This window comes from Loxodonta africana, chromosome 24 (assembly GCF_030014295.1).
Source record: "Loxodonta africana isolate mLoxAfr1 chromosome 24, mLoxAfr1.hap2, whole genome shotgun sequence".
Lineage (NCBI taxonomy): Eukaryota > Metazoa > Chordata > Mammalia > Proboscidea > Elephantidae > Loxodonta > Loxodonta africana.
In genome coordinates, this window is record NC_087365.1 from 2892034 (window position 1) to 3036212 (window position 144179).

Genomic DNA, 144179 nt, shown 5'->3' on the forward strand with positions numbered 1-144179 from the left:
AGCTGACGCCCTGAAATTGGACTTGTAACCTGCTAGGCTGTGAGAGAATAGGTTTCTCTTTGTTAAAGCCATCCACTGCAGTATTTCTGTTATGGCAGCGGTAGATGACTAAGACAGTGGCCAAGCAACAGAGTTTGCTGGAGCTGCAAGCCGAGGAATGCCTCGGGCTACCAGAAACTCAAAAAAACCCAAAACCAAATCCAGTTCCATCGAGTCGATTCCTATAGGAGAGAGAAAAAAGAACCTTCCCCTAAAACCCTTCAGAGAGAACACGGCCCTGTTGACAAGTTGAATTCAGAGTCCTAGCCTCCAGAACTGTGAGACAGTAAGTTTGTATTGTTTAAAGTTTGTATTGTTTGTGGTACTTATGGTAACAGCGGCCCTAGAAAGCTAACACAGGGGTATTTACAACAGCGTGTGTGCAAAGGAGCTGCAGGGCACAGTGCAGCAGCCTGAAGCTAGTGGCAGCCAAGGCGCACTCCTAAGCCTAATGGATGAGGAAAGAGATCTAGAAGGTAGAGAAAGGGTCAGCTAGCCATTGTGGAGGGACAAGACAACACATGATATCTTTACAGGGAAATAGCCAAGAGAATAAACACTGTGATGGCACTCACCTTCTTCCCTCCACCTCTCGCCTGGGTACCTCGTTGGCTAAGTGCAGTTGGAAGCCAGAGGGCACAGGAGCCCCACTGAGGTAGTCCATACTGGCCGGTGTGCTGGGCAGAGGGCAGGACAGAAAAAGGGTAGAGTGGGACTAGAGAGGCAAACAGAGATCTAGCCAGGGAGCTTTCCCTCTGTTTTAATTCCCTGAAAAAGCTATTAGTTTTCACTTTTTTGTCCATTTATTTTATGGATTGAGAAAGGGAGGTTCTATGATCTGGCTTCATTTTAGCTTCCTTATCCATACACCCTCTCACTGTATTTTTAAAGTCAGTCACTACAATGCAGAGTGGGTCTGTGAAAACTCAGTTCTTTCCAGCTGAATCTGAACATATTCCAGCACCATACCTTAAATATATTTTAGTAACGGTCAAATCTGACACAACTCAAATATGCCACAATGGGAAAGGGTAAAGTAAAATTCTGAATTATTTTTACTCTGAATGATTAGCCATTAAGTATGAAGATTTCTAGCAACGTGCTGTTGTTGTTAGGTGCCGCCGAGTCGGTTCCGACTCTTAGCGACCCTATGCACAACAGAACAAAACATGGCCCGCTCCTGCACCATCCTCACAATCGTTGCTATGCTTGAGCCCGTGGAGGCAGCCACTGTGTCAATCCATCTTGCTGAGGGTCTTCCTCTTTTTCCCTGACCTTCTATTTTACCAAGCATGATGTCCTTCTCCAGGGACTGATCCCTCCTGACAACATGTCCAAAATATGTGAGATGAAGTCTCGCCATCCTTGCTTCTAAGGAGCATTCTGGTTGTACTTCTTCCAAGACAGATTTGTTCATTCTTTTGGCCGTTCAAGGTATATTCAATACTCTTTGCCAACATCATAATTCAAAGGTGCCAATTCTTCTTTGATCTTCCTTATTCTTTGTCCAGCTTTCGATGCATATGAGGCAATTTAAAACACCATGGCTTGGGTCAGGGGCACCTTAGTCCTCAAGGTGACATCTTTGCTTTTCAACACTTCAGAGAGGTTTCTTGCAGCCTATTTGCCCAGTGCAATGGGTCTTTTGATTTGACCGCTGCTTTTTTCCACAGGTGTTGATTGTGGATCCAGGTAAAATGAAATCCTTTGACAACTTCAATCTTTTCTCCGTTTACCATGGTGTTGCTTATTGGTCCAGTTGTGAGGAGTTTTGTTTTCTTTATGTTGAGGTGTAATCCATGCTGAAGGCCGTGGTCTTTGATCTTCATCAGTAAGTGCTTCAAGTCCTCTTCACTTTCAGCAAGCAAGGTTGTGTCATCTGCGTAACGCAGGCTGTTAATGAGTCTCCCTTCATCCTGATGCCCTGTTCTTCTTCATATAGTCCAGCTACTCGGATTATTTGCTCAGCATACAGGTTGAATGGGTCTAGTAAAAGGATACAACCCTGCCACACATCTTTCCTGACTTTAAACCATGCAGTATCCTCTTGTTCCATTCAAACGACTGCCTCTTGATCCATGTATAGATTCCTCATGAACACAATTAAGTGTTCCAGAATTTCCATTCTTCAAAATGTTACTCATAATTTGTTACGAGCCACACAGCCAGATGCCTTAGCATAGTCAATAAAACACAGGTAAACATCTTTCTGGTATTCTCTGCTTTCAGCCGGGATCCATCTGACATCAGCAAAGATATCCCTGGTTCCATGTCCTCTTGTGAATCCGACTTGAATTTCTGGCAGTTCCCTGTCGATATACTGCTGTAACCACTTTAGAATGATCTTCCACAAAATTTTGCTTGCATGCGATATTATTGATATTGGTTGATGATTTCCCCATTCTGTTGAATCACTTTTCTTGGGAAGAGGCAGAAATATGGCTCTCTTCCAGTCAGTTGGTCAGGTAGTTGTCTTCCAAATTTCTTGGCCATAGATGAGTGAGCACTTCCAGCACTGCAACTGTTTGTTAAAACATCTCAATTGGTATTCCGTCAGTTCCTGGAGCCTTGTTTTTTGTTTTTTTAGCCAATGCCTTCAGTGCAGCTTGGACTTCTTCCTTCGGTACCATCAGTTCCTGATCATAATGCTACCTCCTGAAATGGTTGAATGTCGACCAATTCTTTTTGGTATAGTGACTCTGTGTATTCCTTCTATCTTCTTTTGATGCTTCCTGTGTTATTTAATATTTTCCCCGTAGACTCCTTCAGTATTGCATCTTAAGGCTTGAATTTTTTCCTCAGTTTTTTCAGCTTGAGAAATGCTAAGTATGTTCTTCCCTTTTGGTCTTCTATGTCCAGCTCTTTGCGGACATCATCATAATACTTTACTTTGTCTTCTACAGCTGCCCTTTGAAATATTCTGTTCAGGTCTTTTACTTCATCATATCTTCGTTTTGCTTTAGCTACTCGACATTCAAGAGCAAGTTTCAGAGTCTCTTCTGATATCCATTTAGGTCTTTTCTTTCTCTTCTTTTTAATGACCTCTTGCTTTCTTCATGTATGTCTTTGATGTCATTCCAGAGCTTGTTTGTTCTTTGGTCATTAGTGTTCAACACGTCAAATCTATTCTTGAGATGGTCTCTAAATTCAGGTGGGATATACTCAAGGTCACACTTTGGCTCTCATGGACTTGTTCTAATTTTCTTCAGTTTCAAGTAGCAACATAGGAAATGCTTATGTTTCACAAACAAACAAAAAATACAAATAACTATACCCATTTTTGTCAAGTTGATTTGGCCTCATGGTGACCTCTAGGACAGAGTAGGAGTGCCCCATAGGGTTTCCAAGGCTGTAAATCTTTACAGAAGCAGACTGCCACATCCATCTCCCATGGAGTGGCTTGTGGGTTCCAACCACCAACCTTCTGGTTAGCAGCTAGCATTTAGCCACTGCATCACTAGGGCTTCTACAAATAACTATATACCCTATTAATATCTACAGATTCATAGGTTTGATAGATGAAGAGTTGATAGGAATACATGTACATAAAGAATGAAAGTGGTCTTGTTGGGTAGATAGAATAACTCATGAAAAGTTTCCTTTCCTAAAATTTCCTTTAATGCTTTTGTTGTTGTTGAGTGCCATTGAGTTGGTTCTGACTCATAGCAACCCCGTGTACAACAGAAAGAGACATTGCCCAGTCTTGCACCATTCTCATAATCCTTGCTATGTTTGAGCCCATTGTTGCAGCCATTGTGTCAATCCATCTCTTTGAGGTTCTTCCTCTTTTTTGATGACCCTCTACATTACCGAGCATGATGTCCTTCTCCAGGGATCAGTTCCATCTGACAACATGTCCAAAGTATGTGAGACGAAGTCTCACCTTCCTTGCTTCTAAGGAGCATTCTGGCTGTACTTCTTCTAAGACAGATTTGTTCGTTCTTCTAGCAGTCCATGGTATATTCAATATTCTTCACCAATACCATGATTCGAATGCATCAATTCTTCTGGAGGACGAATTGTGAAATAAGTCAATCACAAAAGGACAAACATTGTATGAGGATGCTATTATAAAATGACAACAAAAGGTTTACACACAGGGAAAAAAAGAAAAGAAAAAACATTCTTTGATGGTTACCTGGGATGGACGGGGGAGGGAAAGAAAATTACCAAATAGATAAAAGTCAGGTGTTAATAATGGTGAAGGGAAAGGCAATACGCAATGTGGGAGAAATCAGCACAACATAACTAAGGCAAGAGAGGACACTCAGAGGAACGAAAGAAGATATGGTTCAGAATCGACTCAATGGCAACAGGTTTATATATTTATTTATTTTTAATGGTAACTGCTATAGCATAGACAATCATACAAAAATAGTATCAACAAACAATGACTTAAAAATGGATACATAGGTAGGTAGATATGCCAAGATGTGTGGGAGAGTGTAAGGGAGCACACCCAAAGGCAGGTACAGGCTTGGTGGTAGATATTTCTACATACATGACTGTAGGTCCTCCTCGTATATTAATATAGACAATAGAGCACACAAGAAGCACAGTCAGGAAAACCTTTTACATGTAACCAAATACCTCGTGGGATGAAGTTCCCAGGCTTGAAAGCCAAGGACCATAGACTGGGGGTCATCTGTGTCAACTGGCACAACGTAGTTCATAAAGCCAATGTACTTCGGTGAGTAGTGCCTGGGGTCTTAAAACTTTGCGAACAGCCATCTAAAATACACCTATTGGTCTCTTGCCACCTGGAGCAAAGGAGTGAAGAAAACAAAAGACTCAAGGGAGCAATTAGTTCAATGGACTAATGGACCACATGAATCACAGCCTACATAATTCCAAGCCCAGAAAAACTAGACGGTGACTGGCTACCACTACCAACTGCTCTTACTGGGATCACAGCAGCAGGCCCTGGACAAAGCGGGAGAAAAAATGTAAAACGAAAAAATCAAATTCACAAAAAGGATCAGACTTACTGGTCTGACAGAGACTGGTGGAACCTCCAAGACTATGGCCCCAAGACACCCTTCTGACCTGGAACTGAAGCCATTCCCAGAGACCGCCTTCCAGCGAAACAGACAAGCCCGTAAAATAAACAATAACACCTGAGAAGAAAGCACTCCTTACAACGATCAATTATATGAGATCGAAAAGGCAATATTTGCCCAAAAGCAAAGATGAGAAGGCAGGAAGGGGTAGAAAATCAGGATGAATGCAAACTGGTAATCCAGGGCAAAAATGGGGAAGGAAAGCAAGGCCACAAAACACTTTATGTACAAACTAATCAAATGGGAATACAACTTGCTCTATAAACACTTACCTAATGCACAATGAAAAAAGAAAATATCATGGCTTTCATCAGGCACACCTTAGTCCTCAAGGTGACAGTTTTGCTTCTTAAAAGTTCAGAGGTAGGTCTTTTGCAGCAGGTATGCCCAATGCAAAACGTCCTTTGATTTCTTGACTGCTGTTTCCATGGGCATTGATCATGGATTCAAGTAAAATAAAATCCTTGACAACTTCAGTATTTTCCCCATTTACCATGATGTTCCTTTTTGGTCCACTTGTGAGGGCTTTGGTTTATGTTATGGTGTAATCCATACTGAAGGCTGTAGTCTTTGATCTTCATCACTAAGTGCTTCCAGTCGTCTTCACTTTCAGCAAGCAAGGTTGTATTATCTGCATATCGCAGGTTGTTAATGAGTCTTCCTCCAACCCTAATGCCTCATTCTTCTTCATATAGTCCAGCTTCTCAGATAATTTATTCAGCATATAGATTGAATAAGTATGGTGAAAGGATATACACATCTTTCCTGATTTTAAAGCAAGAAATACCCCCTTGTTCTATTAGAATATTACATTAAATAATAATGTGAAAGGAAATGAAAGGACAATCTGGGAAACAATCCGTATTCTTTCCCTTTAAGCAATTGTACGGGCAGCTTAGAACCATAACTTTAAGGATAACTGTAGTAAGTATAGGTAAGTTGGGTCTTAGATTATATCATATAAATTGTCTCTGTTTTTTATGCCCATTTGCTATATTTAAAAATATCAATTTCAAAATTTTTTGGTAAACATTCGTATCAACTACTGAATAATATTAACTAATGATATTAATGTATATTTTCTCATAAATATCCATTTTAGCTTTATTTATTACTTTCTTTGTTTCCTCTAAAAGATATTTGTGTATATTTAATTTTACCTCTCCTTTTTTTTTTTAATTTGTGGGTCTAAATTTTATGCAATACTTCAAGGAAATATTAAATAATATTAACGAAGTTGCATTTGCAAATATTTGTAGCAATTTTGCCATGGTGTAAAATGTCCCTTCCCCACTTACATACGGAACAAACTAATTGTTGTCTTGAAAAGTTAGAAAAAAAGTCTTAACAAAAAACATGTACCAAAGTTCCTCTGAAATTTGCCATTCAAACACTCTTGGGTTTTGCAAATCTACGAGGAAAATGCAAAGAGCTGCTATAAATAGAATAGCTGAATTCTGTCTTTGAAGGTGCCCAACGCACGGAAGCCCGACCTCATCGAGATGAACGGAGGACATTTATTTTCATCAAGACAGAGTGTTAATGACTTTGGATGAAGATCCTTTTGAAATTACTTTCTTCTCTACCCTCTGAGACAGAGCACAGTGGACAGGATGTGGCCTTTTCTGAGTGCCTCTGTCCCCCTCTTACTGTTCCCCACAGAGAGCAAAGGCTGAGATCACTGCAGGAGGCCAGCGGAAGGGGGAGCGGGTGTGGGACAGCAGGACCAGGACCGGTGAGGTGAGGCGCTGGTCCTCAGCCTGGTGGTTCTTCACAGCTTTGTCAACGCAATCAGAGCACACTAGAGGAGAGGGACTGGCTCATTCTCACCTTACTGTGGTGGTTTGAAAATGTCTGCAAATCCTTTGAGGCCCTTCCATCCAGCGATGGAGTCTAATTCCAGGCCCCTTGAAAATGTGTGTGTCTTAGTGATTCAAATCAACAAGAAGTAATGTCTTGCAACTTTCGAGGCTAGGTCATCAGATTAAACAGTTTCTGCCTGGCTCACTTTCTGTCACAGGACATGCATCTCTGGAGTTCTGAGCCACCATGTATGAGATGAGATTGAGAGAAACAGAGAGGCCAAGGATCCCGTCCTCTAGCTATTGGAGTCTTCCCAGCCCAGGTACCAGGCATGCGATTAAAGAAGGCTTTGACTTTACTCCAGTCCCATGTGCCATCTAAGTAAGAGAATCTGTGTGACAACCACCCTGCTGAACCCAGTCCTACCCTAGAATCATAAGTGGCAGTAATAATAAGTTATTGCTGTTACTTTAGACACATTAGAAACAGGGATGGAACACTAAATATAGAGTCATCCACACATGAGAATGCTGACTTATGAATTTACACTGAGCACCATGATTGTTTATGGGGACCAAAATATGACCGGAAACAGAACTTAACACAAGAATTCTAGTGAAAGCAGTTTATTGGGAGATGATACTAGTAACACCATCAGGGGTGTGGGAACAAGTAAGAGAAGTGTAATGGAAGGGACAAATAAGGGAATCCGATAAAGGGTGTGGAACAAGCAGTTTCCACCGTGAGCAACTGGAGCCCAATCCTACTGGGGCCCTCTGGGAGACAGTGGAGAGCCCGGCACAGTTAGTCCACCAGTGTTATTGCTGTTGTTAGGTGTCGTCAAGTCAGTTCTTACTCACGGCAACCAACCCTATGTATAAAAGAATGAAACACTACCTAGTCCTGTGCCATCCTCACAATCTTTGCTATGTTTGAGTCCATTGCTGCAGCCGTTGTGTCGATCCATCTCATTGAGGGTCTTTGACTTTTTTGATGACCCTTTACCTTACCAAGCATGATGTCCCTCTCCAGGAACTGGTTTCTCCTGACAACCTGTCCAAAGTATGTGAGAAAGTCTCCCCATTCTCACTTCAAAGGAGCACTCTGGCTGTACTTCTTCCAAGACAGACTTATTCATTCATTCTTCTGGCAGTCCATGGTATACTCAATATTCTTTGCCAACACCATGATTCAAAGGCATCAATTCTCCTTCTGTCTTCCTTATTCATAGTCCAGCTTTCACATGCATATGAGATGACTGAAAATACCACAACTTAGGTCAGGTACACCTTAATCCTCAAAGTGACATCTTTGCTTTTCAACACTTTAAAGAGGTCTTTTGCAGATTTGCCCAATGCAATACGTCCTTTGATTTCTTGACCGCTGCTTCCATGGGTATTGATTATGGATCCACGTAAAATGAAATCCTTAACAACTTCAATCTTTTCTCCATTTATCATGATGTTACTCATTGGTCCAGTTGTGACAATTTTTGTTTACTTCACACTGACGTGCAATCCATACTGAAGGCTGTGGTCTTTGATCTTCATCAGTAAGTGCTTCAAGTCCTCTTCACTGTCAGAAAGCAAGTTTGTGTCATCTGCATATTGCAGGTTGTTAATGCATCTTCCACCAATCCAGACACTGCATTCTTCTTCATACAGTCTAGCTTATTTGCTCAGCATATAGACTGAATAAGTATGGTGAAAGGATACAACCTTGACACATACCTTTAATGATTTTAAACCATGCATATAGGTTCTGCATGAGCACGATTAAGTGTTCTGGAATTCCCATTCTTCGAAATGCTATCCATAATTTGTTATGATCCAAACAGTGAAATGCCTTTGCATAGTCAATAAAACACAGGTAAACATCCTTCTGGTATTCCCTGCCTTCAGCTAAGATACATCTGACATTAGCAATGATATCCCTCATTCCATGCCCTCGTCTGAATCCAGCTAGAATTTCTGGCAGAAGAAATTTGGCTGTTTATCTCCTGTGATGGTTAATGTTATGTGTCAACTTGGCTAGGCTATGATTCTCAGTGGTTTGGCAGACACTATGTAATTCCCTTCCATTTTGTGATCTGATATGAGCAGCCAATCAGTTGAAAGGCATTTCCTTGGGGGTGTGGCCTGCCTCCAGTATATAAATGATCTGGCAAAGCTCACTTTTTCTTGACCCTGCACTTTTCTCCTCACCTGACCTCCAGTTCCTAGACTGTAAGCCTGCAGAAGTCTTTGGGCTGCCTCCTAACCTGCAGGTTTTGGATTTGCCAACCCCTGCAACCTCAGTGAGCCAGCAGGAGTCTTCAGCCTGTCACCTGACCCACGGATTTGGGACTCACCAGCCCCCACCATTTCGTGAGTCATTCCCTGAAGGAAATTTCTCTCTCTCTCTCTCTATACATGTATCTGTCTTAGTTATCTAGTGCTGCTATAACAGAAACACCACAGGTGGATGGCTTCAACAAAGGGAAATTTATTTTCTCACAGTCTAGTAGGCTAGAAGTCCAAATTCAGGGTGTCCGCTCCAGGGGAAGGCTTTCCATCTCTGTTGGCTCTGGACGAATGTCTTTGTCAATCTTCCCCCGGACCAGGAGCTTCTCCACGCAGGAACCCTAGGTACCAAGGACACGATCTGCTCCAGGCGCTGCCTTCTTGGTGGTATGAGGTTCCCCGCTCTCTGCTTGCTTCCTTTCCTTTCATCTCTTGCAAGATAAAAGGTGGTACAGGCCACATTACAAGGAAACTCCCTTTACATTGGATCAGGGATGTGACCTGAGCCAGTGTGTTTGTTACATCCCATCCTAATCTCAACACAATCCAATCTTGCCTTATTAACCACAGGCAGAGATTAGGATTTACAACACTTAGGAAAGTTATATCAATCACAAAATGGAGGATAACCACACAATACTGGGAATCATGGTCTAACCAAGTTGACACACATTTTGGGGGGACATAATCCAATCCATGACAATATCTATATATGCTTCACTGGTTTTGATCCTCTAGAGAATCCAGACTAAGACATCTGCCAACTTCCCAACAGCCATTGATTGAGGGCTGCTCCTAGGGGGCAAGGAGGTACTGATTTCGCTGTTAATGAAGTTAACTAAACACCCCACTCCTACATACAAGAAGAGCAGGCTAGAAGGCCAAAGAAAACCCTCAGGGAGAACTGCACAGTGCTGTCAACTAGGACCAGTAAGCACGGAAATATTAAGTGCTAATCACACTGACTATGGAAGCAGAGAGAGGGGTACCAGATGGCACTAAACCAACAACCAACCCTGACTCAGCGACCCAACAGGACAGAGTAGAACTGCCCCATGGGGTTTCCAAGGAGCTGCTGGCAGATTCGAACTGCCAACCTGTTGTTTAGCAGCCAAGTTCTTAACCGCTGTGCCACCAGGGCTCCAGATGGCACTAAGTGAACTCACTAAGTGGTAGCTGCAGCTGCACTGAGCTCCATGGTGGACACCTCCCAGTGAACTGGGCACTTGCCAGACCAGTCAGGACACCAGCCCCGGCAATCCTGGAGATGCCCTGCATTCATGCCCCAGGCTCTCTCCCTCATCGCTAGACTCCACACAACACTGTCCCCACAATGTGCCTCATTCTATGGACACGTGCAGATGATCAGCAGTGGGGGGAATGTTCTATATCTGTGCACTCCAGTACAACACTTGAAAAGTTACCAGGCAACTGAGGAATGGAATTTTATGTTTCATTTAAATATTAATATTATTTAATTTAAATGAAAACAACCGAATGTGTAAGCAGCCACCATACTGTGCAGCACAGGTCTAGGCCAAGGACCTTGGATCTACTCCGGGATAGCTCCTACCCCGAGGCACTTCTGCCCCCTCTTTGGCCCACACCATGGGTGGCTCTCATTTTCTCTCCTTCTCTGAGGATTCCACATCTGTCCCTCTAGCCTGTCCTTATTCTGTGAGATTCATCTCTCCCCCCCAACCTTGCTTTCACCTAGCCTTATAGGAGGAGAAAAGACTTGCTGTACACAGCAAATAATTCTTTGGAGTTTCTCCTCCACCTGGGTGTGGACTAGAGGGAGGATGACAGTGTCCTTAGGTTTCCTGTGAGAAAGAAAAAAAAAAAACCCAAACCCATTGCCATTGAGTAGATTCCAACTCATAGCAACCCTATAGAACAGAGTAGAACTGCCCCATATGGTTTCCAAGGAGCAGCTGGTAGATTCAAACTGCCCATCTTTTGGTTAGCAGCCAAGCTCTTAACCACTGCGCCACCAGCGTTTCCTGAGAAAGAAAAGAGTAAGGGAAATGCCCAGGAACAACCCAAAATTTCAAAACATACTGCTGCCACTCTTAATTTACAGTTTTTCTCTCTTCACTCCTACATTTACTGCCACCTCCAGTTTCCTGACTCCTTCCCCCATATGGCTCCAAAAGTATGCACTGTGAAATAAGCTTGTCCAAGTTAGAACAATGCATGTAAGGACAGTAAATAAGCTCTGTACGGATATGCAAGACTTCCTCCTCTTTGTAGTGTCCTGAAATGAATGAACTCTGTGATATATGCTTTAGATATCTTTCTTTGTAGGAGTTTGGCCTCTCTTGCCTTTCCCTCTAAAGACAGGCTTCATTTTCTTAAATTTTGCATGCTAATGTCCACAACCTTATTTATTAGTTTGAAATTTTCACAAATTCTCACTTGGCAGCGATACTCATACTTGCTCCACCATCTCGACTTTGGCATTGCCAAGTGTAATCCGTCTAGACATTGCATTAAAAAATAACTATCGCTGGAAGAGGCCTGCAAGTCTGGCACACGATTCCATCTATCTATGGATACTTCCAGGAGATTAAAGTCCTCCTGGCACGCAGGAATTTTGTCCCAGAAGACCTACCCTCACTCCCCTCAAGCCAGCATTATGTAAAGGATAAGAGAGCATGGAATTCGGTCAATACAGAGAGTGGATTGTGCATATTAAATGCCAGCTCATTTATAACCCAGGAAGGGGGACGACAGAGGGCTGCAGTTTGGGAACGTAAAAATAACTCCGCACTTGTTCTGGGGACGATCATACGTTCCGAACCTCCAGCCCTGGGAGATAAAAGCGGCTCCTTCTGCCCGCCTTGGACTCTGGCGCGCGCGCGGTGGGATCACAGGGCGATGCAATCGCTTGCAGCGGCTGCCCCGGGGAACTTGCGTCTGTGTTGAGACTTCCAGTCTGTTATCCCCGTGCCTTCAACCATCTCGTCGCCACTCGTCAGGCGTAGTCAGCAGGAATTCCCGAGCCACCACGGTGCTGCGTTTCTCAGGCAGCCGTCTCCCATCTTCCACACACTCAAAGCCTAAAGATCCCTTTGGCTTAGGATCCCTCCAGAGCGTCGCGGCCCCGCGCCGAAGCCGGGGCCACGCCCCCCGTCCTGCGGCCGCACGGGAAGTGTAGTGCACGCCCCGCGCCCCTGCGCGGCGGAGGCGGGCCCGCGGACTACAACTCCCGACAGGACGTGCGCGCGGCGCCTGCGCCCGGGGGCTGCCGGGGAGGGAGGTGTAGGCAGGAGCTGTGGACGCATCGCTGGCCGGCTGAGGTGGCAGAGGCTGTGGCGGCGACATGGACAACGCAGGGAAGGAGCGTGAAGCCGTGCAGCTGATGGCGGAGGCCGAGAAGCGAGTCAAAGCCTCCCACTCCTTCCTGCGAGGGCTGTTTGGGTGAGCTCCGGTCCGCGCTCGCCCTGAGGGCGTCTCCGTCCCGACGCCCTCGCCCTGCGGCTTTCCCGGGGCCCCCCCGATCCTCAGGCCCCCAGACCTCCCTGAGGCCCCCCCAGACCTCCCTGAGGACACCCAGATCTCCCTGAGGACCGCCAGATCGCCCCCAGGCCCCGCAGACCTCCCTGAGGGCCCCCCGGCCCCCCAGACCTCCCTGAGGGCCCCCAGGCCCCCCAGACCTCCCTGAGGACCCCCGGATCTCCCTGAGGGCCCCCAGACCTCCCTGAGAATCCCCAGACCTCCCTGAGGACTCCCAGATCTCTCTGAGGGCCCCCAGATCCCCCCAGGCCCCCCAGACCTCCCCGAGGACCCCCGGATCTCCTTGAGGGCCCCCAGACCTCCCTGAGAACCCCCGGATCTCCCTGAGAGCCCCCAGACCTCCCTGAGGACCCCCAGGTCCCCCAGGCCCCCCAGATCTCCTTGAGGGCCCCCAGATCTCCCTGAGGACCCCCAGATCTCTTTGAGGGCCCCCAGATCCCCCTAGGCCCCGCAGACCTCCCTGAGGGCCCCCAGACCTCCCTGAGGACCCCCGGATCTCCCTGAGGGCCCCCAGACCTCCCTGAGGACCCCCAGATCCCCCCAGGCCCCCCAGATCTCCTTGAGGGCCCCCAGACCTCCCTGAGGGCCCCCGGGAACCTCCAGAGCTCCTCATGGGCCCTAAGATACCCCGCGCCTTCTAGAGCCCCCCTAGCGTCCCCCACGTCCCTCCGGGTCGGGCGTGAGCCCCACGTTGAGGTGCCTCGGTGAGCTGCGGGGAGCTGGAGCCGACTACCCCCGGAGGCCCGCGCCCGGAGGTTGGGGCCGCTCACCTCTAGCCCGGCCAGGCGCGGGGTAGACGCGGAACCTGCAGTTGTGCAACAGACCAAGGCGTTTTCTCAGACAGGGCCTCCTGCTTGGTCAACGATAACGCAGCCTGTGTATAAGTTTGGGGATCGTGTTAATTTCCCCTAATTCTTCCATGGTGCCCTAGGGAAGGTTTAAATTCGGCACCTCTCAGCTAACAGTCGGCAATGACAGCTCTTTGTAGAAGTCCGGCTGTTAGTTATGTGAATGATTCAGCTGTTTAGGGTGAGAGAGGCGGAAATTAAGTGTTTTGCTTTTTTCTTCTTGAAAGTGAAAATACTGACACGAAGAGCAGATTTTTATTCCTGAGAAGAACCAGTGGTACATATTTAATTACTGAATTACCGGGCACAATTTTATTTCTCTACAATTCAGGTTGTAATCTTAGTTCAGAAAATATACGTATTGGGCCCTTGTTTTGCCACTTTAATTCTTTTGACTCTAAAGTCTAATACCTTACTGTATTACTGGAATACACCTCCAGGAAATGCTTAGTTTCATGAAGCACACGGTAGTGCAAATGCAAAGGTGCACAAAGATGAGGGTCCCTGTCCACAAGAGCCTCTCAGTTACAGGGCATTTATTCCAGCTGGTTTCTAAATGTCTCATGTGATGTGTAGTTCAAAAATATAATGGCAAATTATAAATTTTGTTTCTCCTTTAAATGTTAGGACAAAACATATTGAACGTTGCCAAACAGTAGCTTTCTCTGATTCACAAAACATTTAGAGTTTATTCAGATGAATTTTAACATCACAGCACCTCATACCAGGAGGTGATCTTAATGTTTACAATGTATCTCAATTCGGAGTGTGCTTCCCTGGGAAAGAATCTGTAATTGGTGGAGAAAGGACATACCTGATGGTTGTCTCAGGCCAGCACTCCTTTTTGTAAAGAGGTATGGTGTTGTGAAACAAGGCTAGGTCCTGAGCCAGTAATACTGACTAAAAGGATTTTTGAAAAGCCTTTTCCTTTTAAAGAAACATCTCTTTTCTTCATTGACTGTTGGTCACCTGTTGACAGTGAGGCTTTACAAGAAGACTTTCATCTCCACTGTTCACAATAAGTTTGCTCCAGAGTTCGTGCATCATAGGTTTAACCTACCTTTGTGTCCCAGAGCAAGTTACTGAGCCTCTCTTTCCCACAGTCTCTTTTATAAATTGGGAATAGTAATATTAACATCTCACAGTTTCTGAGGATTCTTTGAGGTAATGTGTGTAGAACATTTAGAGCCATAGCTGTTGGGGATGAGGATTATGAAAATATTATCATCAACATCACCAGTCACAATTATTTATCTAGGAAACAGTGCCAGACAGATAGTTTTTTGCAGGATTTCACAGCCAAAGACCTTTTGGACTGGGTAATTGGTCTTTTAATGAAATAAAATATCTGAAAGCAGTTTGTAAGCATAAGTGTTAAAGTACAATAAATAATTATGTAAACAATGAGGACTGTGTTATTTCTAGTACTACTTGGGCCCAGGAACTCTTGGGGAAGGAAGAGTACTCGAGTTCTGTGAGTTTTACTAGTAAACTTATTTGAAGCCAAAAACCAGTCCTAGCTTCACTGTCAGATACAATGGGACGTCTAAAATTTTATATCAGTGTTAGATGTTTAGAATCCTAAGTTACATCTAGCATCGCTTGCACCTGTCATCACCATTCTAGGCATTAGTATGTGTTACTCCACCTCCCCCCTTTCTTAACTATAGAACTTCCCATTTTTCTTATTAATGGTCAACATGTTATCCTTTTTCAAATCACCCTGTAGTCCATTTCCATGTCAGACTCCTGAATTGATTGGCTTTTAAAATACAGACATTGAATGCATTGCGTGTCATCCAAGCCCACATATTTAAGAGCTGATCAGCTAGTGCGTCAAAGGAGACAGCGATACTGTTTTAAGGATGTGGCGGCCATTAAAAGGTACTCAGCATATTGCAGATATTTCTCATCACAGACTCCTTCTAATACCCTAATTGCAAGCTAAAGCCTATTATGAGTTCATCTCCTGCTTCATTTATCCACCACCCACGCCACTTTTGTTGTAATCCCGTCTCATCAGTACTGTTCCATAGTTCTGTTGTTGTTGATTTCAGTGAAATTAGATGAAAGTACGCGTTGTGTATTCATGACAAAGAGTCAGTCAAATATTTCTGCCGCATGTAAAGCATAAGTCCCATGCCCTGTCTGCTTGATATGCAGGGTGTCAGTATTCCTTCCCTGCAACCCACCTGCAGGAAAATTGCTAAAGAAGGATGCAAACATTGCGCTGTTAGTGGTATTCTATTTTTGTGTTTGCTGGTTAAATAGTGATGTGTTCTTGTAGCTGTGGAATTAAAGTAAAGCTTAACTCTTTCTGAAGGGTAAAAGTATACTACGTAAGGGTATACCTAAGGAGTAATGTCATTTAGGTTGTTGCCATGAATGAGCTATAGAATTTCAGTTAATTTCCAGTTCTGGTTTAGAATCTTCATGAGTTGCTGGTGTGATCTTAAAATGAGCTGGGTCAGACAGTATGAGAGCTTTGAATCTCCATGTTGTTGCCAGCAAACCACAGGTTGCAGATAACCTACGCAGTGCACTTCAAAGAATTGCTATCTGCCTTTGCTTTGGAATGTTTCCCAATATTAAAGCTACAAAAGAGCCATAAATCTGACAGTGTCAATGTAAATCTAATGAAAGGCACTATAGGGTTATCTTGAAATAACCTTGAATCGGTAATTTATTAGCCATTTGTGACAATTGGGAATACAGCCCTGTGCTGTATGATGTCTGTTTGGGCAAAGTCCAACTGCACGTTCATCAGTGGTCCCTTAAGGCTATAATAGAAGTCAGAAATCCTTATGGGAGAACGGGACTTAGTGGGTGTTACCAGACATAGTAGATGCAACATCCAGATACACTAGCTTAAATACAATACTGTGCACAGTATCTTGACTGTTTATTCAGTACACGTACACTACAGTATCCCATATAGCTTTGATGTGTGTCTAAAAGTAGTGCCCGCTTGTGATTATGAACCATTAAAAATTACACTGAATTTTTAATAGGCTTTACGAAGGTTGGTTCATAACTACAGATTGTACATAAGTCAGACATTTGTAACCTGGAGACTGCCGGTATATACGTAGTATGCACTCACACAACATCCACATAACATAATGCCCTATTTCACAGAACATATCGTGGACGTTAAGTGACGTGTAACTGTATTCCATATCACAGAACATATCATGGACGTTAAGTGACGTGTAACTGTATTCCGTATCACAGAACATATCGTGGACATTAAGTGACATGTAACTGTATCCCATATCACAGAACATATCGTGGACATTAAATGACGTGTAACTGTATTCCATAACCATGGTAGGCTTATCCATATTTTTCACTCAGCTTTGTTTTGACAAAGATTTAAGTTTTAAAATTTTGCCAAAATATGGTATGGCCATGTGATAGTGTAAAGCATTTCAGTCTTCCCTAGTTACAGTTGATTTTCAAATGCAGATTGGGTTAAAAAAAAACAATCATTAAGCTCAGATTTACTTACAGAGACAGGTGGTATAGTATAAGAAATATATGTATTTTCTATATAATTATATAAGAAAAAGTATATATTGTTTATTTAAAAAAAAAAAAATTGCCGTTGAGTTGATTTTGACTCATAGCGACAGTATAGGACAGAGTAAAACTGCCCCCTGGGGTTTCCAAGGAGCCCCTGGTGGATTTAACTGCCAGCCTTTTGGTCAGCAGACGAATGCTTAACCACTGTGCCACCGGGACTACATATTGTTTATATATATATATATGTGTGTATGTATATAACATGTGTTATATAAGAAAAATGTATTCTTATACATGGCAAGGTGAAATATGGGCTTAGCTCTCTCATTTACTAGTGTGGTGAACCTGGCCGAGTAAATCCTACCTGGAGCTTCCTTTTTTGTTTTAGCTTTCAAATGGACAGAGGGACAGAGTCTACTTTTTAGGATTGTTGTAAAGATTGCATGAGGTGTCAGAACACTTATTAGGCTACACAGAGCTATATTACTGTTAATTATAAACATTTTGTTTGGTAATTTTAGTGTCAAGTTACAGTTTGGATATCAAATGATAAACTATTACCAGACTGGCCATTTTCTGTTCAGAATTTTACAGTTTTCACAGTGTATCCTCTCATTCTTGTGAGCCCTGTGAGGTGCAGACTTGCTTTGAAGAGGGAGAGAGAACCCAGTGGTGGCCTGTAGCTTTAGAATGTAAGCTCCTTGGGAGTCTATTGTTTTATTGCCCAGCACCTCACCCAGCACATGGCGCTTGGTGGAGAAGAAATGAATGTATACAAATGCTGATTTTTTGGGGGGGGAGGGGGTCTAATTTTCAAGAACAAAAATGTACAAAGTGAAGGAGTATTCATGTTACTTTCTTCTGTGCCTTACTTAAATATTTGTTTATTATAAAACACAGCTGCACATGGTAGAAAAATGCAAGGAGTGCAGAGGGGTTTCAAATGAAAAGTAAAATTCTCCCTGAGTCTTCCCTCTCCTAAATATCACTCCCCAGAAGTAAGCATTTTTTATTGTTTCTTTTGAGTTCTTCTGATGGTTACATTCATAATTCTGAATAACTTTAGAATACTTCCCCTTCCTGATTTGTTAATTTTAGACAGCGTCTTAGTCTCCTAAGGCTGCCATAACAAAATAACACAAAGTAGGTGGCTTTAAAGAACAGAAGTTTATTTTCTAACAGTTTTGGACACCAGAAGGCCCAGCCATGTCCCAGCCCTGTCGATTCCTCCTGTGAGCCTCTCTCCTAGTTTCTTTTGACTGCTGGCAATTCTTGGCATTCGTTTGCTGCTTACAGACATACTTGCCTCTGTCCTCACATGGCCTCTCCCCAGGTACCCATCTTTGTGTCTATACTCCCCTACCCCAGGTACCCGTCTCTGTGTCTATACTCCCCTACCCCAGGTACCTGTCTCTGTGTCTATACTCCCCTACCCCAGGTACCTGTCTCTGTGTCTATACTCCCCTACCCCAGGTACCTGTCTCTGTGTCTACACTCCCCTATATAAGGTACCTCAGAAGGGATTAGGTTTAGGACCCACCCTTCTCTGGTATGGACTCACTAACATACCAAAAGAAAACTCTGTTTCCAATCAGGCTCTCATTCCCAGGTACAGGGGTTAGAACTTAATATGTTTTGGGGGAACACAATTCAGTCTACAACAGACGATATCAATTGATTGTGCTAAAAAATGATGAGGAATTTTGCGTAGCTTAAATGGCATTGTTTCTCCTCTGACCCTAAAGTTGTTTAAGTATTTTGTTCCAGGTTGAAGGGCCTTTTTTATATGTCATTATCGTTTTCCAGTTTTATTTCATTTTGATCAGAGCTTATTGAGGCTTTTTTTTGCCACCTAATGTATGGTGGGCATTCATAAGTGATCCATGAACACTTGGGGAGGCGGTGTGTTTTCTTTCTTTTTTTGTTATAATTTAGATGAAGGTTTACAGAACGAACTGCCTTCTCATGAAATGGTTAGTACACATATTGTTTTATGACATTAACAGCCCCATGACATGTTAGCACTCTCCTGTCTCGACCTTGGGTTCCCTATTACCAGTTTACCTGTCCCTTCCTGCCTGCTGGTCCTTGCCCCTGGGCTGCTGTGCCCCTTTAGTCTCATTTTGTTTTATGGGCCTGTATAGTCTTTGGCTGAAGGGTAAACTTCAGGAGTAACTTCATTACTGAGCCAAAAGGGTGTCCAGGGGCCACAGTCTTGGGGTTTCTCCAGTCTTTGTCAGGCCAGTAAGTCTGGTCTTTTTTTGTGAGTTAGAATTTTGTTCTACATTTTTCTCCAACTCTGTCTGGGACCCTCTATTGTGATCCCTGTCAGAGCAGTCAGTGGTGGTAGCTGGATACCATCTAGTTGTACTGAATCAGTCTGGTGGAGGCCGTAGTAGATGTGGTCTATTAGTCCTTTGGACTAATCTTTCCCTTGTGTCTTTAGTTTTCTTCATTCTTTCTTGCTCCCGAGGGGGGTGAGACCAGTGGGGTATCTTAGATGGCTGCTTACAGGCTCTTAAGACCCCAGATGCTACTCAGATGATGTATTTTCTGTTATCAGCGTATGTGATTTGATTGAGATCCCCAAGATCTTGTAGGAGCTCTGGTGGTAAAGTGGTTAAGCTCTCAGCTGCTAAGTAAAAGGTTGACATTTCGAACCCACCAGTTCTCTGTGGGGAAAGATGTGGTGTCTGCTTCTGTAAAGATGGCAGCCTTACCTGTGGGGACCGTGGTCTCGGGGAAGATCTAGCTCAACTGGCGTAACAGAGTTTATGAAGAAAATGTTCTACACTCTGTTTGGTGAGTAGCATCTGGGGCCTTAAATGGGAAACTAGTTTGTTCTGTAATCCTTCATCCACAGTACAATTTAAAAAAAAAAAAAAGATTACAGCTTTGGAAAGCATATGGGAGAGTTCTACTCTGTCCTCTGGGATCCCTGTGAGTCAGAATTGACTCGATGGCACACAACAAGATCTGCTTTTGATTATGTTGTCTAGGTTTTTTATGTCTGTTTAACCTGCTTTGGACTGAAAGGGATGTGCCAATGTCTCCTGTTATTAGTGTTATTTCTGTTTTTCTTCTCTTGCATCTCTCATAGTTTCTGCTTTATAAATGCTGCTGTGTTTCGGTACATAGATATTCACAACGAATACAGTTATGAATTGCGTCTTTAGCGTTATGAAATGAGCTTCTTTATCTCATTTAATGCTTTTGAACCTAAATTGCACCTTGTCTGATATCAGAATAGTAATTCCTGCTTTCTTATTGCTTGCATTTGCATGCATTAGGACTGTATTATACAAGAGGAGTTGCCGTATGACTTCGGCTGCCCAGCTCTGGGAAGAGTGTGCTGCCCCTCCCCACCTGTTGGCCTTGTGACTAGCTCTGGCTGATGGAGTATGAGTGAACTTGATGCATGCTGTATCTGAGCAAATGCTGCAGGGGTCATTCCATGCTTCTGCCAGTTGTTTTCCTCTCTGCCATAAGAAGTATACTTGCAGATAGGGGCTGCGTTTCAAGAATAAAGAAGGAAGACACATGGAGAAGAACTAGCAGAGCCACAACCAACCTGTAATTAAGGTAAAATGAGCCAGAGAGAAACCTTTGGGAGATTTTGGGGCTATCTATTATTGCAACAGATCTAACAAAAGCTGGTTGATTATATTTGGTATACCTTTGACTCCCCCACGCGTCTCTTGGTTGTTGTACTCTAGGGGCTTGCGTGTTGCTGTGACGCTGGAAGCTATGCCGCCAGTATTCAAATACCAGCAGGGTCACCCATGGAGGACAGGTTTCAGCTGAGCTTCCAGACTAAGAGAGACTAGGAAGAAGGATTTGGCGGTCCACTTCTGAAAAGATTTAGCCAGTAAAAACCTCATGCGTGAGTAGCAGTAGAGTACTGTATGATACAGTGCTGGAAGATGAGCGCCTCAGGTTGGAAGGCTGTAGCAGTGGGCTCAAGCATAGCAGTAATTGTGAGGATGGCACAGGACCTGGCAGTGTTTCATTCTGTTGTACACAGGGTCACTGTGAGTCGGAACCACCTCGATGGCACCTGACAACAGCGTACCTTTGACCATCTCTAAGTCTTTCTGAATAGCTTTATTTCAGTTGTGCTTTTCGTATTGAGCATAGAGCTGGGTTTTGTTTTGTGAGCAAATCTGAAAATCTTTTGTAACCCTTTTACTGTTACTGATATTACTGGTTTTTAACTCTGTTGTGTTACTTTATATTTACTGTGTGTTGTTTTATTTGCCATGTTTTTTTCATATGAAGGTTTGTTTTTGTTCTTTGGGTTACTTTTATATATATCTTTTTTAATACTCTTACCTTCTTTTCCTTACTTAGAACCAAAACCAGACCAGTTACTATTGAGTTGATTCTGACTTGTGGTAACCCCGTTTGGTTCAGGGTAGAACTGTGCACCACAGAGTTTTCAATGGCTGTGGTCTTTAAGAAATAGATCGCCAAACCCTTCTCCAAAGGCATCTCTGGGTGGAGTTGAACCACCAGCCTTTCAGTTAGTAGCTGAGCACTTAACCATTTGCATCACCCAGGGACTCCTTTCCTTTCCTCAACATCTATTATTTCGTTTGCTTTGAAAAACCCTTATTATATACCTAGTCTGTGGGCATATTTTACTCCCTCCCTCCCCTTTTCTCCATTGTTCTTTGAGTTTCTTTTAGTTATTTCTACTTTGTCAGAACATACGATATTTCTATATTGTTCTTCCACCTTTGTCCTCTCTTTTTTCATCTTAAATCTATAATAAAGCATATTCAGTACCACCACCAGTCTTTTTTCCGATGTTCTCTAGTCATCTTTTAGTTGGAAGTTCGTATAGTATCCCTGAAGCTCTTCTTACTTGTTTAAAAGTGCTTGTCTTAGGTACCTAGTGCTGCTGTAACAGAAATACCACAGTTCAGGAGGCTGGAAGTCCAGTTCAGGGTGTGGCTCAGGGGGACATCTTTTCTTGTTGGTAGCCCTGTAAGTTCCTTGGCGTTCTGTAGTGTCTGTCGTCCCCCGTGTGTGTCTTTCTGTCTGTTCTGCTCTTGTGACTCAGAAGTGATTAGGTTTAGGATCCACCTACTCTGGTAACAGGAGCCCTGGTGGCACAGTGGTTAAAGTACTTGGCTGTGAACTGAAAGGTCAGCAGTATGAACCCACCAGCTGCTCAGTGGGAGAAAAATGTGGCAGTCTGCTTCTGTAAGATTTACAGCATTGGAAACCCAGGTCTTTTAGATCTATTCTCAGCATTTCCTCACTCAGAGTGGAACTTTTTATTGCTATGGTGTTATTGTCTTTTACCTGCCATTGCTTGGACCGGGCTGCACTCTCATCTTTTGTCTGCTCTGTACCCCCTGATCCATTCCAGCATGAGCTCTGTTGCTGACTCAGCTAGTTTTGGATTTTTATTTTCCCAATTATATTTAAATTGAAGTTTGTTGTATCCTGTCTTCTACTTTTGCTGTAGGCACAGATTATGAGTGGTGATATTTGTTCCTTGTTTATCTGTATGGTTTTGGGAGGATGTGTGGAGAATTAGTATTTAGACAGCCTTCATTATCCTATAGGAACCAGAAGTCTCATCAGTGTTTTTTTTTTTTTAATTTATTTGAATTTGTTGAGAATATACACAGCAGAACATATACCAATTCAACAATTGCTACAGGTACAATTCAGTGATATTGGTCACATTTTTCAAGTTCTGCAGCCATTCTCACCCTTTTCAAAATTGTTCACCATTAGCATAAATACACTGCCCCCTGAGTTCCCTCTCTAATCTTTCCCGTTGCTGTTGTCAGTTTGATCTCATATAGGCAGTTCTTAAAAGAGCACAGTTCTCAAGACGGACATTCTTTACTAGTTCAAGCTAAACTATTTTGCTTTAAGAAGACTTAGGGAGGTAGTTCTCGTTTAAGCTTTAAATATTATTTCAGGGCAATAGTTCCAGGGGTTCATCCAGCCTCCATGGCTCCAGAAAGTCTGAGTTCCATGCGAATTTTAAATTCTGTTCTGCATTTTCCTCCTTTTGATCTGGATTCTTCTATAGACATTTTGACCAGAATGTTTGGTAATGGTAGCTGGGCACCATCCAGTTCTGTCCTCGTGGCGCAAAGGATTCAGTTTTCACGGAGGCAATTAGCAACACATTCCATTTCCTCCGCCCATTCCTGACTTTCCTTCTTCCTCCTTTGCTCCAGGCAAAGAGAGACCAATTGGATGGTCTCTTAACCTCGGATGGGGGCTTAACGAGCTTTTAAGACCCAAGGCACAACGCAGTGTAACTAGGTGGTAGGACAGAAGCACTAAACACGACATCAGGCCAATTAACTGGAATGTCGCATGAAACCATGACCCTAAACCTTCAAACTAAGGAGCCAAATCCCATGAGGTGTTTTGATGTACATGAGCAGCCTCAGCAGCTGGTCTTTGTTGTTGTCATTTTTGTAAATACGTCTGTCACATAACTCTGCCAGTTCAACTTTTTACAAGTATACAACTTACTGACATCAATTATATTAATTGGCTGTGTCGTAGATATTTTATAAAGATTTCAGTTTAGCTTAAAAATGGAATTTTTGTCAAGATTGAAATTCAATTTAAAAACTATTCTTGGCAAGTCGTGTTGTGTATAAAGGTCATTTCTGAGATTATTCAATAATTACTATTCTTGGCTTTCTTATGTATTTTAGTATCTTTGTGTTGTTTTATTAATGGGTCTAGCCCATACATATTTCCCCTGTATTAGAAAGGCTATTCTCCATATCAAGTTGAGGCATTGGGACATAACTACCAAAATAAAGATCACTCAGCTTTCCTTGATGTACTTCTCATAAACTTCATTTATGGAAATTAAGTTTAAGCACAGATACTTTGGTCAGACGATCCTTAAAAAATGTCTCATGTGGTTTTCTGTTTCTGAGGATATATATATATATATATTTTTTTTTTTTTTAAATAAACAGAACTAAAGTGAGAAGTTATCAGAAAATTGAATCATTGCCGAATTGATTGACAAACTTCTCTTATCGAAGAGTCTAAGTTGGAGTGCTGGGACGGTATTTGCTCTGTATAATGCTGGCTAGTTTTGGTGTGATTTTATCTTCCAAGATGAGGAAATGAGGCTCAGCGAGAGAGTCCTGCTGTTCTAACCCAGTGCCGTCGAGTCGATTCCGACTCATAGCGACCCTAAAGGACAGAGTAGAACTGCCCGATAGAGTTTCCAAGGAGCACCTGGAGGATTCGAACTGCCGACCTCTTGGTTAGCAGCTGTAGCACTTAACTGCTACGCCACCAGGGTTTCCACTGGTAGGTAACACACAGCTAATTCGTAGGTAGTCTGACTCCAAAGCCCACATCCTTTTCACTGCACCTTGTACTTCTGTATTGCCGTTTTGTGAAAAAACACAGGAACTTATAAATGCTGCCTCAATCTAGTGCCTGTAGGCTTTTGGTGAAAGAATTCAAATTAGAATTCTGACCAGTATCTCTCACCTGCCTTTCTCTACAGTGTCTCCCGTTTGGTCTCTGTATCTCTCCTGCCTCGGATTTCCTTCCTGCATCGACATGAAAGAAATTGAACTATTTGTAAATATAATTACACCCAGAAATAAAGTATTCTTGGAAGAGTTAAGTTTATCTAGGGAAACCCCAAGTTTTTAGAAATCTGCAGAGATTACGGAAAAGAAATATCAGATGAAAATAAATTCCATATTGTTGTTAGGTGCCCTGAAGTCAGTTCTGACTCATAGCAACCCTTTCCACAACAGAACGAAACACTGCCTGGTCCTGTGCCATGCCCACAATTGCTACCATGCTTGAGCCCATTGTTGCAGCCACTGTGTCGATCCATCTCCTTGAGGTTCTTCCTCTTTTTCACTGACCTGCTTTACCAAGCATGATGTCCCTCTCCAGGGACTGATCCCTCCTAATAACATGTCCAAAGTATATGAGACACAGCCTTGCTAACCTTGCTTGTAAAGAGCATTCTGGTCGTACTTCTAAGATTTGTTCATTCTTTTTGCAATCCATTGCATATTCAATATTCTTCACCAACACCACAGTCGAAAAACGCCAAATCTTCTTTGTCTTCCTTATTCATAGTCCAGCTTTCACATGCATATGAGGTGATTGAAAACACAAGGCTTGTGTCAGGCACACTTTAGTCCTCAAGGTGACATCTTTGCCTTTCAGCACTTCAGAGAGGCCTTTTGTAGCAGATTGGCCCAATGCAATGCATCTTTCGAGATTTCTTGACTGCTGCTTCCGTGGGTGTTGATTGAGGATCCAAGTAAAATGAAATCCTTGACACCCTCAATCTTTTGTCTGTTTATTACGATGTTGCTTATTGGTCCAGTTGTGAGGATTTTTGTTTCCTTTATGTTGAGGTGCAGTCCATACTGAAGGCTGTGGTCTTTGATCTTCATTAGTAAGTGCTTCAAGTCCTCTTCACTTTCAGCAAGCAAGGTTGTGTCATCTGCATAACACAGGTTGTTAATGAGTTTTCCTCTAATCCCGATGCCCCGTTCTTCTTCATATTAGTCCAGCTTCTCAGATTATTTGCTCAGCATACAGATGGAATAGGTCTGGTGGAAAAATACAACCCTGACATACACCTTTTCTGACTTTAAACCATGCAGTATCCCCTTGTTATGTTCCAATGATTGCCTCTTGATCCATGTACAGATTCCTCTTGAGCACAATTAAGTGTTCCAGAATTCCCATTCTTCGAAATGCTATCCACAATTTGTTATGATCCACACAGTTGAATGCCTTAGCATAGTCAATAAAACACAGGTAAACATCTTTCTGGTATTTTCTGCTGTCACCCAGGATCCGTCAGACATCAGCAATGATATCCTGGTTCTGCGTCCTCTTTTAAATCTGGCTTGAATTTGTGGCGGTACCCTGTCGATATACTATTCCAGCTGCTTTTGAATGATCTTCAGCAAAGTTTTGCTTGTGTATCTTATTAATGATACTGTTTGATAATTTCCACATTCGGTGGGATCGTGTTTCTTGGGAATAGGTATAAATATGGATCTCTTCCAGTCGGTTGCCCAGGTAGCTGTTTTCCACATTTCTTGGCATGGACGAATGAGCACTTCCAGCGCTGTATTGGTATGTTGAAACATCGCAAGTGGTATTCTGTCAATTCCCAGAGCCTTGTTTTTCACTAATGCCTTCAGTGCAGCTTGGACTTCTTTTTCAGTACCATCAGTTCCTGGTCATATGTTACCTCTTGAAATGGTTGAATGTCGACCAATTCTTTTTAGTATAGTGACTCTGTATATTCATTCCATCTTCTTTTGATGCTTTCTGCATCGTTTTAATATTTTCCCCGTAGAATCCTTCAGTATTGCAACTCGAGGCTTGAATTTTTTGTTCAGTTCTTTCAGCTTGAGAAATGCTGAGCATGTTCTTCCCTTTTGGTTTTCCATCTTCAGGTCTTTGCACATGCCATTATAATACTTTGTCTTCTCCAGCCGCTCTCTGAAATTCGTTCAGCTCTTTCCACTTCGTCATTTTTTCCTTTTGCTTTAGCTTCTTGACATTCAAGAGCAAGCTTCAGAGTCTCTTCTGACATCCATTTAGGTCTTTTCTTTCTCTCCTGTCTTTTTAATGCTCTCTTGCTTTCTTCATGTATGATGTCCTTCATGTCATTCCACAACTTGTCTGGTCTTTGGTATTCAGCGTGTCAAATCAATTCTTGCTTGAGATGGTCTCTAAATTCAGGTGTGATATACTCAAGGTATGGCTCTTGTGGACTTGTTCTGATTTTCTTCAGTTTCAACTTGAACTTGCATATGTGTAATTGGTGGTTTGATCACAGTCGTCGAACCCTGAACTTGTTCTGACTGATGATATTGAGCTTTTCCATCGTCTCTTTCCACAGATGTAGCCACTTTGATTTCTGTGTGTTCCATCTGGTGGGGTCCATGTGTATAGTCACCATTTATGTTGGTGAAAAAAAGATATTTGCAATGAAGAAGTCATTGGTCTTACAAAATTCAATCATACGATCTCCGGCATTGTTTCTGTCAACAAGTCCATATTTACCAACTACCGATCCTTCTCCTTTGTTTCCTACTTTTACATTCCAATCCCCAGCAATTATCAGTGCATCCCGTTTGCACATTCGATCAATTTCAGACTGCAGAAGTTGGTAAAAATCTTCAGTTTCTTCATCTTTGGCCTTAGTGGTTGGTGAGTAAATTTGAATAACAGTTTTATTAACTGGTCTTCCTTGTAGGTGTGTGGATATTACTATATCACTGACAGTGTTGTACTTAAGGATAGATCTTCAAATGTTCTTTTTGACAATGAATGCAACGCTAATCCTCTTCAAGTTTTCTTTCCCGGCATAGTAGACCATAATGATTGCCTGATTCAAAATGACCAATACCAGTCCATTTCAGCTCACTAATGCCTAGGATATCGATGTTTATGCATTCCATTTCACTTTCGACGATATCTAATTTTCCTAGATTCATATTTCGTACATTCCAGGTTGCGATTATTAATGGGTGTTTGCAGCTATTTCTTCTCATTTTAAGTTGTGCCACGTCAGCAGATGAAGGTCCTGCAAGCTTGACTCCATCCACGTTATTAAATTTGACTCTACTTTGAGGAGGCAGCTCTTCCCCAGTGGTATTTTGAGTGCGTTCCAACCTGAAGGGTTCATCTTCTGGCACTATATGAGTGTTCTGCTGCTATTCATAAGGTTTTCACTGGCTAATTCTTTTCAGAAGCAGACCGTCAGGTCCTTTTTCCTAGTCTCTTAGTCTGGAAACTCAGCCGAAACCAGTCCGCCATGAGTGACCCTGCTGGTATTTGAATACCGGTAGCATAGCTTTCAGCGTCATAACAACAGATAAACCCCCAAAGTGCGACAAACTGGCAGAAGTGTGGGGAAATTGCATGTAGAGGGTAAGTAACGTTATCACAAAAGAATTCTATGTGTGGCAGAGGTGTTCTTAAAAGGATTCTGAATTTTCCTCTCCTTTTCTGTCATAAATCCAAATGTGTATGTCCACTTAAAGATACTAAAGTTCTAAATTACAATAATGTCCTGGGCAAGCAACACAAGGCTGTGGGCTAGCACATGGCACTCAGTTTGAGACTCACAGACCTGGGTGTGTGGGAGAGATATGGGGTGGGACAACAGTTTTAGAAAATGATAAATCATAAACATATGATTCTTATCCAGAGATTCCTTGATCAGAGGACGTTGTCGATGTAGTTGTTCCTCTCTTTCCCTCTTTGGGCAATCTGGATGAATTGGTACCCATCTGGAAACAACTTTCTAGCATGTATTGTGTGCCACCCGGGAGACAGACTTGATTCCTGTAAGGAGCTTAAAATCTAAATGAGACAAAACACACATAGGAAATGCAGTAGAACGCAGTCAGTGTTGTTTCTTCCATTTGTTCAAGGAAGGACTTTGATGTAGTATGTGGCTCTTACCTGTGGTGTTTTATGGTGGGCCCACAATCAAACTTTAAGGCTTTAGAGAGAACCTAATTCTGCAACTTTGACCTTGGCCTTTCTCAGCTAAATAAAACAATAACATCCAATTCATAAGAAGCACTTACTATCTTTGCTTACTGTTTTGAGGGACACATGGGAAAACCTTTCTTTAAAGTGCAGTGTGGATCATTTCTTTCATTCGGGCATTAAGCATCATTGTTTTTGAGGTCTGTGTACCTGGCCCTGTGCTGGTCCCCCTTCCCTAAAGCTTCTCTCTAGTTGGTAAGGTGCTGTTGTTAGGTAAGTGGAAATGTAATGAAGAGGGAGCTATTTGAGTTGGTGGGTTTTTTCGCCCCAGGTTTCACATGAAGCTAAGTATTCCAGGTACTACTGAAAACTGTCTCTGTTTTCAGTCCTTAAACATGACTTGACATCTCTTCTGGATATCCTGATAATAGAGCTGAATTTTGTTTCTGTAGTTGTCCTTCTGCATTATCATAGAACTATTATTTTCACTTTTTATGGTATTTCTGTTTTGATATCTTGTAATTTTAGAGGCAGCTTTATTTGTACCTCAGCAGTTGTCACCATTTCTTTGGGTACATCTCACAGTATGTGTGCCATTAGTCCCCACAGATTCTACTTTAATGTTTCCCTTCTCCCCACCCACAGTTTTAGAATAGTGTGTACCAGGACTTTGAACCGGTTCATTCCGCTTTGAGCCCCTGCTGAGAATTTGCATTTCCACCCCCAGGTATACCAAATCAGAATCAACGTTTTAATAAGATCCCCTCACCTGAGGATCCAGAAAAGAAGAGGAAAATTCAGAATGTTTTTAAATAAAAACACCTCTGTCACACTTAGAGCTCCCACCTGGAGATCTTATTAAAATGTTGATTCTGATTTAGTATATCTGGGGTGGAAATACAAATTATCAATAGAACAGAATGAACAGTTTGAAGCCCTGGTATGTACTCTAGCTGCCAGTATTTTACGTTGCACTGAAGTATAATTACTGTTCAGGATGGGGGTGGTTAAGACTTTAGAGTACTTGAGGGTAAATCAATTTTTAAAAGATTAGTGACTTGTCTGTAGATATCATCTGAGCTATTTGAAATAATGGGGCTATAGTTTTCCCACGTTGATCCCCCCCCCCCATATCTAAATGAAAATAGACATGATGGGATAGTAAAGATAGACAAGGACATGGAACCCAGGCTCAAGCCATGGTTCTGCTGTTCTCTGGCTCCTGGTGGGACATGTTGTGGCTTGCAGCCAGGCTTCCTAAATGAAACATGGCGGGGGGTGGGAGGGGGACGGGCAGGGGAAGCTTGGATAGCTTAGATAAACCTGTTGTTGTCCAGTTGATTCCGACTCATAGTGACCCTATAGGACAGAGTAGAACTGCCCCGTGGGTTTCCAAGGCTGTAATCTTTACAGAAACAGAGTGCTACATCTTTTTCCCACAGAGTGGCTGGTGAGTTCAGACTGCCAACCTTTCTGTTAGCAACCAAGCACTTAACCGCTGCGCCACCAGTGTTCCTTGGCTAGCTTAGGACTCTTTCTCAGACCTCCTCTAGCCCTGAAGTTTAATATTCTTTTCTCAGCATTCTGACCTCCTTGTGGGAAAGAACTTTCTTTCCTTCATGTTTTCTCTAACACGTAGAAACCCACTGCCGTCGAGTCGATTCCGACTCATAAAGACAGATCCTAATAAATATTTCCTGAATTAGCGTGGTCGAGAATAAGAGTGTAATAAAGATCACTGAACTTAAAGTGAGATATTAGCTCCATCACTGACCTTGGCTAGGTGATCTTGAGCAAACTATTTACCTCCAGATATGGATTTCTCTTCTCTAAAATGGAGATACTATCTTTCATGGTTGTTGCAATAATAAAAATGACATAATGTGGAAAATACCTAGCATAAAACCTGGCATAATATATAAGCTCCATTATTCTTAGCTGAATTTTTCTCTGAAAATAACAGGATAAAGTGCATTTAATTAAGCTAGTTTTATTTGGAAACCTTTAATAAGAATGATTGCACTATAATTAAAGTTCAAGACTCCTGGTACATTTTAGAAAAACAAGATAGAAGAAAGTAGCAAGTCTTTATTAGCTCCCAGGAACTATGGTTAAGATTAAAAACTTTTTCATGTTTGGAATTTTCCATTGGTGAAACCTGTTACCTAATGATAGATTTGAAATGGAAAAAAAAAGTAAGATAAAGGTGCGAGTGAGAGATTTTTCTTGTTCCGACGCTTCATTTTTTGGTATGTAGCACAGTCTCCATTAAGGTTTGCTTTTTTTTTTTTTTCTTTTTTTTGGTGCTAACAACTTTATTGAGGTATAATTCACATACCATACAGTTCATGCATTTAAAGTGCACAATGTAGGGATTTTTAGCATATTCACTGAGCTGTGCAACCATCACAACGAATTTTAGATGGTTTTCGTCTTCACCGAAAGAAACCCCCTGTAGCATTCACTACACTACCCCCCCCCATTTTCCCCCATACCTCAAGGTTAGGCAACCATGAATCTACTTTTTGTCTGTATATATTTGCCTATTCTAGACCTTTTATATAAATGAAATCATCTAATATGTGGTCTTTTGTGACAAGATTCTTTCACTTTACATACTGTTTTCAGGGGTCACCCATGTTAGCGCATGCATGTGTCACTACCTCATTCCTTTTTATCGTGGAATAATATTCCATTGTACAGAATACCACACTTTATTTCTCCATCAGCTGCTGGCCGTTTGAGTTGTTTCCACCTTTTGGCAATTACGGATAATACTGCTGTGAGCATTTGCGTGCAAGTGTTTGAATGCACATATGTTTTTAGTTCTTTGGGTGTGTTCCTGGGAGTGAAATTGCTGGGTCATGTGGTTACTTTGTGTAACCTGTTGAGAAACTGCCAGAGTCTTTTCCAGAGAGGCTTCACCAATTTGCATTCCTACCAGCAGTGTATGAAGGTTCCATTGCCTTCACATTTTCGATAACAGCAACTTTTTGATTCTAGACATCCTAGAGGGGTGTGAAGTGGTATCTCCTTGTGGTTTTGATTTGCATTTTCCTGATGGCTAATGATGTTGAGCATCTTTTCATGTGCTTTGTGGTGAAATTGGTTCCTTTATGTGGCCTTTTGCCTTGGTTCTTCGGAAATATGACTTGATAGATTTCTCTAAGCGCTGAGGAGTTAACCTTCGACCTAGTTTTCTACCCCAGAGGGTTTGTTACTTTTGTTTCCTGATCCTGATCCCCAGTTGTACCTGGTTACTTCCTTTATAAACCACTTAACTCTAAGTATTGTCTGTGAGTTCTGTGTGGCCATTGCAATGGATTATTGAACCCAGCAGAGAAATAGAAGTAAAGACTGCTTCTTGGATAAGCTGTAAACAACTTGATAGTTCGATACTTTTTGGCTGGTCCTGGGCTGCAGCCTGCCCTGTGATTGGTCTATTTTATGCACCCTGCAGGGATTGGTCAATATACTTATGCAAATGAAGTGACAGTAGCCTACTATGCAGGAGTGACTGGTCAGTTTGTGGCCCTAATAGGAGGGTCATGCCTTGAAATTGACCAAGAGTTTGCTTAAATTTGCAGCCAACTGGTTGGCAAACAGAAAGAGAAAGAAGAAAGAGGCAAAAAGGAGAACAGGCAAGAGAGTCACGAAGAGAGAAAAAGCAGAGAGAGGAGGTGAAGAACCTCCTAAAAGAGCTATAACACAGGTCAAGGGCTTTAACACTGAAAGCAGTGAGAGACCTGGAAGGGGCCCTGTGGCAGTCGGTGGTGACAGCAGAAACCTGCTGCTAGGAATGCAGCCAAGAGAGCTGAACAAAACAGCTGCCTGCCTATGAGCTGGGTCAGTTAGCAGTGAAGAGGCTGCCTGCCTGTGAGCTGGGTCACTTAGCAGTGAAGAGGCTGCCTGCCTGTGAGCTGGGTCAGTTAGCAGTGAAGAGGCTGCCTGCCTGTGAGCTGGGTCACTTAGCAGTGAAGAGGCTGCCTGCCTGTGAGCTGGGTCAGTTAGCAGTGAAGAGGCTGCCTGCCTGTGAGCTGGGTCACTTAGCAGTGAAGAGGCTGCCTGCCTGTGAGCTGGGTCAGTTAGCAGTGAAGAGGCTGCCTGCCTGTGAGCTGGGTCACTTAGCAGTGAAGAGGCTGCCTGCCTGTGAGCTGGGTCACCGCAGTGAAGAGCCTGCCTGCCTGTGAGCTGGGTCAGTTAGCAGTGAAGAGGCTGCCTGCCTGTGAGCTGGGTCAGTTAGCAGTGAAGAGGCTGCCTGCCTGTGAGCTGGGTCACTTAGCAGTGAAGAGCCTGCCTGCCTGTGAGCTGGGTCACTTAGCAGTGAAGAGCCTGCCTGCCTGTGAGCTGGGTCACTTAGCAGTGAAGAGCCTGCCTGCCTGTGAGCTGGGTCACTTAGCAGTGAAGAGCCTGCCTGCCTGTGAGCTGGGTCACTTAGCAGTGAAGAGCCTGCCTGCCTGTGAGCTGGGTCACAGCAGTGAAGAGGCTGCCTGCCTGTGAGCTGGGTCACAGCAGTGAAGAGCCTGTCTGCCTAAGAGCTGGGTCACTTAGCAGTGAAGAGCCTGCCTGCCTGTGAGCTGGGTCACAGCAGTGAAGAGCCTGCCTGCCTGTGAGCTGGGTCAGTTAGCAGTGAAGAGGCTGCCTGCCTGTGAGCTGGGTCAGTTAGCAGTGAAGAGGCTGCCTGCCTGTGAGCTGGGTCAGTTAGCAGTGAAGAGGCTGCCTGCCTGTGAGCTGGGTCAGTTAGCAGTGAAGAGCCTGCCTGCCTGTGAGCTGGGTCACTTAGCAGTGAAGAGCCTGCCTGCCTGTGAGCTGGGTCACAGCAGTGAAGAGGCTGCCTGCCTGTGAGCTGGGTCACAGCAGTGAAGAGCCTGTCTGCCTAAGAGCTGGTCACTTAGCAGTGAAGAGCCTGCCTGCCTGTGAGCTGGGTCACAGCAGTGAAGAGGCTGCCTGCCTGTGAGCTGGGTCACAGCAGTGAAGAGCCTGTCTGCCTAAGAGCTGGTCACTTAGCAGTGAAGAGGCTGCCTGCCTGTGAGCTGGGTCACAGCAGTGAAGAGGCTGCCTGCCTGTGAGCTGGGTCACTTAGCAGTGAAGAGCCTGCCTGCCTGTGAGCTGGGTCACAGCAGTGAAGAGCCTGTCTGCCTAAGAGCTGGGTCACTTAGCAGTGAAGAGCCTGCCGCCTGGGAGGACTGTCTTCAGGACTTGACAGGAGGCCCACGTGCAGAGAAGGGTCTGCTTTTTTTACACAGCTGGGAGGAGCTGAGAGAGCTGTCCTTCACTGAAGAAGGGAGGGATGTGCTTTCCACCTTGAGAGAACCTTCCAGACTTTGCCTACATGTTTCCTGATCCTGATCCCAAACTGTAGCCTGTTGATCCTGATCCCAAGTTGTACCATTACTTCCTTAATAAACCACTTCACTGTAAGTTTGGCCTGTGAGTTCTCTGTGGTCATTGCAACGAATTATCGAACCCATTAGAGAAGTAGAGAGTGGCGTGGGCAAGACAGCTGGTGTCAGAATTGGTAAAAAGGTTGGAGAGTGGCTGTGTGTCTGACCTCCACCTCATAGCAGTCAGCTTGGGGCTGATCTTGATTTGTATTATCCCCCGAAGTTAGAAATGTTCTGACACTGCTACTAAAATTTTACAGCTTATTAGCCATTTGCGTATCTTTCGAGAAATAGCTTTTCAGGTCCTTTGCCCATTTTTTAACTGAGTTATAATTTGTTTTGTTATGGAATTGTAGGAGTTTTTTATGTATTCTAGATAAAGGTCCCTTATAAGATATATGATATATATTCCCAAAGGTTTTTCTGCTTTCAGTACATGGATCTAATTATAATAACCATTCTGATTGAGTACGCTGGGTCAGTCCCTGCAGTGGCAGCTATATGGATTATTTCTTTTGGTCCTCATGATAACCCAGAGGGATAGATAATATTTACCCTCAGTTTATAAACCCAGGCCCAAAGAAGTGAAGAACTAGCCCAGGGTCAAACAGTTTAGTAGCTGCTGCCTAAAGCCTGAGTCAAACCTGGGCCTGATCCACGCAGCCAGGCCTCCACTCTGCACTGCCTAAGGCCTGAGTCAAACCTGGGCCTGATCCATGCAGCCAGGCCTCCACTCTGCACTGCCTAAGGCCTGAGTCAAACCTGGGCCTGATCCACACAGCCAGGCCTCCACTTTGCACTGCCTAAGGTCTGAGTCAAACCTGGGCCTGATCCACGCAGCCAGGCCTCCACTCTGCACTGCCTAAGGCCTGAGTCAAACCTGGCCCTGATCCACGCAGCCAGGCCTCCACTCTGCACTGCCTAAGGTCTGAGTCAAACCTGGGCCTGATCCACACAGGCAGGCCTCCACTCTGCACTGCCTAAGGTCTGAGTCAAACCTGGGCCTGATCCACGCAGCCAGGCCTCCACTCTGCACTAGGACTTGGACTGACAGAGCTGCATGTCCCTGTACCAGAGTTTGGAGCTTATGTAGTTTTCTGGGGTGTGTGCGTGTGTGTGCTCGTGTTCATACTATGCCATCTCCAGCGTCAGCCTTGACCTCTCTGCTACGAGTTCATCATTACGTGTACTGCAGAACCTACTGTGTCTTGTTTCTCCTTTGATTGTTATGTTTATAATGTAGATAGACAAGGTGGACGAACATCTTTCATAGAGGGGCCTTAGCTTAGTAAAACAAGGTTGAAAGTGAGAAAACTCTGATAGAACTTACAGAGAATTGTTTTGAGTTTTATAGAAGAAGAAATTTCTAAGTAGCTGAAGCTATCCCTCAGTAAGAATGTAACCAGCTATCTGGCAAGAGCTTCCCAGAACTGAATATGTTCCAGCAGAAGTGGAGTGTCCTCCTTTCAGGAAGTCGTAAAGTGTATTTCCACATGGGGTGAGGGGATTCTGAAGCCCCTTCTGCATAGGAAAAGGGCTTGTCCCCTATCAGGGTCGACAGATAACACAGCCGTAGTAGGGTGCTTTCTCGCTCTCTCTACAAGATTGAGTTCTGGTTTCAAGCTTTGTTTTATTTTTAAGTCTGAATAAACAAGTAACGAGGTAAAAATGTCTTTATCCTTCAAATTTTAATCTCCTTTGAAAAACATACTGCCAGTTTCTCAGATGATATACAAGTTCCAGTTTGCATGCCCAGAGAAGAGCACAGGACCCTGGTTAAGAGGTCAGCTGGATCTGTGTTTGTGACTCAGTTCTGTGGCTTCCTTGCTCTGTGACCTTGGGCTAGTTGGTGTACCTGTGTATGTCTCAGTCCTGTCATCTGAAAAATGGGAATAATAAAAATTTCTCCTGTGAACAGGTGTTAAGATTCCCTAATGCTTGGCTGGCACATAGTAAATATTCATTAAATGTTTATATCAGGGAGGGTGGATTAGGGAAGTGAATTTTTGTTGTAATAAAACTTGATCTCTTTTTAAAATCTTTCTCAGAGGAAACACAAGAATAGAAGAGGCTTGTGAAATGTATACCAGAGCTGCAAATATGTTCAAGATGGCTAAAAATTGGAGTGGTATGTATAGAGTTTTTATTTTTTTGCTTTTCAGATAAATAACTTTAAAGTCATTTCAAAGGAGGAAATGACTGTTCTTTCCCTTAGGAGAGTAAGACTGTGTTGGCCCCATAGACAGCTATCAGTGCTTCTGACCTTCAGGGACCTACCTGTTTTGATCTCCCCATCCCCTTCCTGTCTGTGACCTCATCTCCCTCATGCTCCCCTCATTCATTCTGCCCTCACCTCGGAGACTTTGCTTGTGCTATTCCCTCTGTCTGCACACTCTTCTCCCAAATAGAAGTGTGGCTGGTGCCCTTTTTTTCTTCAGGTCCTTCCTAAACTGTCTTCCTCTTCATGAGGTCTTTCCTGACCACTCTGTATAAACATAGTAACCGTCTTTTTCCTGGAACCACTCTTCTTCAATGCCCTTCTCACTGTCCAGTGAAAATAAATAAAATACATAGTTTACATATATATAATTTATTTGTATTCATTTATGTGCTTTTATTATTTGGCATTCCTCATTAAAATGTAAACCTTTGAAGGCCAGGGTATGTGTGTGGTCTGTCTCTGCCGTATCTCCAGGGCCTGGACTGGTGCCTGCCACATAGTAGGTGCTCAATGTGTTTGTTGAATGAATGAATGGATGAATCTTAGACTTTTTGATGAAATTATGGCTTTGTAGTAATGGTGGTGATTATAACACTGCTGCTTTGCTTTATAGTTTTCAAAGTTTTTTTTTAATAAAGATAAATTCATTTGATTCTCATCTGGACAAGTATTACACCAGTTTTATAGATGAGGAAATGTAGCCTGAGAAGTTATGTGACTTCCCAGAGTTTAGTGTATGCTCCGTTAAAGACACTTGCAAGTTTGGGGAGACCAAACTGCCATTTGTTAGCAGTGATTGGAATGAGCGCTCAGAGTGAAAAAGTACGCCAGTAGCTAGTTTTGGAAGGCAGGAGCATAAAAATGTAAAACTAAAGCCACTTAATATTTGTAGGGAAGTAGAGGTAGCCTGAAAGAGTCTGGATGTGATGATATTACAGAAAGGATGGACTGTTCCATATTGGTCCTGAGATAGTCAACATAGATAAACTATCCAAAATGATAATGTTGGTGAGAGAGGGAGGATGTAGTTTGTAAAAGTGTAGAGTATGATGGCATTTACGTGAATTTTTAAACATGCCAAACCACAGGTATGATTCCAGGATAGATGAGCAAATAATAACAATAATAACGGCCAACATGTGTGTAACGTGAGCCAGGCCCTGTTCTAAGCACTTGTGAGGTCCAAGTTATTACTGTACTCTCCAGAAACAGATCTCATCAAAGCTGCTATTCACCTGGTACATTTCCTGAACTGCCGCTTGGTAGTTAGCAGCTGCCTCAAATACCCTGGGTTGCTGTCCAGGGTACTTGAGGCAGTGTCTCTAGCCCATCATTTGGGAACCCCAACCTCTCCGTAATTCACCAACGAAAGGGTTCAGGCCTGACCAGCAGGGGTTTTCCTGTCCCAGCACTGTGACCAGTGTCCATTCTGATTGGTCAGTACCCATACCGAACTGATTGTTAAATATTTTTAAAACTGCCTAGGTATTCTTGTTATTGGAAACCAAGGCACAGAATGGTTATGTAACTTACTTAAGGTTGCACAACAAGTAAGTGGTGGAGCCAAGAATCGAACCCAAGCAGGCTGGTTTCAGAGTTTGCAGTGCTTCCTTCTCTCAGATGAAACTTCAGAAAACCAGGTAGGAGTTATGTGATTACCTCTGGAGAGGAGGTTGGGACAAGAGACGGCAGCTGAAGCTTTAGCTGAATTGAATGGTTTATTTCTTTAAAAGAAATTTAGAGCAAATGTTTAATACTAGGAGTAGACACCTATGAAGCTAGTGTCTCCAGATGCCAGTCTGACCTGTGCTGGACTCATTTTTCTGAGGCTGTCTGCCCTGTTGCTTTCCCTGAACTTGGAACCTCATGATGAAGTGGGTACCTTACACGTCCCAGAGGAGACCTGAGCACCCCAAAACCAGACCAGTCAGTGATTCTGCAGGGAAATACGTGAATATTCACACTAAGTGTGATAAAAACAGATTAAACCTCATGTAAATTTCAGTCAGGTTTTGCTATAAACTTAAGAGAAAAACTGGATTTTCAAACTTTCTTTGGATTTTAAAATTATGGACCTAAATTTCATTCTTTGAGAAACTTACTTTCTCCATGTAGCCTTCATTCACAATTTGTTCAACTATTTCTCAATGTTGCTATGTAGAGCATTACTTCTTTTGTACTTACAATTATTTTCTTCCCTTCAACAATGACAGCCAAGTCCAGTGGACTGCTTAAGATAGAAAGAAAAGCAAGTTAACATCCTTGACCTCTGTCTCACCTTTCTTTAGTCATTTGGTGCCATCGAGTGGGTTCTGACTCATAGCGACCCTGTGTACAACAGAATGAAACCCTGCCTGGTCCTTCACCATCCTCACAATGAAGCCCTTAGTCTGCCTTTGTTATGTGTACGTGGAATAGGGTCGAACAGTTCAGGGCTTTGCTACTGGTGTTGAGTGACCAGGCCAGAAAATGGAGGCTTATTGCCCAGCGGCACTTGGAAGCTCTGCTGGACTGAGATGGAGACGCTTTTATCACTGTTTTACTTGATTCTGATTATTTTTATATTATAGCCAAGATGTACTTGCTCGTATTTTCATGCGTTTCTAATTGAGATGCTACTTCTTCAGTGAAATGTAACTTTGTAGGAGTAGGTCCAGCACTTAACACGGGCTGTTCTGTGGGATACTTACTCCTCCAGGTTTAATTGTTGTATCTTCTTCTTCAGCTGCGGGAAATGCATTTTGTCAAGCAGCCAAGCTCCATATGCAGCTTCAGAGCAAACACGATTCTGCCACTAGCTTTGTGGATGCCGGGAACGCTTATAAAAAGGCAGACCCGCAAGGTAAGACGGCTGTGCGTGTTGCGCGTCATCGCTGTGCCCCGCCTGTCCGTGTCTCCGCTTTTCAGGTGTTTTTTAAAGTAGACGCTGCTGACCTTTTTGAGTCCTGGTAAAAAGGAATTTCTGTACTTTGGAATAATAGGGAGATTTTAGTAACTTCAGGGATATTTTTCTTCTTTAATCATTTGAGGGCTTAGTTAAAAGAAGAAAATATGTTAAATTTACCCTGGCTGTTTAGTTGTCAACACTATTTTCTTAGTCCATTTTGTGTTGCATTTTACTAATGACTTGTTATATCTTAATTTTATGAAATTATGTATTTTGATCATAAACACTAATGTTCTCCTATTCTAAATATCTAGTCAATTTTAAGATCCAGTTAATGGAAGATTGTAATATCAGAATGGTTACAAACATCTCTGGTTCACACAGTATTCATCTGTCTTTTAAAAAGTCTTTTTCAAACTATTTGTTTAGAGAAAAGAATGAAATTGGGTATTTTAAGTGGTAAAATTTTACAAGTGTTATTTCTTTTTTAGTTAGAAAAGTGTTACACTTAGCAAGTAAAAGTATTTCTTCCCTCACCACACATGTCCATTTTATTGAGCACAGAAATCCCCACTTTTCCGAACGTATCTTAAAGAAATAAGAGTATTTTCAAGGACTTTTGTGTAAAGATTATAGTTTATTTCCAAAATGAAAAGCTGGCATCCACCCAATGAGCGGTAGAAGCAGAAGGCATCGGTACTTCAGCACGGGCTGCAGACACTGGAATCCCTGGTTTCCAGGAGTCCTCAGTAGGATGGTAAATGGTCACACGGTGACTATTGAGAGAACCACGTGAGACTGAATGTACCATCTCAATTTCAGAAAAAGGTGTGCACACAAAGAAATGTGTCCAAAAAGCCCCGGAAGGAGGGTACATCAAAATACTAACAGTGGATTTGAGTTGGAGCCGTGGTGGTGTAGTGGTTAAGAGCTCAGGCTGCTAACCAAAAGGTTGGCAGTTCAAATCCAACAGCTGCTGCTTGGAAACCCTGTGGGGAAGCTCTACCCTGTCCTATAGGGTCACTGTGAGTTGGAAGTGACTAGATGGCAGCAGGTTCCGTTTGCTTGTGCTTTTTTTTTTTAATAGATAGCTTTGGAGCCCTGGTGGCACAATGGTTAAGAGCTCAAGCTACTGACCAAAAGGTTGGCAATTCAAATCCACCAGGCACTCTTTGGAAACCCTGTGGGGCAGTTCTGCTCTGTCCTGTAGGGTCATTATGAGTTGGAATTGACTAGATGGCAACTGGTCTGGTTTTGGTTATAGATAGCTCATTTTTCTCTTTATATTTTTCTGTGTATTTAAAGGTATAATAATGAATCCACATTTCTTATATACTTTAGAGGAAAATTGCTTTTAAAATCCATTCTAATGTTAATTTTATTTACCTAATCCTTCAGTCACATTGTACCTTTTTTAAACCAAAAGCAATAAACTTGGTGCTGTTAACAATATGCTAGAATAAGACACCACCGTTTTGTGGCAGGGAAAGCCTATCGGTTCATTTTATTAAAAAATTAATATAATTTATTAGCATTATCATTTATTGGATTTTTTTTTCCCTTTTGTGGATACGTTTACACCAAAGTTAACATCTTTGTACGTTATACAAAATGTTGACTTCTCTTAAGAGTTGTCAGAACAGGGATTTCAAAGTGCTTTTGATTTTGGCTTCATGAAAAATAGAATCCATTTGAATCTTTCTTGTGAAGTCATACTGCCTTCCAGAAATAAGTTAGATGATATTAGTGAAGAATACACTTACATTTAAGCTTTAGCAGACGTAATTTATCAGTGTTGATGACGACCCCCCTGGTTTTGTCTTCTTTGTAAGATAGTCTTTCATCTGGATGGCATCCTCAGTTTAAGGGTTAGAGTAACTGAGCCAGCGTTGGCTCCATCTGTGATTTCCTAAATTATACAGGAGCCACTGTGAACAAAGGCATGCTGATGAGCCTGGCCTTCTGCATGATTTGTTTTTGCTTTTCACTAACTAACCTACCCACCCTCCACCACAAAATTGTACCTCATTAAAGTTCTGACAGCCGAGAAGACAGTTTCACCTGAGCCCTCTTTGACTAAATGGATTTTTCATTGTTTTTCTTAAATGCCTACGCTTCAGAGGCTATCAACTGCTTAAATGCAGCCATCGACATTTACACTGACATGGTAAGACATTGCATTGCTTGAACGGCTATGGGGTGGAGTTCTTGAGATGGCTAGAGTTGTGTTCTTTTTTCGTTCATTCCCAAACTGATTGGCACTCAAATAGGTAAAAAAAAAAAAAAAAGATTTGTGATTCTTTTTTATTTTCCCCCAGGGAAGGTTTTCAATTGCGGCCAAGCACCACATTACTATTGCAGAGATCTATGAGACTGAACTTGTAGACATTGAGAAGGTAAGCAGTCAGCAGGATTCCTCATAAACTTAATGCAAACTGGGAGACAGATTTACTCAAGAACTCTCTCCTCTTCAAGTGGAGCTGAGTGGTACAGACTGGTCATAGATGACTTCCCACGGAGGCCTGTGGGGCCTGTCGGTGCTGACCAACAGATACGCTGTTTTCCTGGAGTTAATGTGTAAGACATGACAGTTGGTTGAAATTTTACCAAACCCCACCAGTTGTTTCTCTGTCTGTCTGCTTCATGTCAGAATGTTGATATTGCCAAAATAGTCTTCAGCTCTGTCACTAAGGATTCTGAGATCTGTGAAGGAAGCTTAAGTACTGCGGGCAGTTTTATGCCTTTTAACCAAAGACTCTGACCGTGGGGAAGAAGGTAGGTGAGTGCTAACTTGGCCATTTGTGTGTTTGACATGGTTCTGGGTTTTGGAGCTGTGGTTTATAGTGGTAGAAGAAGAGTGGAAGGAGGTAAAAGTTAATGAGCACCAGTTGTTTCCCAGACTTTGTACTTGTTGGCATTCCATGAATTTTAGTGCATTTCAGCTCACCAGAGCTGGCCCCAATGCTTAAGCTTTCTCCTGTGTTACGCTGTCTTCTCAAACAAGGGATCTCCAACAGGGATGGAGTATATCTCAGAGGAAAACACATTTGTCAGATCCCAGAGTCTGTTTCAACTCAGATTTGAGACAAATGTTTCTATGAGACTGCCGTCCTGAGTACTATGGATGACAGCAGGTGAGAATCAGAAAGAGGGAGATGATAGGAGACCATCAGTGATTGTTAGCAGAATAACAAAGGCTAGGCATGCTCACTAGAGGTTAGAATTCCATCCTACCCAAATGGGTCATATCATCAGACAGTTGCTCTCTCCCTTCTCTTTGTTACGCCTGCCTGGTTTTCCTGCCACCTCGGTGACCGCTCACCCAGACTCCTTTGCTGATTCCTCCTCTTCTCCCCACCACCTATCATGGGATGCCCTGGGCTTAGGTCCGTGGTCCTCATCTCTCATTTGACACTCACTCTCTTGGTGACCTCTCTGGACTCACTCAGCATCACAGCTTTAAATATCATCGGTACGCCAGTTGGTTGCAAATCTAGCTGCAGCCCAGACCTCTCTCCAAACTCCAGATTTCTCTGTCCACCTGCTGCCAACCTCTCCATCTGTGTCCAAACCAAACCCAGTGCCGTCCAGTCGATTCCAACTCATCGTCTAAAACCCAGCATATCTGCACTGAATTCTGATCTCACCTCCCACCCAGCGCTCCCCTCCAAACCACAGGCATCCCTGCCTTCTCTCTTTCTCCACATCCAAAGCTCCCGAATCTCACATTTCTCACTACGTCATTGTCTCCCCAGCTCCTACTTGATCACTGCAGTAACCTCTAATTGGTCTCCCTGTTTCTACTCACCCCCGTCCCCACGTACAGATGCAACAGAGCAGCAGCAGTGATCCTGGTAAGCAGTAAATCATATTCTGTTTCTCTGCTGCTTACAACCTTGCGTTGGCTCCCCACGTCACTCAGAGGAAGAGCCGGAGCCTTGCAGGTGGGCCTGAAGGCCCCAGTGGCTAAACCACCGGCAGCCCAGACCTCTGCTCTTATTCTCTTCCCCGTCACGCCCTGCTTCAGCCGCCCTGGCCTCTGCTGCTCCTCACACGTGCCAGGTGACCTCCTGCCGCAGGACCTTTGCACCAGCTCTTGTTTGCCTGCAGAGCTCTTCCGCAGATGTCCATGGGGCTAACTTCCCATGTTCTTCAAGTCTGCATGGCTAACTTCTCCATATCCTTCAAGTTTTTGCTCAGTTATCTCAGTGACTTTTCTATGAGGCATACTGTGACTGCCTAGTTAAAATTATAATCCCACCCCTCTCAGTGATACCCAGGAACCCTCCTTTACCTTGCTCAGCTTTTTCTTTTTTTGCCTTAAAGCACATGTCCCCTTACATCATACTCTGTGATGTGCTTGCTCATTTTATCCCTGTTATTCATTGTTCCTTCTTTTCACCAGAATGGGTGCCCATGACAGCAGGGAGCTTTCTGGTTTGCAGATGTATCCCAGGAGCCCAGAACGCTGGGACAAAGGGCTCTTAATAAGTATTTGTTGGATAAACAAATGATGCCTGTATCTTTCAGTCTTGGTTCAGGGAAGGGTCCCTTAGTCAGTACTCAAGTCAGGCTGGCATTGTTGATGGTCGCCCTTCTGACTTCATGCTGACCACCACATGTGGATTATACAACTCAAAATTCACTCACACTTGTCACATAGAATTCGTTATTTGGCTTTTTCGTCATAATTGTCCTGCTTTTCTGAGGATACCCTCTGGTCTTCTTGATTTCATTTGTGCTACCCTGTGCATTGGCAACATGCACATAGACCTTCTTTCTGGAGAGGTTATCACTGAAGATCCTGGTGGAAGATGGTGGAGCCCCAGAATCGAGCCCTTCTGTGTTCCCTGGTGTGGAATTGATGATGTAACAGAAAGGAGAGGGTCTGGCATGGCTGGAGTATTTATTTGGTCAGGGTATCTGGGATGGACATAATATCTTTATTTAGATTGGATGAGTTTTGGGAGGTGGAAAGCACCTGTGAGCAGACCGTCTTTGCCAGCTGATGCCCCTCGAGTCAGGTTCCATTTCCACTCTGCTCAGCAAAGCACTCCCGGTACCCAAGACCCTGGAGTGCCATGCCGTGCCATGCCATCTCTGCTCCAGGGATGACATGAGCATGCCGTGTCACCACCTGGGCCCCTTTAAAATTGGAGGGTGGGTAAAATGATCTGTGGCATACTCTTTTTTTCCTTCCTTAAAAAAAAAAAAAAACTGATTTGATATTATGGTAGCTTCTGAAACCCCTTTTCTTTACCTCATGGTGTCCCTAACATTCTGTGAATTGGCCAGTAGGTGGCATCTTCTTTCACTGATGTGAATTGCTCCTTTAAAAGCAATGTTTTAAGACTACTACTGAGCATGTTTCGATGGCACTGGGGCACTGGGACTGAGCACGTGCGCACACAGGGTTAATGTGTTATGTTCCCTGATGTTTGGGTCCCGGTGCTGTTTAGAAGCATCGTCTTCTCTTCCATGGTTGGACTTGCTGGTTTGGAGTTAGTTGTGTGAAGTTTAAATTTGATGAATTTGTTACACCAAGGCAGCTTATATCTGGTTTGTTACAAATAAATTTCTTCACTTTTAATACTATTCAGTGTCTGTTCTCTGATTCATTCACAGATTTTTGGCTAGTGGGCAGTGAACTATGAAATTTCACCAACTCAGAGTTGGCTAAACCATTGAACCAGATAACAAATGTTTTCTCTTTAGATGGTCTTTTAAATGGTGTAGAGGAACTATGACTCATTTCTATTTTCTGCCATTGAAGAACATGCTTTAATACTGTTTGTTACGAAATGGGACAGGTATATGTCGCAGGTTCATGTTGGGTCCAGCCTAGGGGCATTTAATCTAAAAGAATTGACGCTGTTGGAAGGCTGTTTCACCTGTAAACTAGACCCTCCAGCTTGAACCGTGAAAATTGCACCTGCTCTAAGGTAGCGATGTTGGATGCAGTACTAGGTGCTCACGTCTTTGTAGTCTTCCATGTGTTCTCTAGCATTGCGGCACTTATCAGGTTTCCCGAGAAGTAATATTGTGATCTCTTGTCACTTTATTTAAATAACAGGATAATCATCTGGTTTTAATGTCTGCATTTATTATCTATGCTGTTATTATTGGTGACTACTTTTGATATTATAGTACTCGAAATGTTAAGATAGAGATTTCTAGTGTATAAGGGTCTGCTTGTTTCTAGCAAACTTCATTATTTGTTAAAATTCCAAACTAAGTGTGAACATCCAAAGGTAACCCGTGGTCAGCCTCTTTTCTCTGAACTTCTCTGTTAAACCAGTGGATATGCTTTCCTTTCAATTCCAGGCTCTGTTAAAATCTGGAAAAGCCATGAAATCTCATCACTGATTTAATTAGCATTATTAAAAATGGGTGGCATACTGGTTAAGCACTCAACTACTAACTGACAGGTCAGTGGTTCAAACCCACCAGCTGCTCCATTGGAGAAGGATGTGATGGTCTGCCTCTGTAAGGGTTTACAGCCTTGGAAACCCTATAAGGCAGTTCTTCTCTGTCCTATAGGATTGCTGTGAGTTGAAATTGACTCAACAGCAGTGGGTATTAAAAACTGAACTTGAAATTTTTCTTTTGCTATGATAAATCTGGCTGTAATTTACAGTTATAAAATTTTGATGCCAATACCATTATTTAATAAGTATCAGGTTCCAAGCCCATTGCCATTGAGTCGATTCTGACTCATAGCGACCCTATAGGACAGAGTAGAACTGCCCCATAGGGTTTCCAAGGCTGTAATTTTTACAGAAGCAGACTGCCACATCTTTCTCTCACAGAGCAGTTGTTGGGTTTGAACCGCCGACCTTCAGTTACTAGCAAAGTACTTAACCACTTCAGGTTTAAAGCTCCTTAAGTATTAAGTTAAACCAAGTGAAATTCTTGACAGATGGTTCATATGGGTCACCCGAGCCCTATTCATTACATTCTGGTGCTGTAAGAAATATGAAGACAAATAGCTGCCCCCTGCCTTGGGAAGTGGTTATTTACTCATCTGATCCTTTTTACGGAAAAATTTAGTTATGTTTCTCATTCCTTACCCTATTTCTTAAGATGGATAAGGGTGCTAAAATACTTTAGAGAATGAAGACACTTCTAAGAAGAGTTTTCTGATTAATCATAAATTCTTCGAAAAACTTTTTCCTGTGCATTCCAAATTAATCCATATATTAAAAAAAACTAATGCCTTTGAGTCGATTTCGACGAACAGTGGCCCTGTAGGACAGCGTAGAACTGCCCCACAGGGTTTCCAAGGATTGGCAGGTAGATTTGAACTATTGACCTTTTGGTTAGCAACTGAGCTCTTAACCACTGTGCCACCAGGGCTCCAATCCATATATTGTTAGTTTTTTAGGAAACCTTTATTTGAAGTGCAATTTGCATTCATTCATTTAACATCTATTTATTGGGCACTGACTATATGATAAGCATTATGCTAGGTTCTGGTTAAGTGTTTGGCTGCTAACGGAAAGATTGGTGGTGTGAGTTCAGTCAGAGGCACCTTGGAAGAAAGGCCTGGCAATCTGCTTGCAAATATCAGCCATTGAAAACTCTGTACAGAGCACAGTTCTACTCTGACACACATGAGGCCCCCATGAGTCGAAATCAACTCAATGGCAGTTGGTTACTGGTTATGCTAGGGTCAGGGATATAAGGGTGAGCAAAATACACCCGGGACCTGTCCTCATAGAGCCTACATTTTATGGGAGAAGATACACATTCATCAAAGAATCCCACAAGTATATGTAATATGACAGCTCTGAGAAGTGTTCAAAGAATGTATTCTTCCAGACTTTTCTGTATGTCTATATATTTGCAAGAAGAATACCATTGTGTACTTATCCTTTTATAGCTATACTTTTTAAATGTAATATTTAGGGAAGAACTTTTAACATTCTTTAAAATTTTTATTGTGCTTTAAGTGAAAGTTTGCAAATCAAGGCAGTCTCTCATACAAAAATGTATATACACCTTGCTCAAAACCAAAAAGACCAAACCCAGTGCTGTCGAGTCGATTCCGACCCATAGCAACCCTATAGGACAGCAGAACTGCCCCATGGAGTTTCCAAGGAGCGCCTGGCGGATTCGAACTGTCCACCCTTTGGTTAGCAGCCAAAGCACTTAACCACTACACACCAGGGTTTCCCATACACCTTGCTATGTATACCTAACTGCTCTTCCCCTAATGAGACAGCACATTCCTTCCCTCCACTCTTTTCGTGTCCATTCCACCAGTCTCTGACCCCCTCTGCCCTCTCATCTCCCCTCCAGATAGGAGATGCCAAGATAGTCTCATGTGTCTACTTGATCCAAGAAGCTCACTCTTCACCAGCATCATTTTGTATCCCGTTGTCTGAAGAGTTGGCTTTGGGAATGTTACCTGTCTTGGGCTAACAGAAGGTCTGGGGGCCATGACCTCAGGGGTCTTTCTAGTCTCAGTCAGACCATTAAGTCTGATCTTTTTATGAGAATTTGGCATCTGCATCCCACTGCTCTCCTGCTCTCTCGGGTTCTCTGTTGTGTTCCCTGTCAGGGCAGTCATCAGTTGTAGCCAGGCACCACCTAGTTCTTCTGGTCTCAGGCTGATCTAGTCTCTGGTTTGCATGGCCCTTTCTGTCTCTTAGGCTCATAATTACCTTGTGTCCTCAGTGTTCTTCATTCTCCTTTGCTCCAGGTGGGTTGAGACCAATTGACACATTTTAGATGGCCACTTGCTAGCATTTAAGACCCCAGATGCCACTCTACAAAGTGGGATGTAGAGTGTTTTCTTAATAGATTTTATTATGCCAGTTGACTTAGATGTCCCCTGAGACCATGGTCCCCAAACCCCCGCCCCTGCTATGCTGGCCTTCGAAGCATTCAGTTTATTCAGGAAACTTCTTTGCTTTTAGTTTAGTCCAGTTGTGCTGACTACTCCTGTGTTGAGTGTTGTCTTTCCCTTCACCTAAAGTAGTTCTTATCTACTATCTAATTAGTGAATACCCAACTCCTTCCCTTACTACCCCCGCCCCTCGTAACCATCAAAAAATATTCTCTGTTTAAACTATTTCTCGAGTTCTTGTAATAGTGGTCATATACAGTATTTGACCTTTTGCAGCTGACTAATTTCACTTAGTATAATGCCTTCCAGATTCTTCCGTGTTATGAAATGTTTCACAGATTCATCACTGTTCTTTATCGATGTGTAGTATTCCATTGTGTAAATATACCATAATTTATTTATCCATTCATCCATTGATGGGCACCTTGGTTGCTTCCATCTTTTTGCTATTGTAAACGGTGCTGCAGTAAACATGGGTGTGCATATATCTGCTTGTGTAAAGGCTCTTACTTCTCTAGGATATATTCCAAGGAGTGGGATTGCAGGATCATATGGTAGTTCTATTTCTAGCTTTTTAAGGAAGTGCCAAATTGATTTCCAAAGTGATTGTACCATATTATATTCCCACCAGCAGTGTCTAAGTGTTCCAGTCTCTCCACAACCTCTCCAGCATTTATTATTCTGTGTTTTTTGGATTAATGCCAGCCTTGTAATATTAACATTTTTAATCCATTACTCTTAATGGTCAGAGCCCTGGTGGCATAGTGGTTAAGAGCTCGGCTGCTAACTAAAAGGTCAGCAGTTCAAATCCAGCAGCCACCCCCTCCCATGGGGCAGTTCTGCTCTGTCCTATAGGGTCGCTGTGAGTTGGAATCAACTCAGTGGGCATCCGCTTTTTTGTCTTGGTTCTTAAGGGTAGCACAGTAACTCATATGTAGCTACTTAAGTGATTCCAGTTTTTCTCCAATTATAAATAATGCTAAGAAAATATATTTGCTTTGGGGGGGGTATATTAGTTAGGGTCGGCTGAAACAAATAGGCCCAAAACATAATCATTCAAATATGGTGGTGGAATTGTTAGGTGCTGTCGAGTTGATTCCAACTCATAGCGACCGTGCACACAACAGAATGAAACACTGCCTGGTCCTGTGCCATCCTCACAATCGTTGTAATGCTTGAGCCCCTTGTTGCAGCTACTGTGTCAGTCCATCTCGTCGAGGGTCTTCCTCATTCTCCCTGATCCCCTACTTTACTAAGCATAATGTCCTTCTCCAGGGACTGGTCCTTCCTGATAACATGTCCAAAGTATGTGAGATGAAGTCTTGCCATCCTTCTAAGGAGCATTCTGGTTGTACTTCTTCCCAAAACAGATTTGTTCGTTCTTCTGGCAGTCCATGATATTCAGTATTCCCTGCTAGCAGAGTTTAAAGACATCAGTTCTTCTTGAGCCTTTCTTATTCATTGTCCAGCTTTTGCATGCATATGAGGCAATTTATTTTATAAAACTGTCCAAAGTGACTGTTTTAGGTGTGCTCTGCGGCCCAGAGACCAGGATAATGTTGGCTCTGCCACCTTCAACCTGTGGCTTCAGAGGTGACTCTGCTGTCTTGGTCGTTGCCTTTTACCACCTGTAGGAAGGGATCAGCCTGGGGGCCTGTGTGAGTCAGACCTGTTTATTTCTAGTCAGCTCCGTGTGACAGTAACAACAACCGGTGTAATTTTCTAACATGATACCTTAGCTTGTTTTATTTTATTTCTTGGCTTGTGCCTCTCCCTTAATTCATTGGTAGCTACCTTGAAGGCATGGAAATGATGGGCTTGGTGGGAATACAGCACCTTTAATCTGATTTTCTTATACTGGTAGCTCCCTTTTTTGGTCTTAATGGGAAACATGAGTCTAAGTTGACTCAGTGGCAATGGGCTTGGTTGTTGCTGTTGTTTTTGGTTTTACTATTTAAGGCAGGGACCTGCAAAGTCACCACCTGTTGCTGTATGCCTGCAAGCTAAAAATTATTTTTATAATTTTTAATCATGGGGGCACAAAAGAATATTTCTTGATCCACACACATTATATGAAATTGAAATTTCATTGTCCACAAATAAAGCTTTATTGGAACTCAGCCACATTCATTCACTTATGTATTGTCTATACCTGCTTTCATGCTATAGCTGTAGGGCTACGCAGTTGTGGGCTGTGAATCCTAAAATATTTATTATCTGGCTCATTACAGAAAATTTCCTGGCCCTTGGTTTAAAGTGTTCTTCAAATTTACCTCTTGCCATTTGGGGTATAGAAGCCATTGGCTTTTCCAATCCTTTGAGGCCCTTGTCTCTGGACTTATTTCACACCTGCCTGCAAACTGGCTAATTCACTTTCCATAGAGCTTTGGGCTCAGGTAAGCATATGTTCTGCTTTCCAAGTTGTCACATGCCTGATTTCACTAAATCCCCTATCACAGTATGACAAGGATTTAGCTTTCCAGCCTGCTACCTCTGTTCCCTCTCCACCATTAATTCAGTACCACACGTTTTAGGTTATTATAGATGACACGGTATCAATGAAGGTAACCTGTGTTGCTGTAGCAAGTTGTAGACCTAAAATGTAATAGGGGTTCATATCTCTCTCACATAACAGGCCAGTGTAGCTGTAATGGATTTGGCAGTGGCAGGGACACAGGGGTTGGGTACATTCTGTCCTTTGTAGTTAATTAGGAACCAGACTGACGAAAGTTCTGCCATCTTCAACTAGTGACTTCCAGTGTCACTCCAGAATTGGCTATTACCATTATAGCTCACGGGAAGGGGAAAAGACGTGGAGAAGGATGCAAGGCCAGATGGAACACACAGAAATCAAATTGACTACATCTGTGGAAAGAGATGATGGAAAAGCTCAATATCATCAGTCAAGAACAAGGCCAGAGGCCGACTATGGAACAGACCATCAATTGCTTATATGTAAGTTCAAGCTGAAAATGAAGAAAATCACAGCAAGTCCACGAGAGCCAAAATATGACCTTGAGTGTATCCCACCTAAATTTAGAGACCATCTGAAGAATAGATTTGACTCATGGAACACTAGTGACCGAAGACCAGAAGAGTTGTGGAATGACATCAAGGACATCATCCATGAAGAAAGCAAGAGGTCATTGAAAAGACAGGAAAGAAAGAAAAAACCAAGATGGATGTCAGAGGAGACTCTGAAACTTGCTTTTGAGCATCAAGCAGCTAAAGCAAAAGGAAGAATTGATGAAGTGAAAGAAATGAACAGAAGGTTTCAAAGGGCGTCTCAAGAAGACAGAGTAAAGTACTATGATGACATATGCAAACAGCTGGAGATGGAAAACCAAAAGGGAAGAACACACTTGGCGTTTCTCAAGCTGAAAGAACTGAAGAAAAAATTCAAGCCCCAAGTTGCAATAGTGAAGGATTCCATGGGGAAAATATTAAACGATGCAGGAAGCATGAAAACAAGATGGAAGGAATACACAGAGTCATTAATACCAAAAAGAATTAGTCGATGTTCAACCGTTCCAAGAGGTGGCATATGATCAGGACCCGATGGTACTGAGGGAAGAAGTCCAAGCTGCTCTGAAGGCATTGGCGAAAAACAAGGCTCTGGGAATTGACGGAATATCACTTGAGATGTTTCAGCAAACAGATGCAGCGCTGGAGGTGCTCACTCGTCTATGCCAAGAAATATGGAAGACAGCTTCCTGGCCAACTGACTGGAAGAGATCCATATTTATGCCTATTCCCAAGAAAGGTGATCCAACTGAATGTGGAAATTATAGAACAATATCATTAATATTACACGCAAGCAAATTTTTGCTGAAGATCATTCAAAAATGGGTGCAGCAGTATATCGACAGGGAACTGCCAGAAATTCAGGCTGGTTTCAGAAGAGGATGTGGATCCAGGGATATCATTGCTGATGTCAGATGGATCCTGGCTGAAAGCAGAGAATACCAGAAGGCTGTTTACCTGTGTTTTATTGACTATGCAAAGGCATTTGACTGCATGGATCATAGCAAACTATGGATAACATTGGGAAGAATGGGAATTCCAGAACACTTAATTGTGCTCATGAGGAACCTTTACATAGATCAAGAGGCGGTTGTTTGGACAGAGTAAGGGGATACTGATTGGTTTAAAGTCAGGAAAGGTGTGCGTCAGGGTTGTATTCTTTCACTGCAGCTATTCAATCTGTACGCTGAGCAAAAATATGAGAATCTGGACTGTATGAAAAAGAACCGGCCATCAGGATTGGAGGAAGACTCATTAACAGCTTGTGTTATGCAGATGACACAACCTTGCTTGCTGAAAGAGAAGAGGACTTGAAGAACTTACTGATGAAGATCAAAGACCACAGCCTTCAGTATGGATTGCACCTCAACATAAAGAAAACAAAAATCCCCGCAAGTGGACCAGTGAGCAACAACATGATAAACGGAGAAAAGATAGAAGTTGTCAAGGATTTCATTTCACTTGGATCCACAATCAACAGCCGTGGAAGCAGCAGTCAAGAAATCAAAAGATGCATTGCATTGGGTAAATCTGCTGCAAAGGACCTCCTCAAAGTGTTGAGGAGCAAAGATGTCATCTTGAAGACTAAGGTGCGCCTGACCCAAGCCATGGTATTTTCAGTCGCATCATATGCATGTGAAAGCTGGACAATGAATAAAGAAGACTGAAGAAGAGTTGACGCCTTTGAATTGTGGTGTTGGCAAAGAATATTGAATATACCATGGACTGCCAAAAGAACGAACAAATCTGTCTTAGAAGTACAGCCAGAATGCTCCTTGAGGCAAGGATGGCCAAACTGCATCTTACATACTTTGGACATATTGTCAGGAGGGATTAGTCCCTTGAGAAGGACATCATGCTGAGCAGAGTACAGGGTCAGCGGAAAAGAGGAAGACCCTCAACGATGTGGATTGACACAGTGGCTGCAACAATGAGCTCAAACATAATGACTGTAAGGATGGCTCAGGACTGCTCAGTGTTTCGTTCTGTCACGTATAGGGTTGCTATGAGTCGGAAGCAACTTGATGGCACCTAACAACAGCAACAACATAATATTATTTTGTAGATCGCTTTGTGTAGTGTTGACGTTTTCACAATGTTGAGTCTTCCTATCCATGAGCATGGTATATTTTTCCACTTATATAGGTCTCTTTTCGGAAACCCTGGTGGCGTAGTGGTTAAGTGCTATGGCTGCTAACCAAAGGGTCGGCGGTTCAAATCCACCAGTCGCTCCTTGGAGACTCTATGGGGCAGTTCTGCTCTGTCCTATAGGGTCTCTATGAGTCGGAATTGACTCAACCGCACTGGGTTTGGTTTTGGTTTATAGGTCTCTTTAGGTTTCTTCAGTTTTTTGTAGTTTTCTTTTTATTGGTCTTTTATGTACTTGGTTAGATTTATTCCTAGTATTTTATACTTTGGGAGGTTGTTATAAATAGTACTGTTTTCCTGATTTCCTTTTCAAAGTTATCTTTGTTGGTGTAGAGGAGTCCAACTGATTTTTGTATGTTATCTTGAATCCTGATACTTTGCTGAATCCTTCCATTAGTTCCAGTAGCTTTTTCTGTGGAATATTTTGGGTTTTGTATGTGTAGGATCATAGCATCTGCAAAGAGGGCTAGTTTTACTTCTTCCTTAGCAATTTCTATGCCCTTTGTTTCTTTCTCTTGCCTTATTGTTTATCTAGGACCTCCGGCACAATGTTGAATAAGTGGTGATTAAAGTCTTCGTTGTCTGGCCCCTGTTCTCAAGGGGATTGCTTTCAGTCTCTCTCCACTGAGAATAATATTGGCTGTTGGTTTTGTATAAGCGTCCTTTATTATGTTGAGGAATTACCCTTGTATTCTTATTTTGCTGAGAGTTTTTATCAGCAGTAGGTGTTGAAGTTTATCAAATATCGTTTCCTCATCAGGTGAAATGGTCATGTGAATCTTTTGTTTTATTTATGTGGTGATAGATTTTCTAATGTTGAACCATCCTTGCGTACCTGGTATGAATCCCACTTCGTCGTGCTGTATTATTCTTTTGATATGCCATTGAATTCTATTGGCTAGAATTTTTTTTTTAATTTTTATTGTGCTTTAACTGAAAGTTTACAAATCAAGTCAAACTCTCATACAAAAATTTATACACACCTTGCTATATACTCCTAATTGCTCTCCCCCTAATGAGACAGCACACTCCTTCCCTCCACTGTCTCTTCTCGTGTCCATTTGGCCAGCTTCTGATGCCCTCTACCCTCTCATCTCCCCTTCAAACAATGATGCCAACATAATCTCATGTGTCTACTTGATCCAAAAAGTTCATTCTTTACCAGTATCATTGTCTATCCCATAGTCCAGTACAGTCCCTGTCTGAAGAGTTGGCCTTGGGAATGGTTCCTGTCTTGGGCTAACAGAAGGTCTGCGGACCATTATCTCCGGGGTCAGTCTAGTCTCAGTCAGACCATTAAGTCTGCTCTTTTTTTTTTTAATCTTTATTCTGCTCTAAGTGAAAGGTTACAAATCAAGTCAGACCCTCATACAAAAATTTATAAACACCTTGCTGTACACTCCTAATTGCTGTCCACCTAATGAGACAGCACACTCCTTCCCTCCACTCTCTCTCTTCATGTGCATTCAGCCAGCTTCTGGCCCCCTCTACCCTCTCATCTCCACTTCAGACAGGAGATGCCAACATAGTCTTCATGTGTCTGCTTGATCGAAGAAGCTCATTCTTCCCCAGTATCATTTTCTATCCCATACTCTAGTCCAACCCGTGTCGGAACAGATGGCTTTGGGAATGGTTCCTGTCTTAGACTAACAGAAGGTCTGGGGGACCATGACCACCAGGGTCCTTCTAGTCTCAGTCAGACCATTAAGTCTGATCTTTCTATGAGAATTTGGCATCTGCATCCCGCTGCTCTCCTACTCCCTCAGGGGTTGTCTGTTGTGTTCCGTCAGGGCAGTCATCAGTTGTAGCCAGGCACCATCTAGTTTTTCTGGTCTCAGGCTGATGTAGTCTCTGCTTTATGTGGCCCTTTTTGCCTCTTAGGCTTAGAATTACCTTGTGTCATTGGTGTTCTTATTCTCCTTTTCTTCAGGTAGGTTGAGACCAATTGATGCATCTTAGATGGCTGCTTGCTACCACTTAAGACCCCAGACGCCACTCTCCAAAGTTGGATGCAGAATGTTTTCTCAATAGATTTTATTATGCCAGTTGACTTAGGTGTCCCCAAAAACCACCATGGTCCCCAAATCCCCACTGCTGCTATGCCGGCTTTCAAAGCATTCAGTTTATTCAGGACACTTCTTTGCTTTTAGTTTAGTCCAGTTGTGCTGACCTCTCCTGTGTTGTGTGTTGTCTTTCCCTTCACCTAAAATAGTTCTTATCTACTATCTAATTTAGTGAATACCCTCTCCCTCCCTCCCTTGCTTCCCCATCTCATAACCATCAAAGAATATTCTCTTCTCTGTTTAAACTATTTCTTGAGTTCTTATAATAGTGGTCTTATACAATATTTGTCCTTTTGCATGTGACTAATTTCACTCAGCCTAAGGCCTTCCAGATCCTCCATGTTATGAAATGTTTCACAAATTCATCATCGTTCTTTATCAATGTGTAATATTCCATTCTGTGAATGTACCATAATTTATTTATCCATTCATCTGTTGATGGGCACCTTGGTTGCTTCCATCTTTTTCCTATTGTAAACAGTGCTGCAGTAAACATGGGTATGTGTATATCTGTTCGTGTAAAGGCTCTTATTTCTCTAGGATATATTCCAAGGAGTGGGATTGCAGGATTATATGGTAGTTGTATTTCTAGTTTTTTAAGGCAGCGCCAAATCGATTTCCAAAGTGGTTGTACCATTTTACATTCCCACCTGCAGTGTATAAGTGTTCCAGTCTCTCCACAGCCACTCCAACATTTATTATTTTGTGTTTTTTGCATTAGTGCCAGCCTTGTTGGAGTGAGATGGTATCTCACTGTAGTTTTGATTTGCATTTCCCTAATGCCTAATGATTGTGAGCATTTCCTCATGTATCTGTTAGCTACCTGAATGTCTTCTTTAGTGAAGCGTCTGTTCATATCCTTTGCCCATGTTTTAATTAGGTTATTTGTCTTTTTGTACTTGAGTTTTTGCAGTATCGTGTAGATTTTAGAGATCAGGCGCTAATCAGAAATGTCATAGCTTTAAAAACTTTTTTCCAGTCTGTAGGTAATCTTTTTACTCTTTTGGTGAAGTCTTTGGATGAGCATAGGTGCTTGATTTTTAGGAGCTCCCAGTTATCTGGTTTCTCTTCTGCATTGGTAATAATGTTTTATATACTGTTTATGCCATGTGTTAGGGCTCCTGGCATTGTCCCTATTTTTTCTTCCATGATCTTTATTGTTTTAGATTTTATATTTAGGCCTTTGATCCATTTTGAGTTAGTTTTTGTGCATGGTGTGAGGTATGGACCTTGTTTCATTTTTTTGCAGATGGATATCCAGTTACGCCAGCAACATTTGTTAAAAAGACTGTCTTTTTTCCCATTTAACTGACTTTGGGCCTTTGTCAAATATCAGCTGCTTGTATGTGGATAGATTTATGTCTGGATTCTCAATTCTGTTCCATTGGTCCATGTATCTGTCGTTGTACCAGTACCAGGCTGTTTGACTACTGTGGCAGTGTAATAGTTTTTAAAATCAGGTAGAGTGAGGCCTCCCATTTTGTTCTTCTTTTTCAGTAATGCTTTCCTTATCTAGGCCTCTTTCCCTTCCATATAAAGTTGGTGATTTCTTTCTCCATCTCATTAAAAAATGTCATTGGAATTTGGATCAGAATTGCATCATATTTATGAATTTTTTTTTTTGGTAGGATAGACATTTTTACACTGTTAAGTCTTCCTATCCATGAGCAAGGTATGTTTTTCCACTTACGTAGGTCTCTTTTGGTTTCTTGCAGTGGTGTTTTGTAGTTTTCTTTGTATAGGTCTTTTACATCCCTGGTAGGATTTATTCCTAAGTATTTTATCTTCTTGGGGGTACCGTAAATGGTATTGATTTGGTGATTTCTTCTTCAGTGTTCTGTTTGTTGGTGTAGAGGAATCCAGCTGATTTTTATACGTTTGTCTTGTATCCTGATACTTTGCTGAAATCCTCTATTAGTTTCAGTGGTTTTCTTGAGGATTCTTTAGAGTTTTCTGTGTATAAGATCACGTCATCTGCAAATAGAGATACTTTTACTTCCTTCTTGCCAATCTGGATGCACTTTATTTCTTTACCTAGCCTAATTGCTCTGGTTAGGACCTCCAGCACAATGTTGAATAAGAGTGATGATAAAGGGTGTCCTTGTCTGGTTTCCAGTCTCAAGGGGAATGCTTTCAGGCTCTCTCCATTTAGGTTGATGTTGGCTGTTGGCTTTGTATAAATGCCCTTTATTATGTTGAGGAATTTTCCTTTTATTCCTATTTTGCTGAGAGTTTTTATAATGAGTGTGTGTTGAATGTTGTCAAATGCCTCTTCTGCATCAATTGATAAATTCACGTGATTCATGTCTTTTGCTTTATTTATGTGATGGATTACATTAATTTTTTTCTAATGTTGAACCATCCCTGCATACCTCATTTGAATCCCACTTGGTCATGATGAATTATTTTTTTGATATGTTGTTGAATTCTATTGGCTAAAATATTGTTGGGGATTTTTGCAAATAAGTTCATAAGGAATATAGGTCTGTAATTTTCTTTTTTTGCAGTGTCTTTACCTGGTTTTGGTATCAGGGATATGCTGGCTTTATAGAATGAGTTTGGGGGCTTTTCCATCCTTTTCTGTGTTCTGAAATACCTTTAGTAGTAATGGTGTTAATTCTTCTCTGAAAGTTTGGTAGAAGTCTGCAGTGAAGCCATCCGGACCAGGAGTTTTTTTGGTTGGAAGTTTCTTGATTAGTTTTTCAATCTTCCCTTTTGTTATGGGTCTATTTAGTTGTTCTACCTTTGTTTGTGTTAGTTTAGGTAGGTCCTGTGTTTCTAGGAATTCATCCATTTCTTCTAGGTTTTCAAATTTGTTACAGTACAGTTTTTCATAGTAATCTGATATGATTCTTTTGAGTTGGGTCTGTTGTAACATTGCCCATCTCCTTTCTTAATTCAGATTGTTTGCTTCCTCTTCTGTTTTTCTTTTGTCAGTTTGGCCAGTGGTTTAGCGATTTTGTTAATTTTTTCAGAGAGCCAGCTTTTGGTCTCGTTAACTCTTTCAGTTATTTTTCTGTTCTCTATTTCATTTAGTTCTGCCCTAATTTTTATTATTTCCTTTCTTCTAGTGCCTGAAGGTTTCTTTTGTTGCTCTCTTTCTATTTGTTCAAGTTGTAGGGATAATTCTTTGACTTTGAACCATTCCTCTTTTTGTATGTGTGCATCTGTTGATATAAATTGACCTCTGAACCCTGCTTTCTCTCAGTCCCAAAGGTGCTGATAGGAAGTGTTTTCATTCTTATCAGATTCTATGAATTTCTTTATTCCATTCTTAACGTCTTCTATAACCCAGTCTTTTTTGACCAGGGTATTGTTGTTCGGTTTCCAAGTATTTGATTTCTTTTCCCTGCCTTTTCTGTTATTGATTTCTTCTCTTATGGCCTTCTGTTCGGAGAAGATGCTTTGTAATATTTCAGTGTTTTGGATTCTGCTAAGGCTTGCTTCATGACCTAATATGTGGTCTATTTTAGAGAATGTTCCATGTGCACTAGAAAAGAAAGTATACTTGGCTGGTGTTGGGTGGAGTGTTCTGTATGTGTCTAATAAGGTCGAGTTGGTTAAAATTGTGGCATTTAGATCTTCCGTGTCTTTATTGAGCTTCTTTCTGGATGCCCTGTCCACCGAAAGTGGTGTGTTGAAGTCTCCTACCATAATTGTGGAGCTGTCTATCTCACTTTTCAGTGCTGTTAGAGTTTGTTTCATGTATCTTGCAGCCCTGTCATTGGGTGCGTAAATAATTTAATATGGTTATATCTTCCTGGTATATTGTCCCTTTAATCATTGTGTAGTGTCCTTCCTTATCCTTTGTTGTAGATTTAACTTTCAAATCTATTTCATCAGAAATTAATATTGCCACTCCTGCTCTTTTTTAATAGTTGTTTCCTTGATATATTTTTTTCCATCCTTTTCAGTTTTAGTTTGTTTGTGTCTCTAAGTCCAAGGTGTGTCTCTTGTAGGCAGAATATAGATAGATTGTGTTTTTTTAATCCATTCTGCCACTCTTCGTCTCTTTATTGGTGCATTTAGTCCATTAACATTCAGTGTAATTATGGATAGGTATGAGTTTAGTGTTGTCCTTTTGATGTCTTTTTTTGTGTGTTGTCGACAGTTTGTTTTTCCCACTTAATTTTTTTGTGCTGAGTAGTTTATATATTGTCTTTTCCTCTTACTTGTTGATGTTGATTTTGTGTCTGCTGAGTCTCTATTTTTTTCTTTTATTTTATTTTGATGAGTAGGATCATTAGCCTCCTTTGCGATTACCTTAGTATTTACCCCTGGTTTTCTAAGTTTAAACCTAACTTTTATTTCTTTACATCGCCTTGTCTTCCTCTCCATATGAAACACCTATGACTACATTTCTTAGTCCCACTTTATTATTTTAACGTTGTCTTCTTTAACATAATGACATCACTGTTTCCCTGTTTTAAGTGCTTTTTTAATCTTCGTTTATTTTTGTGATTCCCCTAACTGGGTTGACATCTGATTGCTCTGTCAGGTGTTCTAGTCTTGGGTTGATACCTGATATTATCAATTTTCTAACCAAAGAACTCCCTTTAGTATATCTTGTATTTTTGGTTTGGTTTTTACGAATTCTCTAAACTTCTATTTATCTGGAAATATCCTAATTTCACCTTCATATTTGAGAGGCAGTTTTGCTGCATATATGATTCTTGGGTGGCAGTTTTTTCCTTCGGTGCTTCATATAAGTCATCCCATTGCCTTCTTGCCTGCATGGTTTCTGCCAAGTAGCCTGAGCTTATTCTTACTGACTCTCCTTTGTAGGTGACTTTTCGTTTATCCCTAGCCACTCTTAAAGTTCTTTATCTTTGGTTTTGGCAAGTTTGATTATAATATGTCTTGGTGACTTTCTTTTAACATCTACCTTATGTGGAGTTCGATGAGCATCTTAGATAGATATCTTCTCATCTTTCACGCTATCAGGGAAGTATTCTGCCAACAAATCTTCAACAATTCTCTCCCTATTTTCTGTTATCGTCCGTGTTCTGGCATTCCAGTCACTGGTAGTTTATTTCTCTTGATATAGTCCCACATGATTCTTAAGTTCTCTTCATTTTTTTAAATTCTTTTCTCTGATTTTTCTTAACATATATTGGCACCACATGGTTTATCTTCAAGGTCACCAATTCTGCCTTCCGCTTGTTCAAATCTGCTCCTCTCACTTCCTGTTGAATTGTCTAATTCTATAATTTTATTGTTAATCTTCTGAATTTCTGATAGCCGTCTCAATGGATTCTTGCAGCTTATTAAATTTTTCATTTTGTTCTTGAAGAACCTTTTTAATTTCTTCAGCAGTTTTATCTGTGTGTTCCTTGGCTTGTTCTGCACATTGCCTGATCTCCTTCCTGATGTCTTGAAGAGTTCTGTTATATTAATCTTTTGAAATCTGCATCTGGTAATTCCAGGAAGGCACCTTCAACCAGATGATATTTTGATTCTCTGTTTTGAGAGCTTCTTGAAGCAATCATGGTTTGTTTCTTTATGTGGTTTGATACTGGCTGTTGTCTCTGAGCCATCTATAAGTTATTGTATTAGTTTATTATCTGTTTGCTTACTGTATCCAAGTTTTTTGCTTTGTTTTGTTTTGATATGCCCAAATGGGTTGCTCGAGTGAGCTAGCTTGATTGTCTTTGCCTTCAGAGCTCTGACGTCCTGCCTCCAGATGGCTAAAGGTGTTAGCAGGTGTATCAGTCTAGGAGTCCTTTCACTTTTCTTGTGTGGTTTCAGCTCAGGTGTCCAGGTAACTGGCCATCAAGCGTGTGGTACAGGCTCTGTCCTACAGTCTTATAGGGCCAGGAGTGTTTGGTGTAGGTACCGGTATCTGGTTGCAGCAGAGGGTCACGCTCCGAACACAGCGGGGGCTGAGAACTGTCTGAGTGTGTCTGAGGAAAGCGTGTCCTTGTTCCCTAGAGCATACTGGTGGGTGGGTTCTGCAAATGGACCATGGGTACCCAGTGCTTTTTGTTGTAAGGACTGGGAGGTACCAGTTATCCTTGGACCCCTGTCGCAGGTGGCTGGGTGATCTGAGTGGAGCCACCAGTCCTTAGGCCCCTGATGCGGGTAGGTGAGGACCCAGTTTTATAGGCAAGGCCATGTCAAACATTAGGCACCCACCTCTCCACCACACAGCTTAAACAGTTGGAGTCCACCAGGAAGGGGCTGTTCTCCTGAAATAGGCCCGCACAGGTCCATGCAGGAGGGAAAGGTATTCAAAATCTATGGACCATTTATGCCTAACAAGAGCTGCTTCTCTCCTGTGCTTCCCAGGTTAGCGGGGCTGGCAGATTATCTTTTCCCCCTGTTGTGAATTTATTCCTTCTCCAAGTCCAGGAGCATGGCCAGGTTGCTCAAGTGGGCCTATCTCAGGCCCGGGGAAATCAACAGCCACTGAAGCTGGCTTGGGCACGTGGGGTGCGGTAAAATATACACAATTACTTAGCTTTTGCCGAGAGCACCATTTTTCTCTGGTTCCAGAGGTGTAAGTAGGCTGTGTGGTTGGCTGCTTCTCCCTGAGGGAACTGCATCCAAACACTATTACCAGCCTGCTGCAGCTGCTCCTGGGCATGGTGCCTGAGGGATCCCAGTGATTCAGGTTCAGTAACTCCTCTCCACTTTTGAACTGATTCACCCTCCCCTTGCTGCTCAGTCCATTTTCTAAGTTTGCCTTTGATGTTCAGGGCTCTGAGCTTGTCATAAATATAATCGTTTCACTTGATTTTTCAGGTCTTTCTTGTAAGAGGGATCACCGGAATCATCTGGCTATTCTGCCATCTTGGCCCGTCCTCCCTACTGGCTAGAATTTTGTTGAGAATATTTGCATCTGTATTCATGAAGGATATTGACCTGTAATTTTCTTTTTTTTGTGGTGTGTTTGCCTGGCTTTGATATCAGGGTTTATGTTGGCTTTGTAGAATGAATTCAGGAGTATTCCTTCCAGTTGTATACTTTGAAATAATTTGAGTAGTATTGGTGGGAACTCTTCTCTGAATGGTTAGTAGAATTCTCCAGTGAAGCTGTCTGGACCAGGGACTTTTGTTGTTGTTGGGAGTTTTTTTTTGTTTTTTTTTTTTAACCTCTTCAGTCTCTTCTTCTCTTCTTTTGTAATGGGTCTTTTCAGCTTTTCTCCCTCAGTTTGTGTTTGTTTAGGTAGGTAGTATGTTTCTCGAAATTTGTCCATTTCCTCTAGGTTTTCAAATTTGTTGAAGTACAGTTTTTCGTTGTATTCTGTTATGATCCTTTTTATTTCAGTTGGTTGTTGTAATGTCACCCATCTTATTTCTTATTCAAGTTATTTGCTTCCTCTCCTGCATTTCTTTTGTCAGTTTGGCCAGTGGTTTATCATTTTTGTTGATCCTTGCAAAGAACCAACTTTTGATCTTTTTGATTCTTTCTATTTTTCTATTCTCTGCTTCATTTATTTCTGCCCTTACCTTTATTATTTTCTTTCTTCTGGTGACTGTGGGCTTCTTTTGCTGTTCTTTGTTTGTTCAGGTTGTAGGGTTAATGTTTTGATTTGGGTCCTTCTTTTCTGATGTGTGTTTATTGCTATAAATTGACCTCTGGGCACTGCTTTTGCTATATGTCCCAAAGGTTTTGGGGTGTATTTTCATTCTCACTTGATTCTAGAAATTTTTTTTTTTTCCATCTTTGATTTCTTCTATTACCCATTGGTTTTTTAAGGAAGATGTTATTCTGTTTCCATGTATTTGATTTTTTTTTTTTTTTTCATTTCTATTCCCGTTATTGATTTCCACTCTTATGGCATTGTGATCAGAGAAAATACTTTGTATTATTTCAATATTTTGGATTTCGTGGAGGCTTGCTTTGTGGCCTGAAACGTGGTCTTTTCTGAAGAATGTTCCATGTGTGTTGGAAAAGAATGTATGCTTTGCTGCTGACGGGTCAAGCTGATTGATTATAACATTTAGGTATTCTTTATCTTTGTTGACTTCCTTTCTAGATGTTCTGTCCTTCACTGACAATGGTTGCATTTAAGTCTCCTGCTATTACTGTGGGACTGTCTGTTTCTCTTTTCAGTGCTGTTAGAGCTTTTATGTATTTTGGAGCCCTGTCACTTGAGTGTGTATATTTTTATTATGGTTATGTCCTTCTAGGGGATTAACCCTTTAATCCTTACGTAGTGTCCTTTCTTATCTTTTACGGTGGGTTTTGCCTCAAAGTCTGTTTTATCAGAGATTAGTTTTGCCGCTCCTCTTTTTTGGTTATTGTTTGCTTGATTATTTTTTTTTTTCTATCCTTTAGGTTTGTTTATGTCTTTGTGTTTAAGACGTGTGTCTTGTAGACAGCATACTGATGGGTTGTGTTTTTCATCCATTCTCTCTTTACTGGTGCATTTAAGCTGTGTACATTCAGTGTAATTATTGATAGGTTTTATGAGTTTACTGCTGTAATTTTGTTGTACTTTTTTTGGTGGTGTTGACAGTTTCTTTGTTCCACTTAACTTTCTGTGCTGAGTTCTTTTTGTTCGTGGATTTTCTTTTCATTTCTTTCATTGTTGTCGATTTTGTGTTTCCTGAGTCTTTATGTTTTTCTTCTTTTTTATTTTGATGTGTAGGTTTGTTAACTCTGTGATTGCCCTGAAATTTACCTTCGTTTTTCTGAGTTTAAACCAGTCTTTTATTTCTTCACATTGCCTTGATTTCTTCTCTATATGAAAGTTCTATAGCTACACCATTTATTCCCTCTTTTTTGTTTTCATGTTGTTGTCATTTACAGGTTAATCTCTCTAGTTCCCTGTTTCCAGTGTTTTAGGTTTGTTTTATTTTTGAGAATTCTTTATCTGGGTTGGTATCTGGCTGATGGTGTCCTGTGTCCTAATCTCAGGTGGTTGCCTGATGTTGATTCTCTGTCTAAAGGACTCTCTTTAATATTTCTTGTAAGTTTGGTTTGTTTTTTACAAATTCCCTTAATTTCTGTTTATCTGGCAATGCCCTAATATCACCGTTGTATTTGAAAGCAATTTTACTGGATAAACAATTCTTGGTTGGTAGTTTTTTTTCTTTCAAAGTTTTGTTTAAGTCATCCCATTGCCTTCTTGTCTGTATGGTTTCTGCCAAGTAATCAGACCTTACTTATTCTTACTGGTTCTCCTTCATAGGTGACTTTTGTTTTTCCCAACCTCCTCCTGGTATTCTTTTTTTGTCTTTGGTTTTGGCAAGTTTGATTATTGTTATGTCTTGGTGACTTTCTTTTGGGGTCTATCTTGAGTGGAGTTCATTGAACTTCTTGGATGAATATCTTCTCATCTTTTGTGATACTAGGTAAGTTTTCTGCTGGAAAATCTTCGATAGTTCTCTCTGTTTTTTCCATTGCCTCTCTCTGTTTTGAAACTCCGATCTTGCACAGATTTTTTCCCTTGAAATTGTCACACATAGTTCTTAGGCTTTCTTCATTTTTCTTTTGATCTTTCCCCAAACAAATTGGTATCCAGGTGTTTGTCTTCAGTTTTGAAGATTCTTTCTTCCATTGTTTGAATTCTGCTCCTGTATCCTTCTTTTGTCTATTTCTGAAATTTTATTGTTAATCTTTTGGATTTCTAGTTGCTGTTTTTGTACAGTTTCTAATTATCCATTTTGTGGTTTTGTTCTTGTATTGTTTTCCTGAATTTTTCTCTTGCTTTGTCCATGTTTTCCTTGGTTTTGACTGTGTTTTCCATCTCTCGATCTCTTGGAGAGCCCTGTATAATATTTTGAATTCCTTATCAGGTAGTTTCATTGCCATCTCTTCTTCTTTTCTGGTTCTTTATTTTGGTCACTTGCTAAAGCCATCTTTTCCTGCTTCTTTAGTTGATTTGATATTGTCTGTTGTCTCTGAGGCATCAAGAAGTTACTTTATTTTATTAATTTATTCTTTGTTTGCTTGCTACATCCTGAATTTTTGTTTTGTTTTGATATATCTAAGTAGACTGGGCTTGTGTGCTACTCTGGTCACTAATCTGGCTGCATTGAAGCTCTCACCTCTTGTCTCCAGGTGGGTGGTGTAGTGACTGGGTGTGGAAGTGTGGGTCTCTGTTTGCTGGTCTTGTGGGGCTGCTGAGGATGTCAATGGCATTGCTGATGAGGTGATGTATGTGTCTGGCCAGTCACCTTGCCATGAATCAGAAGGCACTGTCTTTGGTCTCTGGGTTGGGTGTTGTGTGTACCCTCTGCTGAGTGCTGGGTGGTCTGGGCAGGGGTGTCTGGGTTGTTAGTCAACGGGTAAGTGGTACAGAAACTCTCAGCAGCGGTTCCCAGCAGGCAGAGCTACACAGGGGTGTTCAGAGCAAGTACAAGCCTCTGGTTACGTGGGGGAGAGGGTGATGGGGGGGGCAAGTCAGAGGGAATGTCACATGTCCGTGAGTACCCAGGTGGAGGGCATGCTGCTGTTGGCTAGAGTGCATCATGGAGGGTTATTCAGTTGGTCCTCAGGCCCCTGATGCAAGTGGCTGGAAGGAGTAGGAGGAACCTGCAGTGCTGTGGGAGGTACCACAGGACCATGGGCCCCAGTGCAAGTGGCTGGAGGGAGTGAGAGGCTCTGCCGGCCCTGTAGGAGGCACTGCAGGACCCTGGGACCAAGCGAGTGGCTGGAGGGGGTGGGAGTCTCTGCCGGGACCACAGGAGGCACTGCAGGACCGTGGGCCCTTGGCATTTGTGACTAGAGGGAGTGAGAGGCTCCACCAGCCCTATAGGAAACACTGCAGGACCATGGGTGCCCAGCATGAGTGCCTGGAGGGGGTGGGAGTCTCTGCCTGCGCTCTAGGAGGCACTGCAGGACCATGGGTGCCCAGCTTGAGTGGCTGGAGGGGATGGGAGTCTCTGCTGGCGCTGTAGGAGGCACTGCAGGACTATGGGCCCCTGGTGCAAGTGGCTGAGTGAAGGGGCAGTTACTTTCAGTCTGTAGGCTCCCTCCTATGGAATGGTGCAGTGGTAGCTACCACCAGACCCTGATCATGTGCAGGGAGGGGAATGGGTGAGGAGGGTGGAGAGGTCCCCAGGCCTGAGGGCCTCTGGCACAGGGGGCTAGGGTAGTCGTGGTGGGTGGGGTGCATGCACTTAACTTCCGCAGGGCGGAAGACACTCCTGCCTGGTTCTGGACATGTCTGCAAAGTTGTTCCCACTTGGCTGTACCAGGTGATGGGGGTTTTGGCTGGGAACACTGCTTGTTTTATCTCAATATGGTCACACTGCTCAGGTTTGGCTGGCAGGGTGCAGGTGATCCTTAATTCTCTGTCTGCAGTTTTTATACTGTCTGTCCTTCCACTTGGCACTTGGTCCAGTTCTTCAGCCGTATCTTTGATGTTCAGGGTTCAAAAGTTGCCTTCTGTGTCTGATTTCACTTGTTTTCTTGGGTCTTTGTTTTAAGAGGGATGTTATGAGGCGTGTGACTGCTCCGCCATTTTGGACAGCCTGTGTGGGGAAGATTTTTGACAGTGAGCATTCTCCCACCAGGAGGCCTCTGGAGGTGCTGCTTTCTTGTATTCCCTAAGTGAAATAGTTTAAGTTGTGAAAATGTTGCCTTTGGAATAGGCTGTTTATAAGAAAATGTGGTTTTTAAATGCAGCTCTTCACAGTTTGTGAATAAAACGTGTGTGTGTTTTCAGGCTATTGCACATTATGAACAGTCTGCTGATTATTACAAAGGAGAAGAATCCAACAGGCAAGTACCTTCCTTACTATAATTAACTGGGTTGTATCATGTGTGATAAAACACTGATCCTTATTACGCGTTACATAATGCACGTAGTGTTTGTACCACGTGAAGGGTATTGGGGCTCACGCTCACATTTTTTCTTTTTCCACTGAATTGTCGTTTGCTCTGCCTCTGCTTTTGATTTCAGTTCTGCTAACAAGTGTCTGCTGAAGGTAGCAGCTTACGCTGCCCAGCTCGAGCAGTACCAGAAAGCCATTGAGATCTATGAGCAGGTGAGGACGCTGCTGTCTGTTCAATTTCAGATAAAGCCCATTCTGTGTAAGTTTTTTTTAATTGGACTTTTTATTTATTTTTTTCTTTTTATTGAAACATAATCACATGTCATACAATTACATAGTATGTGTCAGTGGTTTTTAGTATACAGTCATCTCTCGACATCCTCAGGAGATTGGTTCCGAACACCTGTGGATACCAAAACCCACGGACACTCAAGTCTCTTATATAAAATGACGTAGCATTTGCATATACCCTATACACATCCTGCGTGTACTTTCAATCATTTCCAGATTATTTATGATACCTAATAAAATGTAAATGCTATGTAAGTCGTTCTACACTGTATTGTATAGGGAATAATGACAAGGAAAAAAGTCTGTTTTTTTCCCCCCTAATGTTTTTGATCCGTGGCTGGTTGAACCTACAAATGCAGAACCTGCAGATACAGAGGGCCAACCGTGTTCACTGAATTGTGTAACCGTCACCGCCATCTAATTCCAGAACATTTACGTCACTTCATTAAAACCCCATACCAATATGTTGTTAGTCCCCGTTCTTCCTTCCCTTTAATCCCAGACAACCTTGTATCTGCTCTCTGACAGATTTGCTTATTCTGGACCTTTCATGTAAATGGAATCAAGCAATATATGGTTTTTTGTTTCTGGTTTATTTCACTTAGCATGATGTTTTCATGGCTTTTTGTTACTGGTTTATTTCACTTAGCATAATATTTTCAAGATTCATCTATATCGTAGCTTGTATCAGTGCCTCATTCCTTTTTATGGCTTAATATTCCACATTTTGTTTAATCCATTCATCAACTGATAGACATTTGGGTCATCTCCACTTTTTGGTTATTATGAATAATGCTGCTGTGAGCATTTGTGTACAAGTTTTTGTGTTGGGTGTATGTTTTCACTTCTCCTGGTTATATGCTCAGGGGTAGAATTGCCGGATCACATGGTAAGCCCGTGTTTAACTTTTTGAGGAACCCCTGGACTGTTTTCCAAACTGGCTGCACCATTTTACATTCTCACCAGCAGTGTATGAGGGTTCCTTCCCAACATTTGTTATTCTTTGTTGTTTTTTATTATACCCATCCTAGTGGGTGTGACGTAGTATCTCATTGTGGTTTTGATTGGCATTTTCCTGTGATGTTGAGCATCTTCTTCTGTGCTTATTGCCCTTTGTATATCTTCATTAAATAAATGCTGTTCAAATTATTTGCCCGTTTTTTAAATTGGGTTATTGGTCTTTTTATTATTGAATTGTAAGAGTTCTTTATATATTCTGTATTCTAGTCCCTTATACACTGGGGTTTTTTTGGGTTTTGGTCCCTTATGAGATACCTGATTTGCATGTATTTCCTCTCATTTTCATTTGTCTTTCACTTTCTTGGTAGTGTCCTTTGAAACACAAGTTTTTAATTTTGATGAAGTCCAGTTTATCTTTTTTCTTCTGTTATGCTTTTAGTGTCATATCTAAAGGTTTATGCCTATGTTTTCTACAAGAGTTGTATTGTTTTAACTCTTACATTTAGGTCTTTGATTCATTTTTAGTTAATTTTCATATATGAATACGTGTATGCTCCAACATCTATTGCATCTGGATATCTAGTGGTCCCAGTACTATTTGTTGAAAAGATTATTCTTTCCCCATTGAACTGTCTTGTCACCTCTGTTGAAAATCAGTTTACCATAGATACATGGGTTTATTTCTGGACTATAAGTTCTATTCCATTGATTGATGTGTCTAACCATATGCCAGTTACAAACTACTTTGATTATTGTAGCTTTGTAGTAAGTTTTGAAATAAAGAAGTATGAATCCCCCAGCTTTGTCTTTGTTTTTCAAGATCGTTTTGTCTGTTCTAGGCCTTTTGCATTTTTATATGAATTTTAGGATCAGATGTCAGTTTCTACAAAGAACCCAATTGGGACTTTGATGGGGACAGTGTTGAATCTGTAGACCAGTTTGGAGACAACTGACATGCAAGTCTTCTAGTATATGGACAAGAGATGCCACTTTGCATTTAACAAATCTTGTGTTTCTTTAGTTAAGTAATTAATTTACTCCTGAGTATTTTAGTCTTTCTGATGTAATTGTAAACGTAATTGTTTTCTTAATTTCCTTTTCAAGTTGTTCATTGGTAGTGTATAGAAACACAACTGATTTTTGTGTATTGATTTTGTATCCTGCAACCTCACTGGACTCACTTATTACCTTTAATAGTTTTGTTGAGCCACAGTAGTCAAAACAGCCTGGTACTGGTGCAACAATAGATACGTGACCAAAGGAACAGAACTGAGAATCCACAGCTGGTACGTGACAAAGGCCCAAAGTCCCTTAAATGGGGAAAAGACAGTCTCTTTAACAAACGTTGCTGGCATAACTGGATCTCCATCTGCAAAAAATAATAGTTTTGTTTTGAATTTCTTAGGATTTTCTTTATATAATAAGATTATATCATCTGCAAATATCAATAGATGTACTGCTTTCTTTCCAATCTGGTTGCCTTTTATTTCATTTTCTTATCAATTACCCCTGGTTAGAACCTTCAGTACAATGTTGAATAGAAGTGGCAAGGGTGGGCATCCTGTCTTTCTTGTTCCCAATCCTATAGGGAAAGCTTTTAGTCTTTTACCATTAAGTATGATGTTAGCTGTTAGTTTTTCATGTTGTTTGTTGTTGTTAGGTGCCGTCGAGTCGGTTCCGACTCATAGCGACCCTATGCACAACAGAACGAAACATTGCCCGGTCCTGAGCCATCCTTAAAATCGTCATTATGCTCGAGCTCTTTGTTGCAGCCACTGTGTCAGTCGACCTCATTGAGGGTCTTCCTCTTTTTCGCTGACCCTGTACTCCGCCAAGCATGATGTCCTTCTCCAGGGACTGATCCCTCCTGACAATATGTCCAAAGTATGTAAGATGCACTTTCACCATCCTTGCCTCTAAGAAGTATTCTGGCTGTACTTCTTCCAAGACAGATTTGTTCGTTCTTTTGGCAGTCCACGGTATATTCAGTATTCTTCGCCAGTACCACAATTCAAAAGCGTCAATTCTTCTTCGGTCTTCCTTATTCGTTGTCCAGCTTTCACGTGCATATGATGTGAATAAAAATACCATAGCTTGGGTCAGGTGCGCCTTATTCTTCAGGGTGACATCATTGCTCTTCAACACTCTGAGGAGGTCCTTTGCAGCAGATTTGCCCAATGCAATGCATCTTTTGATTTCTTGACTGCTGCTTCCATGGCTGTTGATTGTGGATCCAAGTAAAATGAAATCCTTGACAACTTCAATCTTTTCTCCGTTTATCATGATGTTGCTCATTGGTCCACTTGTGAGGATTTTTATTTATGTTGAGTTGCAATCGATACTGAAGGCTGTGGTCTTCAATCTTCATCAGTAAGTGCTTTAAGTCCTCTTCACTTTCAGCAAGCAAGGTTGTGTCATCTGCATAACGCAGGTTGTTAATGAGTCTTCCTCCAATTCTTCTTCATATAGTCCAGCTTCTCGTATTATTTGCTCAGCATACAGATTGAATAGGTATGGTGAAAGAATACAGCCCTGACACACACCTTTCCTGACTTTAAACCAATCAGTATCCCCTTGTTCTGTCTGAACAGCTGCCTCTTGATCTAGGTTCCTCATGAGCACAATTAAGTGTTCTGGAATTCCCGTTCTTCCCAATGTTATCCATAATTTGTTATGATCCACACAGTCGAATGCCTTTGCATAGTCAATAAAACACAGGTAAACATCCTTCTGATAGTCTCTGCTTTCAGCCAGGATCCATCTGACATCAGCAATGATATCCCTGGATCTACGTCCTCTTCTGAAACCAGCCTGAATATCTGGCAGTCCCCTATCGATATACTGCTGCAGCCATTTTTGAATGATCTTCAGCAAAATTTTGCTTGTGTGTGATATTACTGATATTGTTCTATAATTTCCACATTCAGTTGGGTCACCTTTCTTGGGAATAGGCATAAATATGGGTCTCTTCTAGTCAGTTGGCCAGGAAGCTGTCTTCCATATTTCTTGGCATAGACGAGTGAGCACCTCCAGCTCTGCATCTGTTTGTTGGAACATCTCAATTGATATTCCATCAATTCCCGGAGCCTTGTTTTTCGCCAATGCCTTCAGAGCAGCTTGGACTTCTTCCTTCAGTACCATTGGTTCCTGATCATATGCCGCCTCTTGAAATGGTTGCACATCGACTAATTCATTTTGGTATAATGACTCTGTGTATTCCTTCCATCTTTTTTTGATGCTTCTTGCATCATTTAATATTTTCCCCATGGAATCCTTCGTTATTGCAACTTGAGGCTTGAATTTTTGTTTCCTTTCTTTCAGCTTGAGAAACGCTGAGCATGTTCTTCCCTTTTGGTTTTCCATCTCCAGCTCTTTGCATATGTCATTATAATACTTTACTTTGTCTTCTCGAGCGGCCCTTTGAAATCTTCAGTTCTTTTACTTCATCAATTCTTCCTTTTGCTTTAGCTGCTTGATGCTCAAAAGCAAGTTTCAGAGTTTCTCTGACATCCGTCTTGGTCTTTTCTTTCTTTCCTGTCTTTTCAATGACCTGTTGCTTTCTTCATGTATGATGTCCTTGATGTCATTCCACAACTCCTCTGGTCCTCAGTCACTAGTGTTCAATGCATCAAATCTATTCTTGAGATGGTCTCAATTCAGGTGGGATATACTCAAGGTCATATTTTGGCTTTCGTGGACTTGCTGTGATTTTCTTCATTTTCAGCTTGAACTTGCATATGAGCAATTGATGGTCTTTTCCACAGTCGGCCCCTGGCCTTGTTCTGACTGATGATATTGAGCTTTTCCATCGTCTCTTTCCACAGATGTAGTCAATTTGATTTCTGTGTGTTCCATCTGGTGAGGTACATGTGTATAGTCACCGTTGATGTTGGTGAAAGAAGGTATTTGCAATGAAGAAGTTGTCAGTCTTGTAAAATTCTATCATTCGATCTCCGGCATTGTTTCTGTCACCAAAGCCATATTTTCCAACTACTGATCCTTCTTCTTTGTTTCCAACTTTCACATTCCAATCGCCAGCAATTATCAATGCATCTTGATTGCATGTTCGATCAATTTCAGACTGCAGCAGTTGATAAAAATCTTCTATTTCTTCATCTTTGGCCCTAGTGGTTGGTGCGTATATTTGAATAATAGTCGTATTAACTGGTCTTCCTTGTAAGCCTATGGATATTATCTTATCACTGACAGCATTGTACCTCAGGATACATCTTGAAACGTTCTTTTTGACGATGAATGCAACACCATTCCTCTTCAAGTTGTCATTCCCAGCATAGTAGACTATATGATTGTCTGATTCAAAATGGCCAATACCAGTCCATTTCAGCTCACTAATGCCTAGGATATCAATGTTTATGCATTCCATTTCATTTTTGACAATTTCCAATTCTCCTAGATTCATACTCGGTACATTCCAGGTTCCAATTATTAATGGATGTTTGCAGCTGTTTCTTCTCATTTTGAGTTGCGCCTCATCAGCAAATGAAGATCCCGAAAGCTTGACTCCATCCACGTCATTAAGGTCTACTCCACTTTGAGGAGGCAGCTCTTCCCCAGTTATCTTTTGATTGCTTTCCAACCTGGGGGACTCATCTTCCAGCACTATATCAGATAATGTTCTGCTGCTATTCATAAGGTTTTCACTGGCTAATGCTTTTCAGAAGTAGGCTGCCGGGTCCTTCTTCCTAGTCTGTCTTAGTCTGGAAGCTTAGCTGAAACCTGTCCTCCATGGGTGACCCTGCTGGTATCTGAAAACCGGTGGCATAGCTTCCAGCATCACAGCAACACACAAGCCCCCACAGTACGACAAACTGACAGACACGTGGGGGTATTTTTTCATAGATGCCCTTTATTAGTTTGAGGAAGTTCCCTTTTCTGCCTAGTTTGTTGAATGTCTTTATCATCAGAGGTTGTTGACATTTATTGAGATGGTCATGTGGGTTTTGTCTGTTTTTCTGTTAAAATGATGTACTGATTCACATATGTCAAACCAACCTTAAATTCTTAGGATAAATCCCACTTGGTCGTTGGAAAGTTAGGATGTCCCTAATACCACCCTTACTTGTGACACCAACTGTAAGTTCAGGCATCACCAAGACCACCCTCAGGTTTTGCTAGGACTCAGAACTCTCTGAAAGCTGGTATACTCATGGTTACAGTTTATTACAGTAAAACAATACAGATTAAAATCAGTCAAGAAAAGAAGCACATAGGGCAGGGTCCAGGAGAGCTCCAAGCAGGACATGTCCAATTGGCTTTTCCCAATGGAGTTGTGCTGACTACACTTCTCCCAGCAACCATTTGTGGCAATATACAGAGTATTGCCAACCAGGGAAGCTCAGCCAAACCTTGATACCCAGAGTTTTTATTGGAACTCAGTCATATAGGTATTGTTGACTACCTGCATGCCTGAGCTTATCTCCAGCACCTCCAGACAGGGGTGGATTACTCAGTAAGGAAGGTACACATGGGCATAGTTGTGCTTACTCATCTGTACTGCACAGTTTCACCTGTTTTTCACCACATCTTTGATGTGATGCCACTCATGGGAAATTGTTCATTACAAATTAGAAATTAAACACAGTTGAGCCTGTGTACCTTACTGGGAAATCAGCCTCTGCCTCCAGAGATCAAGCTAATACCATGTGGCTCAAGGCCCCCAGGTAAACAAAGACATTCTTAGCAGGCAGGATATTCCAACCTCCCAGGGTTACCTTTAGGAGCTGAGCGCAAGACCAGACCTGTCTTTAAGCAAAGTTAATCCTTTACTGACAGTCATGGTATGTAACCCTTTATCTGTGTTCCTAGAATTGGTTTCTTGTGTTGAGGATTTTGCCTCTATATTTGTATGGAATGTTGATCTTTCGTTTTATGATGTCTTTGTCTGGTTTTGGTATCAAGGTAGTACTGAATTTATAGAATGAGTTGGTAATTGTTCACTTCCATTTTTTTGAACTTTGTGAAGTATTGGTGTTAATTCTTATGTAAACATTTGGTAGAATTCATTGCTTTTCTGTGTTTTCTTTCTCAGTTTCATTGATTTCTGCTGTTATCTTTATTATTTCCTTGTTTCTGCTTCCTTGGACGTATTTTGTTCTTTTTATTCTAGGTAATTAAGGTGGCAACTTTGACTTTTGACTTAGACTTTTCCTTTTTTGTTAATGTATGCATTTTAGTACTGTAAATTTTCCTGTCACACTGCTTTGGCTATGTCTCACAAATATTAAGTTGTTATATTTTCATTTTAATTCAGATCAGTGTATTTTTTTTTTTTAATTCCATTGAAACTTCCTTTTTGGCCCGTGGATTATTTAGAAGTGTTTTGTTTTATTCCCAAGAATTTGGATATTTTTCTGTTTTGTTTTATTCCCAAGAATTTGGATATTTTTCTGTTTCTTTCTGTTAGTGATTTCTAGTTTGATTCCATTGTAGTATGAGAACACACTCTGTATGATTCCAATTCTTTTAAATTTGTTGAGGTTTGTTTTATGACCCGGCATGTGGTCTGTCTTGGCATATGTTCCATGGGCACTTCAATGAAAAGAATGTGCATTCTGGTATCATTGAGCGACATGTTCTGTAAATATCAATTAGATCCCATCAGTTAATAGCATTGGTGAGTTTTTCTATATCTTTATTGATTTTTTTGTCTGTTTGTTCTGTCAGTTGCTGAGAGGGTGTTGCAATCTCCAGGTATAATTGTGGATTTGTGTATTTCTCCTTTCATTTCTATCAGACTTTGCTTTACCTATTTTGTAGCTCTGTTTAGTACACACACATTTAGTGTGTCTTCTTGGCAGGCTGAACCTTTTATCATTATATAATATTTCCCTCTGTCTCTGGTGATTGTTTTAATTGGTGTATTTAGACCATTTACATGTAATGTAATTGTTGATGTGTTAAGGCTTAAGGCTGCAGGCTGCGATTTTATTTTCTTTTTGTGCTGTTTTTTGTTTCTTTTTTTTCTGCCTTCCTGTGGGTTACTTGAACATTTTTCAGAATTCTACTTTGTCTTATCTATAGTGTTTTCTTTTTTAATTTTATTTATATTGTTGTGGTGGTTGAGAATATACACAGCAAAATATATACCAGTTCAACACTTTCTACATGTAATGTACCATTTAGTGACATTGAGTTGTGCAACCATTCTCATCTTTCTTTTCTGAGTTGTTCCTCCCCCATTAATACAAATTCATTGCCCCCCTAAGGTTCCTGTCTAATCTTTTTGAGTTGCTGTTGTCAATTTGATCCCATGTAGATAGTTCTTAAAAGAGCATAATACTCAGGGCAGACATTTTTACTAGTTAAACTAAGCTCCTATTTAATTTTAAGAAGACTTCAGGGGATATTTTTGATTTAAGGTTTAAAGATTATCTCAGGGCAGTAGTTTCAGGAGTTCGTCCAACCTTCATGGCTCCAGGAAGTCTGGAGTTCATGACAATTTGAAATTCTCTTCTTCATTTTCCTCCTTTTGATCAGGATTCTTCTGTAGAATCTTGGATCAAAATGTTCAGGAGTGGTATCCAGGCACCATCCAGTTCTGGTCTCATGACAAAGGAGGCAGTTTTTCATGAAGGCAATTAACAACACATTCAGTATACATTCCTTCTGTTCCTGACATGTCTTCTTCCTTTGTTGCTCTAGCCAATAGAGATCAATTGAGGTACCTTGGATGGGTGATTGCAGGCTTTTAAGACCCTAGGTACTACACAATGAACTAGGAGGTAGAACGGAAACACTGGACATATTATTAGGCCAATTAACTGAGATGGCCCATTAAGCCATGACCGTAAACTTCCAAACCAAGAAACCAAATCCCATGAAGTTTTTGGTTATATATAAGCAATCTCAGCAGCTATTCTTTTGTTGTTGTTGTTGTTGTTGTTGTAAATATATGTATCACACAGCTTTTGTCAATTCAACTTTTTACAGATGTACAACTTACTGTGCATCCCTACCCTTAATCAATGAAGCTTTCTATTGAAATTAACCGCCCTCCCCTTTGCCCCTCTCTCTTGCCCCGGTAACCACTAATGAATTTTGTTCTCTATGCATGTGCATTTTCTTATCTCTTTATATATGTGAGGTCATACAATATTTGTCCTTTTGTGACCAACTCAGCATAATGTCTTCTAGCTTCATGAGTATTCTAGCGTGTGTCCAGACTTCATCTCTCCTACTCGCTGAGTAGTATTCCATTGTATGAATGTACCACATTTTGTTTAAACATTCATCTGTTGATGGGCATTTAGGTTGTTTCCACCTTTTAACTATTGTGAGTAGTGCTACAATGGACATTGATGTAAAAGTCTCCTTGAGTCTCTGCTTTCAAGTCTTTTAGGTATATCCCTAGGATGGAATTGCTGGGTCATATGGTAGTTTTATTTTTAGTTTTATGAGGAACCACCACACTGTTTTTCACAATGGCTGCACCATTTTGCATTCCTATCAGCAGTAAGCAAAGGGTGCCAGTTTCCTTACATCCTCACCAATATTTGTTATGTTCAGGTTTTTTTGTTTTTTAATCTTAGCCATTGTCTTAGTTATCTAGTGCTGCTATAATAGGATACCACAAGTGGATGGGTTTAACAAACAAATTTATTTTTTCACAGTTAAGGAGGCTAGAAGCACCAACTCTAGGGAAAGTGTTTCTCTCTTGGTGGGCTCTGAAAGAAGGTCCATGTCTCTTCTGAGCTTCTGCTTCTGGGCAGTCTTCATGTGGCTTAGCATCTCTATTCTGCCATTGCTGCTCACTCAATTTCTTATTTAATGTTTTATATCTCAGAAGAAATTGACTCAAAACATACCGTACACAATTCTGTTTCATTAACATAACAAAGACAACCCATTCCCAAATGGTATTATAACCACAAGCACAGAGGTTAAGATTTACAACACATATGTTTGGGGGACACAATTCAATCCATAACCAGCCATCCTAGTGGTAATGAAATGGTATCTCATTGTGGTTTTGACTTACATCTCTCTAATGGCAAATGAGGAAACCCTGGTGGCGTAGTGGTTAAGTGCTACAGCTGCTAACCAAAGGGTCAGAAGTTAGAATCTGCCAGGTGCTCCTTGGAAACCCTATGGGGCAGCTCTACTCTGTCCCACAGGGTCACTATGAGTCAGAATCGACTCGACAGCACTGGGTTTGGTTTTTTGGTTTTGATGGCAAATTACGCTGAGCATCTTTTCATGTGTTTGGTGGCCATATGAATGTCTTCTTTGGTCAAATGTCTATTCAAGTCCTTTGCCTATTTTATGATTGGGTTGTCTTTTTGTTGTTAAGTTGTCAAAAGTTTATGTATATGTTGGTTATTACGTTCTTGTCAGCTCTGTGGTTTCTGAAGATATTCTCCCAGTCGGTAGCTTGTCTTTTCACTTTTTGGTGAAGTCTTTTGATGAACAAAAGTATTTAATTTTTATGAGATCCTACTTATTTATTTATTTTATCTTTTGCTGTTTGTGCTTTTGTTATTAAAGGGCTAACTGCATTGCCCCTGCTTTTTCTTCTAAGTATTTTATGGTTTTAGTTCCTTAATCCATTTTTTTTGGGTATGGGTGAATCATGAACCCTGTTTCACTTTTTCTGCATGTGGAAATCCAACTTTCCCAGCACTGTTTGTTGAAGATACTCTTCTTTCACCATTGAGTGGGCTTAGCACCCTTGTCAAAAAATCAGTTGGCTATAGATGTGTGGGTTTATTTCTGGACTCCCAATTCTGTTCCTTTGGTCTGTGTGTCTGTTGGTATACCAGTACCAGGCAGTTTTGATTACTATAACTGTATAGTATGTTTTAAAATGAGGAAATGTGAGTCCTCCTACTTTGTTCTTCTCTTTCAGCATTCCATATAAAGTTGAGAATTGGTTTTTCTATTCCTGTAAAGAAAGCTGATGAAATTTTGGTCAGGATCGCATTGAATGTATAGGTTTCTTTGGGTAGTATTGACATCTTAACAATATTAAGTCTTCCGATCCATGAACATGGAACATCTTTCCGTTTATTTAAGTCTTCTTTAATCTCTTTGAGCAGCGTTTTACAATTTTCATTGTGTAAGTGCGTCACATCCCTGGTTAGATTTATTCCTAGGTATTTTATTCTCTTAGATGCTACTTTAAATGGAATTTTTCATCTAATTTCCCTTTCAGATTTGTCTTTAGTGTTTTTAAAGTAGCTCTGGTGGTGCAGTAGTTAATCACTCAGCTGCTCTAACTGAAAGATCACAGTTTGAACCCACCAGTCGCTCTTCAGGAGAAAGATATGACAGTCTGCTTCAGTAAAGATTTACAGCCTTGGAAACCCTATTGGGCAGTTCTGCTGTGTCCTGTAGGGTCTGTATGAGTTGGAATTGCCTTCACAGCAATGGGTGTGGGTTTTTTTAATAGCATTTTTGATCTCTTTGAGTATCTTTTTTTGTGGTTGCTCAAATATTTTTTTTTTTGTGGTTGCGCCACATACTACAATTACATATACATAACTTATCATAGTCTAGTGGTGTCATTGTTTTATCAGTTCAAGTAGGATATAGAAATCTTACCTCATTTTATATCCCTTTACCTTCCCATTCATAATATATTTGTCTTAAAGAGTTCCTCTACAAGGCTGGCAAGACTGGAGCTCTTATGCACTGCTGGTGGGAATGCAAAATGGTACAACCACTTTGGAAAATGATATGACACTTCCTTAAAAAGCTAGAAATACCACATGATCCAGCGATCCCACTCCTAGGAATATATCCTAGAGAAATAAGAGCCATCACACGAATAGATATATGCACACCCATGTTCATTGCAGCATTGTTCACAATAGCAAAAAGATGGAAACAACCTAGATGCCCATCAACACATGAATGGATAAACAATAAGTACATACACACAGCGGAGTACTACGCAACGATAAAGAACAAAGATGAATCTGCGAAGGATCTCACAACGTGGATGAATCTAGAGGGCATTATGCTGAGTGAAATAAAAAGGACAAATATTAAATGAGACCACTACTGTAAAAACTCATGAAAAGGTTTACACACAAAAAGAAACAATCTTTGATGGTTACAAGGAGGGGAGGGGTAGGAATGGAAAAACACTAAGTAGACAATAGATAAATGTTAACTTTGGTGAAGGATAAGACAGCACATAATACTGGGGAAGCCAGCACAGCTTGTACAAGGCAAGGTCATGAAAGCTCCGTAGACATCCAAACTCCCTGAGGGACTGAATTGCTGGGCTGAGGGCTGTGGGGACCATAGTCTCAGGGAACATCTAGCTCAATTGGCATAACATAGTTTATAAAGAAAATGTACATTCTACTTTGATGAGTAGCGTCTGGGGTCTTAAAAGCCTGTGAGCGGCCGTCTAAGATACTCCATTGGTCTCACCCCTTGGGGAACAAGGGAGAATGAAGAAAACTAAAGATACAAGGGAAAGATTAGTCCAAAGGACTAATGGAGTACAACTACCACAGCCTCTGCCAGTCTGGCTACCACCACTGACTGCTCTGACAGGGATCACAATAGAGGGTCCCAGAGAGAGCTGGAGAAAAATGTAGAACAATATTCTAACTCACACACACACAAAAAAACAGACTTACTGACCTGACAGAGACTGGAGAAACCCTGATAGTATGGCCCCTGGACACCCTTTTAGCTCAGTAATGAAGTCACTCCTGAGGTTCATCCTTCAGCCCAAGATTAGGCCCATAAAAGAAAACAAGACTAAAGGGGCACAGCAGCCCTGTGGCAAGGAGGAGAAAGCAGGAGGGGACAAGAAAGCTGATAATAGGGAACCCAGTGTTGAGAAGGGAGAGCGCTGATATGTCATGGGACTGTTAACCGATGTCACAAAACAATATGTGTACTGTTTAATGAGAAACTCTGTTCTGTAAACTTTCATCTAAAGTACAATAAAAAAAAATTTTTTCCTCTGCATAAATTTAGGATCACATCAGTCAGCATTGCAATTTTTCTTCATCCATCATAGTTTCAAAAACTCGAGAAAGAACTCTAATTGTATGTACCTGTGTTTTTGCTTACCCAGTTCTTCCTACTGTTCCAAGATTGCTTCTTTTATTGTTTCCTTTCTGTGTAGAGAATTTCCTTTATCCATTCTTTAGGGTAGGTTTGCTGATGACATATTCTCGTAGTTTTTCTTCATCTGGGGATGTCTTGGTTTCCCCTTTATTCCTGAAGCATGTTTTTCCTGAACGTACGATTCTAAGTTGATAGTCTTTTTCTTTTAGTACTTGAAAAATGTAGTGCCACTTACAGCTTCTGTGCGTTCTCAGGAGAAATATGCTGTCATTTGAAAATTCTTTTCCCAGTATAGGGAAGGTGTTGTTTTCCTCTAGCTATTTAAAAATTTTTTTTTTCTTTGTATCAAGTTTTCAGAAGTTCAGTTATAATGTTGCTTGGTATGGATTTCTTTAGTTTTATTCTATTTGGGTTTCACTACAGTTCTTGAGCCCATAGGTGTATGTTCTTATGATATTTGGCAAGTTTTCAACCATTATTTCTTGGAGTACTTTTTCAGCCCCACCTTCTTTCTCCTCTCCTTCAAAGACTTAGATGACACAAATGTTAGACCTTATTTTATAATCTCGGAGATAACTGGTATGCTATTCTTTTTTTAATTATTTCTGTTTTTCTTTTTCAGTCTGTCTGCTCTGTATCATTCAGATTGGGTAATTTCTATTGTTCCATCATCCATTTCACTGATTCTTTCTTCTGTCCTCTTCTTTCTGATGTTGAGCCCATCTACTTTATATGGCAGTTATTGAATTTTTCAGTTCTAAAATTTCCATTTGGTTATGCCTTCTGTTTCTTTTCTGTGATTTTTTTTTTGTTGATGCTTTCTGTTTTTTCATTAGTTTCAAGTGTTTTACTAATTGTTGAAGCAATTTTATGATTGCTTCTTTAAAGTATTTGTTACATAATCTAACATTTCTGTCATCTCTGTGTAGTCATCTGTTACCTTCATTCAGTTTGAAATCTTCCTTGTTTTTGGAATAGTGAGAAATTTTCTGTGAAAACTGGACATTTTCACATTATGTTATAAAATTCAGGTCTCAATTTTCTCTTTCAGCTGATATTCTTGACATTGCTCCATCAGGGGAAGTAGAGGGGTATCGTGTCATTACTTACAGGTGGAGGTAGAAGTCCAGGTTGTCTACTACAGCCACCATTGTCCTCTGAGGAGGGAGGCCTTCATTACTACTGGGCAGGGGTGGACATTCCAGCTCCCCACCTTGTCTCCACCAACACCATAATGGAATTGTCCTCATTATCACTAGGCAGTTGTAACAGTGAACTTCTTCTGACAGGACCTCAGCTGGGAGATGGAGGGGTGCCTCATTACTGTGGTGTGGAGGGTAAATCCAAGTGCCTCATGTGGCTTCCATTGGCTCAGTAGTGGGGGTAGAGGGTGAGGCTTATTACTAATTGGCAGGGATGAGAGTCTTGGCTTCTGATTTTATAGGGCTGTCTCTGACACCACCCTGGCAAGGCTATTGGGCACCTTACAGCCTTGCCTTGGAAGGATTGACATCTAGGCTCCTTATTTAGCCGATGCTGATATAGGTAGGGGTGGACCACCATTTTCCTGTGGTGTTTGGCCGAAGTAGAGCAGTTACTGTCTTAAAGTTTCCTGTCTTGCTAGACTGCCTCTTTCTTGATCCTTTGGATAGAGATGGTAAGCTTTTGTCAGCTGTCCTTTTTTGTGTGTGCCCACTGGCATTTCTGGGTTGCTAGCTTCTTCATTTCCGAGTCTAGGATAAAAAAAAAGTCTAGGATACATGAGGCAAAAAGAAAATCCAGGAAACTCACCACTGTATCATCCCATAGGTCACAGGGCCCCTTCTGGACTACCTTATTTTCTCCACCTTGCCGAGTCCTCTTATTTTGTTTTAAATAAACTTACCAGAAGTTGAACTTAGCAGGAGGAATAGAGAAAATCATGTCTATTCCATCCTCCTGAAAGCGGGAATTCTCTGAGTCATTTTTAACACATCATTACTTCATGGAAATGTATATACTAGTGTTTCTAATCTAGTAAAATTTTTGAGTATATGATACTGTGTTAAAAGAATATATTTCATAGCTGAATTAATGTAAAATATATAAGTATTTCCTAAAGGGCAAAAGGAAAACAGATTTGCTGAATGTAAGAAGGCAAACTCTTTTAACTCTGCTTTCTGTGCCTAGGTTGGGACAAACACTATGGACAACCCTTTGTTGAAGTACAGTGCAAAGGATTACTTCTTTAAAGCAGCCCTCTGCCACTTCATAGTGGATGAGTTAAATGCAAAGGTAAGGAGTCCTTTGGGGCTAGTTTTCTGATGTGGCAAAACTAAACTAGGTACGTTAAAAATAATGATAATAATTCTGTGATATGTTTCTCAGCTGTAATCCTGTAATGGCTGCTGAAATTGTGCTTATAATGTTCCCTGGTAACCAAGTTTCCTTTGGCAGTTTTGCTTTAAAGAAATTGGGGGCTAAGGAAGAAATAATAAAGAGTAGACTGACATCCTTTGTTTTTGCTTTTGATTTTTTTTTTTTAATCAAAAAAACAAAAATTATTTGTTATTTCCTTCCAAAATAGACTACACTCATTGGAAGAAAATGCTCACTTGAGTGTATAGCTTTGCTCCAAAATCTTCAGGTGTTTAATACAGAAGAAATGGCCATGGCACCCTTATTGGTTTGGAAATATTCTCTCACATGGGGTCGCCATGAGTTGGAATTGACTCAACAGCAACTTGTTATACAGACTACACCTCTGTTTTAAAAATTTGCACCAGCCCTAACTGACTTAAAAGTCCTGGTAGCATGCTTAGATAGGCACTGGCTCTGGTCTGGGGTCTGTCTTGGATTCTTACCTCACCCCCATATCGGTTCTCCACTCAGCAGCCAGAGTGGGGCCTTTAAATCACATCACAGCGCTTCCCTTCTCCTCAGCCTCCAGGGGCTCCCCAGTGCACTTGGATGGATTCGTAACGCCTTGACCCGGCCTGCAGGCCCACGGCTTCCTGTTGGTTCTCCACTCAGCAGCCAGAGTGGGGCCTTTAAATCACGTCACACAGCTTCCCTTCTCCTCAGCCTTCAGGGCTCCCCAGTGCACTGGGATGAGTTCGTAACTCCTTGACCCGGCCTGCAGGCCCATGGCTTCCTGTTGGTTGTCGTGCTCTAGTCACCTGAGCCTTTTTGCTGTTGCTCAGACGTGCCAAGTCCGTTCCCGCCTCAGTCCTTCCACCTGTCACCTTCTAGTTTTCTTTGTCTGGAAGATTCTTCCTCAGATCTTCCAGTCGTCTGTTCCCGCACTTTCATTTGGTTTCTCAGCACAGGCGCCATCTTCTCCCAGAGGCTTTTCCTTCCCTACCTTGCCCCTGCACACACCCTTGTTCTTGGGAGAAGTTTCCCACCTCATTAGCTGTCACTCACACACTCTCCCGTGTAGGATCCTACCTTGTTTTCTCACAGCCATGTCAATCCAACATTGAAAAATGTGTCTGTGTGTCTGTGTGTTTGCCCCACCTACACCCCATTATAGTGTGAGGTCTGTGAGAGCAGAGCTTTTCGGGTGGTTACTGTGATATCTTCCACACCTAGAAGGTACCTGGTATGTAGTAGGTCCCAGAACATACTTGCTTAATGAATGTTCTATAAGACCCCGACCTTAAAAAAAAATTATCACAGTGCTTAAGGCCATGTTTTTCTAGACCTGCCCTTGTATGTGTATGTCAGGAGGGTAGGGTATTATCAGATCATTTTTATACATTTTCCTACTTAGACCTACCCCTGTGCTCTCCTGGAGCTGGGGAGCAATTTTTTTTTTTTTCTTTTTTGCATGTTGCTGTGGTTTTGGTTCGTTTTGTTTTAATTGCTTAAGACTGGACTGTATTTAGTTTACAGACCTTGGATCTAAATATTCTTATGACCAGATATAGACCATTTCAGAACCACACTTGGCAAGAGAATGAATGTCTTTTGACACAGACTTTAAACATGTGACCAAGGCGTTACATATTGCATGTAGTCTTGACTTAAAAATGAAAGACTTAATAAAATTTTAAATTACAGCAGAAAACGGAAAGAACAAAGGTGTTTCCCACTTGACTGTGTTCACTCTGATTAGTGAGTCAGGTTATTTCCCCAGCTGCTGTCACGCTGGGGGATTTGGGATTGGAATGAGGATGTGGGGAGAAGTTGAAAAGCAAAGCGAAAGCTAGGAGACAAGAGACAAGACTTGGACAACCTTGGTGTTGTCAGTATCTGTTTGGAGTTGGAAGAGCAGAATTAAAGTCACTGAGAGAAGCAGCGCTCTTCCCTCTAACCTCTAGCAATGATCTGAATTTTGTTTATTTGTCATTTATTTGGAATTGGGACAGTGTTATGGAAGAGCTTCCCTATTTAACGGATGAAAACAGAGACACCTGGTCTATGAGTTTTTCAGAATTAGATTAGGTTCACATTGACTTCTCTACAGCAACTTAGAAAAATTGGTTTTAGGAATTTATTCCTAATTGAAATTTAAAAATCCAAAATAAATAGGTTTCATGCGTTGATGTTCAGTTTAGCATCATGCCTCTTAAACGTTTAAATACAGATCAATCTGAGTGACGTTAATGTAGTATTGAAGGCTTTGTTTCCTACTTCTGTAAGTCTGTTGTTAATGAGTTATTTTTCTCTCCCAGCTTGCTCTTGAGAAGTATGAGGAAATGTTTCCAGCATTCACTGATTCGAGGGAATGTAAATTATTAAAAGTAAGTAAGTTTTGGGCATTAAAGAAAAAACACCTTTGCTGCCAGGTGATAACACCGAGGCAGGTTGGGAATTAAGTGAAATTTTAATTGTATGAAGTCTGCTAATTGACGGGATGTGGTATTTTTTGTTTTTGCCTTTTGAGTCTTCAAATGCCACTAGACTCAGGGACATAAGATTGTGTTCTGAAACAGGCATTTTGGAAATGGTAATACAAAAGCTGCTGACTTGGGGGTAATTCTTTGTTTTGTTTCGTTTTGTTTTTTATTGTGCTTTAAGTGAAAGTTTACAAATCAAGTCAGTTTCTCGTACACAAATTTATATACACCTTGCTATATACTCCTAATTGCTCTTCCTGTATTGAGACAGCACACTGCTTCCCTCTACTCTCTCTTTTCGTGCCCATTCAGCCAGCTTCTGACCTCCTCTGCCCTCTCATCTCCCCTCCAGACAGGAGATGCCAACATAGTCTCATGTGTCTATTTGATCCAAGAAGCTCATTCTTCACCAGTATCATTTTGTATCCCATTGTCCAGTCCAATCCCTGTCTCAAGAGTTGGCTTTGGGAATGGTTCCTGTCTTGGGCTAACAGAAGGGCTGGGGGTCATGACCTCTGGGGTCCTTCTAGTCTCAGTCAGACCATTAAGTCTGGTCTTCTTACGAGAATTTGGGATCTGCATCCCACTGCTCTCCTGCTCCCTCAGGGGTTCTCTGTTGTGTTCCCCCTCAGGGCAGTTATCGGTTGTAGCCAGGCACCATCTAGTTCTTCTGGTCTCAGGCTGATGGAGTCTTTGGTTTATGTGGCCCTTTCTGTCTGTTGGGCTCATAATTACCTTGTGTCCTTGGTGTTCTTCATTTTCCTTTGGTCCAGTTGGGTTGAGACCAATTGATGCATCTTAGATGGCCGCTTGCTAGCATTTAAGACCCCAGACGCCACTCTCCAAAGTGGGATGCAGAGTGTTTTCTTAATAGATTTTATTATGCCAATTGACTGATGTCTTAGGGGTAATTCTTAACTTGTGTTTGAATTTTTCCCCAGTTTTGTGAGGTGTTTGGCAACATCAGTTAACTTGACACTGAAGCTGTTTCTACGTTCAGAGATGGGACTTTCCAGCCTACTGAACTGATTTTTTTCCCTATTTTAATTTTTCAGAAACTTCTAGAAGCTCATGAAGAACAGAACAGTGAAGCTTACACTGAAGCAGTAAGTTATGCTTTGGGGATATAGTATATTTTTTGATAGTTTAAGTTATGGAAATTTCTTTTCCTTTTTTAAATTCTGAATGTTTACCTGAATATTTTTCTAGCATACCTAAGTTGTATTTTCCAAACATCATTTTTTTATAGATCCTACAAACCTTTAAAACTGGGCAGTTCCATTGTCTATTAGACTATGTTAGAACCCCGGTTGTATTAGGCATTATTTCTTGACTTAAGCTCAAAACCGTAATTTAGCTGTGAGGCTAGTTCAAGAGCAAATATCTCATATAGTTGTAATTGACTGTTTTAATGTTTTCTTTTGAAAATTATCTGATCCATAAATAAGTGTAAAGTAAAAGTAGTTAAAATACTATTCAAAATATAAAAACTAAGCAGTGAGAGTTTGCTGTATTCTTGGAATAAAATAAACGGGAAGTTTTTTCTTTATACTCGTCATTTTTCTGTTTTCCCAGTTTTTGCATCCTGTGTTTAGAACTAAGCCAGTTTTCGTGGTTTCCTCCGTTAGTGTATTAATCGTGGCTTTAAAGTGACAGTATAAACAAAGGCATGTTTTCCTATTTAACTTTCGCCACCAGATTATTTTCATCCTACTGAAATTTTATTCCTTGGTAATGCATTGAAATATATTAGAAGAATTCTGTTTCCACATATCCTAATTTGGCAAGTAAGTTTTTTTATGTGAGATGAATATTAGAGCAATATTAATTTTCCATGTTCCCTTCTAATTCTTATTACAGAGTCTAATTTTATGTCATTTTAAACACACTCTTCTTCCGGTAATAATGGCAGTTAGGAATTTTCTCCTTGCACAAAGCACTGGAACTTGTCCTTGACACCATCACAATAATCACAGGATAATAAAAATAGTTTTAGTGAAGAAGTTATAAACTGGAATGAACAATTTCTAAAGAAAATGTTAAAAGAACTCGCGAGTACTGTTGTTTTGTGTTCGGATTGTATTTCCATGGACTAATTCCTATTCGTCTTCCTTTAAACTAGGTAAAGGAATTTGACTCAATATCTCGCTTGGATCAGTGGCTTACTACCATGTTGCTTCGTATCAAAAAATCCATCCAAGGGGATGGAGAAGGAGATGGAGACCTGAAGTGAAGTGTCGGTCGGTGTCTTTGTGGCATGCAGCTACTCCTCTTTATTGTTGTCTTAGGGCAAAGTGTTCTTTATGGGATGCCCATTTCATGGCTTAATTTTGTTGCATACGAGCCAAACGATCTTGTGTATTATTTAAATTCACCGTGTCTGTGTGATGGTGATTATAGGTGTGATGCGCGATTCATGCTTGTCAGAGCCCCCGAGTTTTATGAAAAGTACTTCGTAAATCTTATTCCTATTATTTTGATATTTGCAGAGCCTGTCTTTAATTTTGCCACGTTTTTATGTTCTTTTTCTTGGACCTGAGTACCCAACCTAAATGTTTTCATATATGTTTTGTATTCTCTATACATTTGCATATGGGTGTATTCTCCAAATGTATATGTTTAGTTAGGACAGTTGCTAAGAATGAGTTTATAACTTTCTTCTTTAGAAATCGTTCGTGTTTTTTGTATCCTGTGACTATTTTGGTGGTGCTGGTGACACGTTCCAATGCTTTTTATATTGTTTTGTATGTTCACATGTGCATGGCAGAAATCCAGAACAGCCTAGGTCTGTTGGCATCACTCCCACTGTGAGGACAGGGCCTCCTGGCAGTGCTGGCTTGTGTGCGTGGACGTTGTCGAGGTGGAGCTAACTGACTTGTACTTACAGAGAGAGAGAGAGAAAGAAAATCAATGAAAGACTAATTCTCCTGTTCCTTTATATACTTTCTTCCGTTTAGTTGGGTAGAAATCCCTTTCTTTATATTCACATAAAGATGTTTTAATTGACACATACTTTTTCCTGGTTTTCATCTTCATACACTTTCCCACATTGATGTATAGTGTCTTCTGTGCCACAGTCATTTAAATTTGGTCAAGGCTAGTAGATTACCTGTGCTGAAGTTTGAGGATGTGTGTAAATAACTATATCCATTTGTTTAACCTGATGGTTGTTAGGTGGCTGAATTTGGTTACTTCATTTGCTATATGCCCAGTTGGGCATGGTTTTTCTCCTAGATGATGGAATTATTTTATCTCGTGTATTTTAACTCTGACCTGTTTGTTTTGATTTAAATAATATATGCTCTCTTGAATGATGAATTTGATCCTACCCATTCATGTTGTGTGCTGGCTGATACTATAGTTTAGATGTAGTCTTGTTTCCTGAATCTCCTGTGCATATTTTTATGTTCAAATGATGTGCTTGATCATGCATTTGTTACCATACACAACCCATGATTCTGTCTGAATTGTGGTGCTGTCATTCGTGACAGGTAATGAAATTTCCCACGTTATGTCCCGTAACAACCAGTATTTGAATGGTGTTTTCGTTTGGGGATGCCCCTTGACTGGCGCGGGTAGGATCATGTTGTGCAGAGGTGACGTGAGTGTGCCCAGACCAAGAGCAGAGCCAGGAAAGGTTTGGGGGGTGGTGACTTGGTCAGTCTAGGGTGAAAGAGAAGGGAGTTGAAAAGAGCCAGCTGAGGCGAGATTGCGGTGCTTCTGCATCAGGTGATGCCATGGTGAGCCTCAGGTATTTTCATGGTGGTGCCCAGTCTGGTGGAGCAGAAAGCTCGGTGATGTCATAATGTCAGGTGGATGGAGGGCGTGGACACTGGTCTTGAGCCTGAGGTAATCACTGGCATTCCTTCTTAAATAAAGTGAAAGCTGGTCACCACTTAAGGTAAAATTTGGAACAGAGCCCAATTGCTACTTCATTTCCTATTGGACTGCCTTAAGAAAAAAAACAGGAAAAAGTGAGTTCTTGTTGCTATGCCTGATGTACTTACAACCAGCCAACTTTGGGGATTGGAAATTTGGGAGTGGTTTGTAGGTTATTTCCTCTCGTTTTAAGTCTGTTCCATTTGGAGAACATTTAAACACTAGCCAGCCACTGTGCTTGTTTCGTTGAGCTTGCAGAGTTTGTTTCCACTTGTTAAAAGAATCTTCTGGTCTGAAGACTAAAGTGAAAACCAAATGATCTTTTTTAAGGCCATTCAGTTTACCTATCATCGTGATCCCCTAGCAGACCCCCGTCTAAAGAAGAGGTATGGCTTTTAAAAATAGCATTTGTAAAATTTTGTTAGTCAGTCACCGTTTGTATTGAAATAAGCGCTGGGATCAGTGCCTGGGTTAAGAATTATTTTTAATATTTTACATGAAAACATAAAAATAATTGCAACGGCTAGAACAGACCTTCTGGAAGAAGATAGAAAAAAAGCCAGGTAACCGTGTATAAACTTACTTCTTTCAGCTGTTCTGTTGACATAGAATAGTACCATGTTTTTTCCAGAATGCCTACAAGTTAGGTTTTCAAGATATATAGAGTGTTATTTATGAACAAAGCAATGATTAGTTATGTTACAGTTGTTGTATTTTAGTACACCTGGGGTTAGTTCATAGTTAAAATTTCTTACAGGAGAGCTTTGCTTTTGTGGCTCGTATCCTTTGTGTTCCTTATTTAATGATATGAAAACAGTATTTTTGCACAGTTGTGACCATGTGTGGTGGAGTCACTATAACCAAAGTATATGTGCTAGCCCTTGTACAGTTACTGTTTCCTCTGGTATTGTGCATTTAAACTGTCCAAATATAAACTTTCCTGACTTTTGTTGAGGACTTGGCAGCACAGCATGTCACCTGTAACCTACCTGCCAGTGGTGTGAACTGTGACTAGTAGCAGGTTTCCTGCCTTGCGAAACACTGAATCAGTCACTGCTGGTGGCCCCTCCCTCGTGCCCTCGGACAGAGGATTGTATTATGAAGACTAACCATGTAATAATAAGTCTACCTTAGCGAAAAGAATATGTTGTGTTTTATGTGAATAAAGTAAATAAAGTGGAAATTATGAGTAACATTTTGACTAGTCTTTCCTAGCCAAATTTACACAAATCAAGAATGGCTCTCTTTCCTTGAGCTTGTTCCAATTAAGTTTAAGGCAGCGGGCATTAATATTTCCAAGGTTCTGTGAATAGCCATTTGAATATTAGTTTGACTATATTAAAGCCTCAATTGCTTGATAGAAATTCAGGGTGCAGTAACTGTTCTGCAGGTATTGAGGGTTTATGAGAAAACAGATTAGTCTGTTGATGTTTTCTACTAAGTTTACATAATCGCCGTACAAACCTCACATTCTCATCCCACTCTACTGCTCCCAGTAAGGAATCTTCCTTGAATCCTTTAGGCTCTGAAACCACTTGCAAAGTTGAAGAGGGAGTGGATCCTGGTTCTGTGAGGTGGTGGTTAGGGGAAGAACTCTCAAGCCTAACACCATCTTCCCCTAACAACGTGCCACTTCACTGTTCTGGCAGTATTTTTCCATCTGTGAGCACAGGATTCCAGATGCCCTAGAGAAAGGTCAAGCCCACTAGCCACTGGAGCCTGAAATTCTAGGGGAGGAAGAAGATGCTGTGGAGGGATGGTGCAGGCTGGCTTGTCCTTTTACAGAGCAATATTCAGGCTGTTGATTTAGGGTCCTGTGGAAACCTTAGTGGCATAGTGGTTAAGTGCTACGACTGCTAACCAAAAGGCCGGCGGTTCGAATCCACCAGGCGCTCCTTGGAAACTCTATGGGGCAGTTCTGCCGTCCTGTAGGGTTGCTATGAGTTGGAATCGACTCGACGGCAGTGGGTTTGGTTTTGGTTTTTTTTGGTGGGGTGATGACAACTGAAGGATTATCAAAGCAAATTTTAGAAGATAAATGGTAGAAGAGGCCATCCTAACCAAGGAATCCTCTGAGACTTTACTGATCATTCAAAATTAGCTTATCATTTAAATTTCTCAGAATCAGTTTTTCATAACAGATAGAAGCCACCATGCTTACTTAAAACATGGCCTTGTTAAGTCCCTTTATAGGCTGGCAAAGGTAAGTGGGTGGCTTCTGAGGCTCGGCTGGGATAACACGGCTAGATGGCCCCAATTCATGCTTGTAGCCTCCTCTGCCTCATAGGAGCCCACACGGCAGTTCTAAGTTCACATCTGCCCTTTTCCAGTGACACCTGAACAAACAGCCTTTTGCACGAGTGCTTCTGGCCAACTGAAATATTTCCAAGTGACATGAATAACATCAACTTAGTTAAGCCATTTGGTTTCCAAAAAAAGTTGGACTCCCTATTTGTGACAAGGTATAAAATGTGGTAAGTTAAAATTAAATAACATACTCAAACTTGTTTGGATAATTACCTACAGCACAATCACATTTCTGTTAAAATCACCTTTTAACAAAGGTCTTCCCCCACCACATGGTCTTTTTTTCCAAACTCTGCACAATAAATATTTTGGTTAAACTAAAATTTGCTGAACCCTTTGGAGTCTGGGCTAAGAAGATTTCACACAGTGCTTGGAAGCCGCCTAGTCGGCTCCTCAGTCGCCTTTCTTGATCCCCAGGGAAGAGTGGTGTGTTAGCACACAGGACACCTTCCTCGTCAGGAATCTGGGACCGACAGTCTTCACTCTCCCTCAGTGTGGCTGTCCTTGGAAAAAGAGAACCAGGGGCAGATGCCCCCACAGATTCCTCTCTCTAAGTCTTCTACATCGTTTGTGGGTATCCCTATTCTCAGGGACAGCCTTACCCTCCTGGGAAAGGGACAGAGAAATGCATATAATTAGAAATGTTTGATACATGCTTTAATATTACATTGAAGACACTGTAGCAGAAGAGTATCAGACCACTTACATACCAGGCAGTGTCAAGCTGTACAGGTTATTTCTACATAAGTCGATGTCAACTTTACTCATATCTAGGTCTTTCACTTCTAAAGAATAAATGTGGTATCCAGGTAGTTAAGAGGGACACATTTTAAGACAGAGTAAGGAGTATACTAAAGACTTAAAGACCCTGATTTTTAAATTTCATTATTTATATAAACAGATTATACTTGTCTCAGTTAAGAATTTCTAAACAGTAAATTCTAATGCATATAAAATCAGAACTGCAAAACAATTTGTATAAAGCAAATATTTATTAAGACAGTTTTTTGTATAACTAAAGAAACGAATTCAAGACAAAACTTCTTCCAGTAGCTAACAAAATAATCTATTATTTAAATTCCTTGTCATCAAGATGACTTTATCCCATCAAACAGTACATCATCTGGGCAGGCTCTCCTCTTACTAAGAATAAAATGATTGTGTTACAGTTAATATGTTTTGTTAATACACTTTGTTCTGTACAATAACAAAACTGAATTTGAAGTGTTATCTTCAAGAGCAAGTGTAAAAAATGTTGTCAGTGGCTGAAACAGCTTACACTGACTTTAATATTTACTTTGTGACAAGTTAAAACAAAATACACACTCAGGAAAAAAGTCTTCCCTCATTAGCTTCTGGCATAGCGCAGATACGTCTCCATCCTGAAACTTAAGGATAAAGTACCTTTCTTTTAGAAAATGAAACTCTTTTCACAGCAAGTTTAATAAATTAAAATGTAGGGGAAAAGTCGTTAGTGAGCAGAAGAACTCTGCTCCTTTAAGGTTCTTTTTAATGTCCAGGATTGTATGTGAATAAAGCATGTACAGGCACACAAGCACGTGGCGAGATCCCAGAGTCACCAGAACCAGTAATCAGCTTTAGCAAATACAGTAGGGTTATCTTCTCATTGTGAATTCATTTTGAGCAATATATTCAGCAGGAGACAGCCAAACGAACATTTAAGCAAGAGCTATTGGTTCTTCACAGTCACTCTTAAGGTATGATGGAAGATCGATGTGCCAAGGCTTTTGGTCCCTTCTGCTGAATTCTCGCATGCTCCCTCAGAAACAAGCATGTAGAAATTACTTCCGTAGAAGTAATTTGTGGAAATGAGAAAGCCTGGGCCTCTGGAAGTTATAGAAATTAAGTCAGAAAAACCTGTCAAAAATACGAATACTTGGTGTCCTAAGATTTTCCACAGTCACCTCATTTTGCTATTTGTAAATGAAGTAACTACACAGTATTCAAGTGTTCCTAATTAGCCTCTTGATTAATTTTCACAACCCTGCAAAAACTATAGTGTTTTGCTGCCAGAATCTTTGGTAGGATAGCTTTTATGTTATTAGATTTTTAGGAATGAAACCAGCCACATCTCATTCATTCCAGAGGATGACTTTACGACACATTTCCTAGCGCCATACGTCATAAGTGAGTAGAAGTTAGGCTGAGCTGTTTTGCACGTGTTCAACGTGTCATTCCTTTTCCAGTGCCTACAAATAGGAGGAAAATGAATGCAGTAATCCATTTTTCCAGTCCCAAACAAGGGCTCCCAGAGCAGATCTGATTTGCCTCAATTCAACAGGGAAGAAACACCTGAAGATACATGGCCCCAGTGTGATTTCAGCTTGGACTCAGACTTGGTAGAAAAAGACCTTAAAAGTACCAGAGAAAGGAGCTTACACAGAAGGATAAGCCAGGGTGAGAGACCTGGGAGACTGCTAACAGCAATTTCCTGAGCTGATGGGAATACTGTGTACAATTCAGTCAAGCAATTGTCCAAACTACATTAAGATAATCAAGCATCAGAATGATTAATTTATACAACCTACCCCAGAATCAGGACAGAGTAGAACTGCCCCATAGAGTTTCCAAGGAGCACCTGGTGGATTTGAACTGCTGACCCTTTGGTTAGCAGTCGTAGCACTTAACCACTACACCACCAGGGTTTCCAGAATCAGGTGAGGTTATGTTAATTGCCTTGTTGTTGATAAAGTATAGCTGAGATCATGCAGATCAGGATTTTTAAGGGAAAGCTTTAAAAATGCTTTGACAAAGACAAGCAAGTTAACGGAGAGTCTGTGGAAGTCATTCTCGCACACATCATCTCTGCCCATGGACAGTTCTTTTTCTTAGCCCCTGGCACCATCTCAAGTATAGCTGTCACAAAGGTCCGCAGGCTGAGACCTGCCTGGCATGTAACTTCATGCTCTTACTCCATACTGGTCAGAGAGTGAAGCTGTGGGGGCATCGCGCCCGTCTGTGGAGTCAGTTCGCTAAGATCACTTATGGCAGTGGCAAGCAGAGAGTCCTGGGATACCACGGAACCATCCGGCTTGCAGGCTATGTCTGCTGACCCGTTCTCGTGCACAGCAGGTATGCTGCTTTGGACCTGGGCCAGGTTGTGAAAATGGCCATTTTCTGCAAAAGACAGCAGTTTATCTGAAAGTTTAGATGATGTATATTCTTCGTCAGGCTGTTCAGTCTTGTGCCCTTCATCATTCTTGGGTGAGCCATCTACAATAACAAGGAAAGACTTCCATGGGGTATTCTTATCGTGTATCTACAAATCAAACACAGACATAAGTCACAGAGTGTGTCAAGTACATCTCCCAATTCACAGATACTTACTAGCAAGTACTTTTTTTAACAAATGCATTTAAACGGAACGATAGTCTGTTCAACTTAAATGTGGTCCCCACTGCAGCAGAATCCCCTTCTTTCACTAGCTGTTGAATGTCTTTCTACGCCATCATGGTGAGGAAGCACTTGGCTGTGCTTTCCCTGGGCCTTGAGGCTTGGTTCTTCACCTCATTCGCCCTGTGAACGCGCTGAGGAGAAATACTTCCTGACTTCCCTAACCACATTCCAGAGTGATGACAGGCACTTGACTATCTATGGTTCTGTGTATCTAAGGACTAACAGTTTTTCATTTTTAAATAAGCCATACTATAGGAAACCCTGGTGGCGTAGTGGTTAAGAGCTACGGCTGCTAACCAAAAGGTCGGCAGTTCAAATCCACCAGGTGCTCCTTGGAAACCCCATGGGGCAGTTCTACTCTGTCCTATAGGCTTGCTATGAGTCAGAATCAATCGACGGCAACGGGTTTGGTTTTTTGGTTTTATTGCTTACTGAGGTATGCCGCCGAAGCGTGGACTTGTCAGTAAATGTCCGTCCACATGCGTTACACATGAATGGCTTCTCCCCTGTGTGAATTCGATGGTGGCGCTGGAGGGCGTTGAGCTGGGTAAACTGCTTACCACACTGATCACAACAGTACGGACGTTCTCCTAAGACAGGAAGAGAAGATAACGAGTTGGTCTCTTTAGCCTACTGTATTCAATTCTGAATGCACTCTGGAATAATGCTCTTCGAAAACCACTGGCAAAGCTTCAGAGTTCCATTCTAAGGCAGGCTATGTTGAGAACAACATAAGGGTCGGGTCAAACAACAGAGGTTCAAATCTGTGATACCTATACCAAGACATTACAGCGTATACCAAACAAGGGCCAAAATGCATATACTTCCAACTGGTATTGTATCTACAGAAATTATCACCCATTATCTAGAGTAATGGAGTAACTTTTTTTAAATTCAGGTCCCCTGATAACTGAATTTGCACTTGTGTGTGTACAAGTACATGTGGATGTAACAGTACACACGGATCAATATCCCTAATTCTAACCTGAGAACTGTCCATGTGTTTACATATCCACATTCACACCACCTGCGCTGTCTGCCCTCAGTGGAAACTCCAGGTAGCCACGGGACTTGGCTGTCTCCCATCTGCACTCATAAGTGGTTCTACTTCCCCATTCTTCAGAGCCAGAAACGAACCTCCAAAGTAAAAAAATGCTGCCATAACACACCGATTGGCCAAAGTGCTCTCCTAAAGCTTAATTCCAAATAACTTTCTAGTAACCAAAACCTTTGGGATGTTTTTATGCCAAACTGAGCTTCCTTCTCTGGTGACATTCCAGCCGTACCTGTATGGACTTTAATATGCTGGTAAAGTGAATTCCGCTGGGCAAAAGTCCTGAAACAAACTTCACATTTAAAGGGTTTGGATCCAGTGTGGATTCTATTGTGATGTTTCAAATACTCCTTAGAAGCAAAACTCTTGCCACATGTTTCGCACATAAAAGGTCGTTCACCTACATGAAAAAACAAAATGAAAACTTAGAAACAATACAGGCACTGAAAATCCAAGGGAAAAGCAGTAGGTCCAACTCTTAACCTCTACGCATTCCTCAAAGGGCCCTGGCTGACACCTTGCTCACTGCATGTTCTAGTTACAACTATCATAAAACGCCTGTTCACTAAAGGGCTTACTACTTGCTGGAAGTCGGTGTGAAGTATTCTTGAAAAACCCAAGAAAGATTTCACTAGACCAGAATTCAGTCAGCTCACTATTTTGGAAATTTAGTCACTCTAAACCAGAAAATAGTTTTATATCTTCTTTTTGGAGAAATTGTTGGGTTTGTTATCAAAACAAAGAAGCACTTCTGCGGCTCTTTTTTGAATAAAAACCCCTCTTGGGCTTGGATATATATGCGTAACTATTCTAGAGTAATGATTCTACTTGATTGGATTATAGCACAAGAAAAAATCTTAATACCATCTCACTTCTTGTAGTTTGAATCCTTCAATCCTGCAAATCAGACTCATCTAATTATTAGATGTGTCCCTGATCTCACAAACATAAAAATACTGGTTTCAATAAAATCTAAATCTATTAATATTCTCATCAAATGACCAATTCTGACCTACTCCTTCCATGTGACCTGGCCTTGTCCCCACCCACGAACTTCCATTAGACAACAACTCTGCTCATTTTGCAGTCTAGGAATTCATGTCGATAAATGCCTCATCTCTGTCCCACCCGCATTTGAACTTGAGGCTCATATGACAGTGATTAGGAATAAAAGAACGCAAGCAAAGCAGAAAAAACTGCACTGGTACGATGGCCACGGTGTACAGCAGTTAGCTTGGTGGACTTCTGCATAGTGTACAAGGTTCTGAACCTCAGAGTTACTGTGCTGAATCAGAATAAGGCCAACTTAATTTTTCTCCCTCACATAAAATCGTATCACAAAAATTTTGGAAAACAGAAATGAGAGAATCCCACCACCTTAATACATCACCTAACAATTTGTTTTCTTCTAGTCTTTTCTGTGCAGATTTTGAAGTTAGCTGGGACTGACTCTCTAACTGCATTTTTTAACTCAGCCCGCTGGCACAGGTAGGTGCTTCTTCCTACTGTTAGAACCTCACTCCAAACAGCTGGGTCATAAGCTGGGGGGTGGCTTTACCAGAGTTTACTGAACCACTTCCTCACGGTTGGACAATTAGAGTCTTTCCAATTCTCTGTTATTAAAAATAGCAAGAAGATGGTTAGAATACAGCTTTTCCCATATTTTGGGCAACTTCTTTAGGACAGATTCCTGGAATGTAATTTCTAGCTAGAACTGCAGGAACTGTTTCATACCTCATGATATGTAAGACCCACAAAGTAACTTCCCAAAAGGGCCAAGTGCCGATTCATACTGCCCTGTGGCGGAAAGGCCGTGACCACAAGCACACCAGCACTGGCCGCAATGGGCATATTTTTATTTATGCTCATTTAATACACGGAAAGGCTACGTCATGGCTTGAGCCCGTACTGCTTTAATGGGTGCCAACTTCTAAATAAATCCCAGCTTCCTTCTACAGCTAAGAAAGACATTCAATCACAAGGGCATGAGTATTTACCTGTGTGACACCTTTTATGATAAATCAGCATGTGGTTCTGAGTGAATCTTGCACCACACTCATCACAGACAAAGGGTTTTTCCCCTGTATGAATTCTGAAAGCACAACATTCAGATGGTAACTCAGGATGCGTTTCAGGCCCCGCTTCGCAACACAATTTCCACTCCAGCCTGAAAACAGTTCACTCCCAGAGACCTAGTGAGAATGGCGGACCCGAGGAAAAGCAGCCCCTGATCTCCAGCCCAAAATAAAACCCATTTCTGCACAAGGCCAACACATGGGCACATTTCCCCGGAGGATGCTGAACGTCCACCCACATCTGCCCGACTGCCCCACCGTTTGTGCTGTAAGGTATTTTCAGGTGGAGACCATGCCTTTGCATATTTTTTAAAACACGGAATAGCACTGTCTGATATTTTCTCTTTCAGAATAATCAACCACAAACACCTCAGGAACTACTGCTGACAAGGTACCACATGGTCAAAACTTTTACTGTCATTTCCTAACACTATAACCAATCTAGAGAAAATTGCTCTTAGAACACTGAAGAAACCTGGTCAGACTATCTGAGGACTGTGTATGCTGATTTTAATTTCACAACTACTGTGAAGTAGTATTCAGCCAGGATTTACTGAGCACTTCCTAAGGCAAGTATTTTACACATAGTATACAGAGAAGACGGCGACAAACACCAAAGACTGACCCAGGTTTGAGGGCAGGTTTAGAATAGAATGGAAAACAGCTGGAAACTTCGTTAAAAACTGAACTTCACCCACCTACAGTTCAGAAACAAATTAACAGAAAGAAAACACAGTCTGCCCTAATTCTGGAGTTTATCCAATGACACACCTTCCAAGACCTGAGAACTAAGACCAGAGAAGTTTCCTAAGAACTGCATATGCCCTAAATGTCACCTCACTGTGGTCCTGAATGGGCCTGTTGGATCCAGGTGGTCACGGAACCTGAGTTCTAAACGAAGAGCCAGGAAAAAAGACATAAAGGTAACTGGCCCTTCCGCCAGCCCGGAAGGTAAGCACCACAGGCTCCTCGGGAGAATGTGGGGCCCGGCCCTGCCCTGGTGGCCAGGACATCCCTCTGGGGTCTGGCATTCTCAGCAAGCCCTACGTAGGAGCAGGAGATCTCAGTCCTGTGTCCAGGATTCTGTGCTATTAACACAGAAACAAGATCGAAGGAGGCCTGTAGTATTTAGTACAAGACTTCCAAAAAATTGAAGAGCGATCGCTCATAGCTTCTCTACCCAGAAAGAGAATTCAAAGGTGTCTCAAAATAGTCTCCAACTTTCAAAGGGAACAAATTAAGATGTGAGAAATCTAGAGGTATAGCCACAGTGTCCAAATCCTAGTACAACCTCAATTTCCCAACATAAGGCATTTCAAGAGAGGAAATTCCAGTGAACAAACAAGCCACATTCTGAAAAACACTGTTGGAGGGTCTCCGATATTTCCCATGACACTCCAATACACGAGCGAGACCTGCCCGTACCTCATGTGGGTCTTAAGTGCAGAAGGCTGAGAAAACTTAGCCTCGCACTCAGTGCAGCCATAGGGTTTGTCACCGGTGTGCGTGCGCTCGTGAAGCCGCAGGGCTGTCTTGGAGCTCAAGCCCTTGCCGCACTGCTGGCACTGATGCCGCTCCCCGCCACCCTCGTGGACTTGGAGGACATGCCTCTTGACGTCTTTCTTCCTTTTGAACTTCTTCCCACATAGCTCACACGGGAAGTGGCGCTCGCTGCTGTGCACGTGGCGCTGATGGCTCTTGAGGTTGCAGCGGTTGGCAAAGGTCTGGCTACAGGTGTCACAGCGGTAAACGACCTCAGCAGCAACTCCATGGTGGTGCCTAATGTGCTTCAGGAAGCTCTTCTCATACAAAAACGCTTTTTCGCAGGTGGTACACTTAAAGTTACTCTTCTTCTTATCCCCTTCTTCGTCCTCCTCTTCCTCATCCTCCTCCTCGCCTGCCTTCTGCATCATTTCCTCCAAGTCAACACCAATGTTACAATCCTCAGTTTTTGGATTCACATCTTTTGTAACTGGCCCCATCTCCGTTTCCCTATCGTCTGGGCTTTGATCCTGAGGACACTTGTAGTCCCCCATGTCATCCTCAGCACTTTTCTGCTGCTCTCGGAGTTTTCTTGTGTATTTCTTTTTAGGGATTTCCACAAATACTTTTCTTCCAGCTAGTCTTCCACTAGCTCTTCTAATTTTGGGGTAGGGAGGCTTAACTACATCTTTTTTCTTGTCTAGTTTCTCCTTGGATTTCTTCGGTGGAATATCTGGCAACATGCCGTTGCTGATTTTCTCTACTGGGTAATCTGAAGCATCCAAAAGGCCATTGGACCGAGGACTGTCCATGGCCACATTTACCCTAGAGTCAGGAGCAACACTGACTTGGGTGCCACTGCTCACTTCCGCCTCCTGAGACTCTGAGAAATTCTGCAATTCCAAAAGTACCGATTCTAGCATCTGTTTCTTTAATTGAAAACAAGTTTCTGATAAGTCCAAACATTTTAGCTTTTCGGCCATTTCCAACATCCGCTGCACCCGATCTTCTTCCACCTGTACCTTTGCAGTGTAGACAAACTCAAGAAATGAAGCAAAGTCAACAACTTGTACTTCATTTAAGTAGACATTAGTCCTTGTGCCATCCACCGTTTTCTCATTAAGAAACATTTCCTTAAAAAACTTGCTGGTGGCTGCCAGCACTGCTTTGTGAGCCATGAATTCTTCCCGGACACCCTGGTACTCCACACTGACGGTCACATCACACAGGTGGCCCAGGAGACGTAACTGGTGCATTTCATTCAAAAGGTTAAATGGGGAGGACTTGGATTCCAGCAGGACTGCACCACTTTCCATCTTTCTTCTTCCTAAAATCAGCTTTGAAAACAAAACAAAAATCATTTCATGCATAAGCAACCACTTAAGTAAAAGAACTGAAAATTAGGATTATTTCAGTTCTTCACAGGATATAGACTGCTTACCAACTTGACTTTTTCTCATGTAAAAATCTGTATCACATTTCACTTCTTAGTACAGTTTTCTGAAGAGAAATCCTGGACACACTTTCATAATATTTTCATGAAAAAGTAAATTACCAAGATTTCTCCCAATGATAAAACATAAATGATTAAAATGATGTTCAAGGAAATACATTAAAGCAGTAAATTTGCTTATCAAACCATCTTCTAATTTGCTTACAGGCATAAACCCCAAAACTCTAAAAGAATTACGGCATCAGTAATGTCTAGTTCTTTTGTCAGAAAACCAGGTAATTGGAACATGTGGCTGCTACTGCCTGGGAGCAAACCTTAGAGAATCAGTTCTGTCTTTGAAAACAATCAACTAAATTAACAGTTTCCATGAGGAAAACTTCTTGGAAAAGTAGTCCATAATCAATGGCCATTTCTAGCCCCTCTAGCCTCATAATTTGAATTACCATTACTTTACTGCAATAATGAAAGTGCCAAACTTTTACAAGTGTGCTACCTCGAGCCAGTAACTTCTCTGTACCTCAGTTTCCTCCTCTGTAGGCTGCTGTAAGGCTTCAGTGAGTGCAAACATGTAAAGCTAGTTGTTAACTGCTTCTCATGCACCAGGCATAGGTGCTGTTATTATCCCCATTCCACAGATCAGGCACTAACAAGGTAACAGTAAATGGTTGTGCTGGGACTTGAACCTGGGCCTGGTGGGCTCTCCGACTCACAGACCGAAGCTGCTCAATATACCCTTCCCTCAGCCTTACCGAATGCCAAGAGCTACCTTTATTCCCTTGATCTTTACCCAGCAGTAGGCAATGCAGATCCCACTTCCTCCTACTCTTGCCCCTTAAAAATCTTCTCTCTTTGGCTTCTGTGGTACCCCACCACCTTGGGTCATTTTTTCTGCTTTGATGGTTCCACTCTCCCCTCAGATTCCTAGAATATGTGCTTTCTGCTCAAGATTCAATCCCCACATTCTGCTCTTAAATCTGTTTTCCAAGTTCGCTTTCGGTTCCTAACCTTACACCCATCGAAAGTACCCACCTTCCCTCTAAACACCTGCAGCCAGACTTTCTCAGATGCCACCTCAAACGCCACATGACTAGGGCGTATCATCTTTCCTGAAAAACAATCCCCACCCATACTCCCTTCTCCAGAGGTACCTGGGGTTCCAGCTGGCTCCCCAGAACCATCAGTCCCCCAAAACATGAAAAACAAGGGAAATAAGGCCTCCTCTGAAAATTAAAATAAGGGCTTTGAACATCACCACCTGACAACATCACTTGAAGCTCGCAACACAGTAAATTGTGAAATTGTGACAAAACCTAAGGAAAGAACCCGGGGCCTGGGGAGGGGGCTGGCCAATGGACTATCGCTCACTGCGGCCCCACCCGTGGGAGAAAGCGCTGCAGAGCTCCGACGCTGAGGCCGGCACCCACCGCCCGGCCCCGGCGCCCCCACCACCGGGCCCCGGAGCCCCCCACCCCCCAGCCCCGGCGCCCCCCACCCACCGGGCCCCGACGCCCCCCGCCCCCCGGCGCCGGCTCTAACCCCCGGCCCCGGCGCCCCCCACCCACCGGGCCCCGGCGCCCCCCACCCACCCGGCCCCGGCTCCCCCCCAACCTGGCCCCGGCTCCCCCCCACCCACCGGGCCCCGGCGCCCCCCACCCCCCGGCCCCGGGGAAACGTGCACCGATCACGGCGACCGGGGATCTCCGGCCCGGGCACAGGCCGCTCTCGCCGTGACTAACGGGCGTCCCGGCCGCTGCCTGGGGAGCCGAGCGTCGGCATGAGCGTCGGTCGGGCCCCGGGCCTGGCCTGCCTTCCCCGCCGACGGCCCAGCACGGGCCTGCCCTCCTCGGCCTCCTCCTCGCTGCTTCCCCCGTCAGACCCCCGCGGTGGAGACCGGCTTCCCAGGCGGACGAACCCGCCGCCCGCACACGGCTCTCCGGCCGGGCGCTCCCCGCAGCCCGCAGGCACCACCGCGCGGCTCGCAGCTGCCTACCGTCCGCGGACCTCCGTCCCGCCCCGGCCCGCCGCCCGCACACGCGGAGCCCCGCAGCCGGCGGCCGGGCCGCCGCTCCCCGAGGCCGGGAGGCCGGGCTGCTGCTCCCCGACGCCCGCCGGGCTGGGCCGGGCCGCTCACTCACCCGCTGCCGGCGCCGCCTGGACCAGGCCCGAGCGACGGCGGGCGGGGCGGGGCGTCCGGGGGCGGGGCCCCGCAGGGCGCAGCCCATTGGTCGCCGCGACCGCCGCCCGCCCCCTAGCGGCCTCGCCCCCTCCGTGGGTGGGGCAGGGATACGCGCGCATGTCTGGCTGCGGCGGCCGCTGCGGGCCGTTACGTGGCCCGTCAGACGTCAGGGCCGCGCGACGGGCCGCCGCGGGGATTGCGTCACGTGCCGGACCCAGGCCTGCGTCTGCGCCTGCGCCAGCCCAGGCGCCGTTGGTGCTCTCCGCGGCGCGGGACGGGGCGGACCCGGGGTCACGTTCGCAGCCACGTTCACGTCCAGCCTCCCGACCGCGCGCCGCGGAGTCGCAGGCCGCCAGCGGTTAGGGCCCCGACGCCCGTCGGCTGGTCGCTGTGCCCCCAGGGATGAGTGCGGGGAAGGAGCGCGCTGCGCGGACCCGGTGCAAACCGCACGCCTGCAGCGAGCGCCGGCGTGGCCGGACAACGGGCCTCGGCGCCGCAGTGCGCTCGGCCGGGCGGTCCTCCCCGGGGTCTCGTCCACACCACGCCGCCCCGGCGAATTCTGTGTGCTCCCCGCACTGCGGCCTCCCGGCCTGTGCTGTCGGACCGGGGCCTGGGAAACCAAGACCGAACCCACTGCCGTCGAGTCATGCCGACTCGTAGCGACCCTATAGGACTCCATAGGACTCATAGCGACCCTATAGGACTCCATAGGACTCATAGCGACCCTACAGGACAGGGCAGAGCTGCCCCATAGAGTGTCCAAGGAGCGCCCGGCGGATTCGAACTGCTGACCTCTTGGCTAGCAGCCGTAGCCTTAACCACGACACCACCGCGCTGGCTTTGTTCTTCAGGAGCCTCCTGCCCAGGCAAATGTTTGATGGTGCACTATGAGAACTTCCCGGAAGACCTACAAGCTCTTCAGTGGAAAACGGTGTACGTCCAAGATCCTTTGAACCCCTCGGCTGAAAACCTACCCGTTACTGTTCCCACTAGTCTTTACCGACAGTAATCAGTTCCTGCTTAGAAAGACTAGCCTGAAGTCAGACATCCAGTTCTCCGAAAATGCTGGCTTTGCACTCCCCCTCTGAGCCACTGCGAGGCCGTTGTTAGTGCTCCAGAAGACGGTTTCCCACACAGTAGGTGCTCAGTATTTGACGAATGATAAGCGTTCTTGCTTAGGCAGTCTCTTTATATTGTATCATTACATGATTCCAGGAAATTGGAATGAATGCAAGTTTTCCTTGTGGCTTCTAAAGGCCCAGTATCATCATTTTATGACTGTTTTGCGTTACAGAGGGTTGATCTGCTTCCACACTTACTACAGTAGGACCAATGCTTACTTAAAATGATCAAATAAGTCACAAAGGAGAAATACAAAACTAACATCAGCATCACGATTAGTATGATGATAACAGATTCTGACGTTTAATCACTCTTGGTATCATAAAATCAGTAGTATCACATAGCTCTTTTCACGTTTTGGGTTCATATTTAAGATTCCTAAAAACATTCCATAAATAAATTTGCACAAACAAATAAGCAGTGATTGCAATGTAGTTATTCTTCTAAAATTAACGTATTTGTAAACAGAAATGAAGCTGTTCAAAAAATTGTACATAAACTTTGTACCTCAAGTTAACCAGTGGGTATAAACATCTAAGATTTATTCCAGCATTTCTGTTTTGGTTTTGGACTGAAGGTTTCTCTTACCAGGTATTTTTTAAGAGTAATAGCTTGCTTCAGACACAGCAATCCCATAAAGTGCTCACCCTGTCATGGCCCAGCTTTACTGCTGGACTCCCCACTTAGAGATTGGTTTTGTGGTAATCTAGACGTCAAGAAGCCCTGGTGGCACAGAGATTAAGCTACTAACTGAAAGTTCAGTGACTTGAACTCACCAGTCTCTCCATGGGAGAGAAGTGCGGCAGTCTGCTTCCATAAAGATTATAGCCTTGGAAACCCTATGGGGCAGTTCTGCTCTGTTTTATAGGATCGCTATGAGTCAGATTTGACTCGATAGTGAGGGGAGATGTGTATATGTGTGCAACAGGAGTGCAGACGACAGCTAGAGCTTCAACACCTCCACGGGTTTTGGGGGAGGTAGGTTATTTGCAATGGGACAAACAGTGCAGGCAAGGACCAGTGATAGGCAAGAGTGGCCCAAATCGGGGAAAGGCTGAGGAAAGGATTTTAAGGAAGGAGAGACCACAGGAGCAGGGGTACCTGGTAGGTCAAGGGGGTAGATTTGCATGCCAGAGCCTCAAAAACTGTTGTTTCACATTTGCGTCCAGTGTTAAACACTGTGGTGTACCAATGGGAGCAACATGCTATGCGTTGTAGGCCATGGGAAATCCCCTACTCAGCATCACCTATCAGAGTGAGGCTCACTGCAGAAGCAAGCTAGGAGGCCTCAGCTACCCCAGTCTCTCCCACCCAGTCAAGGAGACTGGGAGCCTCAAGAGCTAAGTTCCTCCTGACTAAGCAATGCGAAGTAGAAAGGTTAGAGGGAGACCAATTAACGTGTGAGGTCTGTACATAGAATGAACATATTTCGCAACGTGACACCATGCCAAACAACCCAAATCGCTACACTGCAGAGTACGTGAACAATAAAAACCATTTATTTCCCATAGTGGGAATGACTCTTGGGGTAAAGTAGGCATGGAGTAGTAACCTCGTTTTACCAAAGATGAAACTCAGAAATGATGCAGCTGGTGACTTAGCTGTACAACAAACCCGACGGGACCAAGGGGCAGTCTGACTGCTGAGGCCGTGCCCTTACAGTCCGTGATAACACTATGGAAGCAGTCGATGTCCTTATCACCGACCCTATCGCTGGGCATTTGCAGCTCAGCGTCTGGCACATCTAATCAGCCAAGGTCTGGGCAGGCTGACTGACAGTCACCCAAAGGGAAGATGAACAGGCAAACATCTTTGAGCCCCAAGTCCACCAGCTGGCCTGTCTTTATTCCACATCTGAGCCCGATCTCAGTTTGCTAGCTCATAAAGGCCAGCTGTGCATCTTATGGGGGACGGGCAGAGCAAATGCAGCCCATCACAGACAACAATTCCAAGCTCCTGCTCTCCTGGAATAGATTACTGTTTTCAGTCAGAAAAACTGACCCAAAATACGGGAAATTTGAGGTTAAAATAGAAATAAACACTGTGAGAAAAATTATTAATATAGATGTTTTCAATTATTACAGTGATGAAACCATATTACAGAAAATGAAATTTGAAACACTCAGGACTCTACGATTCAAAAATAGTCACTACCGTGTTATCCTGAGGCGTCTTGCCATCCACTCATGCTCTGTGCATCCACTTTTAAAGTTCTAAGTCACAGTTTACAACAGACAACGCTATCTGGCTTCTGTACGTACCATCATCAGCATTCTTTCATATGTGACAAAATATAACCATGACTGTGTGGCCCAACCTTTCTCCCTCTCTTCACCAAGAACATTTCGGTACCCCTCCTGCCTTCACTGGCATGGCTTTTGCCAACATCTAGCTCATTCTTTAGGACAGATACCTAGAATCCATATCAAAAGGAATGGACATTTTCATTATTACATACTACTGAATTTCTGCAAAATAACAATCTGGATTAATTGCACTATCAGACAAATGAAAATACAGTCTCAGGAACTCCTAATCTGATTCTGAGCCTGGAATCCCTGTGCCCAGAAGCATGACCCTCAGGTTCCTCTCACCCATGAGGTCATAGAGGACAGCAGCCAGCACTGAGATATGCTGGCTATCACTACGGTTCACAATAGTACTTCTTCCCCAATGTTTCTCTACTCATATTCCTTTTTTTTTTTTTTTTTTTAATGAACTGTCTCTGTGTCCCTTGCTCATATTCTCTCATTTCATCCTGTTTTCTTATTGCTAGGTGGTGGTGGTGTTAGGTGCCGTCGAGTCGGTTCCAACTCATAGCGACCCTAGGTATGTGCTCTTTAAAAAATGGAGGCAGATGCTCATTATCACCACTCTTATTCAGCAATGAGCTGGAGGTTCTAGCCAGAGCTATTAGGCTAGATAAAGAAATAGATAGCATCCAAATTGGCAAAGAAGAAGTAAAAGTGTCTCTGTCGGCAGATAACATGATCTTATACACAGAAAAACCCAAAGAATCCTCAAGAAAACTATTGGAACTAACAGAACAGTTCAGCAGAGTATCACGATACAAGATAAACATACATAAATCAGTTGGATTCCTCTACACCAATAAAGAGGAAATCACAAAATCAATACCATTTACAATAGCACCTAAGAAGATACAATACTTAGGAATAAATCTAACCAGAGACATAAAAGACCTATACAAAGAAAACTATAAGAAACCAAAAGAGACCTACATAAGTGGAAAAACATACCTTGTTGAAGGGAAGGACAATACTCAATACATGGAAGGTCAGCTCAACTGGACTGGACCAAAAGCAAAGAAGTTTCCGGGATAAAATGAATGCTTCAAAGGTCAGCGGAGCAAGGGCGGGGGTTTGGGGACTATGGCTTAAGGGGACTTCTAAGTCAATTGGCGAAATAATTCTATTATGAAAACATTCTGCATCCCACTTTGAAATGTGGCATCTGGGGTCTTAAATGCTAACAAGCGGCTATCTAAGATGCATCAATTGGTCTCAACCCATCTGGATCAAAGGAGAATGAAGAACACCAAGGTCACACGATAACTAAGAGCCCAAGAAACAGAAAGGGCCACATAAACCAGAGACTTACATCATCCTGAGACCAGAAGAACTAGATGGTGCCTGGCCACAACCGATGACTGCCCCGACAGGGAGCACAACGGAGAACCCCTGAGGGAGCAGGAGATCAGTGGGAGGCAGACCCCCAAATTCTCATAAAAAGACCATACTTAATGGTCTGACTGAGACTAGAAGAATCCAGGTGGTCATGGTCCCCAAACCTTCTGTTGGCCCAGGACAGGAACCATTCCCAAAGACAACTCATCAGACACGGAAGGGACTGGACAATGGGTAGGAGAGAGATGCTGATGAAGAGTGAGCTACTTGTATCAGGTGGACACTTGAGACTGTGTTGGCATCTCCTGTCTGGAGGGGAGATAGAGGGTAGAGAGGGTTAGAAACCGGCAAAGTTGTCACGAAGGGAGAGACTGGAAGGGCTGACTCATTAGAGGGAGAGTAAGTGGGAGTATGGAGTAAGGTATATATAAGCTTATATGTGACAGACTTGATTTGTAAACGTTCACTTAAAGCTCAATAAAAATTATTGAAAAAAAAATACCTTGCTCATGGATAGGAAGACTGAACATTGTAAAAATGTATCTTCTGCCCGAAGTGATCTATATATAGATACAATGCAATCCCAATCCAAATACCAGTGACATTTTTTAATGAGATGGAGAAACAAATCACCAACTTCATATGGAAGGGAAAGAGGCCCTGGATAAGTAAAGCATTACTGAAAAAGAAGAACAAAGTGGGAGGCTTCAGGCTACCTGATTTTAGAACATATTATACTGCCACAGTAGCAAAAACAGCCTGGTACTGGTACAACAACAGATACATAGACCAATGGAACAGAATTGAGGATCCAGGCATAAATTCATCTACATATGAGTAGCTGATATTTGACAAAGGCCCAAAATCTGTTAAATGGGGAAAAGACAGTCTGTTTAACAAATGGTGCTGGCATAACTGGATATCCATTTGCAAAATAATGAAACACCATGCACAAAAACCAACTCAAAATGGATCAAAGACCTAAATATAAAATTTAAAATGATAAAGATCGTGGAAGAAAAAATAGGGACAATGCTAGGAGCCCTAATACATGGCATACACAGTATACAAAACATTACTAAAAATGAACAAACATCAGAAGAGAAATCAGATAATTGGGAGCTCCTAAAAGTCAAACACCCATGCTCATCCAAAGACTTCACCAAAAGAGTAAAAGGTTACCTCTGGATTAGGAAAAAAGTTTTTAGCTGTGAGATTTCTAATCAGCTTCTGATCTTTAAAATCTACATGATACTGCAAAAACTCAACAACAAAAAGACAACCCAATTAAAAATGGGCAAAGGATATGAACAGGCACTTCACCAAAGAAGACATTCAGGCTGCTAACAGAAACATGAGGAAATGCTCAAGATCATCAGCTATTACAGAAATGCAAGTCAAAACTACAATGAGATTCCATCTCACCCCAACAAGGCTGCCATTAATCCAAAAAACACAAAATAATAAATGCTGGAGAGGGTATGGAGAGACTGGAACACTTATACACTGCTGGTGGGAAAGTAAAATGGTACAGCCACTTTGGAAATCAATTTGGCACTTTCTTAAAAATCTAGAAATAGAACTAGCATACAACCCAGCAATTCCACTCCTTAGAATATACCCTAAAGAAATAAGAGCCTTCACATGAACAAATATCTGCACACCCATGTTCATTGCAGCACTGTTTACAATAACAAAAAGATGGAAGCAACCAAGGTGCCCATCAACGGATGAATGGGTAAATCAATTATGGTACATTCATACAATGAAATACTACACAACAATTAAGAATGATGGATCCATGAAACATTTCATAACATGGAGGAATCTGGAAGGCATTATGCTGAGTGAAATTAGCCAGTTGCAAAAGGACAAATACTGTATGAGACCACTATTATAAGAAATGTAGATAAAGTTTACACATAGATGAAAATAACCTTCAATGGTTATGAGAGTGGGGAGGGAGGGAGAGGGATATTCACTAACTAGATAGTAGACAAAATTTTTTTTTGGGTGAAGTGGAGGGCAACACATAACAAAGGGATAGTCAGTACAACTGGACTAAACCAAAAACAAGGAAGTTTCCTGAATACAACCAACAGCTTCAAAGGCCAGAGTAGCAGGGACAGGGATCTGGGGACCATGGTTTCAGGGGACATCTAGGTCAATTGGCATAACAACATGTATTAAGAAAACGTTCTGCATTCCACTTTGGTGAGAGGCACCTGGGGTCTTAAATGCTAGCAAGCAACCGTCTAAGATGCATAAATTGGTTTAAACCCACTTGGAGCAAAGAAGAATGAAGAAGACCAAAGACACAAGGTAAATATGAGTCTAAGAGACAGAAAAGGCCACATAAACCAGGGACTTCATCAGCCCAAGACCGGAAGAACTAGATGGTGCCCAGCTACCACCGATCACTGCCCTGACAGGGAACACAACAGAGAATCCCTGATGGAGCAGGAGAACAGTGAGATGCAGATCTTAAATTCTCATAAAAAGACCAGGCTTAATGGTCTGAGACCAGAAGGACCCTGACGGTCATGGTCCCCAGACCCTTTGATAACCCGAGATTGGAACCATTCCCAAAACGAACTCTACAGACAGGGATTGGCCCGGACTGTAAGGTAGACGCTGGTGCTGGTCAGGAGTGAACTTTGTGGCTCAAGGAGACACATGAGACTATGTGGGTGACTCCTGTATGGTGGTGAGATGAGAAGGACAGGGGGACAGGAGCTGGTTGAATGGACAAGGGGAATACAGGGTGGAGACAAGGAATGTGCTGTCTCATTAAGGGGAGAGCACCTTGGAGTGTATGGTGGGGTGGGTATAGCTTTTTGTATGAGAGACTGACTTGATTTGTAAACTTTCATCTAAAGCACAATAAATTAAAAAAAAAAAAAAAAACTGGAGGCATTAACTTCCATCCATCAAAGTTCCTCCAGGTATTTCCTCCCATTCAGCTTGACTGTATATTTTTGAATAGCAGCTTTATTGAGATATAATTTACATACCATATAATTCTCACATTTCAAGTATACAATTTGCTGGTTTTTACCATAGTCAAAGAGGTGGGCAACCATTACCATAGTCAATTTTTGAACATTTTCTTCATCCAAAAGGAAATCCCATACCCATTAGTGGTCACTCCACATTTTCCCTCAAACCCTGAGCATATAGACAAACAGTAACCTACTTTGTCTCAACGGATTTGCCTATACTGGCATTTCATATAAATGGAATCATGCGTTTTGTGACATTTTGTGTCTGGCTTTAGTTTAACTTAGTGTTTTCAAGGCTTACCCACATTAGAGCACATTTCAGTACTTGATTCCTTTTTATTGCAGAACAATGTTCCATTGTACGGCTAAACCGCATTATGTTTATTTATCTGTTGATCAGTTGGTGGACATTTATGTTGTTCCTACTTTTGACTACTACGAGTAATGCTGGTTTGAACATTTGTGTACAGGTTTTGTGTAGACGTGTTCTCATTTCTCTGGGCTATATGACAAGATGAGGGATGGTTGAATCATTGTAACTATCTAAATTTTTGAGGAACTTACAAACTGTTTTCCAAAGTAGCTGAAACCACCAGCAGTATTTTAGGGTTCCACTTTCTCTACGTCCTCATCAACACTTGTTATTATTTACCTTTTTTATTATAGCCATCCTGGTGGGTGAGAAGTGGTATATCACTGTGGTTTTGATTTGCAAATTTTCATGTGCTTATTTGGCTATTTTTAATATCTTCTTTGTAGAACTGTCTCTTCAGATCCTTTGCCCATTTTTTAAAGCAGGTTATTTGTCTTTTTATTATCAAGCTGTCTAATTCAAGGTCACCAAGATTTATGCCTCTGTTTTCTTCTAAGAGTTTTGTAGTTTCAGTTCTTACGTTTGGGTCTCTGATCCACTTTAAGTTATTTTTTTGTATATGGTGTGAGGGATGGAGCTATATTAATCAATGTTCTCCAAGAAAAACATGACCAGTAGCAGATTTATATATATATATATATATATATGTGCTTGTATATAAGTGCTATGGCTGCTAACCAAGAGGTCAGCAGTTCAAATATGCCAGTTGCTCCTTGGAAACTCTATGGGGCAGTCCTACTGTCCTGTAGGGTTGCTATGAGTCAGAATCAACTCGATGGCAGTGGGTTGGTGGTGGGTATATACATACATACACATACACACACACACACACATATATGTTATTGTTGTTAGGTGCCATCAAATCAGTTCCGACTCAGCGACCCTATGTACAACAGAACAAAGCACTGCCTGGGCCTGCACCATTCTCACAATCATTACTATGTTTGAGCCCATTGCTGCAGCCACTGTGTCAACTGATTTCATTGAGGGTCTTCCTCTTTTTCACTGACCCTCTATCTTACCAAGCATGATGTCCTTCTCCAGGGACTGGTCCCTCCTCATAACATGTCCAAAGTCTGTGAGACGAAGTCTCGCCATCATTGCTTCTAAGAAGCACTCTGGTTGTACTTCTTCCGAGACAGATTTGTTCATTCCTCTGGCAGTCCATGGAATATTCAATATTCTTCACCAACACCATAATTCAAAGGCCTCAATTCTTCCTCAGTCTTCCTTATTCGTTGTCCAGCTTTTGTATGCATATAAGAAATGCATATATACAGAGAGAAAGAGAGGCAGAGAGAGAGTACCCTGGTGGAATAGTGGTTAAGTGTTTGGCTGCTAACTGAAAGGCTGAGAGTTCAAACCCACCAGCCACTCTGCGAAAGAAAAGGCCTGGCAATCTACTGCCGTAAAGATTACAGCCTAGGAAGCCCTATGGGGGCAGTCTTACTCTATCCTGTAGGGTTGCTATAAGTCGGAATCACTTGATGGCACCTAACAACAACATACATACATACACACACGCAAACGTACAGATATGAACATGGGATGTCTTTCATTTATTTAGGTCTTTAATTTCTTTCAACTGTGTTTTGTAGTTTAGAGTATAAATTTTGCACTTGTTTTGTTAAAGTTATTCCTAAGTATTTTTTTATGCTAAAAAATATAAATTAATTGTTTTCTTAATTTAATTTTTGGATTTCTCTTTAAACGTATAGAAATATAATTGATTTTTGTATATTAATCATGTATCCTGCAATCTTGTCTGTCAATGTATCCTACCGTGGTGGCTCATGTATTGCTGTGATACCGGAAGCTGTGCCACTGGTATTTCAAATACCAGCAGGGTCATCCGTGGTGGACAGGTTTTAACAGAGTTTCCACAGTAAGACAGACTAGGAAGAAGGACCTGGTGGTGTAGTTTTGAAAAAATTGGCCAGTGAACACCTTATGAATAGCAGTGCAACGTTATCTGATAGAGCGCTAGAAGATGCGCCCCACGACTGGGAAAAGCTGCCTCCTCAAAGTAGAGTGGACTTTAGTGACATGGATGAGGTAAAGCTTTCAGGATCTTCATTTGCTGATGTGGCATGACTCAAAATGAGAAGGAACATCTGCAAACATCCATTATAATCGGAAAGCGGAGTATATGAAGTATGAATCTAGGAAAATTGGAAGTTGTCAGAAATCAAATGGAACACATAAAAATCGATATGCTAGGCATTAGTGAACTGAAATGGACTGGTATTGGCCATTTTGAAGCAGACAATCATATGGCCTACTATCCCAGAAATGACAAATTGAAGATGAATGGTGTCACATTCATCATTACAACGAACATTTCAAGATCTATCCTGAACTACAATGCTGTCACTGATAGGTTAATATCCATATGACTACAAGGAAGACCAGTTAATAGCACTATTATTCAGATTTACTCACCAACCACTAAAGCCAAAGATGAAGAAATTGAAGACTTTTACCAACTTCTGCAGTCTGAAATCGATCATTCAATCAAGATGCATTGGTAATTACTGGTGATTGGAATGCAAAGGTTGGAAACAAGAAAGGATTGGTAGTTGAAAAATATGGCCTTGGTGATAGAAACAACGCCAGAGATTGCATGATAGAATTTTGCAAGACCAAGGACTTCCTCACTGCAAATACCTTTTTTCAGCAACATAAACAGTGACTATTTTGACACATGGACCTCGCTGGATGGAATACGCAGAAATCAAATTGAGTACCAAATTGACTGGGTGAACGCTATGCAAATGAGGTGATTATAGCTCACAAAGAGGGTTGGATACCTTGCTAATCATGTAAATAAGATGCATGGCACCCTTGTGGGGGTGGGACCATGCAAATAAGGTATATGGAACCATAACTAGGGAATTGGTCAGTTTTGCCATCCTCCTAGGCTTAAAGGGAGACATGGAGAGAAAGACAGAGGAGCCGTAACAGAAGACAGACAGAGGCAGCAGAGGTAGCAGAGCCAGGACAGAGGGCAAACTAACACTGGAGATGGCAAGAGAGGGCAAGAAGCTGTGGCAGAGAAACAGCAGCAGCAGAGGAGATTGGCAGGAGATGTGCAGTGGGTGTGCCAACCCATGGAGAAAGAGAGGTGAGTGCCTCTGGGCAGGAGGCTTGCTGGTGAAGTGGGGTGCCTCCATGCACTTAGTGGTGGAGCTAAAAAGAGCTTTGTAGCATTTGCCCAAGCAGGGCCGTGGCCAGGCTGAGGGGCCAAGGGCCAGGGAGAAGCCTGCCTGTGGCATGGCTGAGAAGAGGTTCTTCTAATTGGAAGAACGGTAGAACTGTAGCCTAAGCACTCCTGAACCTGAATTGTAACCTGTTACTTCCCTAATAAACCTCGTAACTGTGAGCATGATCTGTGAGTTGTGTGTGACCACTGCAATGAATTATCGAACTTAGGAGTAGTGAGTGCTGTGGGAGGGACGGTTGGTGTCAGAGCTGGTAAAAAGGGCTGGTGAGAGGAGGCATATCTGACCCCCTCCTCACAGGAATCAGCCTTGGGTTGCTGATCTTGATTCTCCTTCCCCCTTTTGAAATTAGAGGTGAGATGCCCCTACCACACCACTTTTTACAGGAAGTAAGAGGCTACGACTTGGGATCGGGACCAGGAAGTGGGCAAGCAAGATTTGGAAGACTCCCCCAAAGTGAAGAACACATCTCTCCCTTCTTCAGTGAAGGACAGCTTGCAACCAGGACAGCAGCTCTCTTAGCTCCTCTCTGCCCTTCAGGCATCTCTACCATGCAGGCCTCTCTAACTGGCCCAGCTCATAGCCATTGTAGCAGGCCCTTCTTGGCCATGCAAGCAGCCTCCTCTCCACCATGCATGCCCCACTTAGTCGTGCATGCCCCTTCTCAGCTCTGCCTGCCTCCTCTCAGCTGTTCAGGCCTCTCTGCCTTTGGCCTCCCTACTATTGGCCTCTCCACTGCTAACTGGCCAACTCATGGCCAGTGTGTCAGCCTGCTCAGCTGTTAGCTGTTTTCCTAACAGCAGCTTTCTGTCATCACCACTGGCTCTGCTACTGGGTCCTCTTCCAGTCATCTCTGCTACTGGCCTCTCTCGGGCCTCTTATCAACTTCAGTGTTACAGCCCTTGACTCACACTACAGCTCTTTTAAGACGGTCACCTCACAGGAACCCTGGGTCCAGACCACTCTGTTTCAGAATCTCTTTGGTCTTGATGTTCCCTCCTCACCTCTGAAAATCTCTGTAGGGTTGGCCGCTTATATAAGCAGACTCCTTGTCAGTTTCAAAGTATGGCCCTCCCAGAAGGACCATGAACTGACCAATCCCCTCTGTGGGCCAAATTCACTTATTCCTATAGGGTGGATTTTCAAGCTGCTATTTGAGTAGTAAATTGACCAATCCATTTAAGCTGTGTAAAATAGACCAATCACAGGACAGACTATGCCCCAGGGCCCGACGAAAGTATCAAACCATCAAGTTGTTTACAGCTTACCCAGGAAATGTGAATCAGCCTGTGGAATCCCCTATGCAAAAGTAACAAACCCTCTGGGGTATAAAACAACCTAGGAGTCCCCTTCCCAAGTTGCTATTCTAAAGAACTAGGGCAAAGGTAACTGCTTAAGGCTTTGGGAAAAAATCTTCCAAGTTGTTTTTTTTTAAAAAATCAAGGCAAAAGGGCACATAAAGTATCTCATTTCACCACACTCTCTCACAGAAGTGAATTAATCAGTAAGCAAGGTACACATGAGTTTACAAATTAAGCAAGGTATGAAGGGGCTTCCTTACTAATCTGTAGTGCACAGTTTCACATGTGTTTCACCGCATCAAAAACAGGAGAAATTGTGCACTACAGATTAGTAAGTAAGCACAAATAAACCCCTGCACACCTTGCTTATTGGGTAGTCTGTCCCTGAGGCTTCTCCTCTCACCTGTGCACCTGCCTCATCACCCCTGAGTCTCTAAACCAGGAGCCTTTGGAATTGGAGTGTGGTGGAAAGAGGATTTTGTTTTGTCTCTACTCGTTTTTTTTCTCTCCTTGGGTACTCATGTAGGTTTTCTGATAACTCCAACATATTGATCTTTTAGCTTCAAAGAATGCACCCCCTATACTGGGGGCTCTTGCTCACCTTGTAACCCTGAAAACCCTGAGAATCACTCAACCCTCCTCTCAGCTAAGTTCCATGACCTCCCCCATGGGCCCTGTAATGGTTTGAATTATGTCTCCCCCAAAATGTGTGTATCAACTTGGTTAGCCCATGATTCCCAGTATTGTGTAGCTGTCCTCCATTTTGTGACTATAACTTTACCTTGAGAGGATTAGGGTGGGATTGTAACACCAGCCTTACTCAAGTCACCTCCCTGATCCAAGGTAAAGGGAGTTTCCCTGGGGTGTGGCCTGCACCACCATTTTAAAAGGAAAGGGAAGCACGCAGAGTTGGGGACCTCACACCACCAAGAAAGCAGCACTGGGAGCAGAGCATGTCCTCTGGACTCAGGGCCCCTGTGTGAAGAAGCTCCTAGCCCAGGGGAACACTGATGAGAAGGCCGACAGAGAGAGAATGTCTTACCCTGGAGCCGATGCCCTGAATTTGGACTTAAAAAAAAATCACTGTGAGGAAATAAATTTCTCTTTGTTAAAGCCATCCACTTGTGGTATGTCTATTATAGCAGCATGAGATGACTCAGGAAAACCTGGTGGTGTAGAGGTTAAGAGCTATGGCTGCTAACCAAAAGGTTGGCAGTTCAAATCTACCAAGCGCTCCTTGGAAATCCTATGGGGCAGTTCTACTCTGTCCTGTAGGGTTGCTATGAGTCGGAATTGACTTGACGGCAACAGGTTTGGTTTGGTTTGGTTTGGTTTTTAGATGACTAAGACAGTCCCAATCATACAGAACCTAAAACAAGCTAGGCCAGGTTCTCTTGCTGGTCCCAGGTCTCATTCCTGGTGTCATGGATTGAATTGTGTCCCTATTCAGCTATATGCATCCCCTCCCTAATGGAATCAGCTTTGCTCTTCCCCGAATCATGCTGGGGATGAATTTGGGATTGACCCAGGCTAAGGTACAAGGCTGGGAGTAGCATGACTAGGCCATCAGCCGAGGCCGAGGAATGCCTTAGCAACAAGAAGGAAAACATCTGGGCCTGGACGTGAAGTCCCTGGGAATACTGACTGCCCAAGGACATGGGAGAAAAACAATGAGCCTTGGTCCCAGCTAGAATGGTGTATAAGCTTGGGTCCCTTGCTAGGTGGTTGTGGAAAATACTCCACCCGGCCGCCACTGGACAGCAGCTGCTTGCCCATGTCAGTAAGTTTCCTTGAACTCATGAATCTGGAACTGGCTACGTGTAAGTTCTTCGGGTTATCTGCCAGGACGCACAGTGAGGGTCTTTCCTTGCTGGGGCTGTCCCCCCGACAGTCCCCAAAATATGTGTCAGCTTGACTAAGCCATGATTTCCAGTATTGTGTGATTGTCCACCATTTTCTCATCTGATGGGATTTTACTATGTGTTGTAAATCCTACCTCTACGATGTTAATGAGGTGGGATTAGTGACAGTTATGTTAATGAGGCAGGACTCAAACTACAAGATTAGGTTGTGTCTTAAATCTGTCTGAGGTATAAAAAAGAGAAACAAGTAGAGAGACGTGGGGACCTCATACCACCAAGAAACAAAAGCCAGGAGAATAGCGCATACTTTGGACCTGGGGTCTCTGCACTCAGAAGCTCCTCAACCACGGAAGATTGATGACAAGGACGACAGAGGGGGAAAGCCTTCCCCTTGAGCTAGCACTCTGAATTTGGACTTCTAGCCTCCTAAACTGTGAGAGAATATATTTCTCTCTTTAAAGCCATCCACTTGTGGTATTTCTGTTATAAAAAACAAAACCAAACCCAGTGCCATTGAGTCGATTCCGACTCATAGCGACCCTATAGGACACAGTAGAACTGCCCCCTAGAGTTTCCAAGGAGCACCTGGTGGATTTGAACTGCCGAGCCTTTGGTTAGCAGCCGTAGCACTTAACCACTATGCCACCGGGGTTTCCATTTCTGTTACAGCAGCTCCAAAACCCTGATTGTGTAGTGGTTAAGTGCTACGGCTGCTAACCAAAAGGTCAGCAGTTTGAATCCGCCAGTCTTTCCTTGGAAGCTCTGTGGCGCAGTCCTACTCTGTCCTGTAGGGTCACTATGAGTCGGAATCAGCTCAATGGCAATGGGTTTTTTGTTTTGTTTTGTTTCTTTTAATAACTAGGACACCAGAAAAGCCTGACGTGAGCTGCCCCGTGAGTGCAGGCTGATCCCAATGTAGCAGTCACTGTCCCTCCCCTGCCCTGTCCTCTCAGGCCTACCTGCTCTCCATCCACCTCCAGGGTTCAGACCCATGTCCCCCGCTAGAGAGCAGTGAGATTCCCACACAGCAGCAGTACCCATCCTCAGCCCAGCTTACCCAGGTGGAGCCACAGCTCTGTCCCTGGGAGCTCCTTGAAGGTATGTGCACTGGGTCTCACAGACTCTAGGCTGCTCTTGTCAAGCTCAGCAGGTCCTTTTGAAGCCCCCCTCCCCACCCAATCTGGGCTAGAGCCAAGAGAGGTGGTACCTCCCTGTCCTGCCCCATTAAGGGGAGGTAGAATAGGGGCTTCAGAGTTGCCTTCTCTAAGGAACTCTCTTCCCAAAATGCTCCGCTCCTCCCCTCTCTCCACCTTCTTTTGTCTTCCTTCTTATTAGGCAATCAACTCTCCCATCCCTAGGTACCATCCTGGCAAGCCCTGGGGATTATCGGATAGCTGAACCTTTGCCAGTCTGGTGGGTGGAGAGATGTTGTCTCCTGCCAACACTTAGGTGACGGCTACAGCACAGGACAGTGGGCTGGACCACAACATCTATTACAGTCCTTGGTTTAATTTGATTAAAATAAATTGTTAGCTTATGAATCATTTCATTTCTATCCATTTTTCTTTCTACCGTATGTATTTTTATGATTTGCCTGTTCAATTATTACCTTGTGCTATTTTTTTAAAAATGATTTGTCTTATTAATTTTTTTCTTTTACTGATTTGTAAGAGTTCTTTATACAGTAAGGAAATAAGGCCTCTCCTTTGTTGCAAGTACTTTTTCCAGGTTTGTATCACTGATGATTATGCTTGGCTGCATATAAAAATATTCTCATAACAACAGTGGCTTAAATAAGATGGAAGTTTATTTCTTGCTCCCCTAAGAGAAACCTAGAAGGAGGTGGTATGAATAGAATTGTATCCCCTCCAAAATTAGTGCCCCTGTCCCAGTGGATGTGATCCTTTTTGGAAATAGGATTTTCCTTTTGTCATGTTAATGAGGGCATACCAGAGTAGGGTAAGTCCTAAACCTAATCACTTCTGAGTTATAAAAAGAGCAGGCTAGACACAGAGACACACACAGGGGGAAGACAAACACCAAGGAACACCAAGGGTTGCTGGCAGAAATCAGAAACTAGGAGGGAGGCTTACAGAAGGACCTGACAGGGCCAAGACCTACTGAACTGTGAGAAAATAAATTTCTATCTTTAAAGCCACTTGTGGTATTTCTGTTAAGGCAGCACTAGCAAACCAAGACAGAAGGTAACCCAAGGCTGGTGACAGGGCTCTATGAGGCTGACAGGGGCCCCAGGTCATTCTGCTTTCCATTCCCAACCCTTGTATGTGGCCAAATGGACCTCATGACCCATTAGAGCTGCCAGAACACCAACCATCACAACTGCTTCCCAAAAAGAAGGATGGAGGAAGGGAGGGAGGGAGAAAAGAAGGGCTATCCCAGTCTTTCAAGGAGGCTTCCCAGGAGTGTCTCACAGTCCTTCCATGTACACATCACAGGTCCCATCTGAGTCACATGGCCACCTAGGTAAAATGGTGCAGGGAGAGCTGGTCTTTCAACTGAGTACTTTTCCAACTAAAAACCCATTTTCTTTTGTTCCTGAAGAAGAGGAGTGTGGATATTTGGAGGCCACTATAAAAAACCAAACCCATTGCAGTCAAGTTGATTCCGACTCATAGCAACCCTATAGGACAGAGTAGAACTGCCACACAGGGTTTCCAGGGAGCTGAGGGGCAAAGAGGCCAAGGAACCAGGAAGCAGAAGCTGAAGAGACAAGAAACACAGGAAGCTGAGCTGCCTTGGTTTCAAAAGGTGGAGTCACCACTCAGATGGACTAGGAGAATGGGGATGCCCAAAGCCGAGGGAGCAGAGTTGCTGTCCCAATGGGCCTGGAAGGCAGAGCTGAAACCCAGGGCAGAGGAGCCTCCAGGCAGAATCCGGAGAGTGTGGCCAATATGTACAGTCTGGAGGGCAGGGCCATTGTGTAAATATTCTCAGAGAACAGAGGATTATTTTCAAGTCTTGAGGGCTAATGTAATGTGTTCTGCTGACTTGCTTAGTGCCTACTACCCCTTCTTTCCCTCCAGTTTCTCCCATTTGTAATGGAAATGTCTGCCTTGTGCCTGGTCCACAATTGTATTTTGGAAGCAGATAACTTGTATTCTAGATTTCACAAATGAAGAGTAATTTTTGGATTTTGGACTTGTAGTTGATTTAAGAGTTTTGCTATGATATGATGGGGTACATGTGTTTTACATGTGGCAAGTACATGGTTTTTTGGGGGCCAAAGAGTGGAATTTTATGAATTGAACTGTGTCCCCCAAAAATGTGTGTCAACTGGGCTAGGCCATGATTCTCAGTATTGTATGATTGCCTACCATTTTGTGATCTGATTGTTCTATGTGTTACAAATCCTACCTCTACGATGTTAATAAAGCAGGATTAGAGGCAGTTATGTTAATGAGGCAGGACTCAATCTACAAGATTGGGTTGTGTTTTAAGCGAATCTCTTTTGAGATATAAAAGAAAGAATCAAACAGAGTGACAGGGGGACCTCATACCACCAAGAAACAAGAGCCAGGAGAATAGCACATCCTTTGGACCCGGGTTCCATGTGCTGAGAAGCTCCGACCAAGGAAGATTGATGACAGGAACCTTCCTCCAGAACTGATGGAGCGAGAAAGCCTTCTCCTAGAGCTGGCACCCTGAATTCTGACTTCTAGCCTCCTAAACTGTGAGAAAATAAATTTCTCTTTGTTAAAGCCATCCACTTGTGGTAGCTCTGTTATAGCAGCACTAGATGACTAAGACAGAATTCACACCAACCTTTGGTTAGCAGCCAAGCTCCTTCCCAAACCTGTTATCCCATGTGGATATTCACTGTCGTCCTGAAGCTTCTCTGCCAGCGTGAGCCACAGACTCCAGGGAATTCAGATCAAGCTTGCTGAGAGGCCCTACTGAGACTCATGCCCTCTATCTAGACTGAAGTGAGGAAGGTGACATCCCACCTTGCCCCCTTTAAGGGCAGAGCTGGAGGAGGGCTTTGCAAGTTGAAGCCCAGCAGCATCTCCTTTCAAATTAATCTCTGCACAAAGCCCTTCCCCGCCACTCCACTCTTCCCTCTTGCATATCTTCCTTGTGGGACAGTGTTCTGAGGCCTCCTACAAGCCTGCATCCTGCTTGGAACTTCACTTTTGTCTATCACATGGATTTTACCAGTGTCTCATCTGAATACTTGTTTAACATTGTTATGCCCAAGCCTGTGACTGGTTTGGCCAATCTCTATATGTGGCTTTGGAACTTAATTTACTCAATTTGCCATTTCACTTTCCTTGTCTCCCGATTAGATCATGAGCTCCTTGAGGGCAAGGAACTCAGCCACTCAGGTGATGTGACTGCATCCAGGACCTGCTTTCTGCCCTTCAATGGGAGGCTCGGTGGGCAGACCAGGCTTCTTCTGACTGGGGCATTTTGATCAAACTGGAGCCGAGGAGTGAAAAGTCTAGCCGCAGTATTTAAGAGGAGAGAAAAAAAGATCAAAATTCAGCATTGAAAGAGACCACAGTTTATTAAAAATATCTGCAATTCAAAGAATCAGAAACAAATAGGTGTCTTGCAGGACAAATAATAGCCACAGACCCCTTAAAGCAGCATGTTCCAAAGAAAGGAGGAGCAGAGAGTGAATGGAAATAGCAGCATTTTCAAAGAGTTGATTGCTCAGCACACAAGCAGGAAATAAACATTCCAATGTGCTCTAACAGGAGGGTTTACTGAAAGAGAATTCAGACAGAGGAGTATTTTCAAAGGAGGCACATTCATTTAGATGGCAGATTAAAGTTTAAAAATAGATATTCCCAATACCAAATTATTAAGTTTACATAAAAAGGAAAGTGGAAATGACTTACGGTATTGCAAAACATGTGGGCATAGTTTTTCACCACGTGAGATCTGCAGAGCCACCACAAAACTAAATCCACGGCAGTCAAGTCAATTTCACCTCATATTGAAAACACAGGACAAAAGCAGACTGCTCCATAGGGTTCCAAGGCTGTAATCTTCCCCCACAGAGCAGCTGATGGTTTTAAACTGTTACCAGAATAAGGTTCTTACCTCTCAGTAGTCAGGAGTGAACAGGTAAGGCTCGTAGCATTTTCCACACGAGCAAAGCTCTATTGAAGAGGCTTGCAAGCCGAGATGAGGAGGGCGTTGCTTTGCCCCTGTCCCACAGAACAAAAGACTTGCCTGGGTTTTTAAAAGTTCTTGGGCAGGAAAAGATTCATGTTTATTCACAGACATAGGTGGGGATATGTTAACTATGGTGCGCAAGCAGCAGCTTCCCAAGATGGCTCCTGTCCTGGAAACCTCTGGGATTAGTAGCAGGACTTACTATGGGGTGTCCCGCCTGCACAGTCTCCTGGTGGAAAGCCACACAGAGGTCACAGGTGGATATTCTGCACATGTCCCTGGGGCTGGTTTTCTCCAGCTGCTCTGAAAGACAACTTTAAAGAAATTTGTGGGCTATTTTTTGATACCCTGCCCCAATGTTCGGGGGAATGGCTTTGTTTCTGTGCCCTAGCCCATTTCCTGTACTTTGTTTGCAGATTTGGGGGCCCTCTGTTCCCTGTCATAGAACCTCCGACCTTTCAGTTAGCAGTCAAGTGCTTTAACCACTATGCTACCAGCACTCGTAGAGCCACCACGGTCCCCACCTAAAGGTGTTTGACAATAGCTGGGGCAAGGGCCTACTGGACTGAACACCTGGAATCATGGGGGCAGGAAAAGAATTCACACAGTTAAAGTATTCTCCCGACTACCCCAGGCCCAGTCACGGGCTCCTGTCCTGCCCCTCCTTCCACAAACCCCTTCCTCTGAGTCTCATGTCAAGGGCTCACTTCAGGAGTTCTTCTGCAAGGTTTTGGGCCTGATTGGACTATACCCACATGACCCGACACCTCCACCATGTGAGGGGAATGGGATCACGATGACTTCGTTAGACCAGCTGAGGCCCATCGAACTTGGAAATAGGCTTAATCCTATCCACATTTAAATGACTGCCCCAAACTGAGATTAGTGGGGTGTATTTTTGGAGGACATATCTACTGCAATGCGTGTACTGTAATAATTTGAACAACTGTTAGGTTGAGTATCATTTTATATATTTCTTCGTTTCTATAATCTGATTTTCATATCCTTTTTCATTTTTTCAATGTGTAGTCTTTTTCGTTAGTGATTTGCAAGAGTTCCTTAAATGGTAAGGTAGTAAGCGCCAAGTGGCCTACAGTTTCTAAGCAGTGGCTAGTTGGGCTCGTCACACTTCCATGGATTTGGCCAGCAAGGAGACAATGAGCCTGAATGGCTTCAGTTTATTACTTAGCAAAAGCAAGCCAGCATGCTGTCAGCTCCTCCTTGGCCCTCATTCTATAGGACAATACTGAGTGCAGGAGGTGGAAAGTCTGCCCTCAACTAAAATTAGGGAGATGATGAGAAACACAGGATAGGGATGGGAAACTGCTTTCTAATGGCTCCTCCCCAGGTGGCTCATCTCCCCTTGCTCCAGCAAGGATCACCTGGCATTCTGCCAAACTCAGGGCTGACTGCAATCAATTCTTACTTACATGATGTACCTTGAGATGTGCAAGGTTGCCAGGGCATCACAGCAGAGCCATGCCCCTAAGGTAAGCCCCTATTGCAAATATTCTTGCCTTACCTAGGATTAGGCTCTGCTATGTACATCAGAGACCCCAAAACAATAGTGGCTTAAAGAAGAATTTATTTCTTTCTCATTAAAAAAGAAGTCTGGAGGTAAGCAGACTAGGGCTATTTTGGTGGTTCCACATAGTCACTGGGCACCCAGGCTCTTTTCAGCTGACTGCCATCCTACCTCTAGGAAACCCTGGTGGTGTAGCGGTTAAATGCTACTGCTGCAAACCAAAAGGTTGGCAGTTAGAATCCACCAGGCACTCCTTGGAAACTCTACGGGGCAGATCTACCCTGTCCTGTAGGGTCACTATGAGTCAGAACCGACTTGACCGCAATGGGTTTGGTTGTTGTTTTTACCATCCTACCTCTAGGGTCCAGCCAAGCTGGCCTCAGGGTCCATGCCGGAGCTCGAGCCAGTGGTCCAGCCATCACACCACTTTCCAGGCAGGAGAATTGATGAAGGGAGGACTGATCCTTTGAAGGAAAATTCCCACAAGTACTACCCTTTTGCTTTTGCTTCATGGGCCAGGATGTGGTCGTATGTCAGACCTAGCTATCAGTTGAGCTGGAAAGTGAAATCTTTTAGGTGAGTACCTTGTCCTGTTAAACACTGGGCTTCAGTAACTAGTAAAGGGGAAGAACACTAGGAAGCAACAGCTGTCTGTGCCACAGTACACATCAAAATCCTTGTTCTTCTCAAATTTCCCCAATCCGCCATTCTAACCTACACCACTATCTCAATCCTAGTATGCTCAAAGAAAATTTAACTGGGGAAGCTGCAGGGCCACAAGATCTCATCTGCTGGTCATAGAATAATGGAACCTTCTATAGTTTTCTATTCCTACTTTACACTGGAAAAATACAATTAAGGACCCCATTATGCAAAGTTGTAAAATAAGAGTTGGTATTTAGAGAAAACTAAAAAACAAAATAATAACAAACCAGTTGCTGTCCAGTTGACTCTGGATTCATGGTGACCCCATGTGTGTTGAGTAGAACTGTGTTCCATACAGTTTTCGATGGCTGATTTTGTAGAAGTAGATGGCCAGACCTTTCTCCCAAGATGCCTCTGGGTGGACTTGAACCTCCAACCTTTTGGTTAGTAGCAGAGGGTGTTACTGTTTGTACCACCCAGGGACTCCAGGGCCAATAAAAGTAGCTTCTGATGATGATGATGCAGGCTGTAGACTCACCTTACCAAAAAGCAATTTGGTTGTTTGATCCTGGTTTCTAAGCCCCTTTGGTCTGATCTTTACCTGGACCGGTTGGGGAGCTCTGCCCAGAAACTGACCTTTACCTGAATTGGCTGGGGTAGCCCACCCTATAGTTAACATTTATACAGATTGGCTGGGGGTGGCGGGGGGGACTGTCTGGTAGTTGACATTTACAAGGATTGGCTGGGGCCCTGCCTGGTGACTGATAAAAACCCTAGAACACTGAGGCTCCGGGGGGCCTCCTAATTTACCAGAACCCGGAGGGGAGTGTAGGGTAATGCTATTCAGCTATATGCATCCCCTCCTAATGGAATCGGCTTTGCTCTTCCCCAAAGCATGCTGGGGATGAATTTGGGATAGACTGGGGCTAAGGTACAACGCCAGGAGTGGCATGACTGGGCCAGAGGCCAAGGCTGAAGAATGGCTTAGCAACAAGAAGGAAAACATCTGGGCCTGGACATGAAGTCCCTGGGAACACTGACTGCCCAAGATGTGGGAGAAAACAATGAGCCTTGGTCCCAGATAGAATGATATATAAGTTTGGGTCCCTTGCTAGGTAGTTGCAGAAAATACTCCAGTTGGCCACCACTGGACAGCAGCTGCTTGCCCGTGTCAGTAGGTTTCCATGAATAAACTCATGAATCTGGAAATGGCTACGTCAGTGCTTCGGATTATCTGCCAGGACGCACAGTGAGGGTCTTTCCTTGCCGGGGCTGTCCCCCGACAAGTGGCGTAGTCGGCAGGAATCTGGGGAGCACACCAGGCCTTCTCAGATGGGTGGGGAAAAGCTGGCTCTGCTGGGGGAAATCCCCGGGTGGCCAGGGACGCATGCCCTGGGACCACTAGCCCAGGATGTCGATGCCTGGGGACCTGTGTGTGAGTACGGGGATGCCCTGAAAACTCCACAGGGATTGTGGCAGTTACTAGAGTCTTTGCATGTTGAGAAAGAAGGACGTTCGTGTTTTGGCCGAGGGAGTTGCTTGGCCGCTGTTGTGGGCGTGGTGAGATTCATAGGAGGCCCCAAGCAAAAGCCAGCTTGCGGTGCTGAGGCGGCTGTGCGGGGTGGCCTCTACTGGCAGCGGCGAGAGGGGCGTCCGATGTGAGGCCCGTCGCTAGGGCCCTAACTAGGCAGCTGGAAGCGGAGCTGCAACTGGGGGATTTGTGTGCAGCGTATTCTTCCTCCACGGAAACATTAGTGCCCCGTTTGCAGAAGCAAGAGGCATCTTCGGGAGAAATCCCAGGGTGGCCAGTGACCTCTGTGTGGGGAGGTCTGGCCCGCATGCTTTTCTGTGCGAGAAATCGCAGGGTGGTCAGCGAGGCCTGGCTAGCTCAGTCAGTAGAGCATGGGACTGGAGCTAGTTGGAGGGGATAAACAGGTCCCCGGTGCTGAGAACACCCTCTAACACCCAGTGCAAAGCAAGAGTTAAAACAGCAGGGAAAAAAGGAACAAAAAGGAGTAAAAAGCCCTCCAAGATAGCTTGTGTTGAGTGACCTTGAAGAGACCTCAGAATTCTCTGAAAGCTGCCCTGGCCAAGATAACTGAACAGCAACCTAGCTGCAGCTACAATGGTGAGGGGAAAACTAAAAAGAGAGGGGCCCACCTCCAGGTTACCAGGCAACTGGGCTGGACCCATGCTTGCACTTGGTGTGGTGGAGGCGTGGCCCCACGAATGAGTGAGGGCTCTGCCAACTTTTCCCAGATCTTCTTTCAGAAATAATTAAGATTGAGGATTAAGCCTAATTTCTCTGTCACCAGCCAGGAGCAAAGGCCTTGTGTTACAATTAAAGTCCAATGAGGGATACTCTAGGTCTGAGGTCACTGTCACTGAGACACGTGCCCCAGCCTGACTATGGATAAGTTCCTTGGGGCAAATCCTTATTGTATGCACTGATGATGTTGATGTATTAATGCACAGCTTTGTAAACTTTTGCCTCCAAGTCCTGATGGGAAGTGCTGCACTTAGGGCTGTTATTAGAGAGGCACAAGGAAACTGTGACATGGGCTGTAGCTAATACTCTGGCCATTCAATCTGGCCACTGACAACCCTCGGACTGACATATAATGCAACCCCCTACAGACATGAGACATCCGGACCAAAAAAAAAAAAAAAATCAGTTCTGCTCCTGAGAAGCTTTTGTTACTTGTGTGGATAGTCATCAGAAAAGCCCCTGTGCTGAGAGTGGAAAACAGCCAACAAACAGACCGGTCTTACCAGCTGACTGCAGAAGCTGAAGCCTTGTCTGCTCCAGAGCAAAGAGATGTGTAACTGACCACCTCCTGGATCTAAGAGAGGTCAGTCCATGGAGATTCACACACCATCCTAGACTGGGCCTACACGCATGGACTGCCGCTGTCATCAGAAAATGCCAGACGGCACAGGAAAGCTGACCTGCCTACAAGACCCTGGTTAAGGCTAAAACCTTCTCAGGGACAGATTCCTGAGCCAACAGGCTGGGATGTTCTCGGCAGGTAAATCATATCCGGGCTTTTTGTCCTATACAGAGGCTTCCACTGGATCTTGAATGGACTCTTCACACTCTTTATCACCCCAAGACATAGAGGTAATTGGGCACTTCAATGGACAGGTTTAAATGGGTGATGAGAGGCGACAAGACAACCCCAGCCTGAACCATGCATCTCAGACAAGCAGTCTGGGGTCTCAATGTAGCAGTTCCCTGCAAGGGCATTTCTTATTTGTGCCATATGTTTGGTCAAACTGTCTGTAAAATGTGTTTCTTTGGTGTAGAATTGTTCCTGACAAAAGATCTGGGTTCCACAAAGGCACTGACCAGAGCCCATGAAAGGAGGCCAAGCCTACAGCTCCCCCACAGAGAGGTGGGAGTGTCCCTCGCCCCTCGACTAGGGGTGTGGCCAAGGTGCACTGCAGATGCAGGAAGCCCTCTGCTGGGTGACAGGGGACTGGAGGCCACACATTGAAATGATCATACACTGGACCCCCACTAACAAGCAGCATGTTTTGGCTTTGGTGGACACCGGAGCAGAATCCACCCTGATGTATGATAACCCAAATAGGTTTAAAGGGCCACTAACAGCCATTGATGGGTATGGGGGTGGGGCTGTCAGGATGCGCCAAATCAAACTAGTGCTGCAGATTGGAAGGCTACCCCCAAAGGCCTACCAAGTATACCTAGCCCTGATACCAGAATACATTCTGGGAAGAGATACCTTGTTGGGGCTGGAGCTGCAGACCTCCGGTGAGTTCCACCTGCAAGTGAGAGCCATAAAAACTGTAGTACAAGGTAATGCTAAATGGTCCCCTGTGCAGTTGGACTCCCCAGCCTGAATCATGACCCTTAAGCAGTACCGCCTCCCTGGAGGGCATCAAGAAATCACGGAGGCCGTGCAGGAGAGCTACACCCAGTGGGGATTCTGAGACAGGCCAAGAGCTCCTTCCTTCAGTAGTCCTGTCTGGCCAATGCGCAAGCTGGACGGATGACAGTAGACTGCTGGGAATTGAATAAGGTGACTCCCCTGTTGTTTGCAGCTGTATACAACATCACACAGATGATGGGGCAAATGGGGGAGGCATTGGGCACTTACCACTTGGCTAATGCTTTCTTTAGCATCTCTCTACACTCAGATGGCCAGGAACAGTTTGCCTTCAGCTGGGAGGTGAGACAGTGGACTTTGACCGTGCTCCCACAAGGGTACCTGCATATCCCCACCATGTGCCATGGCATGGTTGCCACTGACCTCAAGCAGTGGAATCCCCCTGCTGAGGTGGCCATATTCCACTACGTTGATGATGTCACGCTGACCTCTGACTTCTTTGCGTCTTTGCAGACTGCAGCTGGTAAGGTAGTCACGCACCTCCAGTCACAGGGATGTGCAGTGAATGAGGAAAAACGCAAGGGCCTGGTTTATGGGTCAAGTACTTGAGTGTTATGTGGTTGGGTAAGACACAAAGGATGCCTGAACTGCTGACAGATAAGGTCCAAGTCTACCCCTGCCCAGAGACTAAGGCAAATACAGGCTTTAGGAGTGTTCATGCAGGGTCAGCCATGCAAATTGTACATAGCCTGTTACCCTAAGGGACATGAGTGGGGCCTGTGGCAATGGCAAAGCAACAAGAGAGTGCCACTGGGATTTTGGTCCCAGTTGTGGCGAGGAGCGGAAGAGAGGTACAGCATGTTGGAGAAACAGTCATGTGCAGTGCATAATGCCCTGCTGCAAGTGGAAGCAAGTCCTTATAAACGGTCAAGTTCCCCTTCGCTGGGAGTGTCAGAATGGGACTAATACCTCTTGTCCTCTCAGTGTGATGGGCTGGACCCCCGAAAACAGTGTGGTAGAACCCTGCTAGTTGCTGGCAATAGTTAGTTACGGAAGCAAAAGCAAAGCCTATGGGCAGGGGCATACCTATCGCCTAAGGGGTGGCTTTGGACATGTGGCTTGCATGGGTGGCTGTAACTGCCCTACAACTGGATGAGGCACTGCACCTGGGGGCGGCTGTACATCGCTGCTAATATTTACACCACCCTCCCCAGTGTTCCCAGCAACTGGCAAACTGTAATGGCCCAGCACAGATACCAGTGCACATCACAGTGGTTTTGCTCCTTGTCCCTGTTCTCGCCCCAGGCCACCACTATAGATGTGGAGTGGCAGGTAGAGGTGCTAGCCAGACACACCACAGCTGCACTTAACACCACCAGGTGGGCTATCACCCTTCTGAATGGGGAGACTCAACAAATACAGAAAGTCATCCTTCAGAGTAGGATGGCCCTTGACATCCTGCCACCCAGGGTGGCACCTGTGCCATGATAAGAACTTAATGTTGCATGTATAGCCCTGGTGCCTCTAAGAAAGTGTCTTTGGCTCTGCAGGACTTAAAGCAACACCGTACTTCTATCAAACATGATGCCGCTGACCCTGTCTCCAGCTGGCTGCAATCCCTTCCATCTGCCTGGCAGACAAGCTTCTGGGTGATATTGGGACTCTTATTACTGTCTTTTCCTGTGTTGTGGGTTATACTGAGTATGTGGTCTGGTTTTGCAATGCTCCTCTGCAAACCAAGTCCAAGGGCTGTCGCGGAAGAGGTGGCGGTAAGATTGTAAGGGCATTAGGAGGGTATGCAGTGGTGGACTGTAGGGTAATGCTGTTCAGCTATACGCATCCCCTCCCTAATGGAGTCAGTTTTGCTCTTCCCCGAAGCATGCTGGGGATGAATTTGGGATAGACTCCGGCTAAAGGTACAAGGCCGGGAATGGCGTGACTGGGCCAGCGGCCAAGGCCAAAGAATGCCTTAGCGACAAGGAAACCATCTGGGCCTGGACATAAAGTCCCTGGGAACACTGACTGCCCAAGAACATGGGAGAAAACAATGAGCCTCGGTCCCAGCTGGAATGGTGTGTAAGCTTGGGTCCCTTGCTAGGTGGTTGCAGAAAGTACTCCAGCCGGCCGCCACTGGAGCAGCTGCTTGCCCGTGTCAGTAAGTTTCCCTGAATAAACTCATGAATCTGGAAATGGCTACGTGTCAGTTCTTCGAATTATCTGCCAGGACGCACAGTGAGGGTGTTTCCTTGCTCGGGCCGTCCCCCAACAGGGAGCTGTCCTCTGGACTTGGGGGCCGGTGATAATGAACCTCCCAGGTCGAATAAACCTGCAATGGTGATGGAAGCAGCAGCTGTGCCGGCACCAGAAGAGGTGGAGATAAGGTGACTCAGGTGGCATCAGCAGAGCGTAACGGCCGGACCCCAGACAGAGTCAGGAGCCAGCTGAGAGGAGCAGCCGAGGGTGGAGCCCACCAAGTGACATCACTGCACAGTTCCTGGTTGACAAGAGTGAACACTGGTTTGTGGGTCCCCTTAACATGTTGGGACCCCATGCAAGGATACCCCTCCAAACCTCGCCCTATGCATATCCTTGTTACATTCAAATTGTTACTGCAGATAGTCTTTCTGTGTTTTCTGTCTGACTGTTGCAATGTTATGGAACTCAATGAAGAGTGTCACCGGCGGGAACTGCCCCTTCAGCCTCAGTGCTTTTTCCTCTTAACAGCAGTTTGCAGTTGCTTTCTCTTTACAAGAGTAGTTAATATAGCCGCTTCACTTACAAGCAGTTAACCCTCTTATATTTCACCTGTTCTCATCATTTCAATCTCAGCTAATTTTCTAAGATGGGACTCAGCCTTCCTAGGGGATTCTGACGTACCCAACGTGAACTAGGGAGATCCTGGGGGGCACAAATGGTTAAGCACTCTACTGTTTGGTGGTTCAAACCCACCCATAGTACCTTGGAAGGTGATGTTTCCAGGTCACAGCCTTGAAAACACTATCGAGCAGTTCCACCCTGCGGGTGTAGACACACCGTGAGTTGCAATCGACTTGACAGCAACTTTTGCTTTTCCTTTAATGTTACACTTGAAGACACCTAGGGTGCTTTTGAGAAATATTAATGCCCAGCCTTAGCCTCAGATATCTGGGTACAGATGGCCTGGGGGTGTGGCCTAAGTATACGGTTTTTATTTTTTTTTTTAGCAATAACAACTGCTTTCATTTTATGAGCACCACTACACATGCCGGGCATGGTGCTAGTTGTTTTACATGAATTATTTCTGAACTTTTCACCTAATCTCACCCATTCAAATGGAGGCCTAGGTACTCAATTTTCAAGTTTTTTTCCTCCCCCCAGCAATAGACCCATTTTTACAGGGTCATTATTATTATTTTTTTATTGTACTTTAGACAGTTTGGAAACCCTGATGGCATAGTGGTTAGGAGCTATGGCTGCTAACCAAAAGGTCGACGGTTTGAATCCACCAGGTACTCCTTGGAAACCCTATGGGGCAGTTCTACTCTGTCCTATACGATCACTATGACTTGAAAGCAACTTGATGGCAACAGGTTTTTTAAGACAGTTTACAGAACTAGCTTCTCATTGAACAGTTAGTACACATATTGTTCTATGACATTGGTTAACAACCCCACGACATGTCAACACTCTCCCTCCTTGACCTTGGGTTCCCTATTACCAGCCTTCCTGTCCCCTCCCACCTTCTTAGCCTTGCCCCTGGGCTGCTGTGCCCCTTTAGACTCACTTTGTTTTATGGGCCTGTCCAATCTTTGGCTGAACGGTGAACCTCAGCAGTAACTTCATTACTGAGCTATACGGGTGTCCAGGGGCCATACTCTCAAGGTTTTTCAGTCTGTCAGGTCAGGAAGTTTGGTCTTTTTTATGAGTTAGAATTTTGTTGTAGATTTTTCTCCAGCTCTGTCCGGGACCCTCTACTGTGATCCCTGTCAGAGCAGTCAGTGGTGGTTGCTGGGCACTATCTAATTGTACTGGGTTCAGACTGGTGGAGGCCACAGTAGTTGTGATCCATTACTCCTTTGGACTAATCTTTCCCTTGTATGTTTAGTTTTCTTCATTCTCCCTTGCTCCCAAAGGGGTGAGACAAGTGGAGTATCTTAGATGGCCACACAAGGCTTTTAAGAACCCGGACACTACTCACCAAAATAGAATGTAGAACGTTTTCCTTATAAACCGTCATGCCAATTGAACTAGACGTCCCGCGAGACCATGGTCCCCACGGCCCTAGCATAGGTATTTTTCAAAGTGCTCCAGAAGATTCTAACGTGCAGAAAGGGCTGTGACTCACTGCTCTGGTACACCTGTGCACACACCTTGGAAGCGCGGGTGCTCGGCCCTGGACATCACACCTCTGAAGGTACTTCCCACGAGTCCCGCCTTTAATTCTCCATCTCTGGAAAACCTAGTCAAACACACCAGCAAGGGCTAAGAAGCGACACTTGTCTTGTTTTATTTTTCAGGATTTCCAGAACCAGAGTTTCTATAGGACAAATAAAAAAATAGAAAAGTATGACACTCTTAAAAGGCAACTATCACAAACTCAGAAAAGGGGCTTCTAGGCCTGGAGAAAACGCGGAAGCGTCCCGGCCTTGGCACGCTGGTCCGCAGTGTCTGTGGAACAACAGGAATGAACATGTGTCCCCAGGTCTCAAGACCTGCGTCCCCCAGCGCAGCGTGAAGCAAGGAGGCTGTCCCACCCCACTAACTTGCCCAGTCCTGGACCTGGAAGGAAGCTGTCCCACCCCACTAGCTTGCCCAGTCCTGGAACCGGAAGCAGTCACTTGCTATCTTCCACACCGTGTTGCTGGGGGAGGCCTGGGCTGTCAGGATGAAGTTCTGGTTGAAGTCCCGCTGTTTGTTGCCCTCAAACTTCACTGTCCCACAGATCACAACAAGGACTGTGGTCTGGCTTGGGGTGGCTTCACCGTGAACGGGCTGGCAGTCTACCACGTTAATCTGGAACTCACTGGAAGGCAGCATTTCAAAAAACTCACTCAAGGATTCTTGTCCTGAAACCGCGTTTCCGTTCCACACGAGGGTGGCTGTGCCCATGTAGAGCCGGGACAACAGACGCCTGCGCTTGTCCATGGTGCTGTAGTAGATGTTGACAAACTCCTCTGCGGCTCGGCATGCCTGATCCACGTAGGTCTTGAAATCCACCAATGACATTTCTGGTTCTGCCGGAGGAGGCCTCTGCCAGGATGTTTCCTCCACCTCAGGAGCCAGGAGCTAGACGACAAGAGGGTTGAAGAGAACCCATTTTAGCAAATGCTAAAATCTGAGGTTTCCTAACAATGGAATCCCCTTTTCTTGGTGGCTGACAACTGTGTTATCAGCAAGACATAAAAGCTCAAAATACACGCACTGCAGAGATGGAACTAGGCTCGAATTCTAGGAATGCAAAATCTTAATAAACATCAGTTTGCTAATTTCTAAAGGGGAGTATCACCACTGTGGCGTAACGGTAATAAGAGAATTAAATGAAATAGTGTACATCAAATGCTTGGTAAAAAGCCTGAAAAATGGTAGCTATTATTACAATTTTAAAAATCTCACGTAACTTTGAAAGGCCAGTTTCTCCTCAAAGCATGGAAAAGGTGTGACTGCCCCTAGAGAAAAACGAAAATTGTTTATTCTGGGTAAAAACAGAGTATCACGTGGGAGGGTACAATGGTCATTGGCTCAGTTAAGTCCAGCCCATCACACAGCATGTGCTTGCCAGCTGGTGAGTCTAGGAGAGAGAAGTCAGGTTTCTTAAAAGTCTTAGAGAGCAAATGCCACAAGGACAAGACTGCAGCAGTGGCCACAATCCTCATGATAAACCATAAGAAGCAGACCTTGAGGCTGACAGGGAATCAGTAGGTAGGACACCTAATTTATGTGATCATTAATACCCGCCAGAAGCCCTGATAGCGCAGTAGTTAAAGCTATCGACTGCTAACCAAAAGGTCAATGGTTTGAAACCACCAGGGGTTCCCTGAGAGAAAGATGTGGCAGTCTGCTTTCGTATATTTACAGCCTTGGAAACCCTATGGGATTGCTATGACTGGGAATCGTCTTCATGGCAGTAGGTTTGGCTTGGTTTTTGGAAAATACCCACTAGGTAAGTCCTATGGAGTCACAACGGAAAGACAAGTTAGACTCGACAAAGTTCTATGGCCTAAAATGGAACAAACAGAATTTCAACTGTATCTGAAATGACACATTTCTTTTAAAATAATGAAAAAAGTTTTGAAATATAAACATTAATGTTTACTTTTTTAAGTGCAGAGGTACTATTACAGTTCTGTTTTTATTTGCATAATTAAAATGTTTCACTAAAACAACAACAAAAAAACCTGAAGTGGACAACGTAGCTAAATATTAGATGTGTCTAGATTTACAAACTAAGTGTTAAATAACTTTTTTCATCTAGGTTTTTTAAGATCTTCTAGTAAAAGATCTTAAAAAAAAAAAAAAAATCAGGGGCGGGACCAAGATGGCAGAGTGATCAGATGCTTCCTGTGAACCCTCTTACAACAAAGACCTGAAAAACAAATGAAAAGATTACATTTATGACAAGCTAGGAACCCTAAACATCAAAGGCAAAAGTGAGAAAATGAGGGGCACGGGGAGAGAGAGATGGTTCAGGAGCGGAGAGGAGTTGCTAGACCTGAATCGCCGGGAACCCTCAGGCACCATTCCCAGGAGTGGCTGTGGCGGGCTGGTAGTAGCCCTCAGCCGCAGTTTCCTCAGGGAAAAACATTCAGCTGCACAGCCTACTCACAGCTGCGGAACCAGAGAAGAATGGCGCTCTCAGCAAAAGCTAAGTGTCTGCGTGTACCTTACCACGCCCCCCTCCCCGAAGCCTGCTTCGGTGGCTGTTGATTTCCCTGGGCCTGAGATAGGTCCTGCTGTACCACCTGAGCCATTTTCCCAGCCTTGGAGAAGGAATAAATTCACAATTGGGGAAAAGATAATCTGCCAGCTCCATTAACCTGGGGAGCTTAGGACACAAGCGGCTCCTGTCCAGGCATAAACGGTCCGTGGACTGGGAATACCTTTCCCCCTTGCATGGACCTGTGTAGGCCTATTTCAGGAAAATAGGCCCTTGCTGGCAGACCGTAACTGTTTCAGCTGTGCTGTGGAGAGGTGGGTGTTTGATGTCTGACACTGCTTTGCCTGTTCAACAGGGTCCTCACCTACCCACATCAGGAGCCTAAGGACTGGTGGCTCTACTCAGGTCACCTATCCACCTGCGACTGGGGTCCAAGGATAACTGGTACCTCCCTCCCAGTCCTTACAACCAAAAGCACTAGGTGCCCAAGGTCCATCTGCAGAATCCACCCACCTGTGTGCTCTAGGGAACAGAGATGTGCTTTCCAAATGGACCCTCAGGGGATGGTTCTGAGCCCCCTACCTTGTTCAGAGCATGACCCCATGCTGCAACCAGATACTGGTACCTACACCAATCACTCTTGCCCCTGCTAAGGCTGTAGGACAGAGCCTGTACCACACACTTCATGACTAACTACCTGGACACCTGAGCAAAATCCACACAAGAAAAGTGAATGGACTCCTAGGCTGATATGCCTGATAACAGCTCCAGCCATCTGGTGACAGGGTGTTAGAGCTTCAAAGGCAAAAAAATCAAGCTAGCTCACTCAGTCAAGCTATTTGGGCATGTCAAAACAAAACAAAGCAAGAAGCCACGATACAGTAAGCAAACATAAGATAAACTAATAACTTTGGGTTTTTTAATATAATAATTTATAGATAGCTTGGAAACAAGAATCAATATCAAGCATATAAAGAAGCACACCGTGATTGCTTCAACAAGCTCCCAAAATAAAGAAGGAAACTTCTGGAAAGAGAGATATTCCTGGAATTACCAGAGGTAGAATACAAAAGATTAATATACAGAACTCTTCAAGACATCAGGAAGAAGATCAGGCAATATGCAGAACAAGCCAAGAAACACACAGATAAAGCAATTGAAGAAATTAGAAAGGTTATTCAAGAACATAATGAAAAATTTAATAAGCAGCACGAATCCATAGAGAAACAGCAATCAGAAATTCAGAAGATTAACAATAAAATTACAAAATTAGATAACTCAATACAAAGTCACATGAGCAAAATTGAGGAAGTGGAAGGCAGAATTTATGATATTGAAAATAAAGCACTTGCCACCAATATACTTTAAGAAAAATCAGATAAAAGAATTAAAAAACAAGAAGAAACCCTAAGAATCACGTGGAACTCTAGCAAGAGAAACAACCTACGAGTGACTGGAGTACCAGCACAGGGAGGGGTAACAGAAAAGAAAGAGAGAATTGTTGAAGATTTGTTGTCAGAAAACTTCCCTGACATCATGAAAGATGAAAAGATATCTATCCAAAATGCTCATCGAACTCCACATAAGGTAGATTTTAAAAGAAAGTCACCGAGACATATCAAACTTGCCAAAATCAAAGATAAAGAGAAAATTTGAGAACAGCTAGGGATAAGATAAAAGTCACCAACAAAGGAGTCAGTAAGAATAAGCCTGGACTACTCAGCAGAAACCATGCAGGCAAGAATGCAGTAGGATGACTTATATAAAGCACTGAGAGAAAAAAAACTGCCAGCCAAGAATCATATATCCAGCAAAACTGTCTCTCAAATATGAAGGTGAAATTAGGACACTTCCAGATAAACAGAAGTCCAGGGAATTCGTAAAAACCAAACCAAAACTACAAAAAATACTAAGGAGAGTTCTCTGGTTAGAAAACCAATAATATCAGATATCCATCCAAGCCTAGAACACAGGACAGAGCAATCAGATTTCAACCGAGACAGGGAAATCACAAAAATAAATCAAGATTAAAAAAACGCTCAAAACAGGGAAACAGCAAAATCATTATGTAAAAGAAGACAACCACGAAACAATAAAGAGGGACTAAGAAATGTAGTCATACATCTTTCATATGGAGAGGAAAACAAGGCAATACAAAGAAATAAAGGTTAGGTTTAAATTTAGAAAAATAGAAGAGTAAATACTAACGTAACCACAAGGAGACTAACAATCCTACTCATCAAAATAAAATACAAGAAAAAAACGGAAACTGAGAAGAAGAAAAATAAACTATAATGAATAAAAGGAAAAAAATACATAAACATAAGCTACTTAGCACAAAAAATTAAGTGGGAAAAAGAAACTGTCGACAACACACACACACAAGACATCAAAATGACAGGACTAAATTCATACCTATCCATAATTACACTGAATGTAAATGGAGTAAATACACCAATAGAAAGAAAGAAAGTGGTAGAATGGATTAAAAAAACACGATCCGTCTATGTACTGCCTACGAGAAACACACCTTAGACTTAGAGACAAAACAAAAACCTAAAACTCAAAGAATGGAAAAAATATATCAAGCAAACAACAATCAAAAAAGTGCAGGAGTGGCAATATTAATTTCTGACAAAATAGACTCGAAAGTTAAATCCACCACAAAGAACAAAGAACACTATATAATGGTTAAAAGGACAATATACCACGGGGATATGACCACATTAAATATTTATGCACCCAAAGACAGGGCTGCAAGATACATAAAACTAAGCATTGGAAAGTAAGATAGCTCCAAAATTACAGTCGGAGACTTCAACACACCACTTTCGGTGAAGGAAAGGACATCCAGAAAGAAGCTCAATAAAGACAGGGAAGATCTAAATGCCATGATCAACCAACTTCACCTTATAAACATAAACAGAACACTCCACCCAACAGTAGCCAAGTATAGTTTCTTTTCCGGTGCACATGTAACAATCTCTAGAATAGACCACATATTAGGTCATAAAACAAGCCTTAGCAGAATCCAAAACATTAAAATACTGCAAAGCATCTTCTCTGACCAGAAGACCATGAAAGTAGAAATCAGGAACAGAAAAAGCAGGGAAAAGAAGTCAAACACTTGGAAACTGAATGATACCCTGCTCAAAAATGACTGGATTACAGAAGACATTAAGTATGAAATAAAGAAATTCATAAAATCCAATGAGAATGAAAACACTTTCAGTCAGAACCTCTGAGACAGTGTGCAAGCAGTGCTCAGAGCTCATTTTCTATCAATAAATGCACACATCCAAAAAGAAGCGCCAAAATCAAAGAATTATCCCTACAACTTGGAACAAATAGAGAGCAACAAAAGAAACCCTCAGGCATCAGAAGAGAGCAAATAATAAAAATTAGAGCAGAATTAAATAGAGAACAGAACAACAATTCAAAGAGTTAATAAGACCAAAAGCTGGTTCTTTGAAAAAATTAAGAAAATTAATAAACCACTGGCCAAACTGAGAAAAGAAAAACAGGAGAGGGAGTAAATAACTCGAATAAAAAATGAAATGGGCAATATTAGGCCCAACTGAAATTAAAAGAATCATATCGGATTACTATGAAAAACTGTATTCTAACAAATCTGACAACCTATAAGAAATGGATTAACTTCTACAAACTACCTACCTAAACTAACACAAACAGAGACAGAATGACTAAATAAACCCATAACAAGAAAAGAGATTGAAAAGATAATCAAAAAACTCTCAACAAAAAGAGTCCTGGCCAGGAAGGCTTCACTGCAGAGTTCTATCAAACTTTCAGAGAAGAGTTAACACCACTACTGCTAAATGTATTTCAGAGCATAGAAAAGGATGGAATACTACCAAACTCATTCTATGAAGCCAGCATTTCCCTGATTCCAAAGCTAGGTAAAGACGCCACAAAAAAAGAAAATTACAGACCTATATCCCTCATGAACTCAGATGCAAAATTTCTCAACAAAATTCTAGCCAATAGAATTCAACAACATATCAAAAAAAAAAAATTCACCATGAACAAGTGGGATTCATACCAGGTATGCAGGGATGGTTCACATTAGAAAAACAATTACTGTAATCTATCATATAAATAAAAAACAAGAACCACATGATTTTATCGACTGATGCAGAAAAGGCATTTGACAAAGTTCAACACCCATTCATGATAAAAACTCTCAGCAAGACAGAAATAGAAGAAAAATTCCTCAACATAATAGAAGGCAATTATACAAAGCCAACACCCAACATCGTCGTAAATGAAGAGAGTCTAAAAGCATTCCCCTGGAAAACTGGAACCTGACTAGGATGTCCTTTATCACCACTCTTATTCAACATTGTACTGGAGGTCCTAGCCAGAACAATTAGGTTAGATAAAGAAACAAAGGGCATCCAAATTGGTAAGGAAGAAGTGAAAGTATCTCTATTTGCAGATGACAAGACCTCACACACAGAATACCCTGAAGAATCCTCAAAAAACTACTGAAACTAAGAGTTCTGCAGAGTATCAGGGTACAAGATAAACATACAAAAATCAGTTTGATTCCTCTACACCAACAAAAAGAACATTGAAAAGGACATCACCAAATCAATACCACTTACAGTAGCCCCCAAAATGATAACATACTTAGGAATAAGTCTTACCAAAAGATGTAAAAGACCTATACAAAGAAAACTACAAAACACTACTGGAAGAAACCAAGAGACCTATATAAGTGGAAAAATATACCTTGCTTGTGGCTAAGAAGACTTAACATTGTAAAAATGTCTATTCTACCCAAAGCCGTCTATAGATACAACGCAATTCCGATCCAAATTCCAACGACATTTTTTAATGAGATGGAGAAACAAATCACCAAATTCTTATGGAAGGGAAAGAGGCCCTGGATAAGGAAAGCATTACTGAAAAAGAACAAACTGGGAGGCCTCACTCTACTTGATTTTAGAACCTATTATAACACCACAGTAGTCAAAACAGCCTGGTACTGGTACAACAACAGATACACAGACCAATGGAAAAGAACTGAGAATCTAGACATAACTCCATCCACATATGAAAAAAAAAAAAATTTTTTTTTTTTTTATGAGCAGCTGATATTTGCAAAAGCCCAAAGTCAGTTAAATGGGGAAAAAACAGTCAGTTTAACAACTGGTGCTGGCATAACTGGAAATCCATCTGCAAAAAAGTCAAACAAGACCCATACCTCACACGATGCACAAAAACTAACTACAAATGGATCAAAGACCTAAATATATAATCTAAAACAATAAAGATCATGGAAGAAAAAATAAGGACAACACCAGGAGCCCTAACACATAATAGCATAAACAGTATGCGAAACATTACTAACAATGCAGAAGAGAAACTAGATAACCGGGAGCTCCTAAAAATCAAACACCTATGCTCAAGGACTTCACCAAAACAGTAAAAAGATTACCTAAAGACTGGGAAAAAGTTTTTAGCTATGACATTTCTGACCAGTGTCTAATCTCTAAAATCTACATGATACTGCAAAAACAACTACATAAAGACAAATAGCCCCATTCAAAAATGGGCAAAGGATATGAACAGGCACTTCACTGAAGAAGACATTCCAGTAGCTAACCGATACATGAGGAAATGCTCATGATCATTAGCCATTAGAGAAATGCAAATCAAAACTACAATGAGATTCCATCTCATTCCAATAACGGTGGCGTTAATCCAAAAACACAAAATAATAAATGTTGGAGCGGCTGTGGAGAGACTACAACACTTATACACTGCTGGTGGAAATGTCAAATGGTACCACCACTTTGGAAATCGATTTGGCACTTCCTTCGATTTTTAAAAAGCTAGAAATAGAACTGCCATAAGATCCAGCAATCCCACTCCTTGTAATATATCCTAGAGAAATAAGACCCTTTACACGAACAGATATATGCAACTCGTGTTTACTGCAGCACTGTTTACAACAGCAAAAAGATGGACGCAACCAAGGTGTCCATCAACAGATGAATGGATAAATTATGGTATATTCACAGAATGGAATACTATGCATCGATAAAGAACAGTGAGGAATCTGTGAAACATTTTGTAACGTGGTGGAACCTGGAAGGCATTATGCTGAGTGAAATTAGTCAGTTGCAAAACGACCAATTTTATGAAACCACTATTATAAGAACTCAAAAAATAGTTTAAACAGAGAAGAAAATATTCTTTGATTATTATGAGAGCGGGGAGGGAGGGAGGGAGAGGGGTTTTCACCAATCAGATAGTAGGTAAGAACTATTTTAGGCGAAGGGAAAAACAACACACAATACAGGAGAGGTCAGCACAATTGGACTTAACCGAAAGCGAGAAGTCTCTGAATAAACTGAATGCTTCGAAGGCCAGCGCAGCAGGGGTGCGGGTTTCGGGACCATGGGTTCAGGGGACATCTAACTTAACTGGCATAATAAAATCTATTAAGAAAATGTTCTGATCCCACTTTAGAGCACGGCTTCTGGGATCTTAAATGCTAGTAAGTAGCCATCTAAGATGCATCATAGCGACCCTATAGGACAGAGTGGAACTGCCCCACAGAGGGGTTTTCAAGGAGCGCCTGGCAGATTCGAACTGCCAACCCTTTGGTTAGCAGCCATAGCACTTAACCACTACGCCACCAGGGTTTCGCTGTGTCAATACAGAAGTGGAAACAGGAGTACACAGCAAGGTTACATAAGTTTTTATATGAGATATTGACTTGTTTTTAAACTTTCACTTAAAGCACTTAAAAAAAAAATCTTAACCTAGACCTTTTGTTGAGAACATGAATTCAGACTACAAGCCTCTAAAATCATGAGGCAATAAATTTCTGTTCTTATAAGCACCGCCCCCCAAAAAACCTTCTGACTCATGGCAACCGTGTACAGGACGGAACAGAATTGCCCTGTAGGGTTTCAAAGGCCGTGAATCTTTATAGAAGCAGACTGCCACATCTTTCTCCCATGGAGCAGCTAACAGGTTTGAACCATTAAGCTTTCACTTAGCAGCTAAGTGCGTCAGCACCGTGCCACTAGAGCCTGCTGTAATCATCAGCTAACAAAACAGATGACAGATTCCACATGGGGTGGAGAAAGAGACCTGGTCAGGTAGATTTAAGGGCTGGGAAAGGCACTGGCATCTGCCTCCAGTAAAGACCTGTGAAGAGCGGGGGGTGGGGGGTGGGGGGTGGGGGGTGGGGGAGCAGCCCTAGACATAAGAGTTGGGTCTTCCACAGACACTGGTCTTTCCACTTCCTCCACGGACCTCGATACCAGACATCAGTGCGCACTTACTCTGGGCTAGGTACTGTGATAGGGCTTTACACGCCTTACCTTCACTTAAGCATCACCATGCTGGATGAAAGGAGCCATGGTGGCACAGGGGTTAAGCACTCAGCTGCTAAACTTAAGGTTAGTGGTTTGAACTCATCTGCCTCTGCACGGGAGAAACCTGTTGCAGTCTTCTGTAAAGATTTACAGCCTTGGAAACCCCACCCGGCAGCTCTGCTCCGTCCTGGAGCGTTGCCAGCAGCTGGATAATGAATGGGTGAGGAGGACATTACACAACAGCTTTATAAATCAGAAAACAACAGTCTGGAACAAGATCACAACAGTAAGTAGATGCCTGATTTACCGTTCATAAAAACGTCTGTGGACCTTGAAAAATTTCAAAAGACTGCTGGCCTTTTATTTGCTCAAAGTTCCCTGCATTTTTTAACTAAAGCTGAATTTGTCTACTTGAGCTTAGCTCCAGGACAAGTGGTTTGAAAATTCCTTTCTGGAAACTCAGATTTCTCTTTCTGGAAGGCCCGACCATTACAAGGTCCACATTCCTCCTCATCCTGATGTCCCGTCAGTCCTCCATCGTCTCAATTCCATTGTCTCCGGACCTTCTCTTCAGTTGAGCCCCTGTTCCCCCACCTCTGCTTCCACTCACAATCATGTCCCCTCTCCCAATAAACGACCACGTCTCTTCGCTACGTTAATACAGAGCAATAATGAGACTGTGGAAAGTGGGATAAATGAAAATCTGTGAATACCGCCTCCTTTTCTCTGGGCTCCACATCACCGAATGCTGAGTGAGAAGATGCAACAGTTACACAGTTCTTCTGAGGCCTAAGAGCTGCTCCTCTACATGGCTCTCTCCTGCTCACTGCAATGCAAACTTACCGAGAGTTTCTCTCTGAACGCATGCTCTTCCTCCCGCACACGCAGAAACCTAACGCAGGCCTGCACTGATACCTCCTGATTTAGCGACAAAACCCGCGGGTTTCCCTTGACAGTGAAGCAAGGCTCGGGAATGCCCGTGTTCCTCTCCCTGTCTCTCGTGAATCGCTCCGCGTCCGCGCGTGGTCCCCAATGTACCAGATGGGGTCGGCGACCTACCTGTGCAGACCACATCCCGGGTCAGCGCGGGCGGAGAGGGTCTCCGCCTCCCTCGCCAGCGCGGGTCGGGGTGCGAATCAGCGACCCCCAGTGAGCGTGGGCGGGGAGTGGGGGGCGGGTAGGCGTCCGGGGTGGGCGGTGGGCGTCCCCGGGGGCCGGCGGGGCGGGGGCAGTGGGCGTCCCGGGGGGGCGGGGCCGTCTCCGGTGGGCGGGGGGAGTCCCCGTGGGGCGGGGGCGTCTCCGGTGCGCGGGGGGCGGTAGGAGTCCCCGGGGGCGACGGGGCGGGGACGGGGGCGTCGCGGACTGCAGGTCTACCGAGAGGCCCGGCAGCTGAAGGTCACGGGTGGGACTGCCGAGGCTCTCAG

At 42.9% G+C, this 144179-nt stretch overlaps 3 protein-coding genes across 16 annotated transcripts in view; 1 reads left to right on the forward strand and 2 right to left on the reverse strand.

Moving 5' to 3' along the window:
* Window positions 1-12432: 12432 nt before the first annotated feature.
* Window positions 12433-91921, forward strand: NAPB (NSF attachment protein beta). Of its 6 annotated transcripts, none has more exons than XM_064275711.1 (12): window positions 12501-12607; window positions 20367-20658; window positions 36011-36090; window positions 37669-37823; window positions 38909-39025; window positions 41389-41466; window positions 66777-66832; window positions 67014-67098; window positions 82357-82461; window positions 84846-84914; window positions 86066-86116; window positions 87133-91921. In XM_064275711.1, the coding sequence occupies exons 3-12, from the start codon at window positions 36042-36044 to the stop codon at window positions 87241-87243; spliced, it is 876 nt and encodes a 291-aa protein (XP_064131781.1). In that variant the 5' UTR covers window positions 12501-12607; window positions 20367-20658; window positions 36011-36041; the 3' UTR covers window positions 87244-91921. The 6 variants fall into 6 exon arrangements, with proteins under 6 accessions (XP_064131779.1, XP_064131780.1, XP_064131782.1 ...); XM_064275713.1 differs by lacking the exon at window positions 37669-37823 and adding an exon at window positions 41191-41237; XM_064275709.1 differs by lacking the exon at window positions 20367-20658 and having other exon boundaries at window positions 12433-12607.
* A 315-nt stretch (window positions 91922-92236) lies between these two features.
* Window positions 92237-102849, reverse strand: GZF1 (GDNF inducible zinc finger protein 1). Of its 6 annotated transcripts, none has more exons than XM_064275704.1 (6): window positions 101707-102080; window positions 99168-100561; window positions 97665-97759; window positions 95900-96067; window positions 95046-95203; window positions 92237-94476 (listed from the first exon to the last, which is right to left on the reverse strand). In XM_064275704.1, the coding sequence occupies exons 1-6, from the start codon at window positions 101869-101871 to the stop codon at window positions 94126-94128; spliced, it is 2331 nt and encodes a 776-aa protein (XP_064131774.1). In that variant the 5' UTR covers window positions 101872-102080; the 3' UTR covers window positions 92237-94125. The 6 variants fall into 6 exon arrangements, with proteins under 6 accessions (XP_064131774.1, XP_064131777.1, XP_064131778.1 ...); XM_064275707.1 differs by lacking the exon at window positions 101707-102080 and adding an exon at window positions 102813-102849 and having other exon boundaries at window positions 92238-94476; XM_064275708.1 differs by lacking the exon at window positions 101707-102080 and adding an exon at window positions 102668-102735 and having other exon boundaries at window positions 92238-94476.
* A 30157-nt stretch (window positions 102850-133006) lies between these two features.
* NXT1 (nuclear transport factor 2 like export factor 1) overlaps window positions 133007-144179 on the reverse strand; it is an 11322-nt gene continuing 149 nt past the window's right edge. Inside the window, exons 2-4 of one of the 4 annotated variants that reach the window (XM_010591496.3) lie at window positions 143599-143814; window positions 134142-134189; window positions 133007-133809 (exon numbers count right to left, since the gene is read on the reverse strand). In XM_010591496.3, coding sequence (XP_010589798.1) covers window positions 133327-133749 — 423 coding nt within the window. In that variant the 5' untranslated portion in view covers window positions 133750-133809; window positions 134142-134189; window positions 143599-143814 and the 3' untranslated portion in view covers window positions 133007-133326. Of the gene's footprint in view, window positions 133810-134141; window positions 134190-143598; window positions 143815-144179 lie in introns of those variants that run through there. The other 3 variants (XM_010591495.3, XM_023549968.2, XM_003411655.4) reach the window with 3 other exon arrangements.

Bases quoted from the DNA above. Each gene is read 5' to 3' on its own strand.
- NAPB (XM_064275709.1), top strand. From the start codon at position 12,510: ATGGACAACGCAGGGAAGGAGCGTGAAGCCGTGCAGCTGATGGCGGAG. The intron at 36,091-37,668 runs GTATGTATAGAG...AAAACTGCCTAG, and splicing joins GATGGCTAAAAATTGGAGTG to GTATTCTTGTTATTGGAAAC. The intron at 67,099-82,356 runs GTGAGGACGCTG...TTCTGTGCCTAG, and splicing joins CCATTGAGATCTATGAGCAG to GTTGGGACAAACACTATGGA.
- GZF1 (XM_064275704.1), bottom strand. From the start codon at position 101,871: ATGTTTTGGGGGACTGATGGTTCTGGGGAGCCAGCTGGAACCCCAGGT. The intron at 100,562-101,706 runs GTGGGTACTTTC...TTGTTTTCAAAG, and splicing joins TGCAGGTGTTTAGAGGGAAG to CTGATTTTAGGAAGAAGAAA. The intron at 95,204-95,899 runs GTACGGCTGGAA...TTCCTGTCTTAG, and splicing joins GCATATTAAAGTCCATACAG to GAGAACGTCCGTACTGTTGT.